The 144,179-nt window shown below is 37.8% G+C and overlaps 3 protein-coding genes across 20 annotated transcripts; 1 reads left to right on the top strand and 2 right to left on the bottom strand.

Annotated features, from left to right (window-relative positions):
* Positions 1–1,332: 1,332 nt before the first annotated feature.
* Positions 1,333–27,903, bottom strand: CD200 (CD200 molecule). 11 transcript variants are annotated; one of them, XM_049105137.1, is made up of 8 exons: positions 27,748–27,900; positions 26,674–26,947; positions 23,489–23,570; positions 22,306–22,432; positions 19,430–19,750; positions 16,701–16,973; positions 14,360–14,467; positions 1,333–1,595 (listed from the first exon to the last, which is right to left on the bottom strand). In XM_049105137.1, exons 5-8 carry the CDS (start codon positions 19,626–19,628, stop codon positions 1,438–1,440), a joined length of 738 nt encoding a protein of 245 aa, XP_048961094.1. In that variant the 5' UTR covers positions 19,629–19,750; positions 22,306–22,432; positions 23,489–23,570; positions 26,674–26,947; positions 27,748–27,900; the 3' UTR covers positions 1,333–1,437. The 11 variants fall into 11 exon arrangements, 10 of the variants coding, with proteins under 10 accessions (XP_048961094.1, XP_048961090.1, XP_048961088.1 ...); XR_007407870.1 differs by lacking the exon at positions 22,306–22,432 and adding an exon at positions 1,878–2,047 and having other exon boundaries at positions 1,456–1,595; XM_049105133.1 differs by lacking the exon at positions 22,306–22,432 and having other exon boundaries at positions 26,674–26,908; positions 27,748–27,903.
* Positions 27,904–54,677: 26,774 nt separating this feature from the next.
* SLC9C1 (solute carrier family 9 member C1) lies at positions 54,678–136,427 on the top strand. Of its 8 annotated transcripts, none has more exons than XM_049105451.1 (30): positions 54,678–54,806; positions 55,139–55,224; positions 58,807–59,066; positions 60,426–60,526; positions 63,258–63,386; positions 66,068–66,233; positions 69,031–69,156; positions 72,805–72,927; positions 78,044–78,143; positions 80,173–80,316; positions 81,637–81,811; positions 85,382–85,463; positions 87,829–87,995; positions 89,936–90,061; positions 96,309–96,406; positions 99,642–99,761; positions 109,443–109,638; positions 110,994–111,179; positions 113,108–113,257; positions 114,610–114,661; positions 115,895–116,043; positions 119,732–119,857; positions 120,974–121,072; positions 121,576–121,743; positions 128,794–128,925; positions 129,058–129,243; positions 130,499–130,616; positions 131,455–131,504; positions 133,734–133,821; positions 136,057–136,427. In XM_049105451.1, the coding sequence occupies exons 3-29, from the start codon at positions 58,916–58,918 to the stop codon at positions 133,797–133,799; spliced, it is 3,486 nt and encodes a 1,161-aa protein (XP_048961408.1). In that variant the 5' UTR covers positions 54,678–54,806; positions 55,139–55,224; positions 58,807–58,915; the 3' UTR covers positions 133,800–133,821; positions 136,057–136,427. The 8 variants fall into 8 exon arrangements, with proteins under 8 accessions (XP_048961408.1, XP_025333599.3, XP_048961412.1 ...); XM_025477814.3 differs by having other exon boundaries at positions 72,766–72,927; XM_049105455.1 differs by lacking the exon at positions 58,807–59,066 and having other exon boundaries at positions 72,766–72,927.
* On the bottom strand, positions 92,790–93,521 carry LOC112678505 (uncharacterized protein C14orf119 homolog). Its single transcript, XM_025477815.3, has one exon. It carries the CDS (start codon positions 93,433–93,435, stop codon positions 93,007–93,009), a length of 429 nt encoding a protein of 142 aa, XP_025333600.3. The 5' UTR covers positions 93,436–93,521; the 3' UTR covers positions 92,790–93,006.
* Positions 136,428–144,179: the final 7,752 nt, after the last annotated feature.

Raw genomic sequence — 144,179 nt, 5'->3', positions numbered from 1 at the left:
GGTGGTGCCTTTGCATAGGGTTGTTGTGCCTGGCAAAATAGCAATGTACTCAATAAGCACTAGCTGTTTTTATTATCATTATTTTATAGTACTTTGAAATTTTCATTGTATAACCAGATGCATCTGATATAATCCTCATAATCTTGCAGTCAGAAAGGTGTTATGCCAGGAAATGCAAACTTGGCAATCGTTACCCGGTATTACCACCATATTATTTTAAGGATTAATTTTTATTTGCCCTTCTTCTTCCCCAAAGTGATTTGAAACACTTTCAAAATACATATACTTAAAAAGTAGTAAATTGGGAAAATCAGAACCGAGTCAGAGGTGAGCTCTCACATCAACCATGATGGTAAGTTCAATTCCATTAACTGGCTGTCATATTTGGGCTCTTACAAAAAATGTTAATGAATTTTCCTGATGATGGGATAATGGGTTAATTCTTTGATGTCTCTCTTTCCCTTGTTTTCGGTCCTTTATAACTTTTCTATAATGAGCATATATTATTTATTATCTTCATAATTGGAAAGTAACTTCTTAATTGGACTTGGCCTTCTTGATAATCAAGGTAAGAAGAGTAAATCAGTCATTTAGATAATTAGAATTAGAGAAGAGGTAGTAGGTCAATTCCCTCAAGAAAGTAAGTTTTTACAGTACTGTCTTTTACTTGAAGCCCTAAACAATATAATGCAGTCTGATCTGAGAATCATTTCTCAGCAAATGCATGGACAGCACCCACAAATGCTTCTTCACTTTTCAAAAACAGCAGAAGTCATAAGTGATTCTATAACAGGCTAGGACCAGATGTCCATTAAATGGATTATGTATCCTTAGTCCACTACTCTGAAAGATTGCTGTGAAATGAGCGCATGCGTGAGTAGATACACATGCTCCCTGGATCTGGTTTGCAAATGTGCTCAGAGCTGGCTATAGTAGCTTGGAGTATCTGAGGATGAGAAATAAAATATGTGTTTAAAGTTTTATAATAATATTGGATTTTCATTGATAAAAGTCTAGAGTAAGGAATTCAAAGTTACTGACTAAAGACAGATTTTATTTGGAAACCACATGAAAAGGCAAGAGAGATGAATAGATAGTGAAAATAGAGGAGAGAATTTTCTTGCTGAGAGAAAGGCCACCCTCAAACACCCAGTTAGTAGCAAAGTCGGAGCTCAGTTCTTTAAACTTTGGATTATGAGATTTTCAAACATTTACAGAAAACTAGAAAGAAGAGGGTAAGGAACCTCAGTGTCAGCACTGATCAACATGTCAGTGTCACATTCCCTATCATCCATATTCAAGACATCACATGCCATCAAAGTATAAACTGAATTATAATCAGCATATTTCTAAATTTTATTTCCCATTCATGACATCACTTCATGATATTTCACAAGTTGTTTTTAAATACATGCAGATAGGGGCAGCCCCAGTCACTCAGTGGTTTAGCGCCGCCTTCAGCCCAGGGTGTGATCCTGGAGACCCAGGGTCGAGTCCCACGTGGGGCTCCCTGCATGGAGCCTGCTTCTCCCTCTGCCTGTGTCTCTGCCTCTCTCTCCCTCTCTCTGTGTTTCTCATGAATAAATAAATAAAATCTAAAAAAAAAACCAAAACAAAACATGCAGATAGGTTAATTTGCCTGTCATTAAGTGTCAGATTTCTCCAGGAAAATGTTTTTACTAGTGCCTCCCTCTGCAACTATCTCTCAGGACCCAGTACAGTGGGGCAGCTAGAACAGTGCTTGCTATAGATGCTACCCTCCATGAGACACATGCTGATCACCATAAATGCAACTCACAGAAAGATGTAAGATGGTAAAAAGAAATGTCATGTCTTTCTCTAATAATCGTATGGTAAGAAAATTATTATATACTTACTTGTTGTAAAAACCAATCATTACAAACTTCATTGAATGACATCATCACTCTCGTCCATCCCTTTGTTCAATAAGCGAAGCCAAACATGAGCTCCAACTTGTGAAATCATTTCTTTCTATTCATCTTTTGCCACTGTTGAAATGTTCTCTGATATGTTTAGGTTTTGGAACCTGATGAGGGTGAATGGAAACTCATTCAAGTCTGGCTTTATAAGTGTTCACTTCATAGGGTGATTCTTGGTTTTCTTTGTTTTTGTTTTTAAATCTACTTGGAGAAACTTTCCTCTCCCTACCCAAGAATGTGTTTCCGTCCCGCCATAGTCAAGATCCAAGGCAAAAAACATGTTTGCTGAAGATAGTCAAAATTACGACAGCCAAAGAAAAGAATTCTCCAGAATGTAACCTCACATATGTATCAAACCAGATGTTTACCTGTTCACTGTGAGAGGAGCTGGAAGTACATCAAAAACCAGTGATGGGAATAGCTTTGATCCTCATGCAGAGGGAGGAGTTCAGGAAAATTTGGGGTTCCAGTAAAGCTCTGACCTCCTGAGGCTATATTTAAACTTAGGAAATGGTTTTTCTTGGCTGAGTCAATGCCCCTAACCACTTCTATCAGGCCACAGAAGAGTCTTTGAGCTACGTTGGAAATTGCTACTCCCTACTTTTGTCTCTCCTGGTAAAGGAATGAGGCTTGAATGGTTTCAGAGAGTCACTTGACATCTCTAGGACTCAGTTTCCCCATCTGAGATTACTACTAATGCTGACTTTCTGTGATTCCTACTCGGTCCCTTGCATAGAGACTCAAAGGGTGCTGTTCCCTTGGCATACAACAGGAAGTTTCAGCTCACCCAGAAGCATCATACCAATCAGCTCTTGACACATTAGGTCTCAAACTGTTGTTGTCCATGGTTTATACAAGATGGTGGCTGCTGGTAACACTTTGGAGATAGAACCTGGTCAAATCAAATACATCTTGACAGACCTAGAGTTGCCTTGGACAATACATTCTGTCGTTCCACGGGATTTGTAGATTAAAGTTAGTTCTAAGACAGAGGAGAGAGAATTATCTTCTCTGCCCAGCTAGTTCCAGCTATGTCTAGACAGCTGTAGGATTGCCTTGGTTTCTCAGAAAGGACAAATGGAAAAGGAAGATAAAATTCTAGGATCTCTTTAAGCCAAAGGAATTCTCTGGAACATTTCAAGTTCTGGCAAGGTCCTTGGGTCATGACATAGTATCAGATCTGCCAAAACAACATTAAGTCTAGGGAGAGAATCCAGGAATTCAAGGATGTCAATTCTGGCATCGTTTTTAAGGGTTTCGGAGGGCTCTTTGCCATCTCTGATGGTGGGTCGTGGTTGTTAATACTACAGAGCAAGATGGCAAAACCACATTTGGGAAGCCAATGCTACTTTCCCTCCACCACCACTGCCACCTCCTGCTGCTTACATTCCAATGAGTTATTTTGCTCTCACTGTTTAACAACAACAACAACAAAAAAGAGAACAACATAAAGGTTTTTGTGTACCTTGTTCAATTGGAGAATTTTATTGTTTTTCATTTATCACTGTAAAACCAAGGACAATTTTATGGCTTTTTTTTTTTAATAGTTGTTACATGTAGGGCAATCTGTCTGTAAGTAGAGCTAAACTACTCTAAAAGAAATGAATCCTACATGGTTTCCCCCTCAAGTCAAGTGTCTTGTTTAAATAAACTTGGTAAAGAAAAAAAAGAAAGAGAAAGCCAATGCTAAACAGAAAAGACTTTAACTTTTGTATGGTTTATTCCCTTTGTCTCAGCCTCAGAGCAAGGAGAGGCCAAGTCATCCTGGATGGCACACTGGGGCCTCTGCTTCTGTTGGAGACAAGCCCAGCTGGATTTTTCTTTGCCCAGCAAGAGGACGGCTCCCACTGCCAGCAGTCCTCCATCGCCCTCAGCCCCCCACGTCCACTTCTGGACAAAGGTCGGGCTGGCTGTGCAGATGAGGAGGGATTGAAGAACAATTGAGGACAGACATGAGGCCGTGCTATTTCGATGGGAGTTCTGAGATCACCGGGGGCAGACATGCCCCAGCACTTGGGCCTGCTGAGAGACACACGGCTTCTTGAACCCTACAGCCCCTCTGTTAGAGACTCGGTACACACTCCGTTTATAACTGAGGAAATGTAAATTCAGAGAGATGAAGCGACTGGCCCAAGATCACACATTATTAAGTGCCAGGAGTGAAGTTTATTATTATTTTAAATATTTTATTTATTCATGAGAGACACAGAGAGAGACAGAGACATAGGCAGAGGGAGAAGCAGGTTCCCTGTGGGGAGTCCAATGCGGGACTCGATCCCAGGACCCCAGGATCATGACCTGAACTGAAGGCAGACACTCAACCACTGAGCCCCCCAGGTGCTCCCAGGAGTGGAGTTTATTTTTTTTATTTATTTTTTTATTTTTATTTTTATTTTTTTTTTTTTTTAGGAGTGGAGTTTAAAACCCCCCTTTTGGCTCTAAATCTATTATGTTTGTCCCTATGCCTCATGACCACCAATTTCTAAGAGTCTTCTTCCTACATTCTAGGTCAATCACACTTTCTCATAGAACAGGAAGATGTTCCAGTGCCAAGTTATTTGAACCAGTCCTCCTTCCCAGAATGTATTACCATAACATTAATTTGTCCAAAAAAAAATATTTATTGGCCACCTATACTGGTTGCTGGGAAAAAGCAAGGAAGCAAGCAGATAAGAATCTCTGCTTACTATCTAATGGGAGAAGACACCTAATAAATGAAATAAATAAAGCATAGAGTATGCTAGATGGCAGTGGGTGCAGTGGAGAAAAATAAAGCAGGAGAGAGTATTTGTTGGGGAAAGGGCTTATGTGGCTATGTGGAAGCATATTCCAGGCAGAGAAGAGTAGGTGCCAAGACCCTGGGGTGGAAGCATGTCCAAATGGTGGCAAAATGAAGGAGGCTGGTGTGGTTGGCAGAGCTTGATCAGGAGAAAGAGGGGCAGATGAATTCAGGGAGTTGTCAGGCATAGCCTGATCATGGGCAGCCTTATAGCCCGAGTAAAGACCTTGGCTTCTAAAACAAGATGGGAAGTGTTTGGATATTTTGTGCAGAATGACATGATTTGTATTGACTTAGATTTTTAAAGTTGTGAAAATAGACCAAACAAAGGAGAAACAGCAGGGAGGCTAAATAAAAAGAAAGCTATGGCAACAGCCAAGGAGAAAGATAGCGATGGTTTGGGCCGGGTGGAAGGATGGGGGGGAGGAGTTGGATTCTGAAAGTATAGATAAGAACAAACAAGATATGCAGATAAGTAGGGTGTGAGCTGAATCACAGGACAAGTGGAAGGGACAGAGGGCACTGGGCCAGAAGCCTGTGATTCTCAGTTGGGAGTTTCAACCCATCTCATGTTTACAGTTACCTGAGGAAAATCACTGAAAAATTGGGGCCTCATTTTTCACACATTCCTGATCACACAGCCTCAGATGAATGTGATGTCTGTGCCCGAGTTCATTTGCTCAGAAATGAATCAGTTTTGTGTGACCTCATGCAAATTCATCAGCCTGAGCAATCGTGGCATGGAGACCGAGGTCAAATCTGGAATGTTTTGGGAGCAAATATAAAAACCAAAACCCAGAAAGGAGCATTATAGCTGTGAGAAATTAATTTAGGGAGGTTTCTTTCTCAAAAAAAAGTTCAATCTCGTTCTTGGTAGGCTAAGAATGAATAGCCACCGAAGAAAATTTGTTTGTAAAAAAGAAAACTGTTTTTGCCAAAGCTTTATGATCTCTAGGTACAATATGTATTTTGTACTCTTTGAACCTGTATTTATAATATGTTACCTAGTTGGAGATTAATACATTTTGACACACTCTCAAAATTATCTTCAGTTTTAGTTTTGTGTGAAAAAGGCTTCTTTTGGTTTCCCTTGACTCTGAGGCAGGTTTATTACCACCTTGGAATTTTTCTAAATTTTTACCAGCAAGAGAGCTGTATGATTGAATTATTCTAAGTGACTTAAATGCTTACAACTTCCCCAATCTTATGTAAACACGCAAAGCCCAAGCTGCCTCTTTCCAATTCACAAATTCAGAGAAAGCACCCCTAATTGTAACATTCTGGATAAGCGTGGAGCAGTTGGTGAGCTCCTCCTAGGGGTGAAGGGGCAGGAGTTAGAGCAAGACAGGTTTCTGGGTTACCCCTTCCTCCTCCTACCTTCATTGGCTAATACCCTCCCCAATTTTTTCCATCACAACCTACTATTCTAATTCCAAGTATCTTGATATCCTCCAAGGTAACTGATAAGCCATTTCTTAAGCCAATTTAATTGAATTACAAGTGTATCTCACAGAAACTGTGTTTTTTTTTTTAATAAATTGCAGGTTTGTGGCAATCCTGCCCCTAGCAAGCCTATTGGTGCCATTTTTCCAAAAGCATTTGCTCACCGCATGTCTCTGTGTCATATGTTGGTAATTGTCACAATTTTTCAAACTTCTTCATTACTATTCTATTTGTTAGGTGACCTGTGATCAGTGATTATGAGTCACTGAAAGCTCAGATGATGGTTAGGATTTTTTAGCAATGAAGTTTTTTTTTTTTTTTTAAGATTTTATTTATCTGAGAGAGAGTGAGAAAGAGAGAGCATGAGATGGGGGGAGGGTGGAGGGAGAAGCAGACTCCCAGCTGAGTGGGGAACCTGATCCTGAGCCTGGGACCCCAGGGTCATGACCTGAGTGAGCTGAAGGCAGATGCTTAACTGACTGGGCCACCCACATACCCCACAATAGAGTATTTTAAAACTAAGGTATGTACATAGGTTTTTTTTTTTTAGACATAACATTAATGCACACTTAATAGACTATAGTATACTGTCAACTTAACACTTTATATGCACTAGGAGGCCAAGAAATTCATCTGAGTCATTTTGTTGTGATATTTGCCTTTTTGCAGAGGTCTAGAACCAAACCCACAATATCTCTGAGACACACCTGTATTAGTGATGAAGAAGGACTAGTCCTAGCTCCCTGCACTGTTCTGATGAAATAATGGAATGCTTAGGCACTGAAAAGATATCTGTTTAATAAGGAGTTTCTTTGGGAGACTCACAAAATCTCCTCATAAGGTGGTCTCCTTCCTTGCATATACTTTAAATCATCCGTCTTTAATATTGTCCCTGAGGCTGTTTCAGAGGGTCTACAAAGTCAAAACTATTGTTGTCATCATGCCAATACATCATTTGCCCTTTTCACTCTCATTTTCTCAGAAGTGTGCTGTGGAACTTGCCAGATGCTATGTGATGGGTAATGTTGACATCACGCTGATGGTGATGCTAACAGGACACATGCTTGTATAGTTTTGTTTTTAAAATTTATAAGCTTTAATTACAAATGTGGTAAATTTGTAGATTTACTTCTCTTTACAAGAAAGCTCCTTGGGGTCCTCAATAATGTGTTTGAGCATGTTCTAAGTTTTTGAGAACTGCTGCTTTAGTTATCCCGCCTGATCTGGCAGCTGAGATACCAGGCAGGGTGGAAGGAAGCTCCTATTAGATTTGAAACTGTGTAACCTAATCAGTTTTTCAAAGGTTGGTATCTAAAAGCAAAATCAAAAGACTATATACAAGGAAGTGCCCCCCAAATGACCAGGTTACGTCAAAAGGACACAGTTACCAACTTTATGGAGCTCCCACTGGCCTGACTGGGGATATCTGATTTGTGACTTTGTGACTTATCAGAAATGTTAGTGGCATCTTTTAGCAGGTGAGAGATAGAGGGGAGGGGAGGGTTTCACATACAGCGGGAAAATATAAAGATTATCATTAATGTCCACATTTCCCAAAAAAGTATCACGAACCAAGTATTTAGACTTGACATTTATAATCATTCAGTATCTTAATACAAATATAATAATACAGAATTAAATAACATATGAAAAGCTTACTAAATTAAATATACAAATATCCAATTCAACAGTGAACACAACTTGCGTTTTAGTTCCTAGGTCACTGAGTAGAGACAAAAGGTACTGAAAAAGTCACTAATTTGGTCTTGTGATTAAGAGTTCAAAATTGTAAAAAAAAAAAAAAAAAAAAGAGTTCAAAATTGTTTCACTAGTTAGAACAATATATTTAGGACAAAGGCATTTGTAAACCCATACATATTTTCTCTGCTATTATGAGAAGTTAACTCATGGGAAAAGAAGCTAGGAGGGAAAAGCGTTTGAATGGACTGTTATTCAGGAAACTTCCTAAATGCTTGTTTTTGTTTTATTATATATTTTCATTATACTAAATTGAGTTCACAATGACTAATATAGAACTCGATCATATTATAAGTCAAATGGGACAGGAAATGCTTTTTTTAAAATGTGAGCTGCTGGACCAAGAATACTTCTTCTTCTATATAAGTAGATAAGTCAAGTTAAGGTTGTCAGCGTTATTCTGACTAGTAAGTAATGAATTCAGTTCCATAGTCATTGTGGTCAACATCACAGAAGAACATGAAGAACAGCAGTGAAACCAAGGGTTCTAGAAAGACCTGTGACTAACCAGGCAATGAGTTACCTCATAGAGTGACTACCATCACCAGGTGATGAGGAAACAAGACTCCTGGACCTAAGAACAATATGGAAGAAGAGATGGAACAGCAACAGAAAGGTAAAAGGTGGTTTCAGAAAAGTTCTCTGGTCCTTAACACCTTCCTGTGTTCTCCGTTCTTTTTTTTTTTCCATTTCTTTATTTCTTTTTTTCCTGGTGTTACATCAGTTTTTAGAGCAGAATGGCAAACTATCAGGTCCAGATTTCTAATTTTCTGGATGCAGCTGTGAAGCTCATTGAGCTACAACGATGAACAAAGGGCTGCCATCAGGTAGAGCCCGAGTCAGCCTCTGAGTTGTGGCTACTGATTCAAAATCCAGTATCCTTTCGACAGCACAACGCTGCATTGCTTCACATAATCAAGTCCTACAACAGACTTGAGAGGTAAAATGACTTCCTTTTGGAACTCCCAGAAGCGCTGGGTAGCTTAGATGGCAGTAGAAAATCTTGAAATTCTTAGGTCTTTTACCCCTACCTCTTCTGTTCTTTAGGTCCCTTAGAGAAGACCCTTTTCCTCCTGCCTTCCTCCTGAGTCAGATTCAAGTAGACCAGGGCATAACTTTCTGGGTTCTGAAAACTTTCAGGGTGTGATTCCTCTAGGGCTCTGGATAAAAGAAAGATCAAGATATTAACTTCAAACATTTATAATGCCTATCCTAATACATTTGAGGATAAATAACAGAAAGGTCAGTAAGCATAGAATATACCTGGGCAAAGATAAGGACATTCCTGACCCAATGTGATATGGGAGACTGTGACTGTTTCTAAGGACATAGGTAATTCTAGGAAATAATGTTTTGGAGAATCAAGACTACAAGCAAAAAAAAAAAAAAAAAAAAAAAAGTCAAAAATATTCCAAATAATCTACACGTGTCTCATTTATAAGACCTTGAGCTTTGTTTCCTGTAGATACGAACTTGCTGGACATTGGGCTGGGAGTGGTCACATAGTGGACATATGGAGGGCCTTTCAGGGCTACCAGATTTCTAGCACATAAACTGAAAGGATGTAGACCTCCCCACAAGGCATGTAGTCAATGAAGGAAAAGACCCGGGATTTTTATCTTGGTGCCACCTCTCATTCTCGGTGTAACCTTAAGTAATTCTTTACCAGAAACTGTAATGTTTTAAACCTCCCAAAATTCCAGTATCCACTAATTGTGGTAAAAGACCCAGAACAGCTCAGGCAAGATTGCCCAGGCCTAAGGTTCTGCTAGTAAGTGACTTTGTAATCAGGTCATGACAGGATATGACGGATGGCATCTGCACCCATCCAAGGGTAAACTCTTGTAGAAAAATATGTTGGAACGCAAGATTTCTTCCAGCAATTTTGGCCTAAGCAGTTCAATAAAGATTGCCTCACACTTTTCTCATCTAAAGCACCACATTTCAGGACACCTAGGTGGCTCAGCAGTTGAACGACCTTCGGCTCAGGGTGTGATCCTGGAGCTCCGGGATCGAGTCCCACATTGGGCTCCCTGCAAGGAGCCTGCTTCTCCCTCTGCCTAAGTCTCTGCCTCTCTCCTTCTGTGTCTCTCATGAATAAATAAATAAAATCTTTTAAAAAATACATTAAATAAGTAAAGCAGGGATCCCTGGGTGGCGCAGCGGTTTGGCGCCTGCCTTTGGCCCAGGGCGCGATCCTGGAGACCCGGGATCGAATCCCACGTCGGGCTCCCGGTGCATGGAGCCTGCTTCTCCCTCTGCCTGTGTCTCAGCCTCTCTCCTCTCTGTGTGTGACTATCATAAATAAATAAAAATTAAAAAAAATAAATAAATAAGTAAAGCGCCACATTTCTTCTGCTTGGAGCTATGAGGAAACTGGGTTAGGGGTGCGGGCTGCCACCCATGCAGCTTGCGTCAGGGAGACATAAGTACACTTATTACGCAAAGATTCTTATTATTTTCGAAACAAATAGTCTTTGTATTGTCCTTCCAACTATTACCAATTTCACCATCACAAGCTATTTATTGGGCACTTCTGTTCTTTGTTATAGCACTAAGCTTAAAATAGAAGTGACACGATTCCAACCAGGACATAGAGTTTTAGTAACACCGCCACTGTTACCTCCAAAAGAGCCCATTTCCAGATTACATTATTACAAAGGGAAATTAATGAATTCAGGGTAATTACACAGATGATGAGGATGAGGAAAAAAAACCCCTCTAGACACTTGAAGAAAAAGTGAAGTTTGGCATATGCATTTCATATGAGAGTCTAAATTTTCTATTGTTTGCCAATGCTGCCTTGACTCAATCAAACAAAAGAAAACTGGTACTCAAAATAAAAATTTCAAAAATTGAGGTGGTTAACCATCTACTAAGATCTGCCCCCAAAGTGAGGTTAGTTTCTGAGAAGCAAGTGATCACTGGTGGGTTGATTAATGAGAAATCAAAGGCTATTCTCAATTCCAAACTTAACTTCATTGTAGTCTATGTGGAAGGGACAAATTTATGACATCAACTGGGTTTTAATAGAAAGAACTATTATTATAGAATGGTGGAAAATTTCCCTAGGAAATTTTATTTTATTTTTTCACTTTCTATTTTAGTAATAAAGAACTAGATTCATGAAAGAAAAAGAAAATAGGATGTTCTTTGAAGACGTATCAACCTATTATCTTACTGTTGTTGTCTCATGGGCGGTAACCATGATGATCCCATCAGGAATGGCACAGAGAGAAACTGCCTCTATCTCATCATAACCTTCCTCCAGCATGTACCTTTACTGGTGAAAAGAACACCACCATTCTCTCTGGCATTAAATAGAATCACAATAAAAAGAGAGTCTACTGTTTCTACAAAAATAACATCACCATTACAGATCACTCCTCTATCCCAAAACTACAAACTTGCTTGTGCTTTTGTGAGCAATGACTAAGGGATTTTGTTCTAAAATAGACTTTGTTGTTGCTGTTCTTATTTATTTAACAAAGAGTCGAACCTTATTTAACTAGATTTGTCTTCCCACTGGCTGGCTTTCTGGAGATGATTCTTTTCTACTTCAGTAAATTCAAGACTTAATTCAGCCTCCCTCTCCTCATGTCTCTCCATGAATTTTGAACACAGGCACATACACGTTCACACACATTCAGTTCCCCTTCTTCACTTCCTTATTTCTAAACACAGTGCCATTTTCCCAGTCACCAGGCTCAGAAACTTGGTGTCATTTTTTTTATCATGTTTTCCTGTCCATTCAAAAGTTTTATGTGTTTGGGTGATGATGGAAAGAAAAAGAGAGGGAAAAAAAGAAAACCCAAAGTAAGGTTAGGAAAGATAGGAAGCAAATGTCATAGGACCACCCACTTTCATCACAAATTGATAATCAGAATTTGGTACTTAAAGAACCTTAAGGTGTCAATATCTTCTAGGGAAGGGTTTCCTTCCCTTTCTCCTACTTTTTTGTATAATTTAAGTTTTGTTCTTGAGTGTTTAAGTCTCCAGTATTACTGGCACTTAGTTTTACTAACTATTTAAGTATATGGGACCAAATGATCTGGCTGTTTTTTGTTTTTTTTTTTTTAATTAGCAAATTTTTGAAACTAGCAAAAAACTTCAGTCACCCAAAATATGCCATTGAACATCCAATGTGATTAACTAGGTTAGTCGTATGTCATGAAGATATCACCAATAAATGGCAATCCCAGTGCTTGCAAAATTCTATAGAGGTTCAAGTGCTTATTTCATAAATGAGAAAAGCCTGAGAATAAAGAGAGCTGACTCCCTTTGCTTCAGGAACTGGAAAAGACCTTGAACAATTATATTTCCCAGGAACCCAAGACTTACTTAATGAACAAAGGACAATTATTTTGCAAATGCCCCACTCTAGTGGAATTTACCTTGGACTTGAATAGATTGTATTATTAGATTCTCCTCCAACAGGGACTTTTTAAGATGAATTTGAACACTTCGTGCTTTACTTTTCAAAAGAGTATAGCAGTAGCAGCAAGCAAGGACTAAAATCAATGCAGCCCAATAATGCCTTTCAAGTCAGGACTCCAGGGCATCATAGCTGGAAGAACATTCTGGCAGAGGTCAGCAGACCAAAACCGGGGTTCTAGTCCTAAGCTTCTTGTTAACTAGCTGTGTGACCTTAGGGAAGGAAGTCCATTTCCCTCTCTGGATTCGAATCCTACTTGGAAAAAATGAAATGTTTGGATAAAGTAGAATCAAAGAGCCTTCTGCCTTTGACATTCTGCAGAGCACTAATGAATTCTAGGGCTTATGTTTATATGCAGTAAAATGATCTGATCTGTAATCTTCTCTTCCCACAGAACAGATACTTTTATCTACTTTTACAAAAGGGTTGTTGAAACTGAAGATTTGTCGCCTTTTTTTTTTTTTATAAAATCACAAGAATTAATCTGGTGTTTATATAAGGCTTATATAAGGCAAAATTAAGTGTTCAAAAAACCTAGAACATGAAAGATAGTTGAAGAGACACAAAATAAAAAGGGAAAAAGGGTAGCGGTTGAGTGAAATTTTTCATAGAAACTTAAAATAACACTCTAAACCAACAGGTTTTTTTTTTTTTTTTCTTCTCTACAGGAAAAAACTCTCTTATCAGCCTTTCACCCTTGGAAATCCCCACCACAAACACCATAAACTGCAGGTTTCCATTAACTTTAATAAATTATGCACTGCCTTATGAAAACAAAAACATTAATTCTCTCTCTCTCGCTGACTCCTCTTGTTTTAGAGTGTCTCATTTTATACTATCTCCCAATGTTTCAGACTCTGCATTTATGAGATTCTGAAATTACAAAAAGAAAAGAATTGAGGGACACCTGGGTGGCTCAGCGGTTTAGCGCCGCCTTCAGCCCAGGGTGTGATCCTGGAGTCCTGGGATCGAGTCCCACATCGGGCTCCCTGCATGGAGCCTGCTTCTCCCTCTGCCTGTGTCTCTGCATGAATAAATAAAATCTTTAAAAAAAAAAAAAAAAGAATTGAAAGCATCAGTTTGAAAATCTATCCATTCATCCCATGATTCATTCACTATTTTAATTAAACCTTCTTGAACATCTAACATACATGAGACACTGTGATAGACATTGTAGAGACAGAGAAAATCTATAGTCTATAAGGACAGAAATGACATGACATATTTATTTATTTTATTTTATTTTTTATTTTTTTTTAAACATTTTATTTATTTATTCATGAAAGACACATACACACACACAGAGAGAGAGAGAGAGAAAGAGAGAGAGAGAGAGAGGCAGAGACACAGGCAGAGGCAGAAACACAGGCAGAGGCAGAAGCACGCTCCATGCAGGGAGCCCGATGTGGGACTCAATCCCGGGCCTCCAGGATCACACCCTGGGCTGAAGGCGGCGCTAAACCACTGAGCCACCGGGGCTGCCCGACATGACATATTTATAAGTACAGATCACCTGTATGCTATCTATAGTGTTTGAGACATAGCGAGAGTATAACAAAGAAAATACTATCTAATTAGTGAATATACTGGACTATCTCAGAGTCTCTTACTGGAGTAGCTGGCCTGAGGAGTGCTATCGATAGAAAAGAGATTGTCCTCGTTAACACGGATTGGAACAAGTGTGTGTACTTGAGACTTCTTTCTCTAGTTTTGCCATCAGCTGCAGTGAGTGGATAAACATTTTCCACATTTCCTCTCATCAACCCTTCCTCTTAATTTAGACATAATTAGCCATGAAATGATCTTAGCAAATGAAAAGCAGAAGCATCCAGCTTAATGTCCAACTACAAGAAAATGACACACATCCCGAAGTGTCCTAAAATACCAGCACACAACAAACAAAACACATTGTTGCCATCCTTACTTACCATCTTCCTGTGTCCCTCCCAAATTGCTATTAAAAAATCATTTGTTTCCTTGTCTGTATGTCCTATAATAACTCACCTCTGTCCTGGTTCCGACGACGTTTCCAGTATAATAAGATTGAGATTAAGACCAGAAGAATTACCAGGGAAACAATACTTAACAACAGCGGAACAGAAAACCAAAAACCTATAGATGGTGAAGGGGGGAGAAAGGAGAAACAAAGTCATAAGTGGAAACTGTGAGGCAAAAAGTGATAAAGCAACTCTTGTGATGAGTTTTTCCTTAAATTGAGCTTTCAATGAAAATTATCCTTGAATATATACCAACTGAGATCTCTGTTAGTGGTTCCACATTATTTCAATAACAACCAGTTAATAATAGTCTAACTACATGTTTTATGTGGTTACTATCTCATAAGAGCTTTGAACATGTAACTTCATTTAATACTCAAGACAGCCCAAGAGTTAGGTATTATCACCTCACATAAAAAAACAACAACAGAACAAAAAAACTGAGGCTCAGAGAAGCTAAGGAAGCCCCAAATCAGCATCTTAAGTGTTAGAACCAAGGCTTGCTCAGGGATCAGTTTGCCTCCAAAGCACACATTCTTTGCCATACAGTCCATTAAAGTAATATATTTATTGAGGAAGCTGTGGAAAATATAGAGAAATATGAAGGAAAAAAACCGTGAATTTCAGGATTCCAACCCCAGGAGTAACTCATCTCAATGTTTTTATTGTATTTCTTCTAATCTATGTCTTTGTTATTAAATCTCTTTCCAACAGTCAATAAATGCAGCTCCTCAGTGTCACTGTGCACTACTAAGGCAGGGGGAGAGTTTCCTGATTCAGGAGTTTCCAGCATCTTCCCCATACTTCTATAAAGGGATTTGCACATCACAATTCAATGGAGCACCTTCAGACAGAGAGATGTGTCTAACTTCCATTCTTCCAGTGCTTAATATGCTTGAAGCATCGAAGACTTTCAGTGATGTTCACAGAACAAACATGGGACACCTGGGTGGCTCAGCGGTTGAACATCTGCCTTCAGCTCTGGGTGTGATCCCAGGGTCCTGGGATCGAGTCCCGCATTGGGCTCTCCAGAGGGAGCCTGCTTCTCCCTCTGCCTGTGTCTCTGCCTCTTTCTTTGTGTCTCTCATGAATGAATGAATGAATGAATGAATGAATGAATGAATAAATAAATAAATAAATAAATAAATAAATAAATAAATAAAATCTTTAAAAAGAATTTACAAACTATGGAAGTTGAGTTTGTCATTCTTGGAAAAGAAGACATGTGCCTTTTCAGGTGTTTGTTTTCTGGGGAGATTTACCCTCTGCCTTGGCTGAAAATGAGGATCTCTTCACAGATGTCCAAATCTAACCCTGCAAATCTCTTGACTAAATTTACCTAAATGTCGACTTTTTGATTAGTCTGTTTTTTTTCAAGGACCCCCCCCCCCCAAATGATAACCGGAAATGTTCCCTAGAAGCTACACACCAATAAGGCATGCAGGGGAAACCAATAAGGCATACAGGGGAAACTTTTTCTAGGCTTCATTGCTTAAAATGCTCCCTGGGGAAAAAAAAAAAAAAGCACCAATATCTTTTTAGGAGGCTTATTACGGAGAGCCTCACCCAGACCTAGTGCTTCCAAATCACACAGATCAAAACTGTGGCTATTCCAAAAGCATCCTGCCTAAAACTGCCACTCCCTTTAGTTTCCTGCCCACAACACTCATTTCTTGTATCCATGAGGCCCAGAGACAGCAGCTTAAAGAGAAACACAAGAAAGCAAAAGGGGTCTTGCGCAGGAGGCAGTCTGTTTCAAAGGGATGCGGAAGACATCGTCAGGTCAATCCCTTTCTTAAAAGCTCAGTGGCCCCTCTTCCACAGTGTAGATTATGCAAAGCCTTCCTCATAGATGTCACCTCTTCCAGGAAATGCTCGTGGATCCCTCTAGACTGAGCTGATGCTCTCCTCCCAAACCCTCAGTCGTCCCGGGGGTGCACCGGTGTGCACCGTAGCTTTCTTATCGCACACAGTGGTATAACTGCCCATTCTGTGCTCCCATTCTGGGATAGGAGCTTTGTGAGCCTAGGGCCTGAGTCTCGCTTACTGTGCCAGTTCAAGAGTCCCAAAGCTTGCGACAGTAGACACTCTGGAAGTGTCAGCAGCATGGGAAACAACAACAACGACAAAAATGCATGGGTGGATCTCAGCAGAAGTATTTGGTATGTGGCCAACCTACCACACTTACTAAGTAAAACTTTCTCAACTCTGTTTTTCTTTCCTTACTTACTCCATTCTCTCCCTCGAGCTCCTCTGCTAAGTGGCCAAGAGGCTTTGCAGAACATTCAGCACCTTCCAGGTGCTGATGGCAGACGCACCCACAGCCATCTTTGCCCACCTTCTCTTACCTTTATCCACAGTCTGCCTGAGGCTGGTCACTGTCCCCAGGTGCAGAACCTGGCAAACCACTTCCTTCCCCACTTGTCTCTTGGGATCTTTGACGTGGAGGATGCTTATGACTGATGTGGTCCCATTGGGGTGCAAGAGAACCTCAGTACTGTTTTCAATCCCTGACCCAGCGACCTTCCAGGAGATCACAGGTGCTGGGCGGGCATTGGCAAAGCACGTGATATTTAGCTGGTCTTCGAAGAAGTTGTAGTGAAGAAACACTGTGGGCTGTACTGGGACAAAAAAAAATGATGGTCTACCATGAATTAAGCACCACATGCTCCTCAGAGGCTGAAGGAAGATCTTTACAGAAAGACACTGGTGAGGGGGAGGCCTCAAGGGATAAGGTGGCCCATCCAACTTGAACTGGGCCTTCTCGGTTCTTCCTGTGTCTAAGCAATCGCCTGGCCAGAGGGATGGAAACTGGCCTAGTACAACCCTGTAACAAGAAAAATCCTCTCTGTAGTTTGTCTGCAGGGGAATTAGCTCAATGGACAGAGGGGGTCTTCTTTCCCAAACAGTCTAGAGCCTACTTATTCTGTTCTCCTTTTCCATGGGCAAGGCAGCCATCTCTGACTTCTTCTGGGTATCCCTCTCATAGTCTGACAATGGTCAGCGCTTCCAGACAGGTAGCCTGTGCTTCTCGGAAGCCCCAGGGCAGCTTCAGAACAGAGCCCGTGGATGGGCTGCTGCTCAGAAGTGGGCCTTGGTCTGCTTGGAGCTGGACCAGGGAATGAGATGCAATGGAGGAGACTTGAAAAGTCCCCACTCAGAATTATCTATAGAAAATGTAAATTAGAAATTCACTGCTGATAACCAGAAAGTCACAGAATGACAGCTGGAAGGACCTTGGGGATCACCTTATGGAGTTAAGAGGAAAATAATGAGCTTATGAGAAAAGGATATTACGTTAGTTCAGCTGCAACCCTGTTCCCTTTCAAAAGTCCCTTGACTAGCGAAGTCATTATCAGTGTGTACTTTCAATGTGTAGTTTATCTCTGCTAAGCAAATGCAAGCCAGCTTTCCTGTGGTTGCTCTGGAGCCTACAAGATAACTAAAGGGCAGGAGCTAAATGAAAGCCTGGTCTGTGTTTAGAGGTTCAAGAGGCAGGTAGGTGGCAGTGGGCTGGAGGAAATACAGAGCCAAAGGACTGTGGCTTTTTTCCATGAGATTACTAAAGTCACTGGGCTTGAGGGGAAGACAGATAAAAGTGAAGAAAGGCGAGTATGGTTGGCATGGAGACTGGGTGTCAGGGCTCTCTGGTATATCAAGAGATGACTTCCATGAAAGCTCTAAGGTGTGGCTGGAAAGGCTCAGTGTGGAAAAGAACTGGGTTACTAGCCAGAAGACGCAGGGGAACCTGGTTTTCAGGCAAAAAATAATACAAAAGGTTATAAGTAAAGGAGGGGCAGTAGAAAAGAGAAAGATGAGGAGAAAAAAAAGAAGAAAGGAGAAAAGAAAAGGTAACAGATGGGAAGCTAGGGGGGCTAAGTGGTTGAGCACCTGCCTGTGGCTCAGGGGTCCTAGAATGGAGTCCTGCTTCTCCCTCTGCCTATGTCTCTGACTCTCTCTCTGTGTCTCTCATGAATAAGTAAATAAAATCTCAAAAATTTTTAAAAAGTAACAGAAATGAGTAAAACATGACATAAGAAGAAAAAAGAAAAGTGAAGAGGTAGGAGGAAGGATGAAAGGAAAGAAGGGAAGACTGGAAGGGAAGATGGGGAAAGACAAAGAGAGACAAAGTCTCTTTGTCTTCAAAGAGACAAAGAAAACAAAAGAATTAGAGTCAAGAAGAAAACCTGAGGTAATATCCTGCAGAGAGGACTCTTCATAGGCAAAATAAGCAAGGGAAACCTTTTTCCAGTGTTGCCATCCCCCCCTCTGCACTCTTGTCTACTGAGCCTCCTCTTACCCATGTCCAATATTCTTGGTGGGCTCGCACTCTCACTTTCACATTCCTGATAACTCTGTCTACATTTCTCTTTCCCTTCTAAAACACTCACCAGCTGTGCCATGGTCCAAAGTTGCCCCTTACTCCCACTTCTCAGTTCCCAATCTCAGCTATGTGTCAGTTAAAAGTAAAAGAATCTTCTCAAACTAAGCCTCTTGGATTGTAAAAGAATGCTTATTATCCAATTAAATCCCTAGTTGGCATCAGGTTATGAAGAGCCTCTGCCATATGTCCCCTTATCAATCCCGAGAGAATTTTGGTGAGACAAAATGAGAGGGACCACTGTAATTGGCTCCAGGTGAGCCCAATCTGGCCAACATGTTAGATCCAAAAATGGTAAAGCTGTTAGAGATCCCACACATGATCTATCAGATAAATAAACTCTGGTTCAGAGCGGACAGGACTCTTCCAAGGCCACGTGATGGCTAATGGCAACGCTAGGTCTGAATCACATCACATTTACGGAGAACCCATCATCCTCACCATGGTACTTAATTTACTCTTGCTGACAACATGATTTCTCAGAGCAAAGGTCCCTCCACGCAGAGATTCAATGTAGCCCCCGTGAACTTTCCAAAATAACCACAAGCACGGTCATAGCAGACATGAAAGGCTAAGCATCTTCTCATGAACCTTTCTGAGGTTAGGATCCTGAAAAACTAGGCCTACCACCACGTTCCGAACATTGTGGAGCATAACACGTCTAGCCAGAGACAATGTATTCTCGGAGATCCTCACCAGAGAGGGTGAGGCAGGCTGTTCCCGAGATCTTCCCAGAACCAAAAGTGTTGAAGAGGCACTTGTAACACCCTTCATCCTCCAGGGTGGTATTCCAGAAGGTAATGGTTGAGTTCTTGAGCTCCAGCTGGGTGACATTTATCTTGTCCTTGTAGGCAGGCTGGACCACGACCCCATGATTCTTGCTGAAGGTGACCATGTTTTCCAGGCTCACAGGCTTGACTTTTTGCCATGTCACTATCAAGACTTCCTCGGGATTTTGCAGAGAGCATCTTAAGGAAGCGGGTGTATTCAGCAGCCTTTTTTCGTCTTGGGTCACCACTTACATGGAATCATAAAAGAACATTTATATTTTAAAATTTAATACATGACATACGTACTTTTCTGATTAAAAAATGCATGTTCAAAGTTCAACATAGAAAAGATAGCGGATAGTGCAAAAAAAACATTTACCTACATGCCTGATGCTGCTAGAGAAATGTAGGTTCAAATATGTTTAGTCGGTCTTTAAGAGTAACAAAGTAAAAAAACAAAAACAAACAAAGAAAAAAAACAAGAAAGTAAACTCTCAGTGACTAGAAGTTGTGTGAAGAACCCCTGTAAACTGGAAGTAGGTAGAATGAGGTTGGAGATGAAGACTGCCAGAGAGAACAGAAGCATCACCAAGAGGGCTCATGCCCAGAGGGGTAGAAGCAAGAAAGGGCCCATGGACAATTGGCAGAGTGATTAGTTTAAGTGCAGATGTAGCAGCTCTTCACACTCTACACATACACTCTACAGAGGGGGCGTCTGCCTCCAGAGAGCAGTGGTGAACACAGGGACATAAGGAAGAAAAGTGTAACAATAAAATATAAAACTATGGGCAACCCAGGTGGCTCAGCGGTTGAGCATCTGCCTTCAGCTCAGGGCATGATCCTGGAGACCTGGGATCGAGTCTGGAGACCTGGGATCGAGTCCCATGTCGGGCTCCCTGAATGGAGCCTGCTTCTCCCTCTGCCTGTGTCTCTGCCTCTCTCTCTGTGTCTCTCATGAATAAGTAAATAAAATCTTTAAGTATATATATATATATATATATATATATATATATATATATATATGAAAATAATATGCTTTAGGAACCCTGCACAGGACCAGATGGCTTTGACAACCAGTAACAGTCTACCCATTCCCACATTTTTACTTAATGCAGTGAAGAATATAAGGCGTGATAGTAATTTCTTCCCCCTCCAATGCTTGCTGTTCATACTGATACAACAGATGATTCAGTGGGAAATCTTAATATAATTAGGCAGACATTTGAGAAAGCTGACACAACGAAAGAAGAAAAAGCCTCTACAAACCCAAGAATTCCTACCAAATGAATAAAGTTACCATAAATTGATAAACACTTTGATACGAGTAAATGCAATATCTCAAGTGTAAAAAGAAGCCAGCATTGTAAATAGTAGAAAGTAGAGTTGCAGAAAGTGACAAATATAAAATCTTAATGATTTGGCTGACTTAGTAGACTGGACGTCACTGAAGAGTAAACTAAGTAGGAAAAGCAGGTCATGGAATTCTTCCAGAATGTAGCACAAAGAGATAAAGATATGGAAAAAAAATTAAAGAAAAATTCAAAGACCTGGGATGTTCTGGCATCAGACCGTTGAGACTTACAAAAAGGCAAAAGGAAGAATGGGAGACAAAAGCACTGTAAGGGACAAAATGTATTTTTCAAAATAATAAAAGGAGCAATCTAAAATAAGATATATTCATTATAAGCCTTTATGATGGGAAGCCTGGGTGGCTCAGTCAGTTAAGCATCCACCTCTTAATTTTAGCTCAAGTCATGGCCTCAGGGTCATGGGATTGAGCCCCACGTTGGGCTCCAGGCTCAGCGAGGAGTCTGCTTGAGATTTCCTCTCCCTCTCCCTGCCATGTTCTCTCTCACTCTCTCTCTCAAATAAGTAAATAAATCCCTAACAAACAAAGGTTTATGTGTCTAACAACCTAAGTGAAAAATATAAAAGGCCATAGAATTGCAAAGAAAAAATTTTAAATGCACAATGATAATGGGAGAGTGTTTCGATAGTTTGCTCAGGGATTTTCAATTCCGTATATTAGATGCTACATATAAAGCAAAAAAGTCAAATATAAGAATGAGAAGATTTGAAAAGTGAGGATTTATACATAAATCATTACATATATGTTTAGGTTTTATATATGTGTGTGTATATAGGAATGTATTTATAAACTTTTACCCAAAGAGAACATATAATCTTTATAAATATTCCCCTAGATTGAACTTGAAATAGTGTAAGAAAAGCTCTTACCCTATGACCTTGAAACTGTCCGCAACGCAATCAACAAAAAATTTGCATACTTCTTTGAACTCTAACTATACCAGATACCATAGCAAGAATAACCAATTCCATCAATTACTATAAAAGACAAGGAGATATAATGTATTAAAATCCATAGAAATTAATAAAGCCATTTTCAGAGGAAAATATTCAATCCTAAGGAAGCAAGAATGATGGAAAAAATGAATGCACACATATATCCAAACATCTCACTCCCCCAAAAGATAAAAGGAGTGAATTAACATAGATAAAGGCACAAATTAATGAAATGGTACACAACATGTAGACCTAATCAAAAATACCAAAATCTGTTTTTTTTTTAAATGAATAACATAGAGAAAACGTTAGCTAGTGTGATTAGAAAAAAAAAGAAGCACAAACAAATAAACAATATCCTCTCAATGGCGCTTCCACAACGTCAGGGATGAGAAGGTAGGCAGAGCAAGAGATACAAATTGAAGCCACGAGTGCCACGGAAGTATAGTTTTCGGGAGGTGTACTCTTGGTAGATGTGAAAAGTTCTAGAGTCTATACCTGTTGTTGGGGTTTTCTGAAGGTTTGTTGAGATTTTGCAGAGCAGAGATTTGAAGAAATTGCTGCTCTTAGAATGGAGAGTAGAAAAGGAACCAGAGCTAGGGTTTTCACTTCTTAGGTGATTGTCCTACTTGACAATGGAAGAAATAATTTAGTGGAAAGTTTACAATTCTTGGATGCTTCTATGGAATTCCATTTAGATTCCATTCCCTTCTCCCCCACCCCTCGCTCCCCACCAGTCGGTTGGTAAAGGCTCTGCCGTGGATGGTGTGAAGCCTGCCCTGTCTCTACCCGTGAAGGCTGACGGAGAGCAACATCACATGCAAGGTGATAAAAGGTCAGTGGCAAAGTGAGGGGTGGCTTCCCCTGGAACAGAGAAAGGCCTGGCACAATTAGGAAACTCAACAGATAAGTGGACAGCACAGGCATATGCTATATATAATAGACCGTGAACCTATGTAACCTCTCTATTTTGTTATTTTCCATTGTTTTCTGCAAAAGAGGGGTACACCCAATTTAAAGGTTTACTGCCAGCTTATCTTCCAAGAAGGGTATGTTCATCCATCCTCCCCAAGCATTTCCAAATCTTTATAAACATAGAGAATTACATTTAGATAATATTTCTTTTTTTTAACTTTTTTTTTTTTTTTTTTTTTTTTTTTTTTTTTTAAAGATTTTATTTATTTATTCATGATAGTCACAGAGAGAGAGAGAGGCAGAGACACAGGCAGAGGGAGAAGCAGGCTCCATGCACCGGGAGCCCGACGTGGGATTCGATCCCGGGTCTCCAGGATCGCGCCCTGGGCCAAAGGCAGGCGCCAAACCGCTGCGCCACCCAGGGATCCCTCTTTTTTTTAACTTAAATAATATTTCAAACTTATTTGATTTGACAGGTGAAAGACATCTTAATCGAGAAAGATATCTTAATCGAAATGAATTTTTTCATGTCTGGTTTTAGCTATGGAAACAGTTTCTAAATATTCAAAGTGTTTTTCCACTTTGAAAACAAAAAATGTGGAAAGCAGAAAGAACCACTCCCATTCCTCCAAGCAAATTACATGTTTAAATAATTCATGCAGACAAATGAAGTAGCACAGCACAAAACAACAGTAGCCAGATGTCTGTCTCCTCTCCAGAAATTATGCTTTCTGGACTCCAGGCAGGGGAACTGGTATCTTTTTACCTTGCGCCCTGCATAGCATCACTCTTGCCAAGAGCCAAATCAGTCCACAGGTAGACAGTTGACAGAAGAGCCTCCTGAACACCTGAAGACAGAAAGCAAAGCACAGAAATGGGCATTTGCATGTGGATCAGAAGCTAAGGAAGCTTCGGTCTCAGGGCTACTTGAGGGAAATGCTGCAGCTGACGTTTTAACCACCAGATGACTTTGGTTTTGTGGATGCAGAACCAGAGACTATAATGGAAGAAATAAAGGAGTGTGCTCAGGATGTGGGAAGAGAAAAGCATGACTCCTCTGTAATGGCAATCCCTAGCAATTTGAGGTCTTGATTTAGGGCCATTATTGTCTAGGGCAAGGCCTCAAAGATGGGGGATGGCTGGGGGAACAAATTGCCCTAAAAACACAGAGAAAACACAGAGGCTATAAATGCTAAAGAGCACCCACTTCCCAAATAATCCACATCTGTTAACATTAAAGACATAATTCAGGGGCAACCACTTTCCAGAAGGATAATGACTGCCTTGACCTTCGCCAAAGTAGATTCTCCTGCAAGTTCTGCAAACTTTATGTGAATCACTCCTTTTAAAAAATAGTAATGTCCAGGGGCACAGCTGGTTAAGCATCCAACCTTTGCTTTCAGCTCAGGTCATGATCTCAAGGTCCAGGGATCAAGCCCTGTCTCAGGCTCCGCACTTAGCACAGAGTCTGCTTGAGATTCTCTCTCCCTCTCCCTCTGTCCCTCCCACTTGTGCTCATTCATTCTCTCTCTCTCTCTCTCAAGTAAATAAATAAATCTTTTTTAAAAGTAGTATTTATTTATTTATTTATTTATTTATTTATTTATTTATTTGCTTTATTTTCACGTGTCTGGGCAGAAATCCTTGGTATTCTTACATGGTAACATTTAATGCCATTCTGGGTATCATTTATTACAAAATGAGAGGATGGGAAGCAGATAAATTAACTTCTCTCTATAGTGGCCCCCATGGATCCATTTACTTGGTCTTCGTGCATGTGTTCATGAGGGTAGAGGCAAGAAATAGAACTTTTCCCTATAGTTCTCTATGATAGAGATGTGGAAGAAATGTGGGTTTCTCTGTATTTTTCTTTAACTGACTTTCATATTGTCATTTCAGCTATAGAGGTAGAGACTTCATTTCAGCCAATATCTCATAATCTCTGTCAGTTGAGCCCCTACCACTTCAGCACCTCATAATTGTCCCAATCTCTGGCACTGCATCTCCAGGCTTAGAGGCTCACACATTGCCAAGCCATCATGGCACAGGGCTACTAACCCTTGGTTGCAACCATCTATCCACAGTAGAAGTCCCTGAGACAGCTGCGTTCCCCTCAATATATCAGTGTTACTATCTTAGGCACTGTATTAAGTGGTTTAAATGCTTAATTCTCATAGTAACCCAATGAAATAACAGTATTTATTTATTTAGCGCTTACTTACGTCACTCACTAGTCTTGGGCACATTTGTGCAATTAAACCTTGGGTTTATACAAAGTGTCTTCTCTTATTCTCTTTTGTTTTGATTCCATGCTCCCAGGTCCTCTCTGTGTTAGGCCAAGGAAAAATCTACAAGCTTTCTCTGCCTAGACCCCCATGTATCTACCCATCTCCAATTTATGCTTTCCTTGTCATGATGAGAAGGCCAGTCTCTTCCCACAGTCGTCCCCCACCCCCCCCCCCAGGAAAGCAAGGTGCAGGTGTTTTCCATTCTTGGATTTCAACACCTCCTTGTACGTTCTATTTACCAGCCTCCTGAACTCCCTCCCCATTCACAGAGACCGGGCACAGGGCTGCCTTTTCAGAACACAAGATCGTGTCTGAATTCAGATTTTATTTAGTCCCTCTTTGCTCTCCCAGCCTAGAAAATACTTATTTCCCTTAGGATCAAGAAAGCTGGTTTCTCCATTCCCTGCATTCTTCCCCTCTGGAATAATGTATGTCCTTGGGTTTTCCAGCATTTAGGCTTTAAGGCTCAAGTGCTCAGGCTCTTGGCTTCCGAAACTAAAAAGCTTTCTTTGGCACTCGAACTCCATGCCATTTTTTTTTTTTTAACCATATGCCCCTCTCTCACATGGAAACCCAAATCCTAGCAAAGATGATGAGGAATGCAGAACGGATTGGCTCTCATAGTGAAAATCTGTGTTTTAGGATAACAGAGAAAGCAGATGCACACCTAAACACGCTGGGTAGGCGGGGAGCAAAGAATTTTTAAGAAAGAAAAGGAAAACACCGAGGCTCCTTCCACAGTTTGGCTATCGTGGCCATCGCTGCTATAAACATCGGGGTGCAGGTGTCCCGGCGTTTCATTGCATTTGTATCTTTGAGGGTATTATGCTGAGTGAAGTACGTCAGTCGGAGAAGGACAAACATTATATGTTCTCATTCATTTGGGGAATATAAATAATAGTGAAAGGGAATATAAGGGAAGGGAGAAGAAATATGTGGGAAATATCAGAAAGGGAGACAGAACGTAAAGACTGCTAACTCTGGGAAACGAACTAGGGGTGGTAGAAGGGGAGGAGGGCGGGGGGTGGGAGTGAATAGGTGACGGCACTGGGGGTTATTCTGTATGTTAGTAAATTGAACACCAATAAAAAATAAATTAAAAAAATAAATATGCACCTCAAAAAAAAAAATAAATACCCTCAGTTCCAAAAAAAAAAAAAAAAAAAAAAAAAAGAAAAGGAAAACACAACGATGGTGGAAGGGAATTAGAAGGAAAGCCTTGCTATTAAATATATACATAATTATTGTGGCTGATGAGCCGGAGTTAGCACAAATACCAGATGTGTGGGCTCCGACAAACGACTTCACCTCTCCAAGATGCAGGCAAAAATAAAATCACCAATCCTTCTGTTAAAAAAGACTAAACAAGACAGCACATGATATGCACCCAAGACTAGTGAGTGATGTAAGTAAGCGCTAAATAAATACTATTGTTATTTCATTGGGTTACTATGAGAATCAAGCATTTAACCCACTTAATACAGTGCCTAAGATATAGGAACATTGATATATGTGAGGCAACCTAAAAAAAAAAAAAAATTTTCAAAAAAAAAAAAAATACCATTAATCAAATCACGTATAGGGAGTCCAAAATGGAGAAAATGGAGAAATCCAATTCTACCCCTTGCCAAGAGGGCCAGAGTTCCCAGAGGCCTGGTCTTACCTGGCGGCTGGCCCCCTGGCAGGTAACTGCTCCTATCCATGCCTCTTCCCCTGAGTTTCTAGGAGCAAATCCTGATCCCATGGCGCGTAGTCGCATGGATTTGGAAAAATTAACCTCTCTGCTTGTTTTCCTTATTTGTAAAATCACAGAAGCATTCCTCCTCCGAAGGATGGTTGTCAAGATTTAGCAGCATCCAGGGCGCGGAGTAAACACAAGCTCCGAGGCCACCGTTCTCCTTTGTTAAGAAAGATACTGAAATAACTGGCCAAGCGGTCTTGCCAAGAAACCGTACATGAAAAAAGAAAACAAAAGCAAACCCGAGGTATTACTCGTATCTGGATCTTAAGGGTTCCCTGCTACCATCCCAGTGGACCCAGATCCTCGTCCAGTCCGCGGCGCGTAAACAGATCCCGAACACACAAAGTGCCTGTGTCGCCTGGATACCCTGGTCTTTAACCCTGACTCCTCTCGTCCCTTTCTGGGCCCCCCGAGCCCAAGGCCCGGAGGATGGGGGAGGCCGGCGCCCCCCGGGCGGAGCGAGCTCTCCCGGCGCCAGGGAGCGCTGGATTCCGCGGTCCCACCTCCGCGGCGGTGCCCGCGGGGACCCGGCGCTGGACCTGCCAGCCGCCCCCGCCCCCGCCCCCGCCCCCCCAGCCCCAGGACCCCCGCGAGCCCTGCGCCGCCGGCTCCCGCCACGCCCCGCCCCCCCGCCGGCCTCCCGGCGCCCCCCCTGCGCCCCCGCTGCCCTCCCTGCGCCGCCTTGCGCCCTCTCTGCACTCCCTGAGCCCTCCCTGCGGCCCCCCCTGCGCCCCCGCTGACCTCCCTGCGCCCCCTCTGCACTCCCTGAGCCCTCCCTGCGCCCCCGCTGTACCCCCTGAGCCCTCCCTGCGCCCCCGCTGTCCCCCCCTGCACCCCGTCTGCCCTCCCTGCGCCCCCAATGCCCTCCTGCGCCCCCCGCTGGCCTCCCTCTGCCCCCCGCTGCCCTCCCTGAGCCCCCGCTGCCCCCCGCTGCCCCCTGTACCCCCGTTGCCCCCCCCGCCCCCGCGCGCTCTGTCCACGCGGCGCCGCGCTCACCCGCATCCCCGCGGTGGCTCGGGCGGCGCCGCACTGCGGCCGGGGCTGGGAGCCCGAGGGAATTTCACGGGGCGGCCCGGGCGCGCGGAGGAGGCCCTGTCCCCGCCCCAGCCCCGCCGACCGCCTCCCCGCCGCGCCGCAGCCGGCCGCGGGCTCCGCACTTGACTTTCGCACCCCGAAACAGCTGCAGCTCGTAGAGAAACTGAGACCGCGTTGGCAGGAAAATATATACATGTTTTTCCATTTCCACTCGGCGGGACTGAGGGAGGAAATGGTGGGGTGCGGGGGCCGCGGGCGGGGGGAGCGCGGCCGAGCATCAGCGCCCCGTCGGGCCACCTGCGCCGGGAGGCAGGGGGCGCCGAGGGCGGGGGGCGTCTAGGCCGGAGGAGCTGAAACCCAACGGAGGCTTTTTTTTTTTTTTTTTTAATTTATTTATGATAGTCACAGAGAGAGAGAGAGAGAGAGAGGCAGAGACACAGGCAGAGGGAGAAGCAGGCTCCATGCACCGGGAGCCCGACGTGGGATTCGATCCCGGGTCTCCAGGATCGCGCCCTGGGCCAAAGGCAGGCGCCCAGGGATCCCCCAACGGAGGCTTTTAATAGGGGTCTTGGAAGTGCGATTGGGGAGCGCGGGTGGTGCGTGCGAACCCGGAGCGCTGTGCTCCTGCAGGGAGAGCGAGGGGCTGGGGGGCGGGGGTTGTGATTCCCTGGGGAGGTGCAGGGGGAGGTGCGGGGGGTCAAGAAAGAGGTGCTCCGGGGGCGCTGAGCGGAGCCGGCTGTGGGCCCCCAGTATGTACTGATTAACTACTGTCCTCCTGGGACCCGAATGCCGTCTGCTGCGTTGGGATTGAACCATTTGTGAACTCTGGTCGCTTCAGGCTGCTCCCTGAGTTCGTGAGCTGGGCCGGAGAGTAGCGCGTCCACACGCATTCTCTCTCCAAGTCTATCCAACTCCACACGGGCGTGTAAGAAATGGAGACTTTTGAGAAATGTTATTCAGTTTCTCCACATGTCACCTACGAAAATAAAAAAAGTTTTGAGCCGAATTTAACCAACAGACGCTTGCAAAAAAAAAAAAAAGAAAAAAGAAAAAGAAAAAAAGAAAAACCCAAATGTACGTTTATTCTTATCCAGAATCAACTCTTGTACTCAAGCAATCGGTTCTGTAACGATCTCTTATTTCACGGTGACTGGTTTGGTTTGAATTTTTTCCTTGCTGGGAAGGGTTTCCTTCCACTTGCATTGAGGAAGATGATTCTTCTTATTTTAACAAGTTCCAGAGTTTTTGGCTTTTAGAGAGAGAGGAAAAAAAGAAGCAGATATATGAATTGTTCATCTCCTGAAGTCTTTCTGTTTTCCTACCACCACCTTTGGACAAGGTGATGGGGAAGAGCTTTAAATTAGGCATCCTTGGAGCCATAAATCTGAGGGCTGTAAATTATGGTGTAATGATTGGATCTTTCCAGACAGAAAGGGCTAGCTGGGGGAACAGGGCTAGCTGTTGGGGGAACAGGGCTAGCTGATGGGGGAACAGGGCTAGCTGAGGACAAAGCACAGCTGATAGCCCACAAACAACCCGCACCCAGGATGGGATATGTGTGACATTCCTCAGGAAGCTTCTAGTTGTCTTAATGCCTTGCTAGGGAGAAAAACAATCTTTAACTTGACAATGGCAAGGCCTCCAGTATCTTGTAGGTTCTCTTTAGCATGTGAGAATCCTTTTGAAATCTCCCTTCTCTTTACCTCCCCCAACTCTGCAGGTATATAATCAGCCACCCCTCACAATCCCAACCCCACAATCCCAACCCCCGGGGGCAGCAGCTCTTCCTGCCCACGGGTCCTGTCACCATACTTTAATAAAACCACCATTTTGCACCAAAGACTGCCAAACAATTTTTCTTGGTCATCGGCTCTGGACCTCACCTATGTTCCAAAATGTCATCAACATGACTACACAAGTAATCAGGAAGATTTAATCAAAAGATTAAATGACTTACAGATTGCCCAACAGGATACATAAACATAAATCGATTTACAGACATAGTATAGTGACATTAAGAAGATCAAATTAAGAAAATCAAGGAGAAAATTCTAAAAACTTCAAAAATGAAGAGAGACACAAAGGAAGGAGGATCAAAGTGACATTAACTGTCATAAGACATCGCCAGGTGTAAGACGCAATACGTTAATTTTCATATTGAAGAAAAATAACTTCCACTTTTATAAACATTGCTACATGAGTATATTTAATTTTTTAATCAAATGTATCATTTGTAGAGGAGTATGCAAACATCACAAGTATACAGCTTGAAGTGTCATTGAGTAAACATACTTACGTAGCCAGAAGCACATTAAAAGCTGCACATTACCAGCTCTCCAGAACCTGTCACTGCCACCACCACCAACAGCCACTCACCCCTGGCTCTGCCCACTATCCTACTTTTTTTTTTTTTTTAAGTTTTATCTATTCCTGAGAGACACACACACAGATAAAGAGAGAGAGGCAGAGACACAGGAAGAGGGAGAAGCAGATTCCATGCGGGGAGCCCGATGTGGGACTCCATCCCCGAACCCCAGGATCATGACCTGAGCCAACGGCAGGTGCTCAACCGTTGGGCACCCAGGCGTTCCTACCTTTCCTTTCCCTAATTCATTCATTACTGCTCAAATCTTTGGTATCTCCTTCTGCCATCTTTGAGATCAGCTTTTTTCTTCTTTTCCTAGCTCCTTAAGGAATAGAGTTGGGTTTTCTTATGCAATGCCTATCAAAGTTCCCGTAGCATTTTTGACAGAAATAAAAAAAAAAAAAACTACAATTCTATATAATTCCCATGGAACACAAAAAAAAACATGAATAGTTAAATCAATCTTGAAAAAGAATAATGAAGCTGGAGGCATCATACTTTGTGATTTCAGAATATAGTACAAAGCTACAGTAATCAAAATAGTGCAGAACCGGCATAATGACAGACCTATGGATCTATGGAATAGACTAGAGGGCTCATAAATAAATCCACACATATGTGGTCAACTGATTTTTACAAGGGTGCCAAGAATACATAATGGAGGTAGCATCATCCCTTGAATAAATGATCTTGGAGAAACCAAGATATCCATATTCAAAAGCATGAAATTGGACCCGTCCTTTACAACACCAGAAAAATTAACTCAAAATAGATTAAAGACTTAAACATAAAACCAGAAGCTATAAAACTCCTAGAAGAACACATTGAGAAGAAGTTTCACGAGGTTAGTCCTGACAATGATTTCATGGCTGTAACAACAAACAGTACAGACAACAAAGGCACAAACAGACAAATGGAACTATATCAAGCTAAAAAGCTACTGCAAGGCAAAGGAAACAACAGACTGAAAGGGCAGCCTACAGAATGGGCGGATCTTTTCAGGAACCCTTCAAGGGCCTAAAAATGCATGACGAGCATGCAAATATTGGTTTCTCACTATTATTAATGAATCTAAGACTGTATCCTATTTGTATGAATTCGAGCAATGGAACAGGAAAGATTACTCAGATCCACGGGCAAGTACCTGCCAGGTAGCCAACGACTTGTGGTTGTTCTCAGGATTCATTTCCATAATCTTAAAGGTTTTGACTCAAACTGGAAGTGCTTGTGTCCCCCCCCCAACCCCCCCAGCCCTTGCAGATGGTTCATTGTCCTGAGCCTGTGTATGGTACTTCTTTCACTTACAGCCACATCACCTGGCCTAATGAGTAGTTTCTAAAAGTAGCTTTCATTTCTTTTAGGGCATGTTCCCAAGTATGTCTTTACCTTAATCAGTGCTAGTGATAAAAGATAACTTGACCTCTGGTGGAAGAGATTTTTCACAGCTAAAGACATAAACTGAAGTCCCATTGAAAAGGGTAGGAAGGGCAGAGATGCAGCCAGGAGCCAAACTTCCAGCACGGGAAGGGATATCACAGGTGGGGAGTAGTCCCCGAGGAGCAAGGGACCAAGCCTCAAATCAGGCATCCCGGGCTATGATACAGGGAAGGGAAGATGAAGCCTCATAATGATGTGGGAAACAAAGGCAAAAGAATTGTAGCATGGGGCGCCTGGGTGGCTCAGCGATTGAGCGTCTGCCTTTGGCTCAGGGTGTGATCCCAGAGTCCCAGGATGGAGTCCCACGTTGGGCTCCCTGCATGAAGCCCGCTTCTCCCTCTGCCTATGTCTCTGCCTCTTTCTCTGTATGTCTCTCATGAATAAATAAATAAAATCTAAAAAAAAAAAAAAAAAAAAAGAATTGTAGCTTAAATTAGAATCTCCCTATACTTTGCAGCCCACTGATAGATCCCTGAAATATGCAGTGTGACCTTCCTCCAGGAACTCATGGGTGCCTTAGTGGTTTAATATTTAAAAGTAACCTTATCTTGCCAGGAGATGGCCCCTCAAGGTCCTGAAAGCCTTGCTTCCAGATTCCTTGGAGACTTGAGCTATCCCTAACCCCCACTAATTAAAAACAATACAGTCACTTCACACAATCCCGATACAGCTCCTTCTGCCCACAGGTTCTGTCCTGTGAGCAGGCAAGGGGTTAATGTCTAGGCAGGAGAGGCTGGAGGCTGACCCGGCTCCAAAATACATAGCAGGTGGAGACGCTGAGATGGAGCAGAACAAGAGATAAGGGGAAAACCAAGACCGGTACAGGAATCTCAAGGCCACGAGCCTCCCAGTTTTCAACAAAAGATTGCCACTAACAGCCCTCCATGGCAAACCATTCAGATCCCCTCCCACTCTAGAGAGCTTTTTCCTTTCTTTTCTGCTCTCATCTTCACTTAATAAACTTTCACTTCACTTCACGCTTTGGTGTCCATGAGATTCATTCTTCAACTCCATGAGATAAGAACCCTGCAATCTGGCAACAATAACATCTGGCTTTAAAAATCAGCAGGGCAGGGACTCCTGGGTGGCTTAGAACTTGAGCTTCTGCTTTTGGCTCTGGGTGCAATCCAGGTTCTGAGGATCCAGTCCCTTCTTGGGCTCCCTGGAGGGAGCCTGCTTCTCCCTCTGTCTGTGTATCTCATGAATAAATAAATAAAATTTAAAAAAAAAATCAGCAGGGCATAACTCCAGGAGCTTTGAAAATCTGTAGGGCCAGAGAGATATAGGAAATTGAGATTCTTAAAGGGCCAGCACACTCTATCACCCTGTCTGAGACCCAGCATAGAAGCAGCAGTTTGAAAAGCACTTGGGTTATCCATGAAGGAGGTTCACTGGCTAACTTTAGCATGTCTGTGAATTAGTATTGTTAATTGATATGTATATTGATGCATATATGTCAATCACATCATCTTTATTCACTCATAAATGTAATGGAATATATCCATTATAATTTTTTTTAAGATTTTATTTATTTGACAGGGCAAGCAAGAGAACAGCAGAGGGAGAGAGAGAAGCAGGCTCCTTGCTGAGCAGGGAGCTGGATGCAGGTTCCATCTCAAAACTCTGGGATCCTGACCAGAGTTGAAGGCAGATGCTTAACAACTGAGCCACTCCGATGCCTCGATTATTATTTTGTATATATGGAATATTATATATTATTATCATATATGTTATATATATGGAATATTATTATCCATTCATATATGTAATGGAATATTACTCAGCCATAAAACATAGAAAATAATGAAATCGGGATCCCTGGGTGGCGCAGCGGTTTAGTGCCTGCCTTTGGCCCAGGGCGCGATCCTGGAGACCCAGGATTGAATCCCATGTCGGGCTCCCGATGCATGGAGCCTGCTTCTCCCTCTGCCTGTGTCTCTGTCTCTCTCTCTCTCTCTCTCTGTGACTATCATAAATAAATAAAAAATATATATATATAAAAAATAATAATGAAATCTTGCCATTCACAACATGGATGGACCTAGAGGTTATTATTCTAAGTGACATAAGTCAGACAGAGAAAGACAAATACCATATGATTTCAGTTACATGTGGAATCTAAAAAACAAATCAAACCAACAAACGAACCAACCAACAAAACCCAGAAAGATTCATAAATACAGAGATCAAAGTGATGGTACCCGAGGGGAAGGGTGTGGGAGAATGGGCAAAATAAGTGAAGGGGATTAAGAAGTACAAAATTCCAGGTACAAAATAATTAAGTCACAAAGATGAAAAGAAAAGCATAGAGAATAGTCAAGGATATGGTAACTTTATGATGATAGATGGTAGCTACATTTATTGTGGTAAATATATGTAATATATAGAACCGTCAAATCACCACGTTGTACACCTGAAACTAATATATAATATTGTGTGTCAGCTATACTCCGATTCAAAAAAACTTGTTAATAATAGAATAGAAACAAACAAAATAAAACAAACAAGAAACAAAAGACAACATATATTGATGAGGATGTGGAGAAATTGGAACTCTTGTCTGCCATTGGTGGGGGATGCAAAATGGTAAGACCACTGTGGAAAACAGTATGGAGATTTCTTTAAAAAATAAAAATAGAATTATATATGACACAATCCCACTTCTGGATATTTATGGAAAAGAATTGAAATCAAAGAGATATTAGTACTTCCATGTTCATTGCAGCACTATGCACAATAGCCAAGATGTGGAAACAACCTAAATGTCAAATGGATAAAGAAAATGTGGTCTATACGTACAATAGAATACTATTTAGCCTTAAGAAGAAGGCAATTCTGTAATAGGTGGCAATATACATGAAGCTCAAGGGCATTATGCTAAGTGAAATAAGCTAGTCACAGAAAGACAAATGTTTCAAGATTTCACCTATATGGCATATCTAAAATAGTCAACTTCGTAGAATCCAAGAGTGAAGCAATGGTCTCCAGGGACTGAGGAGAGGGAGAAATGGGGAGCTACTAACCAATAGGCAGAAGTTAAACAATGTGAATAAGTTCTAGAGATCTGCTGTACCACACTGTACCTATAATCAACAATACTATATTGCATTCTTAAAATTTTTGTTAGGAGGGTAGATCTTATACTAAATGTTCTTAGTACAGTAAAATAAAATTGTTTAAAATTAGGAAAAAAAATAACAATTGGCATAAAAATTCATAATTTAATAAGCCAGTAATGTTGAAAGGAACTAAGCTGAAATCAAAGAATTCCCCTGACAAAAACCCCCCAGACCCAGATAATTGTGAAGGAATAGAAATACCCATCTTATATACATGTTTCTAAATGGAGAACTACTAAAAGATTAAGTAATTTCTCTAAGGCTAGTGTCAATTTCAAAACCTTAATTTGAAAATTTTATTTCAGAGCTGGGGAAAGATAATTCAAAGAAATGAAAATTATTATCCTGTTTTATTTAAAATATAAGCAAGAAAATAGTCCCAAAATAGTCTGTCAATGTAGTTTATCATATTAATGGACTACTATGGAAACTTCATATGACTATCTTAACAGATAGAAAAATATTACTTCTTAAGTTCAACAGTCTGTATATGATAAATGATAGAAAATAGAAATATTAAAACATTTTCTAAACTCGACAATATGCTTAATAGCCAAATACCACAGAAAATATTATACTTAGTTAAATTTTAAACACCGTCTTTCATTTCAGAAAAGCAAGACAGAGGTAATTGGTGCTATTGAATATAAACAAGACATATAAGGATTAGAAAGAAAGAAGCAAAAATGTCACTGAGTGTACAAGAGATGATTGTCTACATGGAAAACTTTTAGATAAACAGAAAAACTTTGAATTAATAAAGAGTTTGGCAAGGTTTCCAAATATAGGTTAACCTAAAAAAATCCAGAACTGTTCCTAAATCACTAATAACAACCTAGAAAATTTCATTAAAAAATAAAATCCCATTCATTATAGTGAACAAAGTAAAAGTACCAAGGAATTAATTTAACAGAAAGTACACAAAACCTACCGAGACAAAATTTTAAAATTTTTGAATAAATGGAGTAAACTACACTGTAAAGATATCAATGCTCTCTAAATTAAATTAATATATTAATTTCAATGTAAGATGAATTAAAATTCCAGCTGTATTTTTTTTAAAAGCATAAACCTATTTCATGGTGTGTATGTGCATGTGTGTGAATCCCTGAATAGATACACCTTTAAAAAACACAAAAGGAGATCTCTCCCTACCACATTTTAACATAACAAAAGACATAACAATAACTATACACAATCATGAATAAATAAAAAATTAAATAGTGGGACAAAACTCTCCTTGACAGAGCTGAAAAACAGAGCTCATCAATAAGGAAAGGACAGATTGTATAGTAGCCTATGTTAGGAAATCTGGCTCTTTGTATGATGAAATGACAATACATGTCATTCCTACAATATGTTCAAAGGTTAAAAGACCTAAATATGAAATATAAAAATATGAAACTAATAGATATTATTATATTTTTGTGAACTTACATGGATGATGACTTCTTAAAAAGGTCCCCAAACTCAAACTGTTAGGTGAAAAATGGATGGGTTTAACAACATTAAAGCATTAAAGATTTCTTTCTTTTTTTTTCTTTTTTGCATTAAAGATTTCTGTTCTTTTGATGATATAACTGAGAAATTTAATAGAGTGGTGCCAAATGGGGAGGAGCAATCACTATCTAGTACTGCATAAAGAATCTAGAATATAGGGGCACCTGGGTGGCTAAGTGGTTGAGTGCCTGCCTTTGGCTCAGGGCATGATCCCAGGGTTCTAGAATCAAGTCCACATCAGGCTCCCTACAGGGAGCCTGCTTCTCCCTCTATTGCTGAACCTCTCTCTCTCTGTGTGTCTCTCATGAATAAATAAAATCTTTTTAAAAATCTAGACTATAAAGAATTTCTGTAAATACAGACAACCAATCAGAAATTACATGAAGATATAGACAGGAACCCCACAAAGGGGAAGCCCGAATGGCTAAGAAATATATGAAGACATGCTCATACTTATTAATACTCAGAAAACAAACAAACAAAAATAACCCAATTCAGGAGGCGTCCTGGATTAGGGAATGAATAGAAACATTCAAAGTCATTAATATTAATACAACTTCACTTGAACCTACTAGTTCATGAAACTGAATTACATAAACAAATCCTTGTTTCCATTTATTTTTAAAATGGTAATTGCTGCTACCAAATTGATAATTTAACATGGAAGGTTTAGTCTTAAATTTGAAGTATGTGCAATGTAAGCAAAAGTCACATACCTGCCAATTACAAGTGTACAGAAACAGAGTGTCTCATTAAGGATTGCTCTGCAGGCTGCCTCAGCTGAGGTGTACTTTCAAGAGCATTCTCTGACCTACAGCTATGAAGACATTGACAGATCCATACAATTAAGACAGACCAAACACTCCCCCTAATGGCAGTAGATTTTAAAAGTATGCTATGAATAAAAAATTGGGAGATTCAGATCTCTTTAGAGATTGATCAAAATATCTTTTCAATGCTTAGTTCAGCATAAAAATACTCCACTAACAGAACTTGCAGGTTATTTCTACCCTATAATAGTGAAAGTCATAATTTATGATTTGTCTTGTTGAAGAACATATCCACTGCACTCTCAAATTTGTACCTCTGCTCTCCTCTGCTCTATACATTCCAGATTCAAATATAATTGACATATTCTCTTGGATGTCAAATAGGCATTTAAAAATTAACATGTTCAAAATAGAACGCTTGATCTTCCCTCAAAATTTGTTCTAATTTTCCCCATTTATAAAAGGTTTCTTTAATCTATGCCAAAGTGTTTAGAATCACCAAGATAATTTCCCTCTTATCCCCTTTATCCACATGTATCCAGTACAAATCTTGTCACCTATCCCTAATCCCTCAATTCCCACTGCTACCACCCTAGTCCAGGCCACTAATGATTCCCATCTTGACTATGGCAATCACCTCTTTAAAACGCTCCTTTCATTCATTCTTGAATTCTAAGAAACTTTGTTCACATTCCAGTGAGAGAGATCTTTTTAAAGTATAAATAAAAAAAAAAGTGTAAATTAGGTATTTACACCTCCTTGGTCTAAATACTTCGATGGATTAGTACTGCACATGCCTTTCAAGGTCCAAGGGCCTTAGCCATTCTAAACCCCATCTCTATTTTTTAATCATTGCTCTATGTACACTGACTTCATTTTGTCTTGGGACACATCAAGCTCTTTCCCACCCCAGGACCTATAATAACTCTTCCTTTTTTGTCTGGAATACTCTTCGTTGAGAACTTCAGATTCCAATTTAAAATGTCAACTCTTCAGAGAGATCATTCAATATAAACTAGTCCCATAGCCTCTTTCAATTAGATCACTCTGCCTTATTTTCTAAATCTATTTTATAAATTTTCTATTATTTTCTAAATAAATAGTGCATATCACCACCCAGTGTTCTCTTGTTTCCTTTTAACTTTTCATTGATTACCTCTCCCTACTGAAGCATAAGCTTCTAAAACTTGTCTGTTTTAGTTGCGTCTCTGTTGCCCTCACTGAGAATTATGAAGAGCAATATATAGGCACTCAAGAAGTATTTATCAAATAAAGAGGTATTTTACTATATTAGTCCTATAAAGTATGACCACTTTCATCTTACTGTGGTTTTGTGAGGTTGATTTATCTCAAGCTTCCAATCTCAGGCTTTTTTACCACCCAGCGGATCACCTCCCACCAGTCATCTGAAGTCCATATGCTCTGTTCTTCAAAATCTGTTCTAAAAAAAGAATCTTGAGCTCAATTTACCATAAGAATAAATTACTAATAGCCCAAGTAGGGTATCATTTGAACAAAGAGAAACCCTTGACTGCAAAAATTACTAAGTACACAGAAAAGAGTTTTCCATCATCATCCTTTCCATGATGAATTTTGCCAAAGCCCTTGAAATTTCTTTTCTTATATTTAAAACTAACCCTATTTGACCCACCTTCCCTATCATAGATAGTAATACAACTTATTTTTTTATTTCTCTGAACAAGATGGAAAATGATAAACAAAATACATAGCAAAATGATGAATGTACCAACTATCCACAACCAAATATACGAACCAGAAGTACCTGAAAGACACAAACCAGAAACATGGTCTTTGTGACTATACTTCATTTCCATACATTGGACTGTCATTTTGGTACTTTAAATCTGCAATGCTCTTTTTTTTCCCTAAGATTTTATTTATTTATTCATGAGAGACATAGACTGAGAGAGAGAGGCAGAGACACAGGCAGAGGGAGAAACAGACTCCACTCAGGAGCCCGATGTGGGACTCAATCCTGGATCCTGGGATCATGCCCTGGGCCAAAGGTAGACATTCAACCGCTGAGCCATCCAGGTGTCCCTGCAATGCTCTTTTGATTTGCCATTGCTTTGTTGACTTTCAAATTGATACTATGAGATTATTTGCCATAGTCAATTTTATAAAAGACTGTACTAATGTATATTTAAATTGAAGACAGATAATATTTAATACCATTTTACCACGCTCAAAAATAAGAAAAAAAAGATATAAAAAAATAAAAAATAAAAAAGATATAACCACTCAAATATTCAATGCAAGATAATGTTTAAGAAAAATGTAATGTAGTCAGGATGAAATATTACTCAATTACTAAAATGGAATTTTCAAAGTATCTGCAAAAAACTCAAAATAAATTGGTAATGATAAGTTAGTAGTTAAGATTAATGTGTTAAGCAATGTGATAAGCATCTTATAAGGGTTATTTATATCAGCTAAGTGAGTATGATTATTAGGTACAGATGAAAAAACAAAGACTGATTTTAAGAAAATTGCCCAAAGATACATAGTGATTAAGTGGCAAAATTGGGAAGCAAATTCAGTTCTGTCTGGTTCTAGAGCCTGCAGTCTTTTTTTCTTTCTTTTTTTTTTTTTCTATTATTTATTCATGAGAGACAGACAGAGAGAGAGAGAGAGAGAGGCAGAGACACAGGCAGAGGGAGAAGCAGGCCCTATGCAGGGAGCCGACATGGGACTGGATCCCGGGTCTCCAGGAACACACCCCGGTCCGAAGGCAGTGCTAACCGCTGAGCCACCCAGGCTGCCCCTAGAGCCTGCAGTCTTATGGAAAGAAACATATTATGTCAACACTGTATAGTAGGTATTTTGACCACAGTGTTCCTAAATTGTATTACAAATCCACTTCTTTCTGCATAATCTTCCGAATATAATTTCCATTTTTCATTGTAACATAAGTTTAACCAAAGGTCATCGTGATCATCGATGCTGGTTCTTCGGTATAACATAAAAGTGAAACACTACACTTTGTGAATGGACCTTAAGGAAATTTGCACTTATATTAAATAGCATGAATTATTGTGCATTTTATATTCTTAGGTCTGTTTGTGGTAGATTTTGGGGTTATCTATCTGATTGAGGTTATTTTTCTGCTCATTGTACCAGCTTACCTCTTTTTAATTCGCAGCTTTGAATTTTTCATTACCACTGAAGAGAAATTCTTGCTAGCAATTATTTCTTTCCTGATGCTATTAGGGAAATCCATGTGAGAAACTTTGTGCTATTTATTTTTGACTGCTCAGATAACACCTTGCTGCAGTTTTTAATTTTAACTATGTTCTTTTTCAGTGGGATATTACATAGCTTATTCAAAATGGGCAAAGGAGGCTGAATGGGCCTAAAATGTGAACAGAGCCCTAAGTCAGCAATAATAAAGCATGGGAATTAAGGCTGTGTAGAAGATTTCAGTAGTGGGGCGCCTGGGTGGTTCAGTGGTTGACCTTCTGCCTCTGGCCCAGGTAGTGATCCCAGGGTCCTGGGATCAAGTCTCACATCAGGTTCCCTGCAGGGCATCTCCTTCTGCCTATGTCTCTGCCTCCCTTTCTGTGTCTCTCATGAATAAGTAAATAAAATCTTAAAAAATAAAAAAGATTTCAGAATCAGGAATCTATATCCCTAATATTTGTTGCAAAGCTAAGCAAGGAAGAATTATCTTCTAAATTCATAAGTTACTTCTTTATAGACATTTGTAGCTCAATAAGAAGTGAAATTAACCATAATAATTCAGCCAATAGACTGATGGGAGATACAATGGGCATGTTCCAATCACATGATTTGGGGAATTTTTCCAGGAAAAAGAAGCTGATTAAAAAAAAAAAAAAAAAAAAAAAGAAGCTGATTAATTTCACTTTCAAGAAACACAAGAATATTTACCTCTACTCCTTTCTAAGACTTCATTAAAATGATAGTAACAAAGGTAAAATGATTAAGTGAAAAACAGCAAACAAAAAAGTGATCTTTACTGGCAAGAGATTTTAAACAAATTTACAAAAGATGTATAGTGGATAGAGGAATGGCTTATGAAGGTGTAGGATGAGAGAAGCTGCAGGTTTCATGTATGCACAAAGAGGCCTACACCTGCAGGGACAGCTCTGCAGAACCTGGAGAGCATTGGAACTCAGATGACAAAAGAAGGAGGGGTGAGAATGAAACTTACAGTCAAAAGCACCCATTTCCATATCTGAAGTCACAATGCTGGAGAGCCAGGTGTGCTTACCCCTCAGCCAAGAAAAAGAGAGAGAGAGAGAGAAGAAAGGGGCAGTTAAGGAATTTAACAAATATACTGGAAATAACTAGAGTAGGAGGTCAGAAGCCCAAAGTACAGTCCTCTACATTCTGGCTTTTGGAGTCTCCTGAGTAACAGCTGCCTGCTTTCTACAACCAAAAATCTTTCTTTACAAAATGCAATAAACCAAATAATATTCTGTAATTCTCCAGTCAGGGCTCACTAGGCTTTGAATAAAGCATGAAATCAAAGTGAGAAAGACTAAGTAAAAGAAACATAAAATTAAAATGGTGGGGAGCACCTGGCTGGCTCAGTCAGTAAAGCATGTGACTCTCAATCTCAGGGTTGTGAGTTCAAGCCCTTGTTGGGCATGGAACCTACTTAAATCAATCAATCAATCAATCAATCAATCAATAAGGTGGTAGTGAGTTGGCAAGGGGGGGTGGGAGGATAGGAGATAATTAAAGAAACAGAAGATAATTACAACGCTTCTATTTTTTTAATTTTTTTAATTTATTAATGAGAGACAGAGAGAGAGAGAGGCAGAGACACAGGAAGAGGGAGAAGCAGGCTCCCTGCAAGGAGCCTGTTGCAGGACTTGATCCCAGACCCCAGGCTCACACCCTGAGCTAAAGGCAGATGCTCAACTGCTGAGCCACCAAGGCATCTCAATTACAACTACTTCTAAATTATTATTCTCAGATAGATTTGACAAGATAATTGCTTTTTTTTTTAAGTAGGAAAAACAGGGCATGAAAAAAATTAAATGAACTTTAATTTGTAAAATTAATCTTAAATTGTAAAAGCAGTTCAAAATTATAAACCTGATTGTCAAAAGAAGGAAAAATCGAATGAAAGCAGTTAAAGATAACTTTTTAAAATCTCTCTGATACTTTGAAAAAAGAGGTATATTTCTTAAAAGAAGAAAATAAAATTCAATTGAAATGTATTAATGCCCACTTAATTGAGGTTTATATATTTTTATGTATATTTTTTAGTGGAGTTCAATTTGCCAACATATAGTATAACACCCAGTGCTCATCCTGTCAAGTGCCCCCTCAGTGCCCGTCACCCATTCACACCCCCCCCCCCCCCCGCCCTCCTCCCCTTCCACCACCCCTAGTTCGTTTCCCAGAGTTAGGAGTCTTTACGTTCTGTCTCCCTTTCTGATATTTCCCACACATTTCTTCTCCCTTCCCTTATATTCCCTTTCACTATTATTTATATTCCCCAAATGAATGAGAACATATAATGTTTGTCCTTCTCCGATTGACTCATTTCACTCAGCATAATACCCTCCAGTTCCATCCACCTCGAAGCAAATGGTGGGTATTTGTCGTTTCTAATGGCTGAGTAATATTCCACTGTATACATAGACCACATCTTCTTTATCCATCATCTTTCGATGGACACCGAGGCTCCTTCCACAGTTTGGCTATTGTGGACATTGCTGCTGGAAACATCGGGGTGCAGGTGTCTCGGTGTTTCATTGAGTCTGTATCTTTGGGGTAAATCCCCAGCAGTGCAATTGCTGGGTCGTAGGGCAGATCTATTTTTAACTCTTTGAGGAACCTCCACAGTTTTCCAGAGTGGCTGCACCAGTTCACATTCCCACCAACAGTGCAAGAGGGGGGGATCCCTGGGTGGCGCAGCGGTTTGGCGCCTGCCTTTGGCCCAGGGCGCGATCCTGGAGACCGGGGATCGAATCCCACGTCGGGCTCCTGGTGCATGGAGCCTGCTTCTCCCTCTGCCTATGTCTCTGCCTCTCTCTCTCTCTCTCTCTCTCTCTGACTATCATAAATAAAAAACAAAACAAAACAAAAAAAACAGTGCAAGAGGGTTCCCCTTTCTCCGCATTCTCTCCAACATTTGTTGTTTCCTCATTGGTGTCAGGTGGTATCTCCTTGTGGTTTTGATTTGTATTTCCCTGATGGCAAGTGATCGGAGCATTTTTTCATGTGCTTGTTGGCCACATGTATCTTTTCTTTCTTTTCTTTTCTTTCTTTTCTTTTCTTTTCTTTTCTTTCTTTTCTTTTCTTTTTAAAGATTTATTTATTTATTTATTCATGAGAGAGAGAGAGAGAGAAAGAGGCAGAGACACAGGAGGAGGGAGAAGCAGGCTCCATGCCAGGAGCCCGACGTGGGACTCGATCCCGGGACTCCAGGATCGTGCCCTGGGGCAAAGGCAAGCGCTAAACCGCTGAGCCACCCAGGGATCCCCACGTGCATGTTTTCTTTGGTGAAATTTCTGTTCATGTCTATTGCCAATTTCATGATTGGATTGTTATGTTTCTTTGCTGTTGAGTTTAATAAGTTCTTTATAGATCTTGGATACTAGCCCTTTATCTGATAGGTCATTTGCAAATCTCTTCTCCCATTCTGTAGGTTGTCTTTTAGTTTTGTTGACTGTTTCTTTTGCTGCCCAGAAGCTTTTTATCTTGATTAAGTTCCAATAGTTCTTTTTTGCTTTTGTTTCCCTTGCCTTTATAGATGTTATCTTGCAAGAAGTTGCTGTGGCTGAGTTCAAAAAGGGTGTTGCCTGTGTTCTCCTCTAGGATTTTTTTAAAGATTTTATTTATTTATTCATGAACACACAGAGAGAGAGGAACAGACATAGGCAGAGGGAGAAGCAGGCTTCCATGCAGGGAGCCCAACGCGGGACTCGATCCCAGGACTCCAGGATCACATCCTGGGCTGAGGGCAGTGCTAAACCACTGAGCCACCCGGGATGCTCACTCCTCTAGGATTTTGATGGGTTCATGTCTCACATTTAGATCTTTCATCCATTTTGAGTTTATCTTTGTGTCTGGTGTAAGAGAATGGTGTAGTTTCATTCTTCTGCAAGTGGATGTCCAATTTTCCCAGCACCATTTATTGAATAGACTGTCCTTTTTCCAGTGGATAGTTTTTCCTGCTTTGTCGAATATTAGTTGACCATAGAGTTGAGGGCCCATTTCTGGATTCTCTATTCTGTTGCATGGAACTATGTGTCTGTTTTTGTGCCAGGACCACACTGTCTTGATGACCACAGCTTTGTACTACAACTTGAAATCCACCATTGTGATGCTCCCAGCTCTGGTTTTCTTTTTCAATATTCCCCTGGCTATTCAGGGTCTTTTTTGATTTGACACAAATCTTAAGATGATTTGTTCCAACTCTCTGAAGAAAGTCCATGGTATGTTGATAGGGATTGCATTGAATGTGTAAATTGCCCTGGGTAGCATAGACATGTTCACAATATTAATTCTTCCATTCCATAAACATGGAATATTTTTCCATCTCTTTGTGTCTTCCTCAATTTCTTTCAGAAATGGTCTGTAGTTTTTAGGGTATAGATCCTTTACCCCTTTGGTTAGGTTTATTCCTAGGTAACTTATGCTTCTGGGTGCAATTGTACATGGGATTGACTCCTTAATTTCTCTTTCTTCAGTCTCATTGTTAGTGTATAGAAATGCCACTGACTTCTGGGCACTGATTTTGTATCCTGCCACATTGCCGAATTGCTGTATGAGTTCTAGCAATCTGTTCAGTTTTTCTATTTCTTCCTGTTCCAGTTTTGGCAATTTGTGATTTTCCAGAAATGCATCCATTTCTTCTAGATTGCCTAATTTATTGGTGAATAGCTGCTCATAATATATTTTTAAATCGTTTGTATTTCCCTGGTATTGTTTATCTCTCCTCTTTCATTTATGATTTTATTAATTTGAATTTTTTTCTTTTTAATAAGGCTTGCTAATGGTTTATCTATCTTATTAATTCTTTCAAAGAACCAATTCCTGTTTCAGTTGATGTGTTCTACAGTTCTGGTCTCTGTTTCATTGAGTTCTGCTCGGATCTTTATTATCTTTCTTCTTCAGCTTGGTATAGGTTTTATTTGGTATTCTTTCTCCAGTTCCTTTAGGTGTGAGGTTAGCTTGTGTATTTGAGTTTTTTCCAATTTTTTGAGGGATGCTTGTATTGCGATGTATTTTCCTCTTAGGACTGCCTTTCCTGTATCCCAAAGATTTTGAACGGTTGTATCTTCCTTTTCATTAGTTTCCATGAATCTTTTTAATTCTTCTCTAATTTCCTGGTTGACCCGTTCATCTTTTAGTAGGATGCTCTTTAACCTCCACATGTTTGAGTTTCTTCCAAATTTCTTCTTGGGATTGAGTTCTAGTTTCAAAGCATTGTGGCCTGAGAATATGCAGGGGACAATCCCAATCGTTTGGTATTGGTTGAGACCTGATTTGTGACCCAGTATGTTGTCTATTCTGGAGAAAGTTCCATGTGCACTTGAGAAGAGTGTGTATTCAGTTGTGTTTGGATGGAAAGTTCTGTAAATATCTGTGAGATCCATCTGGTCCAGTGTATCATTTAAAGTCCTTGTTTCTTTGTTGATGTTGTGCTTAGAAAATCTGTCATTTGCAGAAAGTGCCGTGTTGAAGTCTCCTACTACTAGTGGAGACTAATATGGAGATATGCCTCCTACATATCTCTTTACTTTGGTTATTAATTGATTGATATACTTGGCAGCTCCCACATTAGGGACATATATATTCATGATTGTTAGGTCTTCTTGTTGGATAGACCCTTTAAGTATGATATAGTGTCCCTCTTCATCTCTTACTACAGTCTTTGGGATAAACTTTATCTGATATGAGGATTGCTACCCCAGCTGTCTTTTGAGGACCATTTGAATGGTAAATGGTTCTCCACTCCCTCAATTTCAATCTGAAGGTGTCCTTAGGTCTGAAATGAGTCTCTTGTAGACAGAAAATAGATGGGTCTTGTTTTTTAATCCAGGCTGAAACCCGGGGTCTTTCAATGGCATCATTTAGCCCATTCACATTCAGAGTAACTATTGAAAGATATGAATTTAGTGTCATTGTAGCACCTATTCAGTCCCTGTTTTTGTGGATTGTTTCTTTGGACTTCCTCTTTCTTTTACAGGGTCTCCCTTAATATTTCTTGCAGAGCTGGTTTGGTGGTCATATATTCTTTCAGTTTCTGCCTATCTTTGAAGCTCTTTCTCTCTCCTTCTATTCTGAATGAGAACCTTGCTGGATAAAGTATTCTTGACATCATGTTCTTCTCACTTAGGACCCTGAATATATCCTGCCAGCCCTTTCTGGCCTGCCAGATCTCTGTGGAGAGGTCTGCTGTTAATCTAATATTTCTCCCCATATAAGTTAGGGATCTCTTGTCTCTTGCCGCTTTAAGGATTTTTTTCTTTATCTTTGGAATTTACAAGTTTCACTATTAAATATTGAGGTGTCGAATGGTTTTTCTTGATTTGGGGGGGACCTCTCTATCTGGATCTGAATGTCTGTTTCCCTCCCCAAATTAGGGAATTTCTCAGCTATGATTTGTTCAAATATGCTTTCTGGCCCTCTCTCCCTCTCGGTGTTTTCTGAAACCCCAATTATACATAGATTCTTCCTTCTGAGGCTATCATTTATTTCCCTTAACCTTTCCTCATCGTCCCTTAATTGCTTTTCTCGTTTTTCCTCAGCTTCCTTCCTTGCCATCAACTTGTCTTTTATGTCTCTCACTCTTTCTCCCACCTCATTAACCCTCATCATTAGGACCTCCAGTTTGGATTGCATCTCTTTTAATTGATTTTTAATTTCGGCCTGATTAGGTCTAAATTCTGCAGTCATGAAGTCTCTAGAATCCTTTATAATTTTTTCCAGAACCACCAATAACTTTATAATTGTGCTTCTGAATTGGTTTTCTGATACTGAATTGTAGTCCAAATTCTGTAACTCTGTGGCAGAGAGTACTGCTTCTGCTTGTTTCTTTTGTGGTGAATTCTTCATTCTAGTCATTTATCTCAGTGCAGAGTGGCTGTATGAGCAGGTTGAGTCAAGAATATCAACCACGACCCAAGTAAACTTCACCCTAGAGAATTCTTGCTAGAAGCGAAAACCCTTCTTTCTATAGCATTCCGGCTGTTCTTTCTTTAAATCTCAGGTCAAATTTGTGTATTTTGAAAGTTATCTCAGTAAGTTGGTGGACCAGGTGAGTTGAGGACCCCTACTCTTCCGCCATCTTGCCCCGCCCCCCTTAACTGAGGTTTATAAAAAAGAGTAAGTTAAGTGAGCAGGTGGAAAATTCTTAAAGAAATGAGAAAATATTCAAATTGAGGGATTTGAGTTTCCAAACCAAGGGAACTCACCAAATGCCAACTGCATTGAAGTATTAAAAATAAAATACCCTAAAAATAGCACTAGGAAGTTTCAGAACTCTAAGGATAAAGAGAAGATACTACATTATCGAAGAGAAGATACAGTAATATTTACTATTATAATTATTGGATCGACATTTGACTTCTCAGCAATAACAATGATCAAAGACAATAGAGGAGTATTTTACAAGTTCTAAGGGTGGGTAGGTAATTAAATCAAAGTTGTGTAACAAGCAAATTATCAATCACATGAAACAACATTGTAAGACCATAGGATAGATTCCGTGGCCTGTTTGCCTGACTACCAAAATCACTAGGGAAACTGCTCACTCTTCTAATTCTGCAGCAGAGTTGACTCTACTTGAACCAGGTTGTGCTAACCTGGGTTGGCTGAAAATGATGCAAGGATAATTTATGTTGGCCTAAGTGTATTATGCTTTATAGTAGTTTCATTTTGTGCTGGTCATTTTTTTTGTGCTTTATTTAGGTTAGTTCACAGGTTGTTTAGTTAAGAGATTAATGATATGTCCCAGGTTTAAATGAGGTTATGTTTATCGCATCCGGACTGTGTACTAGGCTATTTATTTCAATAGACCCATAAAATGTTATGCAGAAAAACTGTTAAACTTCCAAAAGATGTGATATCTCCTTCATTCATTCAAACTTTATGATTCAATATCATCGATGGCTAGTGATGCTTTTTGGCTCTTGGATGATTGTAACAAATTATGGAGAAATGTTATCCTCATCATTTTCCTGAGTTCACACATTTTCCAAAAGTGATGAAAGACATTAACCCACAGACTCAAAAAGCTTAGGGAAATGCAAACAAGATAAGTACACAAAGAATGTGACACCAAAACACTAATAATAAAACTAATATAAAACAAATACTAGGATAAAATTTTAAAAACATCCAGTGTGAAGGGGAGATACATTCCTTTCAAAGGACCAGCCATAAAACTGACACATACCTTTTCAAAAGAAATAATGAAATAAAATGAAGTGAATTAAATTAAATCATACCTTGTTTAACTATGGCTTTGGAACAGAGTGTACAATTGACAGAGCTTGGGTGGAAGATAGGCAAGGAAAAATGAGCAACTAAGAGAGCCTTTTTATGGTGAATGTCACAAAATTAGTTTTACTGTACTGCTGAAGGTTGTAGAAGTAATCAGCAAAAGAACTATATTGGGAAGAAAGGAACTATATTGGGAAGAGGAAAAGTTGAAGGAGATGTAAATGAACCTGGTCTTCACTGACCATGGCAGAAATTCAGTGGAAACCAGGTAAGGGAGATCAATTAAAAATTTGCCATTTAAGAACAGTTACCTTTGGAGGCAGAACTGAATCAGACAAAGTTTTCATTACTTGATTCTTTTAACCAACCATGTGCATCAGGATGACTTAACATTTCCAAAAATAGATGAGTACAAAAATACTTCTGAAATGAATTTTTAAAGCATTTCCCCTTGTTGACTATTACTTCTACTTACATTTTTGTTTAACTGACAAAGGAACAATCTTCTCTTCATTCCTTAGAGGATGATCCATGTACACAGTCAGATGTTGGAGACCTAGGGACCTCACAGTCTTCAAGGAGATATTGTACATTTTAGTGATAGTCACCGTGCCATTTGGGTTCTGGGCAAAGTATTCTTCTGGTGGATTGATTAAGACTTGTGATGGGAAAAGAGATATTTGAGGAACAGGTTTTCCCACAGCTGAGTAAATAAATGTAAGAAAATCTTCAGAGTCAAGACTGGACTGGAGTTCAGATTTTAATTCAGATACAGCTGGGACAAAAAAGGAGACACAAAATTAAATATAAAAATATACCATACTAGATTTCTGAGAGATAGACTCCCTCAAATATTTATATGATGACAAAATGTTGAAACATGTCCATTTCAGATACCTCTTCTCACATTTTTCAAAACTTCACAATTCCATCTCTCATACCTACTATCCTCCAACTTAAGAGAAATGATTCATATCTCCACTTTCATCCAACCTTAAAATTAGCTTATATAAACATCCAATACTTTAAATTTACTGCAATATAATGAGGGGACACTATGACACTATCACTATTCCTTCAACATTTTGTTAATTTGTTAGGAAATTCTTATTCTCTAAGTCTTTCCTCTTTCATTTTCTCTACTCTCTTTTTCTTTTAAAAAAATGTTTTATTTATTTATTCATGAGAACCACAGAGAGAGAGAGGCAGAGGGAGAAGCAGGCTCCCTACTGGGAGCCATGCTGGACTCCATGCTGGGACTCTGGGATCACACCCTGAACTGAAGGCAGATGCTCAACCACTGAGCCCCCCCAGGAATCTCTCTATTCTCCTTTTCTTTTCCTCTCTTTCCCAGTGAAAATTCTGATGCCATTCACAAAATTTATTCACCAGAATAAAATCAGTGTGGTATAAAAAGTTAGATGAGAGGTCAGAAGACCCAAATGTTATACCTGCCCTTCATTGTGTGAAGACAGAAAAGTTATGTAACTATCACTGACTTCCATTTTTTTTCCTCTGTCTAACAAAAGACCTGCCATGGGTGACCTCTATTATGATCTTTCCTTCTCTAACATTCTTTCTCTGGACCTTAACTTTTAAAGACCATATCACCACAATTTTGACTGTACATAAAACATTTATATACCTATAATGTTAAGGCAGATTTGTCCAACATGGCTGCCATGTGGGAACACATTAAATAGACATTTGTAGCAGGCTTCATCTTCAAATGTTACTTCACGGATAGTTATGAATGAGGAATTGGATTCGATGACCTCACAGTGCAGCTGATCTCTGTATGGTGGGAAAATCTTTTCTCCATATATACTGCTATATGTGCCAATATTTTGTGTCAAAGAACCTTGAATCTTCTGCCAAGTAACTTGCACAACATCTGCTGAAGTTGTTAAATTGCAGAAGATGGTCACATTTTCTCCAGATACAGCTGTCTCATTATTTTTGTATTTTATTCTGTGCCTAGAATCTGAAAATAAAACCCAGTACTAATTAAGAGAAATGTACTTTCATACTACCCTGGACTTACCCCTATCCTAACTCTTATCTCTTTGTTTTATAATTATCAATTTATTTGTGTCTCTTCCCTACTAGAAAATGAACTTTCCAATATTCTACATCATTGATAAGTAGTTTCTAAAAGTGTCTCTGGCATATACTACCTAATCAATAAATATTTATTGAGTACAAAAATTGAAACATAAATTAACAAACACAAGTAATGGTAATTTTGATGCACTTCTGGAGGATGAGTATGAATTCACTTGAGGGTGACAAACTCCTCAGGGCTCTAGTCTTAGAGAGGACCTAAAATTCTATAGGTTTCACCAGCATGAACACCTCCAGATTCTCATAGTGAAGAACTGAGAACAATCACCTCATATCTTTGGCAAAAAAAGGGAAACATCATAGTGAAATAAACCCAGGCCATTTTCCATAAAAAGACCTACTCTCCAGGGAAAAGACCTTACCAGATCCTTATTACATAGGTAGAGGACAAAGACCTTACTCTGGTTCCCTTTAGCTTCCCTGTCTTATCTAAGGTGGAGAAGGAGGAGAAAAAAGTAAGAAACATGTGAGGGTCACAGCCAAGGGTCATAGGCCCACCAAAAGAGTGAAATATAAACATAAGATTTTAAAATACTTCCCTCTCCAACTTTTCATCACCACATCAATAGAGCTCAAACATAATGACAGTGGCAGTACTACTACAGTTGTATTTTGACCCACTGATTATCTCCTAGATATATACATCCAAGAGAAATGAATTAATATGTGCATCAAAAGACATACAAAAATGTAACAGAAGCCTTATGTGTGGTAGCCAAAACTAAAAACAATTTAAATGGCATCAACTCTAGAAAGGATAAGTAAATTATAGTAATCTTCATAAAATTAGATGCTACATAGCAATTAAAAAAGAAAAACTATGTCGTGGATGATCTCATGAAATAATAATGAGTGGAAGAAGTCAGAATACATATTATTTGGTACCATTTATAGGAAATGTAAGAAATAGGTAAAATATCCAAGGGTAACAGAAATCCAAATAAAGATAATTCTGGGAAAGGGATACTGACTGGAAAGAGGTACAAGAAATATTCTGGGTTGTTGAAAATATTCTGTATTTTTCTATAGGCTGCTTTCACAGGTTGATATATATGTGAAAATTAATTGAGTTGAAAACCTACTACATGTGTGTATGTGTGTCTGTAAAACTTAATTAAAAAAAGCTTTTAAGGATTTTCTTCCATTTCACTTTGTAATACATTCTAGTGGCCGTACACTGGACATCCTTGGAATCCAAATCATTGAGCTTTTGAGATATTTTTTCTTTTTTAACTACACCTTCCTCAACTCCCTGGTCTTTCTTCTTTCTTTCTTTCTTTCTTTCTTTCTTTCTTTCTTTCTTTCTTTCAGATTTTATTTATTTATTCATGAGAGACACAGAGACAGAGAGAGAGAGGCAGAGACACAGGCAGAGGGAGAAGCAGGCTCCAAGCAGGGAGCCCGACGACGTGGGACTCCATCCGGGCCCTCCAGGATCACATCCTGGGCTGAAGGCGGCACTAAACCTCTGAGCCACCTGGGCTGCCCCACCCTGGTCTTTCTAACTTAATTTCCATTGTATTTACTATTTACTATTTAACTTCCTTAAGAAGAGTCTTCTATCTCTCTATTAAGACCAATGATATTACTCCAATACTCACTACAGTAAACGATGGAGAATATCCCAAGCACATAACGTATTTCAAAAAAATCTGTGTATATGTAAGCTTAGTTTATCTATCAAAATATGCTAAGATATTACCTCATTTATACCAATCTCTAATTGGTATAAATATAAAATATAAATATAAACTTCTAGGAATCTGCACCCACCTGCCAGAGTCCTAGAAGTTTATATATAGAGAGAGGGCTTACCTGTGTTCCATCACACATACTGTTCAGATAGTTTCAAGATGCATTGCTCTCTTAGGGCTGCATTCTTGAAAATGAGTCCCACTGTGGGAACAGTGGGTAGAATGTACACCTCAAGGACAGGGGAGGAAGTGAGGAGCCTGGATCCAGCTTAAGGGTCAACCAGTGGCCACTTCCTCTTAGTGACTGACTCCAGCAATGACTAACACAACTGCCTTTAGTATACCCATTGACTGGAGAAAAAGAACAAAGGCCAGACTTTGCTTACTCTCCAGGTCTCCAGGCAGGATTCCTGAGGCATATGGATTACAATAGTCCTACTGTTCCCTCAAAGAACTTCCTTTAATATATTACCACTATAATTTTGCTCTTGATAATGCTGCTTTCCTCTCATAACTGTAAGAATGCCCATTACCCAAGATACATGTTAGCAATCACCTTTCACATGTATAGCCCACTGATAATACATTTGAAGTGTCTCATAACTAATGTTTTACTAGACAACAATAAAACCAATCTTATCTTAACAATAGCTAGCCCACCAAGATCTTGCAGACCTTGCTTTTAATATGCACGAAGTCCTGGAGACTTGTGCTATCCCTAACCCCAACTAAGAGGTATACAATGAGTCACTCTTCATAATTCAGGGCAGCTCTTTCTGCCCACTGGTTCTGTCCTCCAGCTATCATAAAAGCATTTTTTTGTACCAAAAAGTTTCAAGAATTCTCCCAGTGGAGAGGCTGCTTCTCCCTCTCCCTCTGCCCCACTCCACTGCTCATGCTCTCCCTTGCTACTCTCTCTGTCTCTCAAATAAATGAATAAATAAATAAATACGCAAATAAGAATGGAGAGGAAATCACTTACAGTAGATATTATAGAAACAAATAATGACTAATCATTTATTTTCCATTGAATTCACCCAAATGAATCAGAGAAAATAAAGGGGAAAATATAGTTCCTCTTCCTTGTAGTTACTGGGGTGGAATTAAGTATGCCTGGAGAAAGAGATGAAACACAAAGAATGGAAAATAAATCTTTAAAGTAAATGTTTATATGTCTCTCATGAGAGTATAGATATCGTGATTGCTTCATCTGCTAATCTAATTTTAACTCCAATAGAAGATAACTTGCATGTCTCTCATAAGCAATCTTGACTTTCATGTCCTTCAAATGTTACATACACTTTATCACTTTTGAAAGCCTTTCTTAGTTTCCTTGTATGACCACCCCCAAAATGGATTTCCATTGCTAACTTTGTGAAAATAATTTTCTTCAGCAACGTCTATTGTTTTATAGCCACTACAAGACCACCTATGAAGTCTGTGAAAGATTCTCTGCAGGCCGGGAGGATAATTTAATCAGCCATTATTCAGCATTTACTTCTGTCTTTGGTGGCTTCACCTTTAGCTTCCTCACTCTATGACCTCTCTTCCCTGCACAAACCTTTTTGTAGGCATTGAAATAACTTCACAAAGGTTTTGTGTGAGTAAAATTATGAAGATATCACATGTGCCAAGTAAATATCTAAATTTCAAAATCATTACAAAATGTCTCCTAAAATATTTCATGATGATAGTAGAAATATGAAAATTGGCTTTATGGTACTATAAGTAAGTAATTTCAATTAAAATATCCTTTATTTAGTATGTTTAGGAACAAGAAATGAGTGTATCAGGAATGCTTGGGTGGCTCAGAGGTTGAGCGTCTGCCTTCTGCCCAGGGCATGATCCTGGGGTCCCGGAATCAGGTCCCACATGGGGCTCCCTGCATGGAGCCTGCTTCCTCTTCTCCCTGTATCTCTGCCTCTGTGTGTGTGTGTCTCTCTCATGAATAAATAAATAAAATCTTAAAAAAAAAGAAATGAGTATATCATTATTCCTAAAAATTCCACACATAAATGTTCCAGAAGTGAAAGTCCACCAAGCCTGTCCATTCTCCTACCTGTCCCAAATAGCCTTTCTCTCTCTCTTTTTTCTTACCCAGCAACCTGCCTCCTCATTTTTCAAAATCTATGCCACCCTGTCTTTCCCAGGAAACCCACTTCTTCTAGAATTTTAGGAAACCAGTGTCCATCGGCTCTTTGCCAGAAATCCATTGTTTAAAACTTTAAGTTAACATAGCAGTAAAATCCGTGGGGTTCCTTTTCACCTTTATTTGTCTATTTATGATTACTATTTTAAATAACCACGGCCTTAAGACTTCCAAGGTTGCCTTGGCAGGAAAGGGGCAATGATGCTGAAGAGCATCTTCAGGTGTATTTCATCAGCCAATCAAGTCAGGAGTTATGAAGCTGAAGCCAATGGGTGCAGAGCAGGGGCGGGGCTTGGAGCAAGTAACTGCCGGCGAGGATGCAGTTGACTGTGGCTCTTCTGGGGTGAACAGAATCGCTCGCCTCCACTTCTCATTTACTCCCTCAGGATATTCCTCCTGAGGCTCTGGACGGTGAGCCAGCCCAGTTTCCCCTTCGAGAAGTTGCCCTTCCTCTCTGGTGCTTTCCCCCTCGGCCTTCCCTCCTGGAGGATCAAATGCTCCCAAGAGGTCCAGCTACCCATTCGGCCAGCCATTCCCTCCTGGAGTTTGCATCCTTCCTCATGGCAGCCAAAGCCAGGCAGAGGAGCCTCTCAGTTGGCCTTTCTGACCCTCAGCCCCTGCCCTTCCTCCCTGACTCTTCCTCTATCACCCCTCCCAACTATTTATCTGGCTTGTGTTGGCTCCCTTTGCCTTGCTGAGGCCCTGAGAGGGAAGCACCCTGACGCCCTGGTCCATCTCCTCAGGTGATGGAGCTGAGCTGAGAAGGAGGAAGGGCCCCGTGGGAGTGAAGAGGCATTAGGAGGGCACCTGACGGCCCACCTCAGAGTCCGTGAGTATGGGCTGCTGTGTAGTGTGGCAGGACCCCAGGCGTGGGTCTGTCACAAACCATTAGGCCAGAGTTTGCACATGTGAAGATTACTGGGATGCCACCGTGCCCTCATCAGGGTGCTTTGTCAGCTACTTCCTGGAAACTGTGGTGATCATAGGAAAGAACTCCCCTTTTCAGGGGCAGGGAACTAGTCTGACTTCTACTTTTCCATGGCAGAGAATTTCTTAAGGGTGACTGACTGTTGAGGACAAAGATACATGCCCTTTTTGAGTGAGCAATCATTAACTCCACACACAGTGCGCGAACGGAGGCATTTTCTTTCTTTCTTTTTTTTAAAGATTTTATTTATTGATTCATGAGATACATACAGAGAGAGGCAGAGACATAGGCAGAGGGAGAAGCAGGCTCCCTGTGGAGAGAGCCTGGTGTGGGACTCGATCCCAGTACCCCAGGATCATGACCTGAGCCGAAGGCAGACGCTCAACCACTGAGCCACCCAGGCACCTTAAGATTTTATTTTTAAGTAATCTCTATACCCAACATGGGGCTCATGTGTACAACCCCAAATCCAGAGTCCCATTCTCTACCAACTGAGCCAGTCAGGCTCCCCTATCTTTATTTTTAAAACTGTCTAAGTGATTCCAGTGCAGAGCCAAGGTTGAGAATCTCTGTCTTAGAGGGATGGCAGGCTTGCTTTGCTTTTCAACTTGTATGGCTATCAAGATCCCCTGGTTTACCTTCAGCTCTTGACGTGATAAAGTCAGGTTAAGGAATTTAGAAATCCTTTGGGGCAAAACAAAAAACAAAAAACAAACAAACAAACAAAAAGGAGTCCCTGACATCAGAGAGCTGGTCAAGATGTCACTCAGTGTCACTACCAGCAGGTCTGTTGCTCATACATAGTCTATGTTATTCTCTTGTTGGACACAGTCTCACAGAACATCAGCATCAGATGAGGTCACTCAATACCATAATAAAGTGAAACAAAAAGTCACCAGGTAACCCATAGATCCCAAATATCCCCTCTCTTGGCTAAAATGAGTGACGGCTGCTTCTTTCCCCATGACAGCTTTATCCTTATTCCAGCCTGCCTTCCCTACAGGTATCTTAAGATACCCAGCCACAGAATTATCCTTGCTTTCTGACAACATCAATTTATAGTAAACCCTCGCTTTTCTAGAATTCTAAGAAAATTTTCTAGGATTTCTTTTTTTTTTTAATTTTTATTTATTTATGATAGTCACACACACAGAGAGAGAGAGGCAGAGACACAGGCAGAGGGAGAAGCAGGCTCCATGCACCGGGAGCCCGATGTGGGATTCGATCCCGGGTCTCCAGGATCGCGCCCTGGGCCAAAGGCAGGCGCCAAACCGCTGCGCCACCCAGGGATCCCCTTCTAGGATTTCTAAATCTGCTCCAGAATTACCCAGCCAGAGCCCAGATCCACAATAATTTCAACATCCTGCTGCTAAAACACCCCCACAGTTCCCCAGGGTAAATGTTCTCCCTTATCGTGACAAACAATGAACCCAACTTACCAACCTCAGATGTGGTTTTGGTGGTCTTTGCCCAAAGGGCATTGATACTCTTTCTCACAAAACCTGACTCAAGAATATTAAAAAGAAACTGGATTTGAGACTAAAAATTGAACAATTTTGCCTTTGAATTGGGTGAACCCTGGTGGTTCCATGCAACCATGGTGGTTGCTGACCTTAACTACACATTAAATTTGTTCGTGGAGCCCCACTGCAAGCCAGACTAATTTAAATAGAAATCCCTGGGGATAGGAGCCAGGGACCAGTATCATCATAACACCACAGGTGATGCCAAATAAATATAATAAACACAGATAAGTTACATGGACTATGGACCTGTACAGATGGGAAAGCTGAGGCCAACAGCCGTGAAGGAAGCTACCCAGAGTCTTTCACCCAGCAAACCGCAGCCCCTCAGGCCTTCACTTACAGGCAGCCTGACCGCAGTCAGCACGTTTGCATTGGTGCTAATAGGATACAAGCTTTATAAATGGTGTTTGCAAGGCTCTTTGATGCTAGTGATACATACCAAGTGGAAAGCAGCATAAAGTATAATTTTTTAAGGATGAGCCCAACTGTGTAAATAAAACACACAAGAGCCATAAGACGGCATGACTGTGGTTGATTTTTTTCCTGTTTTTTGAAATGTTTGTTTACATATTTATTTCAAAAGTGTTCAATAAACATCTATTCATTTAATTTTCTCTTTCAAAACACTTTTTATAATCAGAAAAGGGCCTATAATAAAACATACATGTTTGAAATTTAAAAAGACATTGAAATTTGCATTTTAAAAGGACATTTTTTGGGGGGTGCCTGGGTGACTCAGTTAAGTGTCTGCCTTCAGCTCAAGTTATGATCCCAGGGTCCTGGGATCGAGCCCCATGTTGGGCCCCCTACTAGCGGAGAAGCTGCTTTTCCCTCTGCCCTCCCCCTGCTTGTGCTTTCTCTCTCTCTCTCTCAAGGAAAGAAAGAAGAAAGAAAGAAAGAAAGAAAGAAAGAAAGAAAGAAAGAAAGAAAGAAAGAAAGAAAGAGAAAGAAAGAAAGAGAAAATTATGGGATTATGAGGGGAAGTTTAGTAAAATAATTGATTAAGCACAACAGCCAGATAAGATGGTAATAGTAGGCACTAGAAAATGTTAAGTCACTACTATGACTTGGAATTGGAGAATTCCCGGGCATGACTTTCAAGACCCTGATATAAAACTTTCCTTAGCATGGGAAGCAGATGAGATTAGCAGACTGTAGCTATTACCTACTTCTTCAAACAAGACACATCCCAGGACACATTGGGGCCCTCGTGATTCCTCTTTCAGGAAGTAACAATAAGATACAACATGTAACAATTCCCCTTGTCTTAAATTCTTTTGATTTTAACATTTTTCTCCTATTCTTGGTCACTATATATGAATATATAAGAATCAGAGAAAACCTAGCTTATCACTCCCAGATGAGATAAAAGGCTGTGATGAGAGATCACCATGGTTTATTAATTATTCTGTTTGGAGAGAACAACAAAAGAGATCAGAATATTCTGACCCCATCCCATTTCCCACTTTGGAATAGCTACCAGAACATGCTTCCAGAGGCTCAGATATGCTGAAGACAGACCCCTCAGTTGTCTATGCCAGCTTGTGGTCCCAGTAACTGATTAGATGAAAACTCCTTTCAAACGGTTGGGTAGATGTGGAACAACTAACAGCTGAGTAGTCCTTGGCTTATAAGTGAACACAGGGTGACACTGGCTAGTGTCTATCACTTGGGGTTGTACCTTTTCTATCTCATTTAAATTGTAAGCATCATAGAAGGTAGAGGGTTCTCTAAATTTGGTGGACCCTAAGATATCACCAAAAAGAATTATGGAGAAATATGACCTTCTTTCTTCTCCTCCTCCTCCTCCTCCTCCTCCTCCTTCTTCTTTCTTCTTCTTCTTCTTCTTCTTCTTCTTCTTCTTCTTCTTCTTCTTCTTCTTCTTCTTCTTCTTCTTCTTCTTCTTTTCTTTCTTCTTCTTCTTTCTTCTTCTTTCTTCTTCTTCTTCTTTTTAAAGAAAAGCACTAGAAGGCCAGGACGAAAGCAAATTTTACAATCCTTTGATCCTGTGAGAGTTTTGCTGTGTCTGAAGAGTTGAATTCAGATGGTCTGTGAGAAACAACAGAATGGATTTGAATTACACTATGTCTAATTTCACTCTACTTACCAAAGGATTTCCTAGCATATGGTTGGAATTTTTAAGAAATACGTTTATTAATGCTTCTGATGATCTCCCTAAAATCATTCTAGTATTGTCCTTGATCTGCACAGTTGGAGGTAAGTGTAACTCTCTTTATTTGAGTTTATTCTATGGATATATCTAGTAAATGTCACCATATAGAATTGAGGAAAGTAGCAGTAGTAGAAAATCAGAATTTTATTCCTAAATTCATACTTTTAACCCAAGATTATCAGCTAAATGAATTCAATGATAATCTGCCCCTGAAAAGAAACATGTAGAGTCTGATTCATATCCTTCAACTTTTTTTTGAATTCAAAGTAGTCACACCATTTTACTTGATAGATAGATCCTAGTTAGACTTAAATGATAAGAAGAATTGAAGCAGATGAGCCAAGAATCAAGGGTTGGGGGATTTTGATTGTTATCTGTATTATCACAAACTATAGTTTCATTTATATATTAAAGCTAATTATGTATGTCTTTTTTTGTTTGGGCAAACAATTTTCAAAATGATATGTCTTCTGAGTGGGTGAGTTATTTTTAACCACATGGTGGAATGTCCCATAGGTTTTGTTCAAAAGATAAATTATGCCTAGCTTTCATGAGAAGAAAAGAATACTGTAGAAATCAAAAGAAAGCACCTTTTTTTTGCATTATTTGATTGATTAGAAATTATGTTACAAAGAAGCAGAAAACATTACACTGAAGGAAATGCTTATTGGATTTTGATAATTCATTATAGGCTTTCTAATGTGTAGTAGGTAACCAGTTGTAGGATGCTAGTTTTTCTCATTGGGCAAATTCTTATACCTATTTCCTCATTGTTATTTTGGGAATCAGCCAGGAGATTTCATTAAAGTTTAGTTATTTATTGACCTCTTATTGGAAAATTGCTAAATAAATTAATATCTGATTTATAGCATGTACAAAAAGTTGCTATACATATTTTAGTAATAACCCAAGAGCCAGTGATTTCTAGCAATATTTACTAAAGATTCTACAGCAATGAAATACTTCATAGAAGAGGTAACTACAGGGATCCCTGGGTGGCGCAGCGGTTTGGCGCCTGCCTTTGGCCCAGGGCGCGATCCTGAAGACCCGGGATCGAATCCCACGTCGGGCTCCCGGTGCATGGAGCCTGCTTCTCCTTCTGCCTATGTCTCTGCCTCTCTCTCTCTCTGTGTGTGACTATCATAAATAAATAAAAATTTAAAAAAAAAAAAAGAAGAGGTAACTACAGAGTCTAGCAGATTAATAGTTACACTGATTCGGTGTGCTTAAGTATGAGGAAGGGTTTCAATTACAGGAATTAAGTGAAAAGTGGAACGGTATTTCATTATCCTCAGTATTAAGAAATCATATCAAAGTTCTATGAGTCATATTAATCATATGAAAGTTCTATAAATGTGGTATTTATTTCTCCTGCCTTTCAGTAAAGATGTATTTTTTTGCAGCATTTTTGAACCTACACTTAAAAGACTTTCCAATTCCTCTACCTGTGATATTATTTTTAATTGGATGCAGTTTTGAAATATTAAGTTTTACATCTGAACAGGTGTGTATAGTAAATATGAGTATTTTGTACTATATCTCAAATTCATACAAATACAAAGATGGCTTAAGGAAATTTGTAAAAATACTTGCCAATTCACTGCTCTGCCAGTTGATGGATGCTTGTGATCTGGATAAATCAGGCCAAATGTGTGAAAAAAGGAACCAGGCAAGACAGAGCTGAGGTCCAGCTAAACGTCATCAAGACAGAGCCTCCATCTGAAAGGAGACGGACGACTCAGAGAATGAGTTCACGTACACCCACCAAGAGTGTGAGCAACTAATGACAGTTTAAGCAGAATTCAAAAGCTTAGATAAGAATTGGTTGATAAGATAGAAGCCCAGAGACACTGGGCTGCTGGTACTGGACTCTAGTAGCAAGAGAATTCTGACATTAAACCAATCTATTCCCTCAGTTAGGAATGTTTTAGAGGGTTCCTATTAGAATAGAGGCTAGTCTTTAAGTGTGCTTGGCTTATAAGATCTCAAGGAACAGAAGTTGAACCTCTTGCCTGGAGTTGTACGTGAGGACGAAGGCAAACTACAGATGTAGTCAAGGCAGCTACAGTGTTGTAAATAGTTGAGAACGGCTGGAGTCAGGTAAGAGGAGACTATCTTTACTATAAGGGAGATAGAATGCATCATTGACACATTAAATAGTTCTCTAACCCCGGGGTTGGGGTTTTTTCTATGAAAGGTCATATAGTCAATATTTTCAATTATACAGGCCACATGCACTCTGTCACAATTACTCAACTCTGCCATTATAGTTCAAAAGCAACCAGAGGCAATATATAATTGAAGTGGCAGCGCTGTGTTCCAAAGACTTTATTTACAAAAACAGACATTGAGTTAGATGTGGCCCAGGGCCATAATTCACCAACACCTGCTCTAATCAATCAGACTGTAAATGAGAACATGTAGGAAAAGGATTGACTTTCCCAAACAAATGTAACCAGTGATATTAACAAACATTATGAAAAACATGTATCCATATAAGAACCAGAAGCCGATTACTACTTCATTTGTCATCAACAGGCTTTGTAATAGTAGAGTCTTAACTTTTATGCAACTTTAAGTACTTGTATAAACTTAATGTTTCTATTTGTCAAGGATCTTTTAAAAGAAGAGAACATAGGTCTAGAATTGTGAAGGGTCTAAGATTTTACTCTATTTGCAAGAAATAAGTTAGCCTGCCCTAGTCTCATGGTCTTAGCAAAAGACACGGGGCCCCTGGGCCCAAGACAAAGGACTTTAGTACTCACAGCAATAGCAGAAGCCAGAGTATCAGCATCTTCTTGTGCCTGTTCTATGAGCCCTTACACCCACATGAAGAAGCAAAGAAGGCCTGATGAAGCCTGCATCACAATGGATTGCATTATAAGAGAATAAACCCGAGTTTAGAGAACTTGAATATTTTCCTTTCTTTCTTTCTTTCTTTCTTTCTTTCTTTCTTTCTTTCTTTCTTTCTTTCTTTCTTTTTCTTTCTTTCTTTCTTTCTTTCTTTCTTTCTTCTTTCTTTCTTTTTTATTGGTGTTCAATTTGAACTTGGATATTTTCTGATGGGCAGTAAGCTCATCTGACCTCTTGCCCTAGAGGGAGACATTATCCTAATTACACTATACAGGATAGTAAACCACCTCTTTTTTTTTTTTTTTTTTTTTTTTTTTGATGGAGGGCACTTGGCTCTATCTTCCAAAGCTGTTAGCAGAACAAATATTTTTGAAAAATAGTCTGGAAGAAAAGCAATCATCTCTCTACTCATAAGATGTGGAGAAACACAAGAGACCCACAGAAAATCATCTCCCCAAAGCAAAGATACCACCTAACATTAGCAAGCAATCAGTGTTTCCTTCATGAACAAATGTTGAGTGGATGCCTATAACAGGATTTACAAGTCTCAAGTAGAGACTTTTTGATAAACACCATTGATTAGTCATTTCATTTATAGCATTAACTTCCCGGTTTTTGTTCCTGATATTCTTCTCCATGCATCTTCTATGTAAGCCATGGTTAATTATTTGTAATTTCTGAGATTTGATATGACTCCTTTGTGGATGTTGTGCATGAAAATCCATCTACCTTAAACCTGTATGCCTGAAAATCTCCTCATAATCTCTTTTACACACATCAATGTACTTTTTAAAAAAAAATTATTTATTTATTCATGAGAGACCCAGAAGAGAGGCACAGAAAGAAGCAGAGAGAAAAGTAGGCTCCCTGTGGGGAGGTTGATGCGGGACTTGATCCCAGGATCCCGGGATCACACCTTGAGCCAAAGGCAGACACTCAACCACTGAGCCACCCAGGCACCCTCAATGTACTTTCTATGTTTGTTGTTTAAAAAATAAAATGGGCATGGAGCTGTGTATTAACTTTCCACTGTAACTGGTAATTTGATGGAGAATTATGAAAATCTGGGGCATGCAGTTGGTTAAGTGTCCGACTCTTGGTTTTGGCTCAGGTCATGATCTCAGGGTGGTGTGATGGAGACCACATGGGGGCTTAAGACTCTCTCTCTCCCCTATACACATCTCATTCCCTCCCTCTAAAATAAATAAATAAATCTTCAAAAAAAGAAGGAAAATTATGAAAATCAATGAGTTAAGATTTGAACACCTATTACATAGGTGATATATCTTTTTCTCTTTTGCTAGAGATAAGAGCGACTGGCATGTCTTCTATGCTAATAGAAGGATGGAAAATGAGAAAATGACATATTTTTATATTATTAGGTCCAAGCATATGCAGATGCCATACAATGGATGAGTCCAAAATTAGTTTTTGATATGTTTACACCAATAATTATCTTTAATGTTGCATTTGACATGGATGTTTACATGCTGCAGAAGTTATTTTGGCAGGTAAGAAACACTCCTTTTCAATAATACAATTCATTTATGAACTACTAGTTTATGTTATCTATGTTCAGATTTTTTTTAATTTCTCGAAATTAGAAAACAAGACAAGGAAAAAATATAATGTGTGGGAAGTAAATTCAGCTTTATATTTTAGTGAATAAACTGTATCTTAGCAATTGTCCAGCATATTGAAGGCTCAGAAAAAAAAATTATGGGAAAAAAGGTAATTCTGAAAATTTGACTGGGAGAGCTTAATTCCAGTTAGAATTTTAACTCTGAGATGTGATTAGAGAGCTACTATGAAATATATTTGGTCTATATATAGACCAAAAACTATATATAGTTTTTTTTAATTTTTCATAAAATTCGTGTTTTAAATACTGACCTTCTAAATCCTTAAATCAAGGAAATACCTCAAGGGAAAAATACTCCAGATCTTAAGCAAGGTATACATTTCTTTCAAAGTAATTAAAACAGCTTTGTAAATGTAAGGCCATTACCTAAACTACTTTGGAAACAAAACTATTAAAATAACTTACATTCTCACTTGAGTCTAGGCAAATGGGAGTTCAGACAAATGACCAAAAAAAAAAAAAAAAAGAAAGAAGAAAGAAAGAAAGAAAGAAGAAAGAAAGAAAGAAAGAAAGAAAGAAAGAAAGAAAGAAAGAAATTGAAAAGAATAAAGATATAAAAGTACTTCGGGCTGGTTTGGGTGATCTCTGCAGAGCCATGTCTTGCATCTCTGTACAACTGTAGACTCAGCTGAAGTGGGATGGCCTGGATGGCCCCATGTGTGTGTGTGTCTGTTGGTTGTTACAGTCAGCATTGGCTGTAGGCAATGGGTGTCACTACCATGAAGGTTATTCCAGACTTCTTCCCATGATGGTTGCAGAGTCTCAGGCACCAGCAGAAGAGGGCAAGCTTGAATTTGCTAGTACTTTTTAGGCCTGTACTTCTATCCTGTTTGCTCTTGTACCTTTTAGTCAAAGCAAACGACATGACTGACCAAGTCAGTGCTGGAGATAACTTTCGAGTGGTGTGAATTCAGGGAGCAGAATTACTGCAGCCACTTTTACCAACAACATGCTATGTGACCTGTTAGGAGTGTTGACAGCTATTTGGTGGGAGAACAAGAATTTGGGCCTCCTGACCCTCAGTCTTCTTGTCTCAGAGCCCCATTTTAATTTTTTCTTTGAACAAGAGTTAGTAATACAACTCTCCAGATCAAAACCTTAAAATGAGAACCCAGCCACCCTAGAGGTAGGTTATGTAGGAGGCCTTGATTTTCTCCCACCATCACAATGCTATCATCAAGATTTATCCACCAAAGACTCCCGCTCAGGAGCTCGAGGGCTCAACTGTGCCGTGTGAACACTCCATCCCTGTTCTGCCATTTCTAAGATTCATTAAGAGATTTATGATTAAGTGATGTAATCAAATCACTTAGCACTAGCTCACCCTAGGGTCCTGAATTAGAGTGCAGTGCTGGACTCATCATGCATGCAACTCATCATGCATGACTGTGCCTGTACAAATGAAGAAGAAATAATCAGAAGGAGGATAGCTTTTAATATTTTAGTTCTTTTGAATGTGCCTCTTTAGGTCTTATCGCAATGCGTCATCGCCTAGCAGATGGCGAATAAACATGCAATGAATGTTTCACCCCTTTCACCAACCTCCTCACCCCACCCCCTACTTCTGGCAATCATCTATCTTTTTTCTGTGTCTCAGGTTTTTTTTTTTTTTAAGATCCCACATGTGAGATTATACAGTATTTCTCTTTTTCTATCTGACTTATTTCACTTAGCATAATGCCTTTAAGTTTCATCCATGTTGTCACAAATGGCAAGATTTCCTTCTCTTTTATGGTTTAATAATATTCCATTGTATATATAATACCTATTCTTTATCAACTCCATCTATCAATGAACACTTGCTTCCATGTCTTATTATTGTACATCATTATTGTAAATAATTGTAAATAGTGTAAATTTACATTATTGCTCTATAAGTAATGCTTCAATGAACATGGAGATGCATTTCTGAATTCTTATAAGTAGCTTCAGACACAATTACATCTTCTAAGTCCATCTGGGAATGCAATCTTGCTACATAGCGGCCACTGATACAGTAAGGTATAGGAAGCAGAAGGCAATGGTGGGGAAGCAGAAGGCCAGCTTCTAGTTCTAGAACAACAGAAATTTTCTTCCCATCTTTTCTATAGTCCTCTGTTATTTCTCTACATCCTTTCTATTATCTTATTTTCTCCTTCTTTTCTTCTTTTGCAACTTCTTTCAAATTTGTGTTCTTTTTTCCTATGTTAATAGGCTGTGTTTCAGTTCTATGAATAGTTAAATGTGTATATATATATGTGTGTGTGTATATGGTGTGTGCATATACCTTTACACATACATACCTATATTCAACAACCGTATCAAAAAATTAAAAGTTCCTTTTTTAATTACAATGTGGTATTTCCTACAACTGATATGTCCTAAGAATCTCTCGCAATATTTGCCTCTAATTTACAGAGTTGCAAGCACATATTTGTTAAATAAGATTACTTCAAACTTCCCTTTGAGGAATTCAGTGTAGTTCTGTATCCCCAATAATCCTGAATGTCTGCTTTTTAAAATAGGATACAAAGGCAATTTGATTTTTCTATCTATAAAATTTCTTTGCAGATACTCTTAATTACAATTCCTGGCTTTTTGATGAATTATACATTTATTCTTTGGTATCTGGCATCTGCGAATAAATTATTTTTGAAAAACACTCCATGGTTATTATTTTCAGCTATCCTTGTGAGTTCAGACCCCATGCTGACGGCAGCTGCTATAAGAGACCTTGGTGGGTATATTTTTTCACTTTTTCTACATTTAAAATATCATATTATATACTTAATGTAGCTAGTTTTTTTTTTAAGAATTTATTTATTCATGAGAGACACGGACAGAGGCAGAGACACAGACAGAGGCAGAGACACAGATAGAGAGAGAAGCAGATTCCTCGCAGGGAGCTTGATATGGGGCTCGATCCCTAGACCCGGGATCACACCCAGAGCCGAAGGCAGACACTCAACCACTGAGCTACCCAGGAGTCCCATGATATATCTAGTTTTAAGATCTTTTGTTCACTGCAGCTTTTGACTATGTGAATAAGGTTCTGTGACATTGCGGATTGAGTATGGAGATTTGGGTTAGTGATGTTTAGAACAAAACAAAATGCCAGTAATAGGCTTACTTAGCACATATATTTTTAAAGTCTTTTATCCAACTGTGGAATAAAACAGGGTTATTTGGGATGCTTTTGCCTTAAGCAAACAGTTCTGGGAGCAAATAATTTGCATATACATTTTGGTGACATTTCTATTGTCCAATACTGTTTTCCCTTTGACAATACTGTCATCAGGATAATGCCATTTGTTTTTTAAAAAAAATTGCCTTTATAGTCATAGGACCAAGAAACTTGAAAAGTCAAAAACAATAAAATCACATATTCAAACAGTGTTTTCAGTGTATACTATTCTAGGAGAAATAAATATTTAAAAATAAAATACCAAGTCAATGTAACCCATACAAACATACACACACACAAACCTAAGAGCCTTATTTAAGAAAAATGATAACCTAATTTGTTTTCCTCCAGTCAGCTTTTAGTAACAAGAATTACAACATCTGTTTTGAAGTGGACTTTTAATACGGCATGTGTACATGTGTACACACAAACACACACATAAAAATAAAAAATAAAGTATTTTTCTCTTGGTAACATTTTTGTCTGAGTTTTCAAAGCAAGATATTTATATTTGTTTTATTTTACTTACACACACACACACACACACACACACACAAAGTCTTCCCAGGCTATGCGTACATGAATACATTCACATGGTCTTGAGCTTTTGATGGTCCGTTGTCTCCTTTTATGCCTACATGTCAGTTGTCTATTTTCAAATTTTTACATTTTGTTATAGTTCCATTTTCCAAATTGGAATAGTTATACAACAGTACCAGTTAGGTTTTTCTCAGTAAGGAACAACTCTGAGTTTCAACAACAGCATTAAAAAACACAGTGGCTTGGGCAACCCACGTGGCTCAGGGGTTTAGCACTGCCTTCAACCCAGGGTGCGATCCTGGAGACCCGAGATTGAGTCCCACATCGGGTTCCCTGCATGGAGCCTACTCCCTTTGCCTGTGTCTCTGCCTCTCTCTCTCTGTGTGTGTCTCTCATTAATAAATAAATAAAATCTTTTTAAAAAAACACAGAGTGGCTTAAAACAATAGTTATTTATTATTTTTCAAGAGTCTAGCAGTTATGATGGTATGGCTGGACTCTGCTGATCTTGGCCGGGCTCATTAATGAGTCTATAGTCAGCTGGAGGGTCACCTGAGGGCCAAGTGATCTGGGATGGCCCCACTTGGGAAGATCCACCTTTCTTCCATGTATTTCTCACAATCTTTTAGTAGTGCAGCCAGGGAACACTATCATGATGGTGGCAGAGACTCAAGAGATAGGAAGCAAAAATCTTTCTTAAGTCTCTGTTTGCATCATGTCGCATAACAAAACAGACTGGATCTCTTAGGAGAAGAAAGTGCACTTTTAGAGAAACGGGCATGGATGCATAAGGAGGCGAACAATTGGACCATTAAGGTACTTGAGCTTCCACAAGAGCAAAATGCCTTGGCTTTTCTTCTCTGGCAACAGCATACTTACTGTATTAGTTGTAATCATAGAGTGGTTCGGGGATGTAATAACATTTCCTTCCTGTGGACATATAGAAAATCATTAAGATGGTCAAAGTTATAGTTTTGCCACTACAATTATATTTAATAGAAAAAAATGATAATTGATAGATATCTAAACTTAGAATATCATCATATATGGAGGGAAATTAGGATGGGAGTACATAATATCTGGGTGCTCTCCACTTCATAGAGCTTGATTTCAAACTCCTTGAATGTATGGGAAAGTCAAGCCAATTTCTAATCATACAGAGATTATCTTGACAATTGCCCTAATACTTTACTTTACATGCTCTAAGCTTGGCTTATGAATTTCCTTTATTCCTCCATCATTGTTTTTTGTCTTCCTAAAATACATAATATTGGCTAAATCACCAAATTTATCAAAAATTAGTGAATTTCATGTTTTCATCTGGACTTTAAAACAAAGAATGACAGCTCACTGATCTTACATATTACTTGTATAAACCATAGTCAACCACAATTAATTTCATTCCTAATTATGGGAGTCTAAACTTAACTTACAGCTGATACATAATTAAATTTCCTTAAAGGGAGTTTTCAAACATGACTACAGTTTATTTAAGTACATGGGGAAGTATGTGACATTAATCTATAGCTAAGAACATATTCCTACTTGCTAATAAAATTTTTATTATTTTTTTAAAGATTTTATTTATTTATTCATAGAAACACAGAGAGAGAATGAGGCAGAGACACAGGCAGAGGGAGAAGCAGGCTCCAATGCAGAGAGCCTGACATGGGACTTGATCCAGGATCTCCAGGATCATGCCCTGGGCTGCAGGCGGCGCTAAACTGCTGCGCCACCGGGGCTGCCCAAAATTTTATTCTTTAATGTTGATGATTTTCCCACCTCAAATAAAATATTTTCTCTTCCATAGGTCTTTCTAGAAGCCTCGTCAATTTAATTAATGGAGAAAGTCTGATGACCTCTATAATGTCTTTGATTATATTCAGTGGTATTGAGGAGATTAATGTCAACCTGCAAAAGAAGAACCATTCTATAAGTAAGTACTTGTTTTTTCTGAATTTCTTAAAATCAGAATGCTGTATTTTCTAAAAGCTGATACGGATTTTATATTTTCTCATTAAGTTATGCTTATACAACTATAATTGTATTAGTATAATGATCTACCCTTTACAAAGAACTACTACACATCCTTTATTTAATAGTTGTGGTTTTATTGTGAAGCTGGGTAGGGACTTTCATGAGGATGCTTATAGGGCCAACATTCCACAGACCTAGGCTGAGTTGAATGCTTGACAAGAATGAGAAATGTTTTGTAAGGGTTGAAGATGAACTCAGAAGATAGGCCAGGTAGTGCGCCTGCCAGTGGTGAGAGGATGCAGCAATTGCCCTTCCCTTCACTGGAGCTATCTCCCCATGGGAACATCAAGTGGAATTATATGGCCATCTTCAGGGTCTGGGAGCAGTGCTTGTAAACAGAAAGATTGCAAGGTGTTCATGAGCTTGTTTACCTATTCAGAGAGCCCTGAACATAAGTATCTTTCATTACTTTATCGTAGGTCTACACATATATACATATATAATAAATGATATATGTACACTATAATGAATGATTATAAAATATACAGGTGTGTAATTAGCATTCGAGACAAGAAATATGTCATCAGCAGTCCCAGAAGCATCTTATGTGTCTCTCCCTGATCAAAATTCCATACTCTCCTCCTGCAGCAGTGGTTCTCAGAGTATAGTCACTACATTGGATGTGGTGGGAGGCTTTACACACGACCTTTTAAGGATGTCCATGAAATCAAATATTTTCAAAGTAATATTTAGAAATTATTTGCTTTTTTTTTTTACTGTGTTACTACTGCACTGGTCTTGGAAAAGTAATGATTATAGGTTTCTTGAGAAAATTGTTGGCATATGGTATTCCATATAATATCCAGGTGCTCTCTATTTCATAGAGCTTGATTTCTAAATCTTATTTACATAAACCATAGTCAACCACAATTAATTTGGTTCTTAATTATGAGAATCTAGATTTGACTTACAGTTGATATATAGTTCATTGTGGGGCAGCAGGGATCCTACTTGCCTCTATTCTGACCCATGTATGCCTTACATATTTATAATCAATGTCTAAAGCTAAGAACTAAAGACTCTTCTTTCCCAAGAATACCCATTCTGGGTATCATCACTCTTCTCATGTCTTCCTCAAGGGAGCTGGTCCAGAGGGTGGACAGTTACCCGACTCACCCTCAGTCTTATTCCATATCCAATTAGTTTATCCAGACCATGGCAGCTTGGAATATCTGTGGTGAGCCTAGAACCCCAATTTAGCACAGGAAGGTACATCTTCTTTAAGTACTTCATATATTCCATCTGTGGTATGTGAGGAAATCAAATCACCACATATATTCAACCTTTTCCAAAATCCATATTTTGCCACCCAGAGAGCTTTCACCATTAAACTGCAGATAGGGCCTTCTAAAAATGATGAAAGTAAGCAACAAAGAGATATATTCAGGAGCTTCTTAAAACTCAAGGACCACTCTTTCAGAAAACCAAAAAATACAAGGATATAGTCACAAGTGCTGATTGGACAGATAAATGTCCAGCCTCCAAACCTGGTCCAGTATTCTACTAGGCTCCATTTAAGGCAGTAAATATTGACCACAGAATTTCAGGGAACCTTATCAGAGCTTACATCTACATTTAAACAAGAGAACTTGATTTACTGGTAAACAAAAGAGAGAGAGAGAGGTAGGAGATGGGTACTGATATGGAGATTAATTAATTAATTTGTTAATACAACAATTATTTATTGATATGTACTATGTGATAGCTCCTATTCTAGGCCTTGTGCTTAACCATGAACATAATAGTCCTTGTTTTCACAGAGCTGGCTTCATAATTTTGATAAAATTAATTGAATAGAATTTTGTGTTAAAATTTCAGAAAAGTAAAAACTGTAAGTAATCACTCTATTTAAATAATAATAGTAAGAACTAATATTCTTACTATTCTCATTATTTGTACCAAGAATATACTACTACTATACTTCTATATATTCTCACTATTTATACAAATTCTTACTATTTATAAAAAATAAAAACTCTCCTGAAGGATGAAGAGAACAGTAAACTTAATTCCTCAGCTACAAGGGATTTCTCTGGATTTTTAAAGCTTTGAAAGAAAAATTTCTTTTAAGAAAAAAAGAGGCTTGATAAGCTTTACTGATAGTTCATTTATAACAAATGACATAATAGTGATCAATTATCTTCATAGTAATTATTATTTTTAAAACTCATGTAATTATTTAAATAATGTTGTTCAATCTTTGAAATCAGCACGTATTTCATAAAGAGGAAAACTAAGAGGAGTTACCACACTCACAGGTCTGTCTTTTCCAACTTGCATGCTAGGAGTTTAAAAACATTGTAAGAAATAATGGATTTCCGGGATGCCTGGGTGGCTTAGCGATTGAGCTTCTGCCTTCAGCTCAGAGCATGATCCCGGGGTCCTGGGATCCAGTCCCGCATCAGGCTCCCTGCAGGGAGCTTGCTTCTGCCTCTGCCTATGTCTCTGCCTCTCTTTCTGTGTCTCTCATGAATAGATGAGTGGAATCAGAAAGAAAAAGAAAGAAAGAAAGAGAAAGAAAAGAAAGAAAGAAAGAAAGAAAGAAAGAAAGAAAGAAAGAAAGAAAGAAAGAAAGAAAGAAAGAAAAAGAAAGAAAGAAAAGGAAGGAAAATAATGGGTTTTCTTTGAGGCTTCTCCTGGCCTAATAATTCCATGCAGTAAATATTTTACTGATTAAAAACTATTTTCCTTTCTTAAAAAAAGAAAGCAACTTTCAAATGGGGTCTTTGTAACTCCAGTTCCCTACCTCTTTCTGAAATCAGAGTCAATCTCTGTTCTGTTTCAGTTGCAGGAGGTGCTAGACTCCCCAAATTACCAGGATGGCTTAACTCATGGCTTAACATGCCTAGAGCAGGGCGTGACCTAAAGAAATCAATCAGTTCATTTGGCAAGCCAAAAGAACCCAAGAGGTTCACTCCAATGGGACTCAAGAGGCATTCCTTTCTCTGTATTTCCTGTGAGGATCTTTCTAGATAATAGAATATAAATTCCAAGAGTTTGAGGACTTTCTACTTCTTTTTCATTACTGCATCTCCAAGAATTATTGCACGGTTTGGCCCTGAATGCATGTGTATTTCTTTTTTGTTGTTGTTTTTTTAGATTTTATTTATTTATTCATGAGACACACAGAGAGAGGCAGAGACATAGGCAGAGAGAGAAGCAGGCTTCTCATGTGAGTCCAATACGGGACTAGATCCCAGGACTCCAGATCATGACCTGAGCCAAAGGCAGACCACTGACCCACCCACGTGCCCCTACATGTGTATTTCTTAATGGGCACTGAGAGAAGCTCTTAAATTAAACTGACTGAATTTTGCAAACTTGTATATGGCTTTCAGCATTTGAATAGAAACTTTCAATTTAGGAATAAGAAATTACCATACATACCAATGGCAATGAGCTATTTTTAAAGGTAAGGACAAAAAGAAAAGCTGACCCAGAGTATTGCTTAAAATTAAGTTCAAGTAATTTCTATTAACCATTTTCTGTTTACTCTCCTGTCTTGCAGCCCTTGACATCCTGCTTGAACTTTGGTTTTATTTTCTAGCAAGTTTCTTATTTGGAATTCTAAGTTCAAAACTGATTCAATTGTGGATGTCTACTGTTTTTGGAGAGGATGTCAATCACATAAGTCTCAGCTCTTCAATTCTGTACTTCATCTTTTTTATTTGTAAGTCTGGGGCCTATGCCTAAAACTAAATAACAGAAAAATTTAAAACAAACATATGGGAAAATACACACCAGGCAAAATTTGTAAAAAAAAAAAAAAAAAAAAAAAAAAAAAATTCAACTTCTCTAGGAGGAATGCTTTTGTTAAAATAACCTATCAAAGGATAAAAATATTAGTATCTATACAACAGAAATCAATGTCTCAAGATATATAAAGCAAATATCACTATAAAATATCACTATATAATTGTGATTTTGACAAAATCACAATTAAAATAAGATACTTCAGTTTGCCTTTCCCAGATAATTTCATAACCAGTTGGACAAAAAATAATGATGTCTATAAAAAGATATAAATAAAAACTTAAATGTTTGGTTTATAGAATATATAGTTTCATCTCCCCAAATAGAATATATATTCTTTACATATACTAGTAGAAAAGTATATGACTAGTAATTCATTTAAAGAAATGAACTAGACTTGAAGAACATTTTAATAAATCCCAAACACTGTTCAATCACAATACAATCACAATTTACCAATTACAGAAGTAGAGTCTTTAAAAATAGTCATTCTGGGATGCCCAGGTGGCTCAGTGGTTGAGTGTTTGCCTTCAGCTCAGGGCATGATCCTGGGGTCCCAGGATCGAGTCCCATATTGGACTCCATGTGGGGAGCCTGCTTCTCCCTCTGCCTGTGTCTCTGTCTCTCTTTCTGTGTCTCTCATGAATAAATAAATAAATAAAATCTTTAAAAAAATAGTCATTCTAATAGCTTGAAATTAAATATATTTTTCTTGGTAAATTTTAGATCAAAAAGGAAATCAAAATAGAAGTTACAGATCAAGTAAGACTAAATATTAGGAAATCTATCAATGTTATTAATCCATTTCCTACCACTTCCTCCTCACAGAAGCATGGCAGATATTAGTAATTCACCATATTATTGTTTTCTGATGCAGCCTCAGAAAGTTGTTCAACTCAGCTCTTCAAGACAGCCCTATAAATGACTTGGAGTTAGCATGTGCAGTAAATAATACCTAGTTACCAACTTACACTATGCCCTTCCATCTACATATAGGAGCAAAGCAATGTTTTCTATTCTGATATCCATGATTTCTCTGGAAGCTTTAGCTAGTGCAATAAGAGAGACAGAGAGAGAAACAAAAAAAGAAAGACATATATCCTTAATTTTGAAAGAGAAAATGATTGCATTAGTGACCATGTTTTAGACTTCAGAGAAAAACCAAAAGAGTTAATTAATAAACTAAGCCTAAAAGGCTTTTTAATAGCTCAATTTAAGATAAGTATACAAAAAGATAGTGTCTTATAAGCCAGCAGTAGCTAGGTAGAAAATATAATGAGAATTTGATTCTCTTTACATTGGCAAAACATTATAAAATATAAAGGGGTAAATTGAACAAGAAGATTGAGGCTAAACATGGAAAAGTATAAAAGTTTACTAAGAAATATAAAATTTGAATAAATCAAGACAGAAAACATCTTCTTAGAAATGCAAGAGTAACAACATTCATTATTTTCATGTCTGGGACAGAAAGGCGAAATATAGGATCTTGAGGCTTCCTAACTCTAATCGGTAGATTAAAGCCTGTTATAATCAAGTGAATTTACAGAATCAAGTTTATGAATTAATGGATAGCAAGAGAGCAGTCAGTACAGATACATTCTTACATACTACTTTAATTGTGGATACCTAAATTTCTACAAAAAAACATATTCTAGTGAATAGAATTTCTTCTACCACATTTAGTAAGTGAACATAGCCTCAAGATTAAGGGTTATACCCCCTTAAATAATTATAAACCTTTAAAGTTAAAATGTCTCTATAAACGTTTTTTTAAATGATTTTATTTATTTATTCATGAGAGACATAGAGAGAGAGGGAGGCAGAGACACAGGCAGAGGGAGAAGCAGGCTCCATGCGGGGAACCTGATGTGGGACTTGATCCCAGGTCTCCAGGATCACGCTCTGGACTGAAGGCACCAATAAACCGCTGAGCCACCGGGGCTGCCCTATAAACATTTTAGAAAGGAAACTTCTAGAACAGAATATCATGAAAATGAGGTACAGAGTAAATATAAATCTAATGTAAAAGAACTTCCATTCATTTTAAGATAAATTAGTTGTGCTAAGCCAGGAGGCTGGCTTAATGTTTATATTATTGGTATTTTCAAGATATTCACCATAAATATTTTCCAAGTTTCACTATTACCTAATAAATGACTATGACTACCAAGGAGTTAATCTCCTCAAAGTGCCTATATCCACACTTCCCTCTTACTTTATAATTCAAAACTAACTAACCAAAGCATTAGTTTATGGCTTAGGTAGCATTTCTAGCCAGGATTAAAATAAAGAATATAAAACTTGTAATTTTCCATCTCTGGAAGGGAAGATTCAGTAGTATGCTAAGGTCACTAATTTTGTAAAATTGAAATGTATCACAATCTGAATCAAACAATAACTGTTTGAGGGTGTTGAAATTTTACCAATTTAAAATATCATCTGGAAATACTGATTGTAAAAACAGACAATATAACCTTTAAAAAAGTGAAGAGCTTTCTCTACTAGGTAGGTAAGAAACATTTAACAAGCCACCAGTAAAAAAACAAACAAACAAACAAAAAAGCAAGCCACCAGTAATTAAAATACTGATTATTGTAACAAAGTAATGTAAAGTAAGCCAAAGAAATGGAGGGGCAAAGAAGCGATCCAAATATGCCTGGCAAACAAAACAAACAAAACAAAACAAAACAAAACAAAAAAACAAATATGCCTGGCAATCGATAAATATGGCAACGTTATAAAAGTAGTATACGCACAATATTCTTTACTATTAAAAGTTTTCATTTTTATTTATTAACCAGAACAATGTCTGCTAAACAATAAGTGGAAAAAAGCTTATTATAAAACCCTATTGCTGTATAATCTCATTATAGCTTTTTTTAATGTGTGGCTTTGTGTGCATGTCGTATATATGCCATCATGAGGAGTTCATTGGGTACTCCACTCTTCTTAAAGATCTTGATCCAATTATCTTGAATTCCCAATTCTATAGCTTATGAGCACCCAAAGATCTCATGCTCTCTGAAAATTGCTGGTTTAGTTCCTCATGATCCCTGCTACCTCCTTTTAAATATACAGAAGTTTTTGGTTCTTAGCAAATTTTACTGACGATGAGCACAAGGGAGCTCACAAGGGAAGTTAAATTATTTAATTCGTGGTTCTATGAGATCTGAAAGCTCCCTTTAATTCCTCACTTTTCCATGCTTCCTGTTTAATTCTTACTGCTTGTATCTAGTATATAAATTCAACAAGTACCTTTTTTTTCTTTAAACTGTTTCTTTTTCTTTTCTTTTCTTTCTTTCTTTCTTTCTTTCTTTCTTTCTTTCTTTCTTTCTTTTTTTTTTTTTATTCATGAGAGACACAGAGAGAGAGGCAGAAACATAGGCAGAGGGAGAAGCCTGCTCCTTCCTGGCAGGGAACCCGATGTGGGACTCGATCCCTGGAACCCAGGATCATGACCCGAGTGGAAGGCAGACACTCAATCACTGAGCCACCCAGGCGTCCCAACGTATCTTTTAATGTTTAAAGCTGCCCTTTGGGTCTCATTCTCTATTCTTAACTAATTTATCAAATTATTTCTTCCAAACAAATACAGTCCTTTACATGATAAAAATTCTAATATATTTTTTTTAGAATTATACCGATCTTCCTTGACTCACAATGGGGTCATATCTCAATACACCCCACTGTATGTTGAAAATATCGTAAGTCAAAAATGCATTTAGCACACTTCACTTACCAAAAATCGTCGCTTAGCCTAGCCTACCTTAAACATGCCTAGAATACTTACATTAGCCTACAGTTGGGCAAATCATCTCACACAAAGTCTATTTTATGATAAGGTGTTGGATATCTCATGTAATTTATTGAGTCCTGGCTGTACTGAAAGTGAAAAACAGAATGGCTGTAGGGGTGCAGAATGACTGCAAATGTATCAGCTGTCCACCTCAGGACGGCCTGGCAGACTGGGAGCTGTGGCTTGCTGCTACTGCCCAGCATCATGAGAGAGCATCTTACTGCAAATTGCTAGCCTGAGAAAAGATCAATATTCAAAATTCGAAGTTCTGTTTCTATTGGCTTCACACTGCTTGTGCACCATTGTAAAGCTGAAAAATTGCCATGTCAAATCTTCGTAAGTTGGGGATGGTCTGTACTTAAAGTCTTGGTAGTTCGATTATAGCTCCTCTTTTAAAAAATGATACCATACCATATTATTTGAATTTCTTTAAAGATTTTATTTATTTATTCATGAGAGACACAGAGAAAGGCAGAGACATAGGCAGAGGGAGAAGCAGGCTCCATGCAGGGAGCCCGATGTGGGACTCGATCCCGGGACCCCAGGATCACGCCCTGAGCCGAAGGCAGACTCTCAATGGCTGAGCCACCCAGGCGTCCCAATTATTTGAATTTTTTACAGTGATAATATACTACTTTCATAAGCAAGGGGGAATATAACTCTAATACAACTACTTTTAAGAATAGTCCAGTTTTATATGCTTTTCAGTCCTGCAGAGTAAATGTACCCAAACAAAATTAAGCTGGAGAAGTATATCCATATGGGGTTTCTACTGGCTTGATTTCCTGAGTCCTGCCACAAAGTCAAGCCATTTCTATCTCCTACTGTCTCCTAAGAAGAAAGCACAGGAACTGGACTAGTCCATAAAGAACTCATTGGCTCACTTCCATGTCATTCCTCCAAGAGCCCCTCTGAAAAAATTAGACCTGTAGAGGGGGCTCAATCCACACTGGGGCACAAGGAGTTTGCGAGCTTCATATCATTGGCAAGGATCTGAAACCAGAGCAGTGCAAGGATGCTCAGTACAGACTTGACAACACAGTTGGGTGCAAATCTGAAAAAGAAGACAGATGATGGGTGGTGGTAAGAATCCGCCGCATAATCAAGTTGAAACCAAGTAAGGTAGCTTCTCTATAAAGTTACTGTACTATCAATATCAAGATGATAGTTTCATCTCAGGCAAAATTTGTGCCATTGTTGATGTTAGAGTAATACTTTATTTCTTTTAAAATAGGTGAGATAGTTGGAATGTCTGGAATATTTACCTTGGCCATTATGGGACTTTTTTTAAATTCCACAAGTTTTAAACCAGGAGTTGAAGTGCTTCTTCTTGAGTGAGTAGCTAGCATATTTTAGAAGCTATAATATTGTACTGGTGACTATATCTACATCTACATTGGTCAAAGTAAGATGCTGACTCCAAACTACCCAACTAAAATCCTTTATTAAAAACTCTATTCTTAAAAAATAAAAAAAAATTTAAAAATTAAAAAAATAAAAACTCTATTCTTGTGTCTTCTAGTCCTCTAATTTTAGGCAAAATTTGGAACCTTATCTTGAGTTCATGTGGGCTCCCTTTTCCTTCTAATTTTCTCCATTCTCTGCCCATCTACTTAATAATTTCCAGTAGAATTCACTAGACAGGGCCAGGATTAAGGTAAGGCATGTGAAGCCACTCATCTCAGGCACAAAATTTAAGAAGGTATAAAAAAAAAAAAACAGTAATCAAGATAAATAATATTTTAGCACAATATTTTTAAAAAAATAGAATTAATGCAGAAACTCCATGGTGAAAACACAAAAATTTTAAATAAAGATGAGACCAATATTACTGATTAGTTCCTTTTGCCTCAGGCTCCAATATGGCTCAGATGGCACTGCTACTAGAATAGAAAACCAATGTTTTAAGGACAATGAAGAGGTGGCATGAAAAACAAAAAATTAAGCTAGGGCATTTGAAGAGCATTGGCAATGCTATAAGAGAAAATATGGCCACACCATTATTCTATCACCACACAGTTGATCCTTCTACTCCACCTTTCAGTTCCTGGACCTCCTCTCTTCCTATGAGCATGTTTGCCATCCCGCTTAAAACACCCACTAAATGATCACTTCATAATCTCAATTTCAAGAATCTTACTGTCTAACATATGACATGTACCAGCTCCTACTCACCAAGATAGTAGAAATCTGGGGTAACAATGGTAAACCCTCCTATATCCTACAACATCTGCAGCAGGTCCTTGCCACTGTCTCATGTGCATCACCTCTCATGTTTTCAGCTTAAAGTCTCTAGGACCCCATTTCAAACAATTCTGCAATCACACTGAGACTACACTGTGTCAATCTTATGATTTTCCTCACCGGCCTCACTTCCTCCTTACTGAGATCATGCCTTTTGTTTAAAAACCATCTAATAACTTCTCATCCCTTCTGGCTACAGGTCAAAGTTGTTTTAATGGCAAATAAAGTCCTATGTCCCCCTGATTTCCACCACTCTCACCCTCACTGACCCTGCCCTAGCCACACTGATCACTCTGCTGCTCCTCAGACATGCCAGTCATGCTCCCTGTTTGTGCTTCTGTCCTTGTGTTTCTGCTCCTAAAATGTGCTTCCCCTGCATGCTGGTATAGTGGCTGCCTTACTTCTTTCATGCTTCTCTTCTATATTTATTTTGTTATAACACTATGACATTAAGCAGGAAATATATAGAAAGATAATAAGAAGTAAATTTTAAATAGCCTCCTATGGCACCAGCACCAAAATATGATCAATATTGGTAATTGAGTTTCCTTTTCCAAATTGCTTTGCCTGTAGCAGATGAGAACACGCACCTTGGAGTGATGTAGAGTTTTCCTGGGCTCTAGGGCACTTGAATATACATATGCTCACAAATCCCAAATGGAGAATCTACAAAGGACATTCATTTGAATAAAGGATTAATTCACATCTAAATGCTAGCTAGATTTTAGGATAAGCCTTAATTCTATCACTATGTAAGGCAGACTAGCAGTTCAGCATTTCTTTTAAAGACAAATAATTTTAGCTCTTCCTAATGATATAAGGAGTTCACAATTAGGATTCTCAAGTATATGAATCATGATGCCTGAATGAACCAAAACATATTTTCAGAATCCGTGCCAAAAAAACACACTCATTTACATGTAGTTGCTCTAGAATTATTTACTTGTCTTAGTGCTCCTTCCCCTCCAGTTAAATTATAAGCCCTTTGTGTGTAGGCAAATGCCTTATTCATATTTTCTTGATTAAACCTAGTACAATGCCTCACATGGATAACTTTGTGATAAATATATTAGATTAGTTAACTGTAATTAACTACATTTATTTCTTCTGTAAATGCAGATTCTGGAATTGTCTCTCATTTGTTGCATTTCTTATGGTGTTTACCTTCATTGGACTTCTAATTCCTGCGCATACGTATTTATATGTATCATTTTATGACATATATTATTCATTAAATATCTATTTCACACTTATTGTTTTAAGGTAAGAATGTCATTTGTATTTTTTTATTTATAGGGCATTGACTAAGTCCAAAGATATTGTTTAAATAGAAATGATTCATCCCTTAGAATGAAAATAAAGAATTGCCTCTTAAACTTGCCAAGGAATCATTAGCAAATTGCTGTTTTAGTGGGGTGGTTTTTCTTTTTTTCCAGTTTTTAACTGCATTTCAGAGCAATCCAAGCTCTTTATACAATTTTTGATAATTGAAAGAAAAAAATTTTTCATAATTTTCCTACCTAGAGGCAACTGCTGTTAACATTTGCTATTGTTTCATCCAGTGTTACTTTTTTTCTATGAGGTTTCATAAAGTTCAGCACCAATCATAAATAAAAGTTTTATGTTGCTTTTGTTTGCCCAACATTGTATAACAAATAATTTCCTTCTGATTAAATTATAGTTACAAAGAGCTTTTTAAAAATCATTAGGAAGTCCTCTTTGTAAATGTCCTTTTTCCTTAAATAATTTTGTAGCCCCCTTTTCAACGGTAAGAGGCAGAAGAGGGCAGCCCGGGTGGCTCAGTGGTTTAGCGCCTGTCTTCCAACCAGGGTGTGATCCTGGAGACCCGGGATCAAGTCCAACGTCGGGCTCCCTGCATGGAACCTGCTTCTGTCTCTGCCTCTCTTTCTCTCATGAATAAATAAATAAAATGTTAAAAGAAAAAAAAAAGGGGGGCGGGCAGAAGAGAGTCTGCCCGTGTAAGTAAAAAGGACATGACACAGAGGAGGAAAACTCTCTGGATTCTATTCCTCACCTTGCTAGCATTCTACTTCCATCTAGGAAAACTAATTAGGCGTCGACATCAGTTGGCTAGTGCCAACTAATGGAAATTAGTCCCATTCGTGTAAAATGTAGGAAATGTGTGATTAAAAGAAAAAATAGAAATGAATCAGCCAATATTGGATAGATTCAGCAAGGTTAAAATCTACAAAGAGAAAGGGAAGACATTCCACCTCCCCTTCAGTTCTTATTCATTAGATTTGCTTTTATTTATTTTTGGGATCCAGAAGAGAATATATCTACAAACATCTCTTTTTCTTTTCTGCCTAAGAAATGTGGAATTACCTGACTATAAACCTAATAGGAGGAAATAAAGAGAATAATGTCATCGTCTTGTCATCTCTCTCTAGGAAATGCCCTTTTGCCTTTTTTTGGTGCCATCCATGCTAACGATGTGTGAAAGATGACTCCTTCATCTGAGAGTTGGCAATTCCACAGGGAATAGATTGGAATAGAGTAGAATGAAATGGAAAAAAAATGTCTATGGCAAGAATACATTTTAAAATCTCTTTTGTCTTTTAGACTCCTGGTCTTTCTATTATTGAGCCCTCTTCTGTCTCGATTTGGACATGGGTTCAGCTGGCGCTGGGCATTCATAATGGTCTGGAGTGAAATGAAAGGAACACCTAATATAAACATGGCTCTTCTGCTTGCCTACTCTGACCTTTCTTTTGGCTCTGAGAGGGAAAAATCTCAAGTAAAGATAAATTAATTCTTTTATTTGAACATTTAATGAATACTATTACCGTGTACTTTATATGTTTTTGTCCTGAGGTAGCTCAACCCTACTTGGACTGTGGGAGTGATTTAGCTATGATGGCATGACTGGAGAGAAGAAAAACAACTGACAACTTTTTCTCTTCCTGGAGGCTCAAGGGATTTCTAAATCCTTTCCTTATATTGCAATCATATTTTTCATTACAAGAGCCACGTCAAATAAGAAAGAAATAAGAAAATAAGAAAAGAGAGATGAACACACCCATTCCTTCTCTTACCTATCACCTGATTGAATCATTTGGGTTTATCTTTTCTGGCTTCTTTTTTCTTAAAAAAGATTTTTTTTTGTTTCTTTGAGAAAGAGAGAGAACATGCTGGAGAGAGCACTAGCAAGAGAGCACAAGCAGGGTGAGTGGCAGAAGGAGAGGGCAAATCAGACTCCCTGATGAACAGAGAGTCCAACATGAGACTCAATCCCAGGACCTGGGATCATGATCTGAGTAGAAGGCAGACACTTAACCAACTGAGACACCCAGGCATCCCTTTTCATTACACTCTTTTTTTTTTTTTTTTTTTTCATTACACTCTTAAAATAAGTTTATTATGAAGGTTAAAGGAGTTAAAATTTATAAATAATTTAAAATAGTACCTGATTACAGCACCTGGATAGCTCGATCAGTTAAGCATCAAAATCTTGTTTTTGGCTCAGATCATGATTTCAGGGTCATGAGATGGAGCCTTGCATTGGGCTCCATGCTGGGCAAGGAGTCTGCTTGAGATTCTCTCTCTCTCTCTCCCTCTGCCTTCCTTTTGTGTTCTCTCGCTGTGCCAAATAAACAAATAAATAAAATAGCACCTAATACAGGGTACAAACTCAATAAGTGTTTTTTTTTTTTACTTACTCCTAATACTCACTCAAGAAAAGCAGAAACTGCTTATGATTGGCTATCGCTTTCTGTAATTTTGTGCAGTGACATTTAGTAATGCTAGGAACCAGAACATTTTAATTGTCAAGTGAAGTTGCCTGTTCACTGATACTAGCCCCCAATTCTGCCTAACAGAACACTATGGGCATAACTCTCCCTCCTTGTCATCTCCAGGTAAGAACATTACAACATTACAAGGAGCTTTGCAAGAAATTTCCTGTGCAGATATCACAATGCATGTAACACTTCCATTGTGGGTTTTTTTTTTTTTTAACAAAAACTCCAAATGTAAAGGGAAGGACAGCAAGGGAATCATTGCATGTTCAACTGGATAATAGCGTAATCATTAAACAATTAAACACTGCTTTAAAACCAAAGTATCTAATATTACATGATCTCCCCCTTCTTTTTAACTATCTCCACATGCCTGAATAATCAAGGTCCATTCAGCACCACACATCCTGACCAGTGTAATGGTAGACACTGCACATGGATCTGGATTCTGAATTTCTAGTTGGCTGCTATTTGCTGTGTGGCCATCAGCAAGTTATTTAACTCTCATCCCATCACACATGTCAGTTTCCTCATTTCAAAAGGGCTTGCTAGAAAATGTTTAATAAGTCACTTTATTAGGAGTCAAAGGGAGCCCTAATTCATAGCATTTGCCAATAGGTGTTGCCTAATCGCTCTAACAGAATAACAGTCGACTCAGTAACTTCCTGAAAATTTAATGGTCAGCTCTCTTGAATTGGCAAATTTCACACAATTTCAAAGGGTTATGATGAGAAATAGAAAATGTACATGAAATGCTTAACACATTGTTTAGCAAGTAGTGTGAATGTATAAGAAATATGAGCTATAGTGATGAGGATAATGATGCCATGTAGACCTGATATGAGATAAAACTCTAGCAAATAAAATCTTGTAATGAAATGCCCTCACTAGTAGTAATTAGTTGAGAAGGAAGTCACACTTCTACCTTAATTTAACTTGGCTGAATCCTACAGCTAACTTTCTAATACTTATGAAGCAGCACTACAGGAAAAGGTTGAAAGTGAGTTAATCTTGTCTCCACAACTCCCAAGTTAAATGACCTTGGGTGTGTGACAGTACCTGAGTTTCCCACCCATGTAATTGGACAATATTGGTATTTACTTCATAGAATTGTGAGGATTAAATACGCCTCATATATTGTGCTCTGTGCTTCCTATAGAGATGTTAGCTTGTATTACTATTACTAACTTGGTGGTTCTCAACTTTGAATGCACATTAGAATGCTTCAGGAACTTATAGCAAATTACCAATGCCTGTGGAATTCTGATGCTGGCCATAATAAATAATGGGTATCAGAACTATTTCCTATAGTAAACAACTATTAAACTAGTTAAAATATATGAAGCACCTGAATATATTCTTCAAATTTTCTACAATTTTATAATAAAGGAAAAACAATCTAATTTTTAAAATAGGCATAAGAATTGAACAGACACTTCACAAAGAAGGATATATAACACTAAGTACATTAAAAATGTTCGACATAGTTACTTTAGGAAAATGCAAACTAAAACCACAATGGGAAACAATGTTCAATTTACCCGAAGGTTTTAGAATTGGCAGTTCTTATCTATAGACATAGAACTGTAGTTGCCTCTCGTGGGGTACAGGATTGATTGTGAAGGGGTACTTGAGATATTGTGGGGGAATATAAAAATATTGTACTTCTAGATGGGGTTGAGGGTTATGTGAATGTATGCAATGTCAAAAATTTATCAAAGGGAACACAAGTGCATTTCAAGTATGTACATTATACCTCGGTTTTTCTAATTACTAATGCTTGGGCTCCATCCTTGAGTAAATCAGAATATTCAGTGGGAGCATCCTGGGCACTATTATGTTAAAGTTTCCCAATGATTCTAATGTGCAGCCTGGAAGGCTTCTGTTGTGGTTTCATGCTCTGTCTCTAACCTCCATCTGTAGCCAAAAAACAGGACTGGCTAAGGGTATAGCATAAATTCTAGAAGTTGGAGCTATGTAAATCAATAGAAGTGTGCAGTCTTAGATTGAAAACTATTGTTTCAACTTGGAATACAAGTAGAAAAAAAAAGAATCAAGTGGCACCAAAGACATAATTGCTCCTCCTTCCTGACAATGAAGGGATGCAGAGAGGCAAAATATGAGGTGAAGCCAACCTATCAAGAACGCTGATGGGTTCTCTTTTCTCAGATGATAATTATTTGCTATGGATGGTAATGTTGAACACAGAATGGCTATGCACATGGTGGTGTGTATAGTGAATAAGAATTGATAAAGTACAGGCATATTCCCAAGATCTAAGAAGTACAGCAATGGAATTTAAGGAAAAGCCTTTTTTTTTTCAGTGTCTCTATAAATGTATGTTTACTTGTCAAATCATGTTTCCTGAGTTTTGATTTGGTTCCAAAAAGATGGATAAAACATATTCAGGAAAATTGAGAATCCCCAGAGCACTTTAACATGCCTGATGTTCAAATTCTTTCCTACTACGAGGACTTTTTGACTTAGTACAATTTAGCTGAATTTAAATATAGAATATGTTATAAGAAATTGTCATGAATACTTACTTTGTATTTTTCTTTCTATTCTAGATACTATTTCATGGAGTTTCAGTATGCTTGGTTACGTTGATTGTCAATAGATTTATTTTGCCAATTGCAGTTAGTAAATTAGGTAAGCCCTACTAATTACTAACACTGAGTGAAGAAACAGACATTCTAAATATGCCAAAGAATTACTAATGATGAAGAAAGCATCTGCATAAGTAAAAATCAACAGTATATCTAATTGAAGAGAAAATTGGATCTCTGTATAAAAGTATATGAACAGTTTAGGCCAATAAGCTTGTATAAAAAGATACTTGTTTACATTGGTCTAATTTAAATAAGTAATACAATAAGTTTATTTAATTATTCAACAAACTTTTATTGAAAGCCTCCTATCTGCCAGGCACTATTCTAACTGACAATGATGCATTATGGTCTTGTGTGCATCAAAGTAAACAAATCACACATAAATAAGATAGAAAATAAAATGAGTGCTAGGTTCCTGAGGAAGCTAGAAGCTGAATGTGTTTAAGGAAAGAGAGTTTGACCTTTTGAGAACAAGGCAGGTAGTAGAGAAAGTACAGATGGAGAGGTAGGAAGGAATTACGTAGTGAAGGGCCTTGGATGTTAAGATTTTTATTCTAAGGGCAAAAAGAGTTCCTTGACCAGTTTTAAACAAGTAAATATAATTATATGGTTAACTCGAGTTCTGTGGATAACTGATTGCTGGGTATGAGGAGCATAGAAGCAGAAATAGCAGTCGTAGGAGGCAGTTGGATTGTGCAATATGCCTGTTTTCATCCTCTACTTGTTAACAAGGGAAAAATGGAGATCTAGAGAGTAAAAAGTTCCTCCCCAAGATCATGCAACAAGGTAATGGCAGTTGAGGAACTAGAAGCAAATGGCCCTCATGTTTTGTTTGTTTGTTTTGTTTTTTTAAGATTTTATTTATTTATGAGAGACAGAGAGAGAGAGGCAGAGACACAGGCAGAGGGAGAAGCAGGCTCCATGCAGATCCTGGGACCCCAGGATCACACCCTGGGCTGAAGGCAGCGCTAAACCGCTGAGCCACCTGGGCTGCCTGGCCCTGATGCTTTTAATTCATTATACTCCCAACTGCTCTATCACCCTTTCTTTTACACAGATCTTTCATCCCAATGCCACTTTTAATCAGTGTGAGACTTCATCTTTATGGATGACATTGCATGCCCCAATCTATCTTCATTCCTTGTATTTGCAAAAAATCTTTTTTCTTTTCTTTTTTTTTCAAATTCTCTGAGCTTTAACATAGTAAATTGGGAAGAAAAGATTAAAGAGGGGAGGTTTCACAAAGAGTACATTTGTTCTACTTAGTAGCTAAATAAGCTTAAAATTCTTATTGTAGAGCATTTGTTTACTTGCACTGAGAGCAGAGAAAATTTGCTCACTGAACATTATTGCTTTCCAAGGAAGCTTCTATGGCTCATAAAAAGAAATTTGTGTCTGATACAAAGAGTCTTTCAAACCTTAATGAGATCTGGAGATAAATATATATCGCATATATTTATCATATATATACACAGTATTACATTTAGATAGGATATGTATATGCATATATCTATATCAATACCTCCTATATATGTATCCTACATACATTCTGTATATTTATACATATATAGGGGATACATATACCAGGGATGTATATGTAAGAAGTATAAATATACACAGATATATATCTCCTCCATGGATATCTCCTATATATTTATGTATCATCTACTCTGTGTATGTATGTATGTATATATATATATATGTGACCTTATTATAAGAAATCGGCTTACGTGATTATGAAAGCTGAGAAGTCCCAAGATCTATAGTCCAGAAGTCTGAGAACCAGGAAAGCCAAAAGTGTAAGTTCCTGTCCAAATGCAAAGGCAGGAGAGGACTGATGTCCCAACTCAAAGACCATGAGGCAGAGAGAGTGGTTTGGATGAGGGCTGCCCACGACGAGGAGAGCAATCTGCTTTACCCAGTCTACCCATGTAAATGTTATTCTTATCCAGAAACCCCTTCACAAACACACCTAGAATAATGTTACCAAATATCTGGGTATCGTGTAGCCCAGTCAAGTTGACACATAAAATTAATCATCACACCTCTATTCTTCTGTCCCCTCATCTATCAAACTGGGAAAAGGGTCTTTTAAAAGGTGGGTAAAGTAATGAAAGACTTAATATGTTCAAGATGCAAGGTGCTGAGATGTGATTTCTTGGCATATTGTAAGCACTCAATAAATATTAACTATTACTGTTATTTTCATGTACCTCGGTCTTTTTGAGGAGTATGAAAATAGAAAAGCTTGAAATTGTTAATGTTTCTATTATTAGACAATTTATGCTGAGTCTCTAACTTAAATAAAACACACTTGGTGGCAGTAAGAACAAAAGGAAACTTTATAATCCATATCAAAATGGTGGTGTCTTTATTATTGATAAAACACACTCTTTGTACCAAAGGTCTTCATGATGTCACGTCAACAAAATATAAATCACTTCACTGTACATTTCAACACTTTCAAGAGCTAACCAAATCTGCAGCCTCTGCACTCAAATTTGACAAAGATCTTGCTAATGCAGATTGGAATATGGTTGAGAAGGCAATTAGACTTCAAAACCCATATGCGGTAAGCAAGTCCTATCTTTTATTTACTCCTTCAAAGTGGATATCACTTACCTCGAGTAAGTCTAAATGTTATAAATATTAATTCAAAATTTCTAATACTAGTAATTGACAGAGAAGTTGTATCGGTAACCCACTGTCATAACGGCAAGGAGGGAATCTTAGTGTTGTAAATTCAAAAGAAGGAGCAATGCATTGGAGCTCCCTACAAAAGATGTCATAAGACAGGAGAGTGAGCCTTAGATAATGGCTGTTTTTTTACCAGATTGACAGTGGACAGGTGCTTTTGTTCAGTGTTTATTTAGCATTTGTTTATACTAGTATATATGCCAAGCACTTGCTAGCCCCTCACTTATGATGAATATTATATTTTGATATGATATAGAATTCAAAGCCAATATCGTGAGATGTTACCTCCTGCTTCTGTGACATACTCTAGAAACTCTGTGGTCAGACTTCTCATTCATTGAAGGGCATGTAACTCCCCAGTCATCTCATAGCTGCCATAAAGAGAAATAATAAAAGCTGTTCTGGAATTTTCTCAAATGCTACTGCTTCTTTGCTATCTCCTACGTTAGGTCCAGTTTTCAATGTAATGTTGTTGTTGTTTTTAAGGTTTTATTTATTTATTTGACAGAGAGAGAGACAGAGCACAAGCAGCGGGAGCAGCAGGCAGAGGGAGAGGGAGAAGCAGGCTCCCCACTGAGCTAAGAGCCCAGCCTTGACCCCCGGACTCCATCTCAGGACTGAGCCACCCAGGCGCCCTCAATGTAATAATATTTCAATGCATACTGTATGTTGCAGTTTTTGCAATGTTTTGCTGCATCATACAATATGAGGAATCAACTTCTAGGAGTGGAGACATAAGATAATTGGTTTCTATAAAATAGGATTCCCCCAAATCCACTTTATGCCCACTAACCAGTGATTGAAGCTCCAGATGGGGACTCGGAACCAAGCCCTATGCCTACAGGAATACTGCCAGGATTTCTGGATATGACAAGTACCAAGTCAAATCCAATTATTTTCTGTAGTAGCTCCCAATTGCTGACTGTGGCCTTTTGCCAACCTAGAAAGCTTATTAAAATATGACTTTATTCCCCAGTCCCCAATCAGGAGATTCTAATGCAGATAGTCTGAGGTAGTCCCAGGCATATATTTTTTTATTCCATTTACCCAGCTGATTCTAGTGCAAAATCAAGATTGAGGCCCTCCCTCTGATGCTTGATCTGTTTTGGAAAACAGATGATCAAACATGGGGGATATTATGGTGTTACAAATAGATTGCTTAATAGATTGGATTTGGATTCAGAAAATCTGGGTTTGTGTCCTAGCTTTGTAAACTTAATAAATAGCTTTGGGATCTTGAGCAAATCTTTTATTTTCTCTAAACTTCAGCTTTTTTTTATCTGTTAAATGAATTTATCCATAATCCCCAACTCCCAATGCTAAGTTCACTTTCTACTTTACCTTAAGTTATTAGGTTAAGGCAGTGATTGTCAAATTTTAGTGGCAACAAGAATCACGGAATGGATTTGTACAAAACACAGATTGCTGCCCTCTGTCCCAGACTCTCTGATTCAGCAAGTCTGAGTTGGGGTCTGAGATGTACATCTCTAACAATTTCCAGGTGATGCTGAGGCTGCTGGGGACCACACTTTCTGAACCATTGGTTTAAAGTGGGATCCCATATATGGTAGCTTTTATAAATTGTTAGAGACACCATGTAAAGGTAAAAATACAAGTCTCTTCCCTCAACACTAGCAATTAGTTTACCTCCTAGATAACTGTGAAATGAGGAAACTCACCTGAACACTTTTTCTGTATCTAGAAGATTTTCTATCATTTTTCAAACCAAATTTTTACATGAATTACTTGAGGGTTATGCTAAAAATATGTTAATATTTGTGTGTTTTGTTTTGCTTTTATTTCTGTTTCACTTAGTTGAGTCAAGGAGACACAACAGAACATCAAAAGGTGAAATGTCTAGACTGTAACAGGGAAATAGATGAGACCCTTAACATTGAAGCAATGGAACTGGCCAACAGGCGTCTCTTGTCGGCACAAATCGTTAGTACTGATCATGCACTTTTAAAATAATATTTTGTTTCAAATTATACTGAAAAATTTCTCCTTTGCTAACAACATCTTGATTATGCTTACCTGCATAACTTAATAGATTGCTACAAAGGTACAGGGAAGTTTGGCATTGTCTTAGGAATCTGTTTGACTGCCAAAAAAAAGGAAAAGAAAAATAGATCCATCCAAAATAGCCTGAGTAAAAGGTATTTTATTAAGAGGATTTGGGAATTTCACAGATTCCAATGTCAGGAATTACAGCTGAACTCACCCTTCAGGTGTGTTACGCAGCCATTTCTACGACACTGCCCATCTCTGGGTCCACGTCATTTCTTCATGAAAGATACCACCAACTCTGCTAATAACTGTAAGCAGAGAGTAGTATTTATCATATCAAATCTTGGACAAAAGTTAGAGAAATTCTGTGGCACCACAGCATAGTAGATTCTGTGCGAAATTGCTATTAGCTTAGTTGCCATTTACTATCCAGGTCAAGATCACGACTCATTGCCATGACTCCTGCTTTCAAAATGTTCATGTTGAGCTTTCCTCATTGCATATGGAGCTCTCATCCATGTCTTGGCTATTCCAGTCATACAGGATTTCAAGCATTCTACGTGTTCAATCTAACTTGGGAAATGGAAAGTCTATAGGGTACAATTGTTCTCTCTTCAGCATTAAGACGTGGCAAAGAGGTTGGCTCTCAAAGGCACCTTTTCCAAGGACCTAAATAATTTCTCTAAGCAAATGAGGCAGTGCCATGAAGGATGAACCTATATGATGCTTTGTTCCACCAGCAAATTTTATGATATTATATCTTTGAGTTACTTCCAGAGTTTTAATTTAACTCAGGAAGATACGGTATTCAAGAACTCTCAAAACCAATACAGAAGCCTCCATTTTGAGTCTTGCTTTCATTAATTATATGATTCATGAATTATTCTTTTTAGTCTTTATTCTCCCCATTTGCAAAAGAGGAAAATGCTAATCGCAAGACCTCTTATATTTTTCTCTGCTTGTGATATTCTGTTTTCTGCAATATGCATTCCACATACCTTTTTTTTATTTTTTGCCCTAAATATTTGTTTTCTACCATTATATCTTTTTTGATTTTGTGCTCTGTATTGGGTCTTAACAAGGAAATCCTTTTTTTTTTTTTTTAAGTAGGTTGGATCTTTCTGCTCTGCTCTCCAGCTCTTTATCTCATCTTGCATCTTTTAAGCCCTTCTTTGTTCTAGAAGTATTTTCATGTTTACCTTGGTTTGTTGATTTTGGTTTTTTGTTTGTTTGTTTTTTAAATTTTATTTTGGAGTTCAATTTGCCAACATATAGCATAACACCCAGTGCTCATCCCGCCAAATGCCCCCCTCAGTGCCCATCACCCAGTCACCCCAACCCCCGCCCACCTCCCTTTCCACTACTCCTTGTTCGTTTCCCAGTTAGGTGTCTCTCATGTTTTGTCTCCCTCACTGATATTTTCACTCATTTTCTCTCCTTTCCCTTTATTCCCTTTCACTAATTCTTATATTCCCCAAATGAATGAGACCATATAATGTTTGTCCTTCTCCGATTGACTTACTTCACTCAGCATAATACCCTCCAGTTCCATCCACGTAAAAGCAAATGGTGGGTATTTGTCATTTCTAATGGCTGAGGAATATTCCATTGTATACATAGACCACAACTTCTTTATCTATTCATCTTTCGATGGACACTGAGGCTCATTCCACAGTGGACATTGCTGCTATAAACATTGGGGTGCAGTTGTTTCAGTGTTTCACTGCATCTGTATCTTTGGGGTAAATCCCCAGCAGTGCAATTGTTAGGTTGTAAGGCAGATCTATTTAACTCTTTGAGGAACCTCCACACAGTTTTCCAGAGTGGCTGCACCAGTTCACCTTCCCACCAACAGTGCAAGAGGGTTCCCCTTTCTCCACATCCTCTCCAAAATTTGTTGTTTCCCATCTTGTTAATTTTTACCATTCTCACTGGTGTGAGGTGGTATCTCATTGTGGGTTTTTTTTTTCCTGAGGATTCTTTATTTTGATACAAAAAATAAACCCTTTAACCTATAGAGTGTCACTTGTTTTCATATTACAGAGCAAATTTACAGAATAGGAATCTATTACCAGTTCCAAGAATATCACATATACTTTAGAAGTCATTGCTATTTGGATTCAAACAAACATCAGTGTGGAAGGAGTAACTAATTGTTTCCCTCTCCTGATTTTTTCATAATTTTACAAAATCATCACTAGGAAAGCTAATAGTTGGCATGTCACACAATTATGCCAGAATCTGGAAAGGGCAGTGAAACCAACCATGTTAATCCAGTTGAACTATAAAAACATGACCTTGTATTGTCCTTCTCTCCTGCTTCTGGAGTAGAAAAGCTCTACTTAAAAGCCCCATGGGCCAGCAATATGCTTGGGTTATTATTTTTTTTTTAATGCTTGAGTTATAATGTGTAGGTTCCCTCTCATTAAACTTGCAAAAGAAGCCACGGAATTCTTCAGAGTCTGATATGTAGAAAGGAGCAAGCCAGGAGGCAGACTGGATTTACTTGGATGGAAAACATTTATGTGAGCAGTCCAGCTGATAGGCTTTTAACATTGAAATAACCAAGGCTTGGGGCACGTGGGTGGCTCTGTCGGTTAAGCATCCAACTCTTGATTTCGGCTCAGGTCATGATCTCAGGATTGTGAAATGAAGCCCGCTTAAATCAGGCTTAGTGTGGGGCATGGATCCCGCTTAAGATTCTCTCTCTCCCTCTGCCCTTCCCCGCCTCCAAAGATATAATCAAGCCTGTACAGGTCAACAAGTTCAATCAGCTGATTGGAATACCATCCCTAGACCTTTAAGTGACACATTTGAAGTTCTCACAGTAAAGTTGTGGCTCCATCAGCTGTGATTATCTTCTTTGATTTTAATGTCCATCAGTCTTTACCAGCTGTAGCAGCCACTGCTTGGTAAAACTTTGTCACGAAGTCTGGCTCACTGACCTCCAGCTGCCTGACAAATTCATTGCACTCCTGCTCAGCCCAACCTCGAAACCACTGATCCCAAAGACGTAGCTGGCACTCAAAGATACAAGGTGGTCGGTTTGCTCTGGACACACTAAGCTGCTCCAGCCCTTCCAGCAATGGCTGTAATTTTCCTGGCACTGCCATAGCTACCAGGTCCTGTAGGAAACGTTCATCCTGGGGACCTGACCAACTGGCAAACCAGTGAAGAATACACTTCATCTCCTGGGAAGTGATGTAAGACATTGGGGGTGGGGAAGAGTCAGTAATACTATCTGGTCCTGAGGGTAAGGGAGGAGGGAAGGATAGTGGCATTGAAGAGGAAGATGATTCCAGCAGCATCCTCCCCTTTCCTCTCACAGGGAACCCAGAGACCGTCACAAAAATGCTTAAATTCCAACTGTCACCGCTGCTTCCATGTTTCCTGAAAACCCCTCCTCATTGTGGTTTTGATTTGTATTTCCCTGATGGCCAGTGATGCGGAGCATTTTCTCATGTGCTGGTTGGCCATGTCTATGTCTTCCTCTGTGAGATTTCTGTTCATGTCTTTTGCCCATTTCATGATTGGATTGTTTGTTTCTTTGGTGTTGAGTTTAATAAGTTCTTTATAGATCTTGGATACTAGACTTTTATCTGATAGGTCATTTGCAAATATCTTCTCCCATTCTGGAGGTTGTCTTTTAGTTTTGTTGACTGTTTCTTTTGCTATGCAGAAGATTTTTATCTTGACTAAGTCCCAATAATTCATTTTTGCTTTTGTTTCTCTTACCTTTATGGATGTATCTTGCAAGAAATTGCTGTGGCCAAGTTCAAAAAGGGTGTTGCCTGTGTTCTCTTCTAGGATTTTGATGGAATCTTGTCTCACATTTAGATCTTTCATCCATTTTGAGTTTATCTTTGTGTGTGGTATAAGAGAATGACCTAGTTTTATTCTTCTGCATGTGGATGTCCAATTTTCCCAGCACCATTTATTGAAGGGACTTTTTTTTTCCAGTGGATAGTCTTTCCTGCTTTGTCGAATATTAGTTGACCATAAAGTTGAGGGTCCACTTCTGGATTCTCTATTCTGTTCCATGGATCCATGTGTCTGTTTTTGTGCCAGTACCACACTGTCTTGATGACCACAGCTTTGTAGTACAACCTGAAATCTGGCATTGTGATGCCCCCAGCTCTGGTTTTCTTTTTTAATATTTCCCTGGCTATTTGGGGTCTTTTCTGATTCCACACAAATCTTAAGATGATTTGTTCCAACTCTCTAAAGAAAGTCCATGATATTTTGATAGGGATTGCATTAAGTGTAACATTGACAGTTTCACAATATTAATTCTTCCAATCCATAAGCATGGAATATTTTTCCATCTCTTTGTGTCTTCCTCAATTTCTTTCAGAAGTGTTCTGTAGTTTACACTAACAATGAGACTGAAGAAAGAGAAATTAAGGAGTCAATCCCATTTACAATTGCACCCAAAAGCATACGATACCTAGGAATAAACCTAACCAAAGAGGTAAAGGATCTATACCCTAAAAACTACAGAACACTTCTGAAAGAAATTGAGGTTTGTTGATTTTTTTTCTGTAACCTCAATTCTAATGCTCACTGCTCCAACTGTTACTAGTTACAGCTTTCAAAGCTTTGAGAGCTTTTACTTAAATCTCAGCCATTTATTGTTATCTGGGGCGATATCCTCTGTATTATTGTACATTAGGAGAGGAAGCACAACATGATGAGATGGTGGTATAGGAGACACAATATCCCCCAACCATCTTGGGGGCCTGGCCGAGGGAAGGGGAGACAGTCTTTAAATTCAGAGAGAACTGAGTAATGTGATCTTGGGAAAAATACTTAATTCTTTGAGCCTCAGCTTTCTCATTATGAAATAGAGATTAGAATATCTTCCCCATAGATTCTCTGCAAGAATTAAATAATTCTGTGTAATATACACATAAATCAGCTAATTTTATAGTATGGCAAAGAGCTCAATAAATGGCAGTTATTTGAAGGAATCAACCATTCTCTAAATTCTTCTTATATTTGGGTGTGAATGATCATTTTGGAATTAACATTTTTCTAGGACCTGTTTTGTCATTTCTGTTGCTAAGCTTTCATGAGTTCCATATTTACTTGCAGCTTCCTTATTTTTCTACAAACTATGGTGTTTACCTTAGAGGATATTGAAAAAAATAGACTCCTAACTCTGGGAAACGGACTAGGGGTAGTGGAAGGGGAGGAGGGCGGGGGATGGGGGTGACTGGGTGGTGGGCACTGAGGGGGGCACTTGATGGGATGAGCACTGGGTGTTATTCTGTATGTTGGCAAATTGAACACCAATAAAAAATAAATTTATTATTAAAAAAGGAAAATATGTTAATCTCATGTTATTTCATAAATATTGCAATGAAGTTTAAGAAGAAGAATGTTACTCTGTTGAATCACTGTATTATGGCAAATAATCTTTTGTTCCCTCATTCTTAAAATTAAATTTATCCTTTTCTGGTATCCCTCAAGAGCAAAACTGCGTTTTAATATCCATAAATGATCCTGCAGACAGGATGTGTTCTATGGAAGCAAAAGTCTTTTGTTACATCATACATTTCAATTTAGGAAGTTGGTCTGTACAGTGATTTTTAACAGTGTGCAGCACACTGAGGCAGGGCAGTGTCAGATAGTGGTTTCTCCAGTACCAGACATAGTGCCTGAAGCAAAGTGAGCTCTCAGGATATGGACCAAATGAACAAATGACTGTTTTCTGTACAACAGTGACAACTCATTTAATGCTTATACCAGACTGGAGAAAATAGAGTAGCATTGTCGAAATATTTAGAAAAATGAAGTGAAAGATATAAACCAGGATTCTCTACTACAGGATTTTTCAGAGCCTTGAATTTTCTAGTATGCACTATAAAGTGTTAAAATAGGGATATACTTGGATCAGGAACTTCCCACATTTTTTTGGCCATAGAACTCCACTTATTTTTGAAGGCCTTATTAAGGAACCTAGTTGCCTACAGAGCCAGTTTGATTTTACCCAAAGCTGAGACAGACCTTCTGCACTGATCTCAAGGTCTGGATTCCATAAAAACTTTTTTTTTTATAAAGGTACTAGATTATTTAAGGACTTCGACTTCTCTCTCACAGACTGCTTTTCCATAAAGGGAATACTAAGTTGTTTTTGTTATCCATCCTATATAATAATTTGACTGCACATTTCTTTTAGGCAAGCTACCAGAGACAATACAGGAACGAGACTCTATCCCAGAGTGCAGCCCAGGTGCTGGTGGGTGCAGCAGGAAGTTTTGGAGAGAAGAAGGAAAAGTAAGTATATGGCAAGAGAATGCTTTCATCCTAAGCCCCTGCCTTTAGGGAATTATGCAAGTGAGTTATCTTGCTCTTTCTGGTAACTTGGTATCATCCAGTATTATGTGTGTGAGTCACTGCCTGCCCTGCACCCCCAAATCAGGCCAAATCACTTACTTTCAGTTTCTTAGCTTGTTCTGCTTATTCAGACTTCTGTGCATTTGAACATGCTGCTTCTTCCAATTGAGATGCTCTTTCCTTTTTCCTTTTGCCCCCAAAGCTGACCTGTGGTAAAATACTTTTCCTTTTAGACTACTTGAATGCCTCACTAAGGTCAAAGACTCCCTTAATTCCTCCAGGTGCATCTTCCCAATGCATAGTCTCTCTTAGTACCCAGCATATTTTTGTAATAGCTTTTTTTGCTGTAAGCCTCTGCAGTACACAAGTGAGTTCCTTGAAGTCCACATATTAAACAGTAGCCCCAGATCCCCTTGGAAGGACGAAGGATATAAGAGTAAGCTAGAGAAAGAGTTAAACTGCCATGCAGGTACAATGATGTCTACCCAAAGCCCCAACGTAACATACATTCTTGTTCTAGACTACGCTTCTGAACTAAAGACACCAAAATTCCCTGCTGAAATGGTCCCAAAGCTCCTTTGCAAGGCGTTCTTGGACATTTTCCCTGGGCCACTATTTCACAAGCAAACTGGGCCTTTGGTGTGCATACCCTGAAAGCTAGGAGAAATGCCAGCATGGTGTCTACTCACAAGTACTGGCTTGTGGCAGAGAGGAGGGATAAAGTCTGAAGGGGGAAGAAAAGCAGTCAGACGCTGGAGCACAGTCTCACTGCAGTTCAAGTATAAATTTCAAAGAGTATAAGAAATTCCATTTCAAGCCTAGCCATACAAATCATTATGACATACCTGTCAAGGTAGGAAGATAGACTACACCTTACTTAAATTTTGTTTTCTTGATTAATGAGGGTAAAGACAAGAGCCTCTATTTGCCTCTTTGCTCTAGGCCATTCAAATGCTTATGGGAAAAAGACTGGGAAAAGGGCTGAGCAAATGCGATCACTTAAAAACAACATGATGCACACTTTAAAGAAGACAGATGCACAGTGTACAGCGGAAGTTTTTAAATGGATAAGTAAATAACATGCTGAAAAACATTATCACTGTGTTGTTCAGGAGAAGCTAATATTTTAAAAAAGCAGTGTAGAGCAATTCAGCCCATTTCTTTTATTTTTCTTCTTTAAATCTTCCAAGAAGGCAGAAGCAATTATGTCTATGAAGACCTAGAGCAAGGAGGTCAACAGTGGGGAGAAGGGAGTTCAAGTGTTGAAAGGATTCCTGATAAGGCAAATTTTAGAATACATTATTTTTTAGTCCTACATAAATGAGATAAATATGACACACTAATATGTGCAAAAGTATATGGCGGGCACTGTGGGATAAGTATCACTTATCCTAATAGGATAAGTGGAATGGTGTTCCAATCCCCAGAGAACTTCCTGTTAATGACAGTTATATTCAGTACTTGCTCTTTGCTGGGCTGCTTTGGAGTTGACTTTGCCATTTGCTGGCCATTCCTATCAGTAGCCACATGCGTTGGCGTGTCCTGTGGCAAGAAAACAAGTCTAAAGAAAGAAAGAGTTGGGGGATTGGACCTCTGCTAACTGCCTGTGTAATTGCCTGAGAAAGGATTCTTTGCATAGAAAGCTTATATTTATTAAGTGCAGTGCCAAGCACAGTTCTAAACATGTTGTATTACCAATCTAACGCTATAAAAGTCTTGTGAGTTAAGTGTATTATCTTCATCTTGCTGTTGAGAAATGTGAAGCCCAAAGAGATGAAAACAGTTGACCCAAAGTCACTTGACGAATACATTACAGAGCTCGCATTCAAAGTTTAAGCAGCCTCACTATCCAGTTAAAGAGATCACAAATGTCTTCCCAAGTCAGGTCTAAAAGTGAATGTGATGATAAAAAATAGAAATTCAGGAGCCTAGATTACTGATATCACAGAACCTTAGGATTCATATCAACTACTGAAATGACCAGATCTTAGTTAGGACATTAATTCCTTCAGGAAGGTTTCCTGATTCCCCAACACTACATTAAATGCCCCCCACTTAATGGATCCAGAGTGCTCTGTTGCTTATTATCTCCGTATCTCCTTCACTACAGTTTATTGCAATTGTTATTTGCATGTTTTACTACTCTAGGCTGCTGGACTCTTGGGAGCAGATCTGTATTTGTTTATGGTTTCTCCCCAGCTTTTAGCAAGCATAATATGTTCATTAGATATTTTTAACATTCGAAACAAATCAAGTCCTATGTAATTACTATATTATTCTATTGAATCAGAATTGAATGACTTCCTTCTTTTCAATTACATCTGTTCATAGCAGAGAAATTGCTCAAATTTCAGAGTAAAAACAGTATAGTCAATAGGAAGGACAAGGTCTACTTTTGCCCCCCCATTAAGCCATACTGTAAAAGTAGGGCCTCAGACCCAAGGATAACACCCTATCCCCCTGCTGATGAAGATAATGAAAATCAAGGTATTTAGCTAAGCAAGACCAAATTATAGCACATAAATATGAGCTACCTTGATAGAAATGCCAGCAGAAACCTAGAGACAATAGGATGTGTGCTATCAAACTCTTTTGGGGTTTTAGAACCACTGACTTCTCCAAGTAACCACTAATTCTTTACTTACCACTTGTATTTTCCCCCATAAATTCCTCAACTACCTGCCCAAAAGGTAAAATCAAAGAGATAAGAGGATATGTGAGATGGCCTGGATGCTTCCTATTTACTTTCTTATTTAATTATCCCCAAAGGGCATGGATACTGTCAGGTCTATTTTGTAGAGCAAACACTTTAATGAGGTAATTTGTTCATTGCCTCATCAGATAATGGGGAGTCCAACATGAAAAGCTGGATGTTTTTGAATTCCAAATAGTTGAATCATGTTATTCTTTTCCTCCCTGAACCTTGACCTCTCTATTTTAAATCATGTATCTCCAATTTTTTATACTATCTCTTTAATGAGTGAGCCCCAGAATCTAAATTGATAATTACATATCTACTTGTATCTACAACTTTGTGACTTGCACCTATGCTCATGAAAGTATCCTATTCCCAGTTAAGAATGAACAAAACCATCTTCCTGCTTTTTGACAATACTGTATTAAATCTATCCCTCAAATTTTAAAGCACGTTTAATGATTGCTTCTTTTTTTTCAGATATATGAGTCCTGAGACAATAAAGCATTATTCTGAAAGCAAAAAACTGCTTGCCTTTATTAGAAAAGTATTGCTCAATTGGGTGTATAACACTAAAAAAGAAAAAGGGATTCCATCAAGGTAAGTGATTTTGAACCTTACTAGAGATGCTATTATGCTGATTTTACTTTTTAAAAATTTTTTATTATACTGATTTTAAATTCCCTTTTTATTTTTAAAATTTATATCCTGGGAGTTCTTGGCTGGCTCAGTTGGTAGAGCATGACACTCTTGATCTCAGGGTTGTAAGTTGAAGGCCCATGAAAAAATTTAAAAATAAATTCATATCCTGAATGTTTTAGAAAATATTTTGGGGTAGTTTACAATTAAATTACTCATGTACGTACAAAAAGTTACTTGAAGAAAAAAAGAGTACAATAACTTTTTTTATTATTGAAGTAAACTTCACATAACAAGATTAACCATTTTGAAGTGTGTTATTCTGTTTTATCTAGTACATTCACAATGTTGGGCAACCATCATCTCTATCAAAATCCACAACATTTTTATTATCCCCAATATAAATCCAGCACCCAAGTCACTCCCTATTACCGCCAACCCCTGCAGTGCACTAGTCTACTTTGTCTCTATGAATTTACCCAATCTGAACATTTCATATAACTAGAATCATACTATACTCAGCGTTTTGTTTCTGGCTTCTTTCACTCAGCATTATATATTATCCACATGGTAGATGTATAAGTAACATAATTTTCACCCACTTTGTAGCATGTATGTAGACTTTGTTCCTTCTTATGGCTGAATAATAGTTCATAGTACAGATATATCATATTTTGTTTACCAACTCATCAGTTGATGGTCATTCGCATTGTTTTCACCTTTTGGCTATTTCACAGTGCTTCTATGAGCATCCATGTACAAGTATTTGAATACCTTTTGAGTATGCACCTAAGAGTGAAATTGTTGGATCATACACTATAATTTTATGTTTAACTTATTAAGGAACCACCAAATGGTTTTCCACAGCTGCTGGACAATTTTGAAATCAGGAAATATAAGTTTATCAACTTTGCTTTGTTTATCAAGATCTGATTAATTATTGAAAACTACATCTGAAACTAATGAGGTATTCTATGTTGGCAAATTGAATTTGAATTTAAAAAATGTAATCCCGTATACATTTTAGGATTTGCTTAGTTTTAAAAAAAATGTCATTGAGACTTTCATAGGGATTGCACTGAATCTGCAGTATTGCCATCTTAACAATATTAAGCTTTCCAATTCATGAACACGAGATGACTTTCGCTTATTTAGATCTGGCTTTAATTTCTTTCAGGAATGTCTTGTAGTTTTCAGCATACAAGTCTTCGATTAAAGTGAATCTTACATACTTTTGCTTTTTGATGCTATTATAAATGAAACTGTTTTCTTAATTTCATTTTTGGACTGTTCATTCCTAGTGTATAATTTTTGCATATTGACTTTGTATTCTGCAGCTTTGCTGAATTCATTGACTAGCTCTCCTGTTTTTGTGAATTTGCTAGGATTTTCTGTATATAAGATCATGTCATCTATGAATAGAGATAATTTTACATTCTCCTCTCCAACTTATTTCTTAGATTCAAGAGGAGGAAATATAAACCCTTCTTCTTAATAAAAGCATGAAAGATTATGTGGCTATCTTTAATCTACCAAACTCAATAAATACCAGAAAGATATTTTCATAGTACTTTTTTTAAAGCCTTCAATACTGACCAAAGCTACAACATTCTAATTATTTTTGTTGATACAACTTAATGAAAGGGAGATTTTAAAAACTATAATTGATAGTGTACCCTGTAGGCTATCTCTAAATATTATTCATCTCAAAGTGAGTAGTGGAGATTCTTGCTTGGTTTAGAATCTCAGTCTCTACCATTTACTATCTGAATGAGATTTTCAGTTCTCAACATCTGATGTATATAAGGCCTGTGACAAAGTGACACATAGTGGGCACCCAAATATGATAGTTGGGTTCTCCTCCGTTTCTTCATGGGACTATGGGAAAGAATACATAAAGAGTTTGTGTAAGGGATCCCTGGGTGGCTCAGCGGTTTGGCGCCTGCCTTTGGCCCAGGGCGCGATCCTGGCGACCCCGGATCGAATCCCATGGCTCTCGGTGCATGGAGCCTGCTTCTCCCTCTGCCTGTGTCTCTGCCTCTCTCTCTCTCTCCCTCTGTTACTATCATAAATAAATAAAAATTAAAAAAAAAAAAAAGAGTTTGTGTAGAAGCACCTAGTCCAGGGATGAGCACTGGGTAAGCACTTAACAAATGTAAGCATTTATTACTAAGTGCTGAATTCCAAAAATAAAAGTATTGTTAAAATATTGAAATTAAGAAGTGATAGAATCACCTAAAGAAACTTAATAGAAAAACACACATAATTCTTAAAATTAAAAATTCAACTTAAATTATTCAGAATTGAATAAAAAAGTCAACATATTCCATCTATTTTGAGGGAATGCATCTAGAGCTGCACACAAAAAGAATAAATGCCTAGCACTGACAGGGTTTCCATATCAGTGTCAGGGCTCTGAGAGAAAACGATCACGATCCTGAGATCTAAAGTGGTAACACTTGGGTGGATAAATGGAGGATCCTGAACCCTCACATTTCTCATGAACACTGTAGCCTGGCAGAGGGCAGCCACCTCTTTCTTGCTAGAGAATAATAGCCTATCACCATCAGATGCTACAAAGACATCACAAGATATAGCTTGTCTTTGTTTCATGGTTATTCTCTACCACCTTTTATTGCTTCCGAGGTAACTACCCATGTCAGATCTCAATACAATGAGAGGGGGGAAGTACAGTGCCTTATTTAGAAGACTACAACTTATCTACTGAAGGAATTACAGGACCTGACTAATACTAGCAAATACTGGTAGACATATAAAGGAATAGTTCTTGAGGGTATTGGACCACAGGGTTACAGCATAAGGCCAGATTGGGGAGGATATATTGGTATGGTGGTCTTACCCATGATTCAAGGTTCAATATTCTGTCAAAGACACTTGAGGCTGGTACTATTATACCCTTGGTATGGTTCTTTGATGCTTGACCAGGTCAATAACCGACAGTGAATTAAGTGCAGATGATAAAAACTGGAATATTTAACTATTATATGAGAATGAAGGACCCACCACATAACTTTTTCTTCCTGGGAATGACCAGAAGACATTTACTTTCATAAAGCAACAGTGAGAAACTTTTTGATAGTTGTCCTCTGCAGGATATGGTTGACAGTAGTTGAGGCTGCCATGGAATTAGTGTTACTAGTATCAAAAGGACTTGGGAATGGCAGAAGACCGATGGCAGCACCTTAAATGTCAAAAGCAAGGTGGGCATACACTATTTTGTGGACAGTAAACCTAGAGTAGCAGTCAGAGTACCTTGACCGAGGAATGGCTAACAAATAATTTGTGTCAAAGGTCAATGTAGACAAACAGTTAACTACATTTTACTTGTGACTTTTCTAAAAATAGAGAACTGGTGAGCAAAGGGATGAGATCAATGGAAGGAAGGAAGGAAGGAAGGAAGGAAGGAAGGAAGGAAGGAAGTTCATGACTCCACACTCTTTCTTTTTATTTAAGTCAGTTCTCAGAACCAGAACCCTTGAGAAAAGTCTACAATAAAAACACAAGTACATAAGACAAATATTCCCTCAATCTTTTCTCAGATGGAGCTTTAGGTACTTTACTAGAGTTACTTTTCATTGGGAAAAAAGAATACTCAGACTTTTAAAAAGACTTTGGGGGAAATATTAATAAACAAACCAAAGGCTTTAAGATATAGCATTTAAAATGATACTGATACCAAAGGCTTGAAATTCTAGCATAACTCTCAAGTTAGAGAGGAAGCTTCTAGGCTAGATGATATATGGAGTCTCTGACCCAGTATGCTTCATAATAATCTAGCAAGTCCACTGTGTGGTTATTTCCATGAATCTTCAAGCGTATAGTTGGGATGAATATAGTTAGTGTGTGACTGAGGATTCACATTTTCTTGCTGACTCATAGAATAAGAATTATTATGGCAAGAAGGTCCAAGTGACCAAGTGGAACCCTGGCCAAAATAGTGTTTCAGAAGGAGTAAAGAAATTACACTAACATTAAAGCCTTAAAGGAATTGTGAGTAATCTCCATTATATCCCTTTCAATTCATCTATCTGGCATAAACAAGTCAAAGTATAGTCAATTATAAATTTAAGCAAAAGGTAACATCAAGTGCAACACTCTGCCAGATATGATTTTATTGCTGGAAGAAGTCAAGAAAATCAGGCTGTATTCTAGTCCAAGATAGTGACATAGGAGGCTCCTGAACTCAACTCCTTTCATGAACACACCAAATCTACAGCCACATATAGATTACTTCCCTCTGAAAGAAATCCAGAAACTAGCTGAGTGACTCCTACAACATAGGGCTAATGAGAAAATACCTACATTGAAACAGGAAAGACTCATAAAACTCACCCTCTGACATCAAAGCTTGTGATCAGAGGGCAATTCATGGCTTCTGGCTTCTCCATGAGAAGTAAAGGGCTTGGATCCAACATCTAGTGCCCCAACTTCTAAGACTTAAGGCATCCACTTGAGAGATGGGTCCCCCAAACAGCTAGCTCTAAGAGCCAATTGGGCTTATGTCCACAAGATCCAGAAGACTAGAGAAGACAATAAAACAGTTCTTATTGAGCTTGGAAAGACAGTGCCTCCCTGAAGTGAACTTCTGCAAGAGTTTGGCACCCTGATTTTTGTGATTGCCATTCAGAAATACACCTCTTATTAGTAACAGAAAAACATATGAAAGAATAAATCTCACTGTTAAAGATAAATATATAATAAAATTCAGATTATTCTAATATTTTAACAACAGTGGGTAAATCACATAAAAATCTAGCATAAAGATTAGAAGTCAGGGGCAAGCCCAGGTAGCTCAGCGGTTTAGCGCCACCTTCAGCCCAGCGCGTGATCCCGGAGACCCAGGATCGAGTCCCACGTCAGGCTCCCTGCATGGAGCCTGCTTCTCCCTCTGCCTGTGTCTCTGCCTCTCTCTCTCTCTCTCTCTCTCTCTCTGTCTCTCATGAATAAATAAAATCTTAAAAAAATAAAAGAGCATTTGAAAAAAAGAGTAGAAGTCAAAAGTATTAAAAAACAACTATAGATACAATAATGGATACACAAGATAAAAGGAAGGAAATATAAATTATGACTCTCAAGAAACTGGGTAAAGAAAGAGTGTATCTCAACAAAGACCATAGATGACAGCCACACAGCTAACATCATATCCAACAGTGAAAAGCTGAAAGCTTTACCTCTAAGATCAGAAACAAGATAAGGAGACCCACTCTCATAATTTTTATTAAACATAGTAGTGGAAGTCATAGCTAGAGTAATTAGGCAAGAAAAGAAAAGTCATCCAAATCAGACAGAAATGAGTAAAACTGACTTCTTTTACAGATGTCATGATATATACAGAAACACCTAAGAACGCCACCAAAAAAATATTAGAACTAATAAACAAATTCAGTAAAGTTACTGGAAACAAAATCAATATGCAAATATCAGTAGTATTTCTATACACTAATAACAAGAGAGAAATTAAGAAAATAATCCCATTCATAATTGCACCAATGAATAAAATACCTAGGAATAAGTTTAACAAACAAGCGAAAAGACCCATGTACTGATTACTATAAGACATTGATGAAAGAAATTGAAGAAGATACAAATAAATGGAAAGATATTTTGTGCTCATGAATTGGAAGAAGTAATATTGTTAAGATGGCCATACTACCCAAAGCAATGTATGGTTTCAATGCAATCCTTACCAAAATTCCAATAGCATTGTTTACAAAAATTTTTTAAAATATTTGTGTGGAATCACAAAAGACCCTAAATAGCCAAAACAATCTTGAGAACAAAGAATAAAACTGGAGGTATCACACTTCCTGACTTCAAACTATATTAAAAAAAAACTATATTAAAAAGTTGTAGTAAACAAATAGTATGGTATTGGCATAAAAACAGACGTATTAAAAAAAAAAGAAAACAACAGACATATAGATCAATGGGACATAAGAGACAGTCCAGGAATAAAACCATGAGCATATAGTCAATTAATTTATGACAAAGGAGTTAATGATATACAATGGAGAAAGGATACTCTCTTCAGTAAATGATGTTGGGAAAACTTGACAGCCATGTGCAAAATAATGAAACTAGACCACTATCTTACTCCAAACACAAAAATCAGTAAATAAGACCTGAAATCATAAGACTCCCAGAAGAAAACATGGAGGATAAACTTCACGATTGCATTCTTGGCAATGACTTTTTGGATTTGATATCAAAAGCAAAGGCAACAAAAGTAAAAATTTAAAAAGTTGGAACTGCATCAAACTGAAAAGCTTCTTCACAGGAAAAAAAAATCAAAAAAAAGAAAAGGCAAGCTATGGAGCAGGAGAAAATATTTGCAAATCATATATCTGGTAAGGTAAGGATTAATATCCTATATGTGTAAAGAACTCATAGAACTCAATAGTAAAAAAACAAAACAAAAACAAATAATGGTCAGAGAAAGCAAATAGACACTTCCTCAAAGAAAACATACAAATGGCCAAAAAAAAAAAAAAATGCCTGAAAAGGTGCTTAAAGTCACTAATATCAAGGAAATGCAAATCAAAACACAATGAAATATCACCTGACACCTATTAGAATGCCTATCGACAAAAAGACAAGAGATAATACCTGTTGGTAAGGATATGGAAAAAAAGGGAACCCTTGTGCACTATTGGTAGGTATTTAAATTGGTACAGCTCCTATGGAAAGCAATTTGGAAACTGTTCAAAAAAATAAAAATAAATCTACTATGTGATTTAGCAATCCCACTTCTAGGTATACACCCAAAGGAAATGAAAACAGGATATCAAGGAGCTATCTACACTCCCATGTTCAATGCAACATTATTCACAGTAACTAATATATGAAAAAAAACCCTAATTGTCCATCAACAGATAAAATGAATAAAGAAATATGATGAATACATATACAAAAGAGTATTATTCTCTGCTAGGAAGAAGGAAATCCTGCCATTTGCAACAATGTGGATGGATGTCGAGGGCATTATGCTAAGTGAAATAAGCCAGAGAAAGACAAATACTGAAAGATATTACTAACATGTTGAATCTCTAAAAAAGAAAAAAAAAAGTCAACTCGTAGAAACAGAAAATAGCAAAGTGGTTACCTGGTTACCAGCTGAGGGGGTTGCGGGGGAAAAAAGAAAGGATGGTAAAGGTTACAAACAAACATGTAGTTATAGAATGCACCAGGTCTGAGGACCTGATGTAAGACATGGTGACTATAATCGATAATTTGTTAAGAGAGTAGAACTTAAAAGGTCTCACCCCCCCCACACACACAAAAGGTAATCATGTGAGGTGATGGATGTATTAATTAATTAGTGTAGAGACTCCTTTTACAATGTGTGCATATATTAAATCACCATGATGTACACTTTAATATCTATGATTTTACATGTTAATTATACCTCGATACAGCTGAAACTTTTTTTAAAAGGGAAAGAAAGCGTTCTGGAGATAAATTAACTGAAATGGACAGAATTTTACAAGGCTTTCTCTGGGGCTCTTTCCTAACACGGTCACTGCCAGAGGCCATAGAGGACCCTGAAATATCATACAGGATCATAAATTTATTCCTAATTTCTTCTTTTTCTTAAATAAGGTCCCAAATTGTCAAAGTTTCAGGTCCTGAAACTGAAGTTCATCTACCTCTGAGAATAGGGAAATGACCCAGTCCTTATCTAATCTTCAGTCAGCAACTGCTTAATCATTTCAGTTGGGTTTTAACAATAATAATGCATTATTATATTATTTAAAAATTAAAAAATGAAAATACATAAGTAAATCCTTTCATGCCCAGTTCTACTCACTGGCATACTTGGTATGGAAACTATTTGGCAAAGCATATACATTAATTTAAATTTTTTTCTCCTTCAAGTTTTTATTTAAATTCTAGTTAATTAACATGTATGGCAAGTTGGTTTCAGGTATAGAATTTAGTTATTCATCATTCACATATAACACCCAGTACTCATCACAAGTGCCCCCCCAATACCCATCACCCATTTAGCCCTTCCCCTACCCCTCTCCCTCCATCAACCCTGTTTTTCTTAAATATAAAGAGTCTTTTATGGCTTGCCTCCCTGTTTTTTTCCTTTCCCCTGTGTTCATCTGTTTAGTTTCTTAAATATCACATATGAGTGAAATCGTATGGTATTTGTCTTTCTATGACTGACTTACTTCGCTTAGCATAATACCCTCTAGCTCCATCCATGTCATTGCAAATGGTGAGATCTCCTTCTTTTGATGGCTGAGTAATATTTCACTGTGTCTATATATACCACATCTTCTTTATCCTTACTGGACAAACGGGGTCTTTCCATAGTTTGGTTATTGTTGATGCTGTTGTTATAAACATCAGGGTGCATGTGCCCCTTCAAGTCTTGTATTTTTGTATCTTTTGGGCAAATACCTAGTAATGCAATTGCTGGATTGTAGGGTAGTTCTATTTTCAGCTTTCTGAGGAAACTCCATACTGTTTTCCAGAGTGGCTACACCAGTTTGCATTTCCACCAACACTGTCTACTCATCCTTGCCAACAATTGTTGTTTCCTGAGTTGTACATTTTAGTCATTCTGACAGGTGTGAGGTGGTATCTCATCGTGGTTTTGATTTGTATTTCCCTGATGATGACTGATGTTGAGTATCTTCTCATGTGTCTGTTAGCTATAGGGATGTCTTCTTTGGAAAAAAGTTCATGTCTTCTGCCCATTTCTTAACTGGATTATTTATTTTAGGGGCAATGAGTTTGATACGTTTTCTATAGATTTTGGGTACTAACTCTTTATCAGATGCATCATTTGCAAATATCTTCTCCTATTCCCTTGGTGCCTTTTAGTTTTATTGACTGTTTTCTTTGCTATGCAGCAGCAACTTTTTCTTTGGATGAAGTCCCAGTAGTTCATTTTTGCTTTTGTTTCCCCTGCCTTCAGAGAAGCATCTATTAAGAAGCTGCTATGGCCAAGGTCAAAGAGGTTGCTGCCTGTGTTCTCTAGGATTTTGATGGTTTCCTGTTTCATATTTGGGTCTTCTATTCTATTTGATTTTTTTTTGTTTTTTGATAAAATGTAGATGCGTACTGTTCCATTACCATACATCCTAGGATTATTAATTTTATTTTACAGATTTTATGCCTTGACAAGGAAAGATGCTCAAGATACATTTGTTAAGAGAAAGAAAAAAGTTTACAGAAAAATATGTATGGCATAATTTCTTTTGTGTTTATAGATAATGATTACATAAACAAAGATTGGAATAATATTCATCTTGTTAGTAGTAATCATATCTGGAAGGTGGAAGAGATTCCCTTTGTTTTATTATTTTCTAAAATATTTTCAATTTGAATTATCCCCATCTATGACCAATAGTATTTCTATTAAAACTAAAAATGGATAAGAGTTGAGGAAGGTAAGGGGGAAAGGGGGAAATAAGCCTCAATACATTCAGCACAGGAGGAAATTAAAAACAATATCTGAAGTGGGATGCCAGAAAATGTGAGATAGTGATTATTCCTGCTCAGAACTAAGCTGGGCTCTGTACTGTGGATGATTAGAACAGAAGTGAGCATATAATGAAAATAATTCAGTGTAACTATTTTATCAGATAAAACTCTTTTTTTTTTTAGATATTACTTTCTTCGTGTATGCCATAAAATTGTATTTACTGATGAATTTGAGTATGTTGGATATCTTGTGACACTAATGAATATGTTTCCTATTATAATTTCTTGGATACCTAAGTTAAGTGATATCTATGAGCATGAATTAAGACATTCGAACTACTCTTTTCTTGTACTTTATATCATGGAGGCCCTACTTAAGGTAATCCAAAATTGTGTGTGTGTGTGTGTGTGTGTGTGTGTGTATGTGTATCTGTGTATGTGTGAACATGTTACATGTCTCACAGAGAGAATCCCTAGCTTCATCTTTTAATACTATACACAGTTTTCTAAAGGACTGTATGAAATTCTCTCTCACTTTGTAAACAAACTTAAAATTTTAAAGGTAAATTTTTAAGGCAACTCAGTAGAAAATATCCATATTTTAAGAACCAATTTTGTATTTGCAAAAATTTTAAATGGTGTGTGTCAAAGGGAATTTCAAAGGTGTTGACAGTGTTCATAAACTTAGAGTAGTGTTCAGTTTATTTTTTTAATAATAGAGTGATAGAGTGGTAGAGATCCCTTTATTTTTTTAATAACAAATTTATTTTTTATTGGTGTTTAATTTGCCAACATACAGAATAACACCCAGTGCTCATCCCGTCAAGTGCCCTCCTTATACTTGAAAAACATTTCATGATTTGATTTTTAAATCTATTATAAAGAGGTAGTTGTAGAATGAGGAAATGTACCCCCACAAACTGATATTATTGTGTTATATGGATCAAAAAGTGAAGAGTGAGTATGTGGGTATATAACATGATGGACAAAAACAAGAGAAAACTTAGAAGCAACACTATGACACCCTCAAGGAACATCATTCCCAATGACTGGAGGAGCTTAGGGATGGATGGGTCAGCATGGATATTGGAGAAATGTTAGATTTGCGTGGGTAATATGGAAAATGAGACAAGACATGGATGTAAAGAATAAAGAGCTTCCTAAGCCATGCTAGCTCATGAACTTCCCTGGCATTAACTACCATTTATTGTCTAATAACTTACAAATTCATGTTCCCAGCTCAGATCTTATCAAGAACCTCAGATCATACAGACAACTGATGAACGGATCTCTCCAATAAAATACTATACAGACATCTCAAACAGCACACTATGCACAAATTCATCTTCTCTAAACCTACTAATTCCATCAAAATTCCACTGGAAACCCAATTTCCCAGACAAGCATCTTTAATACTTTAATCATCTTTAATACTTCCCACTCTCTTAGCTATAGTAGGCTTTCAATAAAATTTTCTGAACTAAAGAAGGAATGAATGAATGAATGAACTGTCATAAAACAGTACAAAATTTTGAATATTTTCTCCCATGGAATGGATGCTTCAATATTTCAACCATTTTAATTTTAAATTGATATGATTACTTACTAGTATTTCAGACAAGTAGTCTTAAGGTATATCAGAGAAAAATTTAACTAGTGATGTTTCAGTTGTTGCAGAAAATGGTGCAGTAAAAGCAAAAACAAACAAGATAATGTAATTTTTTTAATCAACAGATGGCTGCAATGAGGAAGGAATATTTTTTACATGCCTGGAATGTATTTGAGTTAGTGATTACATTAGTTGGCATCATAGATATAATTCTTATTGAGACAAATTCCATTACTTATACTTTTGATTTTATTCTAACAGTAGTCTTTATAAAAATTGTTCGATTTCTTCGCATACTACGTATTTTGAAGGTAAAGAACTATTAAATCTTTCAATTTCAAGTTTTCACTGACTGCTTCTTGAAATATGGACTAAAATCAGCTTAGTCGTTTTATGACTTCTACTTTCTATTGGGATAATGTTTATATTTTAAACTTCATAACCCTTTCACAAATTTAATGTTACTTTATGAATATCCAAATTACATTTGTAATTCATTTAGCACATGAAAGTATAGAAATATTCAACATAGATTTTTATTTGAATAGAGAGAACATAAAAATTCCACTTTAATATATGTATAAATTAACCCCAAAGTAATGTTTATTTTTATAGATACCTCGTATAAAAGTTAGAAATCAACAAAACAACCATGTAAACCATTCATGTGACAAATCAAATAGTATAAATTCATTTACATCAAAAAACAAAAAATACACATTTCATGTTATATAAATTCGTAGTAATATAAAATTATACATCAAAAATCACCTTTGATTGTCTAACACATCTTTCTATAACAAGTATTTATTTTCTCTATGAGTAGTTCAATGACATGAAACTCCATCACAGGGCATATGATGTGTATATATACTCTCCCTCTCTCTCACTGGCTCTCTGTCTTTTCATACACAAACAAGATACATAAACACTTAAGCCCTGACAGGGATACAAACCTAAGTAAGACACAGTTCATCTAGAGATAAAACTAACAGATTAGAATCTGTACATTTAGAGCTTTCTTACATATGCTTAAAAAATAGTTTTGTTACCAAGATGGAATAAATGAACTAGATCTAAAAGTATGCAACTAGTAGCTTTTCTTATCTTAGTACTAAATGAGACTGTAAGTAATACTAGTGTGCAATTTGACCTGAGAAAAAGGCAAGCAAAGTGTTTTCCAGTGACTGGTTAAGACCGGTTAATGGTTTCTGATAGGAGTATATACAAGGTCTATCAAATATTTTAAGTGAAGAAACTGGTAAAACACCTAAGAAAAGTTTGTATATATATACATATATATGTGAATATATTGATAATTGATATTATATATTATCAATATATTGATGTATTGAATATATATATATATTCTTGAATATATATATATATTCAAGAAACTCTGAACCCTTAATCTTATGTCAAATGGTAGGCCCTTGAATATGAAGATGAATTAGATACACTCTCTACCCCTAGAGAGTTTCCATTGTAGAAGGAAAATGACAAGTCATCTAGATGTTCCAATGTTTTATTGTTGGATAAGTGAGAAACAGAGTATGTACAGAATGCTAACGAGATTTTTTTTTAAAAAAAGACAACTTTTATTAGGTGATACTTAAACTGAATCTTGAAGGATGAGCCTAAGCTAGCACTTTGAGGATTGATGGCAGGCAGCTGGTTGGAGGACAGGATATGGAGATTGTGGAACAGAGATAGGAAAACATGGGAAACCGTCAACTCTTCTGAAGTTAGGGGACTGCACAGTGGTAACAGATAATCTGGAAAATTAAATCCTCAGCAAAGAAACAATAAAAAGTTAATGCTGGGGTCAAACAAAAGTATAATTGTGGTGGGTTCTAACCCCTGAATAAACCTTTTAGTGAGGTTAGTAGGAGATTTCATAGGTAAAAGTGACAGTACTTTATAGATATTTTAAGACTTAAGCCCAGAAAATTAATTGCATAGTTTCCCAAGAATTTAAACCATTTAAAAGCAGCATCCAATTCTCTCTAAGGGACATAAGTAAAGAGTAAAGTTAAACTTCACACAGGTGCCCAACATTCTTAATTATAAGGAAATAACTTTAGTCATGAAGTTATAAAATCTGAAGAATAAAATAAGAACTTTGACAGGTTACTATAGTTACTGTTGAAAGCATGTCATTTCTTATTATTATCTACTTCAGTTAAACATGTAATTAACTAAATATATATGATTTATATTAAATAGTAATGTTTTTCAGCTCATAACTCCAAAGTTGCTGCAAATAATAGATCAAAAGATGAGTCACCAACAATCCTTTCAGTATGCTATACTAAAGGGTTATGTCCAAGGTGAAGCAGACATAATGACCATAATTGATCAGATTTCAACTTCTAAGCACGTTAAACAAGTAAGAAAAACTTTAAATACTTGGGAAAGGGTTGTTTTCCTCCAATCACTCAGTTGCCCCCACCCATTATGTCTCTGTCTATATGTGTAGATATGGTCTTTGACTCAATTTGCTAAGTAACTACTGTAAAAACTTAAACTAGGCTACATGTGTATGACTCGAAAACCTCCTTATCAAAATGTCTGTGCCATAGTAGGAGAAAATAAAAAAAAGAAGAAGCTTTCACAACCCACTTTTTGCTTCTTGTGGAGGCTCTCCAAAACATGTGCAGTGGCCATCAGTTCCTTCCTGATATAAGTTCCAGGATCTGAACAAGAAATATCAGAGGATGAGACCGTGATGGCAGAGTTAAGAAAATGGAGTTTCCTCATAATTCTCAAAGGCTCCCTTCCTCTCTCCCTGCCTGATTTCCCCACAGTAAATAGTAAAATAAGCAAAGGATGGGGATCTGGTGAATGAAAAAAGTAAGAATAACTCATATAGAAGGAAACTTTGTCGAATTCCTTCATTACACAGATAAAGAAGGAAAAAAAGAAAAGAAAAACAGAAAGGTTGAATGATTATGCTCAGTCATATGGCTAGTAAACAGTAAAGTGATTCTAAGGCCTAAGTTCTAGATTTTATTTTTCACTTTTTTGACTCAGGCGAAATAACACCATGTTCTCACACAAGTTTGTCAATTATGTGAAATATTTACCTTCCAAGGCAACCGTAGAACATCTGAATGCCATGTAATATGCCCAAAGCTCAGTAGTTGAGAAAATTGAACATATGATACATAGTAGAACACAAAAAGCACTATTTTCCTTTCTTTACCACCTGTAATTTTAAAACTGTTTTCCTGAATTTTGCTACCTTGTCCAACCTGGAAAAGGATATTTAGCTTTGGAGTTTGAGAATACACAGTAAAAAATACAAAAGGACCCGAATCTCTAAGATGTTGTCCAGTGTTAGACCCCGTTTCTGAACACATACAGTTTATTCAAACTTTGTACTTCATTAAAATTTAAAACTTTCTCTCTGTCCCCAATTTGGAGGCTTTAAAAAGTTTAAGAGTAAAATATCTACCATGCTTGTATTTTTCAGAATCAATACTATCCTAAAGCAAGTTACGTTAAGGAAAAAAATAAGCCTTCAGGCTTCTCAAAGTCAACCTGGTAATGCCACTTTTTATTCTCTCCACCAATCTTGCTGGAGCAAAATAAAATTTATTGCGCAAAATTCAATTCTAATCCCTGAAAAGCTCCGTATCATATTTTTTCTTTAAAGTTAGGTAAAAAATCCATCAGTTGCAAATGTAAAGGTATAGCAGCTTACTTTCCAGTAGGGATAACTCTTCTTTTCTTTTGTAGGTGCTATTAAGGAGGATAACGAAGAATACAGGAAATGCTATGAAAGAGCTAGGTAGGTTACCCCTTGTTCTAAAGATTTAGCACAACCATCTCTTTTTAACGTTACTTTAGAGAGGAAGTTATTTTGATAACTAAACTGATGTTTGAGGAAACCTATTTATTACTAATAATAAAGTGTATAATTTCAACAATTGAAATGATCATATCTTTGGCTGGATGGGCTTAATGTAATATTACCTCTCCACACTTGTTCTTCCTGCCTTATACCTCAGGGAAACCTTTTAATTTCCCTTTAAAGGAAACAAATTAGCATTGCATGTTTATACATGCTATTATCACCTTTCAAAATCTATTTTCTTCCAAACCAAAGGTACACATACCTTCCTGAGCAATACAAAGAAAACGTTATTTTTTCTCTTCACTTACCACAGAACTAGCATCTGAGGATTTAGGCTTTATAAGATGAACTCAGGAGAATTTCATAGATCTCTGATATGACTGCTGGAAGCTTCTATGCCTAAACATGACAACAGCTTATTCTGAGTCATGTCATGTCATGTCATGCTCCTAGTACGGGATAAATCCTGGGAGTGTGACAGACACATTTCTACAGTATGCGTTCATGTGTGAGGTGAAGAAGGGAGTTTGGTACCATGTGGTGGGCAGCAAAATGGCACAGCAAGCCTGAAAACCAAACAAGACTTGAGAGATTTTGCATGGCGATAGTTGTCAAACCAGAAAAGAAGCTATCACCAAGAAGCCTAAACATAGAGATTAAGTGAATGCAACTCTCATGAGCATTCAGGAATTCAGATAAGAAGGCAGAAAAGCATAGATGGATGAGTCATCTCAATGCACAGTGATGTTGGGCGGGCAACGACCCAGAATGAATGAGAGGACTTAATCAGAAGCTATATTTAAGCGCACAGTTTGTAGTCCAAAATCCTAATTCAAGCAGAATAGAAAGTAGGACATAAACTTCAGACCTAGAGCCTAGAAGAGCTTCTCAGTGTCCCATGCAGGTGTATCAGCATAATTGTTAATCCTAGGGCTAGGGCTGTCTGTCCTTCCTCATGGGCTTAGGTATAAGGTGACAAGAAAATGCCAAGCAGAACTCTGTAACTACCAGTGAATTATGATTGGTTGCAGAGGCCTCATCAGTGAAAAATACATTTCTCTATGTTGAGAGTTGTATTCTATGGATTGAGAGTGGAAATATTAGCTTATTGCCCACATGAAATATTTAAATAATGTTCTTATTTTATCTGAACATATTATTTTTCAGGTTACTTAGAGTATGATCACCCAGAAATCGCTGTTACTATGAAAACAAAGGAGGAGATTAATGTCATGCTCAATTTGGCTAGAGAAATTGTCAGGGTTTTTAAGTCAAAAGGAATTATTCATAAAATTGAAAGTACTGAAATTAATAAGGTAAGGTAGCATGTTTTTAAAGCAAATATATTTAGTTGATATATAGTCATCCATGATCTTCAAATTCACTTTTGATTTTCCAATATAGGTCATCTCAGAGATAGATGAATATCTAACCTAAAATAACGGTCTAAAAAATAAAACACCTACGGTAGAGCATTTCCTTCCTGAGCTCCAATACTCAATTTCTCTTCCTCTTTCTTGCCATAGTGAGGGACCATCTCTTTCTATGCTTTGCTCCCAAACCAACCGTATGATGAAACTATTTCTCATCCTAGGCTACAACAGGTATCAGAATTTTTCTAGGAATTATCTGGGTCCTGAAACAACTTTTCCCATAGAATCTCATGATTTATAAGAACATTCAATTATAGGATAAAAATTAACTTAAATTTCCTTTCCCCAAGTTATTTAAAAGGTACCATGACATATTAAAAAAATAGTCTCAACTAATTCGGTAGGTACAAAATTAATTCCCCAATTTGGGAATAGTATAAGAAAAAAAAGAAAAGCTATAATGCATGTGAATAAATATGCAAAACTTTTAAACACAATGACAGCTAACTGAATTTGGTAGTTTATTAGAAGTTTAATATATTATGACTAAGAATGTCTTAGCCCCCAAAATAGCTATATAATTTATTAAAATATTAAAAAGGAAGAAAAAATTTGACAAAATTTATTATTCAAAATATTTTAAAAATTCTTACATGGCTAATAGAAGTAGCATCCTTAACTGAAGAAAGAATTTCTATTAAAAATTTAAAACAAACATTGTATTAGATGTCAAAACATTTATAAGTATTCCCGTTAAAGTCAGGAACAAAAGAAGAATGAACGGTGCCACTCCAAGTATTGAGAAAGTAGATTAAGTAGAGCAAATGAAATGAAAGTGGGCACAGCCATTATGGAGGGCGATTTAGCAAATAAGAACTTTAAAAATCCACACCCTTTAAACCAAAAATTCTACATGTTGAAATATACAGATATTCAAAAGTAAACAAAGATATGTATTCAAACACATGTTAGAAACAACCTATGTGTTCATCAACTGGAGAATGCTTATGTAAATTGTGATGAATCCTTGCAAATAAACCTCATATATAAATTAATAAGAATATGAAAAATCCATATATATTAATGTGAAAAAATTCACCTCAATACATTTTTAGTAGGAAAAAAGTAATTTGTAAAACTATATATAATATGATCAACTTGGTTGTTTTTAAGTTTATTTATTTAAGTAATCTCTACACCCATCATGGGGTGTAATCTCCTATACCCATGACATCAAGATCAGTAGTTAGATGTTTTTCTGACTGACTCAGCCAGGTGCCCCCAGTGTAATATATTTTTTTAAATTCTGGATGTATATGTATCTATATACTATTTTGAAAAAAAAAGCTAGACAAAATATATGAAATTCTTAACACGGGACTCACCTGGAGGAGAGAGTGGCAAGGAGAATGGAAGGTAAAGGGAGCCTTAGCTATTTATTATTTTTATGTTTTTCATAATTCTTGACATTTGGATACTACTGTTCCTACTTTGTAAGAGAGAAAACTGAGAAGCAGAAGGGCTAAGCCCCAACGCCAGACAAGTAGTCAATATGGAGAGAATATTTGAATGCAGAAATTCTGATTCCAGAGCCCGTGCTTTTAAACACAGCACTATCAAAAAAACAAAAATAGAAAGAGATGGGCGCATTTCCAGCTAAACAGACTAGGAATTTTCAGTTTCAAAAACCGAGAGTGATTTACCTGATTACGGTAAAAGTTGACTCTTTTAAAAGTAGAAAATAGAAATAATTAACAAAAGCAATGCTGTTTAGAATGCCTTACATAACAATAGTAGGTTAAAGTTAACATTTTTTTCCCTATATAGGTGACCAACTGACCCAAAATAATTTCTAGAAAAGATTATCCTACCCTATTGTACTGCAGTGGAGTACTTCATGAATTAAATGACTGTGTATGTGTGAATGAGTTTCTGGGCTCTTTTGTTTCATTGTTTTATTTATCTGTCATTGAGCCTTTCTCAGTGTGTATTGCACCATCTTATACCGAAACTTAATAAATCTTCATTCTGATGGCATGTATCTTCCAGCTTTTGCTCTTTTCTTTACGAGTATTTTGACAAGTTTTGGCATTTTGTATTTTCAAATAAATTCTAGAATCAGCTTGTCAATTTCCATTGAATAGCCTAATGGAATTTCCACTGGGATTCCAACAAGCCTGTATGTCAATTTAAAGAGTACTGACATCTTTGTAATATTGAGTCAATCTTTTAGCGTATCTCTCCACTTAAGTCTTACCTTTGTTTCAATAGTTCTTGTGTTTTTCTGTTCTTATTCTTATTTCACTCCTGAATCTGAACTCTTATTTCATACCACACAAAAAAAATCAACTTCAGATGGATGTACATAACTGTAAACGGTAAAACAATAGGCTTCTAGAAGATAACAGAAGATAATTTTTATGATATTGGCATAGGTAAAGATTTCTTAAACAGGACAGAAAATTGGATTTAAATAACATAAAAAGTGAGAACTTCTCTGTATTAAAAGAATAAGAGAATTAAAAGACAACCCACAAAAAGGTAAGGGATATTTTCAAAGTAAATATATCCAACAAAGGGCTTATGTCTAGAACACATAAAAATCTCTTACCCTCCAAAAACTTTCTTATAAATCAAAAAGAACAATACAGAAAACCCATTTTTAATGGACAAAAGATTTGAGTAGACACCTCATAACAGATGATATTCAAATGACTAATACATAACAGAAGTTACCAAATTTTCATTGTCATAAGCTTAACACAAATTAAAGCCAAATGAAATACCAATACACAACCATCAGAATACTTGTTTTTTTACCTGACAATACCAATCGTAGGCAATGATGTGGAACAATGGGTACATCAGAGTGAGAGTGTAAATTAATGCAATCACTTTGGAAAATTGTTAGGCAAAATCTACTAAATTTGAACGTACACATATGGCAAGGCAATTAGATTTCAGAACCATACACTCACAGCGAACAAATACAGCAGTATTACAAAAGGCCAAAACTGGAGTGCCCCAAATGTTGATTAATGGTAGACAGAACTGTGGTATATTCTACAACATAATCCTCTTTGACAATGAAAATGATGGGAATGAACTTTTGCTCCCTGCAGTATTAGAGACGGATCTCAGAAACATAATGTTGATCAAATGAAACCAGACAAAAACAAGTTCATACTCGTTGATTTCATGCAGATAAACCTCAGAACCAAACAAAGCTAAACTCTGACGATAGAAGAGAGGTTATCTTTAGATAGAAGAAATGACTAGAAGAGAATATGAGAGGATTTTAGGTGCAGTAAATGTTTTATTTCTTAATCGGAGTGATCGTTACCCAGAGGTTTTCACACTGTCAATGTTCTTTGAGAGGACATTTATAATTTGTGTGCTTTTTGTTTATCTGCTATAATTCAGTAAAAAAGTTTACTTTTAAAAGTTTAATCTATGACTTCAGAATGATGATAAGAGAAAAATGTTGTAAGTGGGGAGAGGTTGAATGTTTCCATAGAAGAAGAAAAATCTCAGAAGAGCAAGTAAAGGAAATAGTACAAAGCCATATTTTTATAAACATTCTGTGAACACCAGTTTTGTTCATCTTCTTTCTTAAATTGTGTGATTTTAGTTAATAATGGCCAAAAAGAAAGAGATACTTGATTTTCAACCTGTTATCAAGCCTCTTACTGTTGTAGAAGCACTCCACCATATTCCATGGCTAGATAAAGACAAAGAATATATAACCTTCATTCAGGTAATATTTTTATTCTCTGGTAATACCGTTTGTAATGTACCAACAAATTATGTTTTTTAAATGAAGACTGTGATACTCTCCAGCTCAAAACTCGAAATGTCTTTTACTGTCTACAGGATAAAATCAAAATCCCTTTAAATGACATGTAAAGTTCTTCCCCAATCTGCCTCCTGTCTACTTTTCCATCTTCATTTTCTGTTGCCCTTTCATCATATCATCATATACCTCATACTCTATACTCAACCTTGCATGGTGCCCCAAATCCTTTACACTGTATTCTAATTCCCTTCCTCTTGGGGTGCTGTTTATATCTCTTAAAACACCCTTTGTTTTTACTTTTTTTTCAACTTGCTTCTCTGGAAACATCCCCACCAAAGTAATTCAGAAAAGTCAGCTTTAGGGGCAAACATTCACCAGTAGAAGACCATCCTGTGGTCCATACAGAGTTTGGAGGACCAAAGGTGTTGCCATTGTATCCATTATACAGTTTCATTATAGCATTAGGTATATAACATTACAATTACCTTTCCATCCCTCTTCTGTACTATATCCTTTAGCTCATCCATCTTTTGAATGCCCAGCCCCCAACACTTTGCATATTACATAGAGGGTGCTCAAAGAGTGTTTGTGGAATAAACAATAGGTCTAACTTGTTCTGCTAACCTTATTTTTCTATGTCTACATGGTGCCAAAGGACCAATTACATTTTTCCACCTGCTTAAAATACTTTGAATGATTGAATTTCCAATTTACTTCATCAGCTGTTTAGAGCATAACTATGTATGAGACGTATATATGCCATTAGCCTGCATCTGTTCTGATTATTTTTAATACAGGTGAAATATTTTATCCTTCCATTACATTCTTATTCCTATATTAGATTATTTATTTTCTAATCCTTGTATAAATACTCATCTGAAGTTACAAAAATCAATGAATATCCACCTTTCTCTCTTCCTCTTATTTTCTCTTACAAATTTATCACTCACACAATAAGTCAGATCTTACTGAATGATATTTTAAAATGTAAAAACTTTTAATAAGATGTAAACTTCAACATCCCCAACCACTGCTAATATAGTGTTTATATCTTCTATATTTGGTGATATTTTTAAGAAAAGAGCCAGAATTGTAACATTTGATTGTGGAAATGACATATTTGAAGAAGGTGATGAGCCCAAAGGAATTTATATAATAATATCAGGTATGGTAAAGGTAAGTCCGTATTATTCATAAATGCCTTGTGAACATTAGTTAAAAACTCTATAAAATTGAGAATTCATAGTTTTTCATGTTAATAACTGCATTGTTCATCTTTTAGGACAACAGCTACCATCTAATTTTCTTGTTCAAACACAATGGTTAACATTACCTACCACCTTTTAAGTGTTACTTTCCCATAGAGAACAAGAAACCATCCAAGGGATCATCTTTAAGATGGGGTATTATAAGTTGTTTTCATGTTATGTTTATCTGAATTGGGCATTTAGCCATTCTAAAGCAGGTATAAGTTGGTTGAGTAGAAGGAATCAGAAAGATTGCAGTATCTAAGAACACTTTGGCTAATTTAATAAATTCACTTCAAAAGGTACAGGTAATAACTGTCCTCAAAACAACATCTGCATATTAACATTGTTAAAATCAAAGGAAAAATAAATAATTACAGAGTTTTGGTAATTAACTGACACATGCTTTTGCCTTTCATTGTTCCTGAACAGCTTCAAAGATCAAAACCTAGTTTTGGAATTGACCAAATGGAGTCAGAGGAGAAAGATTATCAGATGAATTACACAGACTTTTTAATCAGTGGGGAAATAATAGGAGAGCTAAACTGCTTAACTAATAAACCCATGACATATTCTGCTACCTGCAAGACTGTAGTGGAGGTCAGAAAACATCACCTTATATCCTACTGCTGTATCTTATTAAATGTCTGGTATAAAATTTAAGGTTATTTCTGTACTTAGCATATGTTTAGAGTCTAGTGATAATTTTTTTTAAATAGGAATAATAAAGGAACATAACTTGTTACCAAATTATACTTACCCAGTATACTGTCTTGGCAAAATGGCTTGCAGAAGTTAACCTATCAAATTGAAAGAAAGATTTAACCAGAAAAACTGATTAAGTGAGGTCTCTCATGGAGAAATTAGAGGACATATTTGAACTATTAATACCATAATTTGAGAGGTGAGGAAGGAAAATGTCAGAGAACTAATATCTTTAACCAAAAAGTTGAACAGAGTGGATGGAAATTTCCCTAGACACAATAAGGACAAAATTCCCAAAGCAACATGGGCTTCCACTGGCTTAATTTGAACTCAAAAGAACAATAACTGCAAACAATTGAACCCCATGATGTATAAAAATCCGTAAGTTGTTAATGATACCAAAAGTTGTTTAATTTGTAATAATGTCAGGATATCAACTTACTACGCTAAAAATGGATTTAAAAATAGAAAGAATTCAACATTTATCCTGCCTTCCCTCTACAAACTCTTTCAAGAAAAGAAGATGAAAAAATATTCTTCTATACAGAATTTCAGCTAACAAATCTAGAAGGAGAGAATTAGAATATCTTTATTTTGCTATCTCAAATGAAGTAATGGATCTAGGCAATAGCCATCAATTGATGCTAAAACTACTTTGTGCAATGTTAATGGGAAACTTTATAATGAAAGGACCAGGCTGGCACCACCTAAAAACAACTGTAGAATCACTAAAAGTTGGACAACTGGGCATCATGAACCTCATGCTATGATGCAGCAGAAGTACTGGTACCACCCATGATGAAGTGCTCTTGAATAAGAAAAAAGTAAAAGCCTATTTATCGAACCAGTTAATAGAAAATGCAGAGGGGAGAGAAACAGGTTAATTGACATCAGAAGGGAAAAACTCGGTAAATCCGAAATATGAGAGATCCACAGAATGAATAATCTGTTTTTTCTTTTTCTTTTTCTAGCAAATTAATGACATATAAAGTGGGAAGGGAGAAGGAAGAAGGCAAGGGAAAACTTTATGTCTTTATTATTCAGTGATGCATATTATAATATTTCCAAGTTAAAATTATGCCTGAGATTTGCATAAAAATGCTTTAGTCTTCTGTTTCTGGTTACAGAACACCAATCATGAATTACTAAACAAGCAAAGAAATATGATGTCACCTATAGTGTGAAAAAAGGGGGCAATGAATAGAGACCAACATTGAGATGGCCCAAAATATGGATGAGGCAAAGACACTAAAGAGTCATTAAGAATACATTCAGGGCAGGCCGGGTGGCTCAGCGGTTTAGCGCCGCCTTCAGCCCAGGGCGTGATCCTGGAGCCCTGGAATCGAGTCCCACGTTAGGCTCCCTGTGTAGAGCCTGCTTGTCCCTCTGCCTGTGTCTCTGCCTCTCTCTCCCTCTCTCTGTGTCTCTCATGAATAAATAAGTAAAATCTTTTAAAAAAATGTATATATATATATATATTCAAAGAACTCAGGGGAAATATGTTCAAAAAATGAAAGGAAAATATAACCATAATGAGAAAAGTGATAATAAATACCAGTATATTGTAAAAATATAAAAAAGAGTTAAATGGAAATTTTAGAACTAAAAAGAGCTGATTAGAGATGGTAGTAAAAAGTCAATAACTGGAAGACAAATTATAAAAATAATAGTTTGAAAAACAAAGAGAACAATGATTTTTTTTAATGTACAGACACTCTAGAGATCTATGGTGTAACATTAAACAATGTAATAGTGTATAATACAATTTGCAGTAGGAGAAGAGAACAAGAATGGGCAGGAAAAATATTTTCTAAATGATTACTAAAATGTTCCCAAGTTGATGAAAAGCCTTGACTCACAGTTTTAAGAAAGAAACTCAAACAGAACAAACAAATGCATGCACCACACACACGTGTGTGCTGAAAAACAGAAAGAGAAAGTCTAGAAAGTAGTCAGAATAAAAAGAAAATGTATTTGGGGGAACATAAAAGAATAATCACTGACTTCTTATTGGAAACAATGAAGATGAGAGAACAATAATAGAACAAGATCTTAAATTGTGGAAAAGAATAAAAATGGGATAAATGAAAGCTGAGGCAATTCTTCCTTCTCAGACCTGCACTACAACAAATACTAAACAATATTCTTCAAGATGTAGTAAGTGCCATTAGAGGGGACAAATTCAGATCTACAGGTAAGGAAAAACACCAGAAACGGTAAATCGGTAAGTAAATATAAATAACTAGGTTTTTTCTTCTTGCAATTTTCTTAAAATAGAACCATTTAAAGAAAAAATAAAAATAACATTGTAAGGGGGTTATAATACATGCATAGTGAAAATATGAAAATAACAGAGAGAAGGGTGATGGGTAAGCGGAATTATTCTCTAGTAAAGTATTGAAGTGTGATGCAGGAGTGGGGATGGTGAAAGGTCGCGTATGAGGGTAAGAATTGGAAGTGTAAAAGTGGGAAATATCAGAAAGGGAGACAGAACATGAGAGACTCCTAACTCTGGGAAACGAACAAGGGGTAGTGGAAAGGGTGGTGGGCAGGGGGTTGGGGTGACTGGGTAATGGGCACTTGGCGGGATGAGCACTGGGTGTTATGCTATATGTTGGCAAATTGAACTCCAATAAAAAAAATAAAAATAAATACCTGTTCTTCTCAAACTATTCCAAAAACTCAGAGAGGAAGGAGAGCTTCCAAATTCATTCTATGAGGCCTGCATTACCCTGATACCAAAACCAGGTAAAGACACTACAAAAAAGAGAGCTATAGGCCAGTATCTCTGATGAACAGATACCTATCCATAGATGCAAAAATCCTCAACAAAATATTAGCAAACTGAATCCAACAATACATTAAACAAAATTCACTCACTATGATCAATTGGGATTTATTCCTGGGATGCAAGGGTGGTTCAATATTTGCAAATCAATTAGTGTGACACATCACAAAGGATTAGAACCATATGATCATTTCAACAGATGCAGAAAAAGCATTTGATAAAATACTACATCCACTCATGTAAAAACCTCAACAAATTAGATTTAGAGGGTATATGCCCCAACAAAATAAAGGCCATATGTGAAAAACCTACAGCTTACATCATACTCAATGGTGAAAGGCTGAAAGCTTTTCCACTAAGGTCAAGAACAAGAAAAGGATGCTCACTTTCACTTTTATTCAACTTTTATTCACTTTTATTCAACATAGTATTGCAAATCCCACTCAGAGTGATCAGACAAGAAAAATAAATAAAACTCATCCAAATTGGTAAGAAGTAAAACTTTCACTCTCTGACATGATACTGTATATAGGAAACCCTAAAGACCACCAAAAAACTACTAGAACTGATAAATTAATTCAGTAAGGTTGCAGCATACAAAAATCAATGTACAGAAAACAATTGCATTTCTATATATTAATAATGAAGTAGCAGAAAGAAATTAAGAAAGCAATTTCATTTCCAATTGCACCAAAAATAATAAAATACCTAGGAATAAACTGAAGCAAGGAAGTGAAAGATCTGTACTCTGAAAACTATAAAACATTGATGAAAGAAATGAAGATATTTCATGCTCATGGGATGGAAGAACAAAAATTGTTAAGTATCCATACTACCCAGAATAATCTACAGATGTCATGTCATCCCTATGTAAATTCCAACAGCATTTTTCACAGAACTAGAACAAACAATCCTAAAATATGTATAGAACCACAAAAGACCCAGTATAGCCAAAGCAATGTTGAAAAAGAAAAAACAAAGCTGTAAGTATCACAATTCCCAATTTCACATTATATTACAAAACTGTAATAATTAAAACAGTACAACACAAAAATAGAAACATAGATCAATGGAACATAATGGAAAATCCAGAAATAAACCCACAATTATATGGCCAATTAATCTTTGACAAAGGAGGCAAGAATATGCAATGGGATAAAAGCAGTCTTTTCAACAAATGGTGTTGAGAAATAGGGCAACTATGTGCAAAAAGTGAAAAATGGACTACTTTTTTACACTATACACACACAAAAAAAACCCTCAAAATGGATTAAGGATTTAAATGAGAGACCTGAAACTATAAAAAAAAAAAAAACCTAGAATAAGGATGCCTGGATGGCTTTGTCAGTAGAGCATGTGACTCTTGATCTTGGGATCATGAGTGCAAGCCCCATGTTGAATGTAGAGCTTACTTAAAAAATAAAGGAATAAAAAATGAAAATCCTGGAACAAAAAACAAGTGGTAATTTCTCTGACATTCAGCCATAACAACATCTTTCTAATTATGTTTCCTGAGGCAAGGGAAACAAAAAACAACAATAACCTTTGGGACCACATCAAAATAAAAAGCTTCTGCACAGCAAAGGAAACAACCAACAAAACTAAAAGATAACCTACTGAATGGGAGAAGATAGTTGCAAATGATGGATTTGATAAAGGATTAGTATCCAAAATATATAAAGAATTTACACAACTCAACACCAAAAATAATAATAACAAAATAATCCAATTTTTAAAATGGTCAGAAGACATAAACAGACATTCCTCCAAAGAAGACATACATACAGGCGACCAGCAGACACATGAAATAATGCTCATCATCACTTATCATCAGGGAAATGCAAATCAAAACTACAATTAGACATCACCTCACACCCGTCAGAATGGTTAAAATAAAAAAACTCAAGAAACAAGTGTTGGCAAGGATGTGGAAAAACAGGAACTCCCGTGCACTATTGATGAGACTATAAACCAGTGCAGCCACTGTGGAAGACAGTATAGAGATTCCTCAAAAAATTAAGAATAGAACTACCCTAAGACCCAGTAATCATGCTAGTGGGTATTTACCTAAAGAATTTGAAAACGGTAATTTAAAGGGATATATGCACCATATGTTTATGGCAGTATTACTTACAATAGTCAAATTATGGGAAGCAACCCAAGTGTTCATCAATAAATGAATGGAGAAAGAAGATGTGGTATATATACCTATATACAATGGAATATTATTCGGCCATAAAAAAGAATGAAATCTTGTCACTTGCAACAACGTAGATGGCTCTAGAGAATATATTGCTAGGTGAAAATAAGTCCGAGAAAGACAAATACCATATCATTCCACTCATATCTGGAATTTAAGAAACAAACAAATGAACAAAGGAAAAAAAGAGACAAACTGAACACAGACTCTAAACTATAGAGAATAAACAGATGGTTACCAGAGGGGAAGAGGGTGGGGTGATGGGTGAAATAGGTGAAGAGAATTAAGAGTTTGTACACTTATCTTTTTTTTTTTAAGAGTACACTTATCTTGATGAGTACTAATATATAGAATTGCTGAATCACTATACTGTACACTTAAAATCAATGTAACACTGTGTGTTAACTACACTGGAATTAAAATATATATATTATATATAATTTATATACATAAAATATATAATATATAATTTTTAAAAATAAATCATCATTTATTATAATCAGCACCATATGTTATTAGCCGAACATAATATAGATCAGTGGAACAGGGAAGAGAATCCAGAAATAGATTCATATATACACAATCTTTAACAATAATGGTATTTTCAACAATTGATCCCGAAAATCCCAAATATCTATATGGAAGCTATGAGCCTCAGATTCCTACATTACGCACAAAAATTGAGTTGGAATGATGATAGACCTAAACATAAAAATCAGAGCTATAAAAATTTGAAAAGGAAACACAGATCTCGAGATAGGCAAAGATTTCTAAGCCAGGACATACAAAGCACTAACCATGAAACAAAATATTGATAAATTGAATGCCACTGAAATTAAAATCTGCTGCTTTTTAAAAAAAGACATCATGAAGAATATGGAAAAAAGCAACCCACAGACTGTGGGGAGCTTTTCACAATAGCTTGATCTGAAGAATTACTTGACAATGGAACCTATAAAGAATAGAAGACAAATCACTGAATTAAAAACTGGGCAAAGGATTTGAACAAACCTTTCACAAAAGAATATACAAGTGGGCGATAAGCACATAAAGAAGATTCTTGATATCATTAGCTCTCAGAGAAATGCAAATTAAAATCATGATGAGGTATCACTACACACCTACTGCATTGGCTAAACATAAAAATAATGAGCAGCAGGTAATGGCAAGGATGTGAAGCAACTGAAATGTCCATCATGGCTGATGAGAGTCTAAAATGTTACAACCCCTTCCAAAATCAGATTGACAGTTTTCTTATAAAATTAAACACACACTTACCTATTACCCAGCAATCACACTCATACATCCTTACCCATAAGAAATAAAAACCGACATACACAACATCTTGTATATTCGCAGCAGCTTATTCCTGATAGCCAATAGTCTGCTCATTAGCACTGGCATTTTATTGTTATCTAAAAAGTTTGCTCCCCTAAAATTATGTGTTTTTATTTTTATTAAAGATTCTATTTATTTGAGTAACACGTGGAGAGTGCATACAAGCAGGGGGTGGGAGAGGGAGAAGCTTGGCAGGGAGCTCAAAGCTGGGCTCAATCCCAGGACCCTGGAATCATGACCTGAGCTGAAGGCAGACACTTAAACACCTGAGCCATCCAGGCACCCCAAAATAATGTATTTTTAGAAATATTCATATCTTTAAAAAAAGAAATATTTATATCTTTAGTTTAAAAGTTTAAATGATTTTCGATACCTTGTTTTCTACTTTTTTAGAATCTGTAAGAATAATAACATCTCATTGGAGCATGTGGCCTTTTAATAATTTATGATAAGATCACACAAATATTTATTACTATACACATTTTAGTAAGTCTCCAGGCAACAACATGAATCTTAAATAATTTAAATTCTTAGCTTTAATGTAAATGAGAAAAACCTGATCTCCTTAGACTATGGGTATGCAGAATGAGATATTAAATTTAGATTTTCCTTTTTTCAGACATGTTTTATTCCTAAAAATTACTTGTATGAAGCTTTTGAACAATGTAGTCCTCACATTGAATATAAAATGTGGCTAAAACTTGGACTTTCTATTACTGCCAAAAAAATCAGGGAACATCTATCTTATGAGGTAAGAGGTGTTTATATAAGCTCATTCTTCACTCTGAATGGAATTGTATTAAAATATGGTTATAATGAACTACTTAGGAATTTATATTAAATTTTATCAACAGTAGACTACGAAATTGTGCTTTCCTTGTAGGATTGGAACTACAAGATGCAATTAAAACTCTGTAATGTGTCTGTAAAAGATATACCAAAGAACATCAAAACTGGTATCTATGATGAAACTGTGATTTATGTCATCCTCATCCATGGAGCTGTAGAAGATTGTCAGTTACGGAAAGCTTATAAGGCACCTTCTTTAATTCCTATAACATGCTATCAGGTAAAGGAATGTTGATTCATACCTTCCAGTCAATCCGCCATATGTCTGACAATGTATGAACATTAGAAAAATTGTCACTTTCCACCTTCCCATCTCCCGCCTTTCCCCTACCACTCCATAAGCACAAACACCACACACACCCAGTTCACGGATTGCCTTGACACTGGGTAGCCCAAACACCAACATATTCCTATTCAATGTCGATGAGGCAGGCCGAGCTGTACATTTTGGCCATAGTTAGATTTTGGTGCAGCTGTAAATAGAAAAAGGGGGCCTAGTAAGTTCATATACAACATTGCAGAAGGACCACTTTCTCTGGACTGTCTTAACAGTACTCTGGAGAATTTCTGCCAAACCCATGCTGAACTGAGCAACAGAGGTATTTGCTCAGATACTTTGAAAGATACTTCCCACATTTAGGCTACTGAGTTTTCCTGGCCCTCAAAATGAGATGCTCTGCGTATGAAGAAGGAAAGAATGCAAACCCTGTGTGTGTACGTGTGTGTGTTGGGGTAGAAAAAGGGAGGCACATGGCAGGAGAAATCAGGTGACATACAAAATACAGCTACAGAAAGTACATTGAAAGAGGGACCTAGAGTTGATCGAATTAGACATATATTTTTTAAGTAATTAATATATGGCAGCAACAGTGCTAGATGCTAGAGTGACCAAGACAAGTGAGATTTGCAACTTGCCCTCATAAGATCTCTCAACCAAGTGAAAAGAAAAATATGTAAACATATTAATGAAACGTGTACAGCTATGATAGAAGTATTTACGAGGTAGATTTGGGACACAAGAAGAACGTGAGGTGGGGGTAAGAGGAATACTAAGGTGGGAAAGGATCACAAGAAAAAATTTCTGAGTGGATGCCTCCAGCACCAATGTGATACACCCACTGGGAGGAAGTGAGACATTACTCTTAACTATGGTGCTGCAGACTTCTATTCTTGAATACATAATAACAGAGCTCTGCTGTGGGTGCTGATTGGGAATTTAGATGGCCAAGCAAGAGGTTCTCAAGGCAGCCTAAAACCTACGCAACTCTGTCTACTTTCTCAGGCAGACAGCCCTGTCTATTGTAGATCTGGGTACTCATGTGATTCAAAGCATATCGAAAACAACATATCTGATATAGACATGTTTACCTTTCATCCCAGATATTTAGAGAGGTCCTGAGATAGTAGCTTACCCGAGAAACACGTAATTGTATGGTAAGTACTCAGGAATTAACTTAAATTCTATTGAACATCAGGTACAAGGCACTGAAGATTTTACAAAGGTAATGATTGTTCAAACTTCGGTTGATCTGAAAAACTTCAGATGGAACACTAGAAAATATGTACCTTCACGTAAACCATCTCTTCCAACATGTAAGTTAGATTTCTTTGAGTAATTGAGAACTTTCCATTTATAAAATAGCCATATATGTATTTGGAAACTACTGAATGCATTCTACCTAGAGTATTCAGAAATCATTTTAATTGCCGTATTTGATATCTGATGTGTGAATTCAGACTGAGAAGATCCGTGTTCACTCTATTTTTCATCTATAAGGATAAATATGCATAATTACCAAAATACTATGGGAAAAGGTTAATGAGTAAATTTTTATTTTTAAAAAATTTTATTTATTTATTTTAGAAAGAGAGCCAGAGTGGTATGGAGAGAGGGTTTGGGGGAGAAGAAGAGAGAATCTCAAGCAGACTCCCAGCTGAGCGTGGAGCCCAACTCAGGGTACGATCTCATGACCTTGAGATCATGACCTGAGCCAAAACCACAATTTGAAAACTTAGTTAACTGAGCCACCCAGATACCCCAATGAGGGTATTTTTAGTTCTTCCCCAATTAAAATATTTTATACAACAGTAATAATGAAAATACTGTTACACTGTCTGTTCCAATTACCCATGGGCCTGGCATTCATTCTCAACATGGCTTAACATAAATGTATTTGGGATTATGGGAGAATAGATTATTTTTTCTCTCTTTCCAAAATTCCTGCACATTTTTTACATAATCCTTATAATAAAAGGCTTTTTAAGCCTTTTTTTTTAATGTGACCCTTCTTCCCACCAATTGAGATTACCACCAATTTCAGATCACAGGCCCAGGTGTGAATGATTTGAATCTGGTCTAATGTGATAGGTGAACTGATAGGAATGGTCGTTTGTTCCATTGTTTATACTAACACAGTCTTTCTTGAACCAGCTACAACCAGACTGTATAAAGAAGGCCTTCAATTTGAGACCAATATTGAGGTAAATTTAAAGCAGTTTTTTAAAAGTTTTATTTTGGAGAAAAGAGAGTCTGGTATTTATGGAAATTGTCAATGTATTTTTCTTAATCTGAAAGAGTTTACCTGCTAATCAGTTTGTCAATTTCTTAGTCCAGGGTACAGTGGAAATTGAATTTATATTTTTAAGTAAATATTAGATAAATGATAAAGAAAAGCAAAGTTCAGAAGATCCCAGAATATTTGTTTTAAATCACATTAGCCACCACACACTATTGGAGTAGCTAGGGTTGTCATGTATGTGAGCCGCTACCACTTCTCTGCCTTGGGCTGAAATTTTGACTGGTCTGAAGACTTCATGGCCACGTCAACTATCCATCTGGGATCTTCCAACTTGAAGGCAGTTTGCTCAACTAACCACAATACCTGTCACAAAACAGGAGCTCCATAGTGAAGGTGCTAATCTAATCTGCCCCAAGCTCACCAAAGTTATCCAGAAAATCCCATAAACATTGGTTAATTTCACACCACTATGAACTTGGATAGGTCACTTAGGGATCTTGGGCTCTTCAAAACCCTAGGCCAACTTTGCAGCAAGATCCCAAGTTATGAAACACTGTAGGGCGCTGGAAATGAAAGTGGGCCACAGAGAAATACAGTGGCAGCACCTCACAACATCTACGCCAGCTTGCCTGTAGACTGAATCCTGGGGAATTCCAGATGACGTAGGGAATATGTTTTTAATTCTACTTGGTGCCAAACTGGTTGCATCATTCTAGGAGATGCTGATTATAATCCCCAGACTCTGAGAGAGATCTGCTACAAATACACAAACCAGAAAATTGTGTATTTGGTTGTTAAAAATATATTTTACATCAAGTCCATTTGCTCCATTAGCCCTAGGCATAAAACTTGGAGACACATGTGCCTTCTCCCCCTGAACCTCTCCTCACAAGCATACGTTGAGTGAAAGAATGTATGTTCTGTGGTGGAAGTTGAAGGTGTTTTTCTCATGTCTGTCCGGTCTTCAAGAGGCCAACACTTTTTTAAAATACACAGTTCCTGTCCAGCATGAAAGCAAGAAGTTCACACCCTCCCTAAATATTTTGGAGTCTTTCTGGGGAAGCTATTCTTCAAACCTTCCCTAGTGGCTGCTGGTTGCCTGGAACTACTGACCCAATAACATAGGGGCTGGGAGTATGGGCTCTGGCATGAGACTCCAGGTTTGCTCCCTGGTTCCATCGCTTCTTAGCCACGTCACCTTGGACAGATTTCTTAACCTGTTTAAGCATCACTTTCAGCATCTATAAAACAGAGACAGTGACCATATGTACTTCGTACAGTGCTGCTGTGCAGATTAAAGAAATGGAAAGTATGCTGCATAGTGTTTGGCACATAACAAGCAATCCAAACAAATAATTTCTATTTTTCTCTGCTAACCCCTTAATCACACTGAAAACTACTTCTCCAAACTTCTTGTGCTCTCCAGATACTAATTTTCTAAAAAATATGGATACAGGTCCCTCCTCTAAATCTCCCAAACACGGTTGCTGCTGAAGACTAGGAAGTAGCAAAGGGAACTTACAATTTTAAAAAAGGAAGAAGATGAGGAAAACACTTAAGATAAAATATTAGATGGCTCCTAGAGTCTTCTAGAGTAGTTTATCTTTCTCCTTAGCCTGGGCTGGCTGCCAAGCTTGTAGGATTCAGCATAATAGCTTATTTTGGAGAATGAGGATGCAGGGAAGCTAATGCTCTCCCTCTACCTATTTCCCCGAAGTGCTGCTTTTTCATAATTAAAAAAACACCTGATTGCATGAGGTTGTTAATATAGAGAAAGTAGTGTGGAAGTGAGAGATAATTCTTTAAATGGTAGAAACAACAGCTAGTGTGTCTTATAAAGGCAATTGTCAAATTGTGTTATTTAGTAAATGTTTTTTGTCCTTGATGTTAGATCCTGCCTCTGTTTCTGGGCCAGCTCCCTTCATGCTCTCCCAACCCCTCCTCATACTGCCTCCCCCACCAGAACTGTGGCTTTACCATCACATAGTAAAAAGGCCCATGACAACATCCAGCAGCTCCTTACAAACTGTTCTGATCCCCAGAATGGAGCATATAGCACTGCCATTGCCAGAAGCCCTGGTCCTCAGTCCCCTGCTCCATAGACCAGATTCATATATCTGCCCTACTTTATAAATCTAACCTTTATTAATAGTCTGCAAATTTGACTCCTATCTCCTGTCTCAATTTCTAGATTCAACAGCCTAGTGGGTTACTTGATAGTATCAAGGAGGAAATGGACTTCTATACCGTTACCTAGAATAAAACTAAATGAAAATCTGGTAAGCTGCCTTAGTTTGCTCAACATGATCTGGATCACAACTGTCCCTGGAGATACAGGCTGAAGCCAGAATTGCATGTGCCCTTTTGTGTGACAGTGTGAAGGATACCACGTACCACTATTTATTACTTGCAAAATGATCACTCACCACTAACAGCTGATTCTTCTAAAGACGCTATTTCTAAATTCCACTTTGGAAAATTAACTCTAAAATAATATTCCTTTATCTAGATTTCTGAAAGCCTTATAGACTCACGGTTTCCTCTATATATTTTGCTACTTAATCTCACATGCAGCATGGTCATTTTTCAGGCCGCCATGTACTGTGCAAGATATAAACAAGTAATAAAGATATAAATAGGTAATAAGCAATTACTTCAATTGTCAAGAGTTTCTGTTCTAGTTAAGGAGGTAAAACAGATCAGAGGGCAGTTAAATAGCAATACGAGATACACAGTGGATAGTGCCAACTGAAGCTACAGGAATTCAAAACTGAAACAACTGCTGTTGAACATAAACAAAGCCTTTATGGAGGAGGGAAGAGGATGTTTGGAATAGGGAACACAAAAGAGCAAGATTTTGGGAAACAATGAGTAGACCAGTCTGGCTGTTGGTTGCTCAAAATGTAGAGTCAACGGGGAAGTGCGTGTGGGTGTGGATGTGGATGTGGGGGTGTGTGTGTTTTATGACTCTAGGTTACATAAAGCTACCACTGAACTAAAAGATAATCGTCCAGTAAGTCTTTATACTGTTTTAAAATGTTTTTAAAATGTTTTAAAAATGTTAAAATGATTTAAAATGTTAACTCTTGCGTGCTACTTCCTATGACAATGATCATATTTAAAAATAGATTTAAAGGGTAACAATACACTATGAATAAGTGTTTATAAGAATTACTTGTAATACGACCAATATCTTCACATGGGAAAAAATGTATACAAAATGATAAGGAAAACTCCATGACTCCAGTAGGCAAATTTAAGAACAGCCAATTCAGGAAAAAGACAATACCCAGAATATGGGGAAAAGAAAAGTGCCAAATTAAACAACAATGAAGTATTAACATAAGCTCCTTAAAATTAACAATTTTTATTCCACGGTAACATCTACTCCCTTTGAAATAGATGAAACTAGAGTGATACTTGTTTTCGTATATTTTGCTGCTGGATGAGCAAAAGGAATTTGAAACAAAAGTCATAAAAATGCTCATCTACTTTGATTCCATGAATTTGCTTCTGGAAACCAATCCAAAAAGAGTAATCCAAAGTGATAAAGTAGACATCTGTACAAACTATCCAGTGCACCACTATTTTTAATGGCAAAAAATTAAAATGAGTCCAAGTGTCCAATAGTAAGAAAGTTTATAATTTCACTACAGACCATCTGTTAGAGGAAATACCATACAACCATTAAAACAATTGGTTGTATAGTCCAATGTAAAATATAAAAAGAAAGGCAAAACTGCACATACAATTTTCTTAACATGAAAAGAGGTCATGAGCACCTGGATGACTCAGTGAGTTAAACTTCTGCCTTTGACTAAGGTCATGATCCCAGGGTACTGGGATCAAGCCCCATGTCCAACTACCTGCTTAGTAGGGAGCCTGCCTCCTTCTCTCTCTACCCCTCCCCTCTCCCATGCTCTCTAGCTCATGTTCTCTCTCTCTCTCTCTCTCAAATAAATAAAATCTTAAAAAAAAAAAAAAAGAGAGAGAGAGACCGAAAAAGATAAACTCAAATGATTCATTCAGGTGTTAGAAAGGTAAAAGAAGGGACAAGTGTGGTGTGTTCACCTCTCATGTTGTTTTATTGCTCTTGTAATGAAGAATATAATTGTAAAATTCCTACGCCTTATTCAAATATAAATTGTCTCGAAGTTGTCTGTTCCTTTCTGCCCCTCTTTATACTCAGCCATCCCAGTGCGGTGAAAAGGAGTGGGAACAGTCAGTGCTGAGACCCAGTCCATGAACTACCCCTGTCTCTTTCAGCAGAACCCAGGGGGTTTCTCAGACTCTGACTGGCAGTTTAAATCCGGCCACCACCACTTTGTGAATGCTAAGTGACTCACATTCCCCCACCCAGCGTCCTTCCTCAGCCTCAGCAATAATGACCAGGAGGTTATTTCCTGTGGGAGTGAAACTGATCCTCTAGTACATCCTGTTTGGGGTTGTAAGTCAATTTTGAAAGATTCCAAAGCTCTGTTTGCATTTTTTTTTCCCCTCCCTACTTCTGTTAGGAATGGTTGACAACACTGTTTTGAAGACTGACACACGTATGGGCACTGCTGTCACAAGACGCCTCCTGTTTTTCGAACATATTTCCCTGCATCAAAAGGGAGCAACTTCAAGCTAGATCCTGTATGGATGATCCTGGTGCCACAAGAAAAGGTGTTTGAACCTTCCAACCATTCCATCTAAAATATGTTTCTTGGAACATTTTCTTGATTTAAAATAGCTTTTATTTTAAATATCTAAAACATCTCAAAAATCGTAGAGTAAGGTTTAGTTTTAGAACCACCTGGAGTCATTTGCATAATGCTCTCAAAGCAAAAATGGTTCGATTCATTTTGTGAAAACCAAACTGCTATTAAAATGTAGTTTAAATGTTGATCTTAGTCCACGTAATTATTTTTGTCATTCATTGTACTTCACTCATCTTGGAAGTGCTCAGTGAATTAAAATAGTAAAGAGTGGAACCTGATTTACACCTAAACAGTGTAACTCAGTCCAAATTGAAACTTTCAGTGTCCATTTCATTCATCATCTCATTAAAAAAAGAGCCTGATGCCTGGCCCATCTTTTTTTTTTTTTTTTTTTTTTTGAGAGAGAGAGAGAGAATCCCAAGAAGCTCCACACCCAGCACAGAGCCCAACATGGGTCTTTTTTTATTTTTATTTTTATTTTTTTATTTTTTATTTTTTTTTCCAACATGGGTCTTAATCTCACAACCCTGAGATCATGAACTAAGCTGAAATCAAAAGTCAGATGCTCAACTGGCTGAGCCACTCAAGTGCCCCTGGCACATCATTTTTAAAAATAGTCTTAACGAGGGGCATCTAGGTGGCTCCTTCGGTTCAGCATCCAACTCTTGATTTCAGCTCAGGTCATGATTTTATGGTTATGGGATCAAGCCCTACATTGGGCTCTGCACTAAACAGGGAGTCTGCTTGAGACTTTTCTCTCCTCTCTCTCATAAATAAATAAATAAATAAATAAATAAATAAATAAATAAATAAATCTTTAAAAAAAAAGCCTTAACCAGTTGTTACTGCACGCTTTCTACATGCTAGGTGTCTAACAAACACTACACACTTATGAACTTATTTAATCTCCACAATAAGCATATAAGACAGATACTTTTATTTCCAATTTACAAATGTGTAAACTGAAAGAATTAGTGTAATTTGCTAAAAATCTCACAGCTAGTAATAAGCAGAGTAGATATTTAAACACAAGTCTGTATTTAACTATTATACCATATGACTCTCTAGTATGGTAAGTCCTGAAGAAATACCCGAAGAATTAATAAAATTTTAAATATATGTCTTCAGGACCATGCTTCCACCAGGGGTTGGAAATCTGAATCCTTAAGTTTGTCTTCTACAACTGGTAGTAGGCACATTTTCAGAAGCCAGGTGTAAAGACTCCATTCCCAAAAGGTTCTTGCAGAGAAGACAATTTGGTTTGTTTCTGTTGGGAAAGTCAGGTCAAACTACTATCACTTCTGTCCAAAACTGAACTCAATCAGTTTTTGATTCCAATGATAAGTGACTAGCAACTGTATTAGTGTTTGAGGGAACCCTGTTAAGGAGTACCCTTTTTCTCCTGGCTGGTGAACCAAATGAAAATTAAAACAAAGGATTAAAGAAGGTAGAGACTAAACCACACACACACATACACACACACACACACACACACACACACTCATGCACAAGCCTTTATTAGTGACTGAACTGACATAAGGAACAGGATTGCCTTCTGACCCCCAGAATTGGATGTACTGACCATCCTAGGCATTTATCATTACTTACTGCCTTAGCTGAGAACAACAATGCCAGATTTATAAAGTCAAATTTACTCTCAGAAGAAACCAGGAAGGAAGGACTGGACAAAGAATGTCCAGATTCTGCTTCCAAATTCATCAATCTGATAAGCCACTCCACCTCAGCAGAATGAATGAGCTGGTGACAAGCCATGAGTATAGGAGCAATGGAGAGTAGAGCTCTCAATCCAGGACAAGACGCGAGGTGGGAAAGAGCTCTCCACCACTAGCTTGTCACAGTGAGCTCAGTATGCACTAGACTCTCTTCTGAGGGCTTTGCCTTCATTAGCTCAGGCCATCATCACAGGAACTTTAGGAAGTGGGTACTCTCATTGCCTCATTTTTACAGAGGAAATAGTGGGACTTAGGGAATTCAGATAAATTACTCAAAGTCACAGCTAGACATAATGACACCAGGACTCAAATCCTCTAAGCACATTCAGTTATATTTTGTGAAATAAATTCCCTAGACTCTATTTTGGAAATCTAAACCGTTAGAGAAGAGGATGAACTCCACAAATATTAGTCATGGTCATTGTCTGGCCAAGTTTGTGTTCTGGAGTGTAATCATTTTCACATGGGGAGAGAACCCTGAACAAGACATTGAGATATGAAGTGATCCCAGCACTACGCATGGTATATACACACCTGCCCCCATCAGCAGGATCCGGGTGATTGTGTGCCCAGAACTCTTCCCTCATCTGAAAGAATGTAATGCACAGACTTTGACCTGAGGAGGATGCTTAGAGCTCACTTCCACTTGACTCTTCAGAGGAAACCCACTTATTTGCTTACAAAGCCCAGAAATGTCTGCTTTTAAAATTTTTAGATAAAAGGCTTTCTTTCCTTGGTCCTTTGATTCTTGGATTTATTTTTATGTTTTTTAAAGATTTTATTTATTTTGAGAGAATGTGTGCAAAAGCAGGGGGGAGGAGCAGAGGGAGAGGGAGAGGCTGAGCAGGGAGCCTGGAGCCCGATATGGGACTGGATCCTAGGACATTGGGACCATGACCTAAGCTGAAGGCAGACGCTTAACCAACTGCGCCACCCAGGTGCCCCCCTTGGATTTCTTTTTAATTTAAATTTTAACTTTTATAGCTTACCTTTTACAGCTTAAACCCAGCCTGTAATTTTTCCCCCAGATACTTAATCATCTATGTTCTATGTTAGTCTTACCAATGAGAAACCTGAAACATTGCAAATGAAGGAATGTTCTTCCCAAGGGCTATTCATGGTTCAAAGAGTGACAGGAAAGTGCTATACCCTCCGCCTGCCATTTTATTTGTAAGAGTCTTCTCAATGAGCTGAACAAATCCCCGTTTTGTTGCCAAATAGTCCTCTTACCATTAAAAAATAACCCTCTGTGTTATCATGGTTCCTAGCAAGTCAGTGGAACCAAATGTGAATGTCCCTCCACCAGAAAGCAAAATCTCAGCCCCAAAGTCCATTTAGGGAGGTGCTGAAACTCTGCAGCTACCTCCTGTTTCAAGCCAAATATGCATTAATGGGAAATATCAGCAATGAATAGCCATAGTTTCAAACACATAACTGACTGCCTGATATTAGCCAGGACTCCTAATCAGCTCATGCTCTGCAGTTGAAAAATCGCCCTCAGGAAGACATCTCCATATTATCACGCCATGAAGTCTTCACTGCCTCCCCCTCCACACACCCCAGGACCTTAGGAAAGGAAGCAGAATAGGCAAATCTTAGCTAAGCTATTGGATTCCTGACTCTACAGGAACTCTTAAATAAACCAGTTCTTCTCCTACCATAAGATGATCCATAAAGATTTTCCTTTTGCGTAAATATCTCTCCCAGGTCCCTTCCTTAGCCACAGTCTACAAAGGAGTAAACTAGAGCCAGATTTATCCCATCCAGTTCTTTTTTAAAAAGTATTTTATTTATTTATTCATGAGAGACACAGAAAGAGAGGCAGAGATGCAGGCAGAGGGAGGAGAAGCAGGCTCCAGGCAAGGAGACCCATGTGGGACTCGATCCCGGGACTCTGGGATCAGGCCCTGAGCTGAAGGCAGACGCTCAATCACTGAGCCACCCAGGCGTCCCAATCCCATCCCTTCATTCTTGAGACTCTTTAATCTCAAAGTATCCCTCTTATCTGAAAGGTCTCTAACCTGTCTTGGCAGTGGAAGCCAGCCAGGTGCTCGAAAGCCACTCAAGAATTAGGAAGCACAACATTTATGCCAAACATGCATGTTTCAGTCTTTCTAGACATTGGAGTGACACAGACCACTCAAAGCTAAGTTCATCTTTCCATAAATACCTATTGAATAGGGCAATGAATAGACAGAAAAAGTCCACACTCATTTTGAACTCAGGGTCTTCTTGAGCAAGTCGCTTAGCTTGTATGAGCCTGAGTGTCCTCCTCTCTCAAATAGAGGAAATAGTATGTATCCCACACAATTCTTGCATGAACAATTGAGAAATTATACCTAAAACATTTAACACATTGCAAATCAAATAGTTATTTTGATTATATTAGCCTATGATCTTGAGATACAGAAAAACAGTCCTTGCATTGGTCATCAATTCTCTGCAGGAATGCCAAAGGATAGGAAAGTAAATTTGAAGATTTCAACTCAACCTTCCACTGATTTCACCATCATCTGTTTACAGAGATCAGGGTTTTATTTCCACTTCAATGCCTGTAGTTTCTCATGTATTCTGAGGTCAGTTCTGAGGATTTGGAGGAGGATGAAAAGGATGGTCTGATTCAAAGATTTGTTATTGTGGCTTCTTTTTGTGGGGATGTGCACTGCTATGCTTCCATTTGTGAAGTGGAGATAAATTATTTAGTCCAGAGTCATTTTCACAACAATAAATATATGTATTATGTATCAATGTTCTGCTCATCTCTGCTACCTCACACAACCATGGGAAATTTTCATGATGGGTCCCTAACACTTCCACTCAGCTCAGCTTCTCCACCTAGTGGCCTGAGTGAAAGTGAAGCTCAAAAGTTTAGGGGTATCTCCAGCAATGGCAAATTGATTTCCAACCCTCGTCCCTGTGGCATTGACTCTCTGGACTCAGAAAGCCTTTGCTCAATGTTGGAACTAATTAAGCCACCCATGGGGCACTGTCCAGGCGGTATGCTCAAACTGCTCCACCCAGAGTCTGGGATATCTTCATTCAGACTGATGAGGAGTCAGCAATAGCCCTACTAGTTGGTTAAATGTCCTTGGCTGTTTTGTTTTCCCTCCATGGTGCTGAAAAATTGCGGTTCCCTTCTGCTGACCTCTAGGCAGTGTGAAAGGTACAGAAGCCATTGAGGAGAGGGACTTCTAGACTGAATTGAATTTTTTTTCATTTTTTTTCCCTGAAGGTCATGGGGAAGAGAAAGGTTAATTATAAGTTATAGCAAAGTGTCAAGACTTCTTCACTCTCTCTCTTTCCTTCTCTCTGTCTCTCTCTCTCTCTCTCTCTCTCTCTCACACACACACACACACACACACACACACACACACCACTTTCTTCATACACAAAATGGCAGACTTACACACAGAAAAGAAGGCTTTAGATAATTTGGAAGACATTCCCTAAAATCTATCGTAGCTGTCCAGCTATTCCTCCGAGGTGGGGGACTGGGAGATTGGGCACCATCTTCGATGATGATTCCATTTCAAGGAGACAGGTCCCAGATCCTGGAGGAAACATTCCTGGGTTGCTTATTCAGCCTTTACAAAGATTTACTTGCCTTTCAAAGACAAAAAGAACTTAAAAGTTTTCTTATGTAAAAGCTCTAAGAAAAGAGAGGGGAGAAAGTCTCCGCCCTCATTTTCAAAAGAGAGAATTAAACTTCTTATCTTTTCATTTGTATTTGCCCTTAGAGTACTAAAATGTTAGAAATAATAATGTATTTTGCTTTGAACATCAAGTGCCCTAGACTGGCATCGCCCTCTTTCCCTTACAGTTCCTCCTGGGGGCAGGATATTTTCTCCTCCTCCACAAGGACTGTTGGCTCTCTTCCTGCTGGTAGTAAAGCCCTCCTGGAAATCCTCCTCAGAGACAGACTTTAGTTAGAGAAGCAGCTACAAGGGCACAGTGATGTGTGGTGGCTCTGGGGTTGCACAACGAGTGCCTTCCCCATGCTGCTCCTGACCGTTGCAACTGTGATCCCTGCATTGCTCAAGGACAAGCAATAAAGCATTCTGTATTTTGTTTTATCTCATTTCAAGGAGCTCCACGAGGGCAAGGCTGTATCTGTTTTGCTCCACATTGAACCCGCAGTGTCTAGCATATGGCAGGTGCTCGACATCTGCCAGTTAAAGAAATGGAAAGACAAATGAGCGACCAAACTGGAACCAGCCATCAAATAGAAGGATAACACCCAAAATCCATGGTTCTTGTCCCCAGGTTCATTTCTTTTTTTTTTAATCTCTTTTTTTTATCTCTCTTTCTCTCTTTTTTCTATTGATGGTGTAGTTTTGGGATGTAGGTGAAGTTTGGTGGGATGACGTCCAGAGCCAACAACCAAGAAAGAATTCTTGAAATGTCTTTGATGCAAAATGGTGGTTTTATGAAAGCCCTGGGACAGGACCCGTGGGCAGGAAGAGCTGCTGCCTCATGGTCATCTGGGGTCATGCGAGGTGGCTGATTACATACTTGAGAGTTGGGGGAAGTAAGGAAAAGGGAGGATCCAAAAGGATATTGAGTTGTTAAAGACTCACAAGACACTGGAGGCCTTGCCGTTGTCAAGTTCAGGTTGGTTTTTTCCCTCTAGCGAGGCATTAACCTTAAGACAGGGGATGTCACACACGCCCCACCTGGAGGAATGTCACACATGTCCCACCTGGGAGGGTAGAGATTGCAGGATGTCAGCTTGTGCTTTGTCCTCAGCTTGCCTTCTGCTCCCTTGAACCTGAGACATAATTTACATACAGTTAAATGCACCCTTTTTTGGTATATAGCTCTTAGATTATGAGAAATGCCTACAGTCATGTTGCCACCACCACAAGACACAAAAGAACAGAAAAATTCCCTCCTGTCCTTGCTTGAAGGTCAGTCCCTCTGTCACCCCTTGCTTCTGGCCACTGATGTATTTTGTCCCTAATGTTTTGCCTTGTGCTGACTGTCATAGGAGGTAGACTTGAAGTCTGGCTTCTTTCCCTTAGTGTAAAGCATCTGAGATTTGCCTCTGCTCTTGCAGAGATTTGGAATCCATTCCTTTTCATTACCAGTCAGTATCATAGGGATGCAGCACAGTTTGTCTAGCTGTTCACCCCTTGAAAATCATTTGGATTATTTCCAGGGTTGGAGGAGCAATTCTGAGTAAAGCAGCTATTGCATGCAGGTTCTTAGAGATCTTATGTTTAATTTTTTTTAATATTTTATTTATTTATTCATGAGAGACACAGAGAGAGAGAGAGAGGCAGAGACATAGGCAGAGGGAGAAGCAGGTTCCATGCAGGCAGCCTGATGCGGGACTCAATCCCAGGACTCCAGGATCATGCCCTGAGCCAAAGGCAGATGCTCAACTGCTGAGCCACCCAGGTGTCCTGAGATCTTATGTTTTATTTCACTTGGGTTAATGCCTAGGGGTGAGACTGCGAGGTTGTATGAAGAGACTATGCTTATCTTCATAAGAAACTATCATGATGTTTTTCAAAGCACACTGGGCCAGTGCTCAGCAGTGCATGAGACCTCCTGAAGCCCTGCATCCCTTGCAGGCCTTGATATAATCAGTTTTGCGGTTGTTTTCAATGTTAGCCATTCAAATAGGTGTAAATAAGAAAACCACAGACCTCAAATGGCACCATTTAGGCAAAGTCACCAAATGAGGACATAACACCCAACTGCATTTCCCTCAGAAATGTAAGTCTTAACTGGTAAGTCAGAAATTTTCTGATCACCATCAATGAAGTGATCCATCATATGGGTCCTCTCTATTCCTGAAAGGAAGAGGAGGTAATCTACTAATAAGACCCCCTGTCTGTCCCTCTAAGGGAAAGTGACCATGCCTGGAATAATTCTCTCTTTTCTTTTGCTGATAACTTTCCTGTTCCACTCTGATGAAAACATTCCATTTTGTACAGCTCCTCAGAGCATCTCTACTTGCTGGATGGGACGCTGCCCAATTCACAAATTGCTTATAAGACCAACTAAATCTTTAAATTTACTTGATTGAGCTGTTTTTTTAACAAATACCTTTTTAACAAAGTATTACATTGTGGTTCGATTTACATTTCCCCTAATGACTATAATATTCAGCATTTTCTCAAGTATATACTTGCCATCTGTATATTTTCTTCAGTGAAATGTCTGTTCAAATGTTTTGACCATTTTGTTATTGGGTGT

The sequence above is a fragment of the Canis lupus genome, chromosome 33 (assembly GCF_003254725.2).
Source record: "Canis lupus dingo isolate Sandy chromosome 33, ASM325472v2, whole genome shotgun sequence".
Classification (NCBI taxonomy): domain Eukaryota; kingdom Metazoa; phylum Chordata; class Mammalia; order Carnivora; family Canidae; genus Canis; species Canis lupus.
This window is presented reverse-complemented; position numbering and strand designations above follow the sequence as displayed.

Excerpts from the sequence above, each read along its gene's own strand:
- CD200 (XM_049105133.1), bottom strand. The coding sequence starts at position 26,769 with ATGCGACTACGCGCCATGGGATCAGGATTTGCTCCTAGAAACTCAGGG. Across the intron at positions 23,571-26,673 it reads GCCAGGGGGCCAGCCGCCAG|GTGTTCAGGAGGCTCTTCTG; the intron begins GTAAGACCAGGC and ends TTCTGTCTTCAG. Across the intron at positions 16,974-19,429 it reads AGCCTGCCTCACCCTCTCTG|TACAGCCCACAGTGTTTCTT; the intron begins GTGAGGATCTCC and ends TTTTTGTCCCAG.
- SLC9C1 (XM_025477814.3), top strand. The coding sequence starts at position 58,916 with ATGGATTTGAATTACACTATGTCTAATTTCACTCTACTTACCAAAGGA. Across the intron at positions 81,812-85,381 it reads CTGAGAGGGAAAAATCTCAA|ATACTATTTCATGGAGTTTC; the intron begins GTAAAGATAAAT and ends TTTCTATTCTAG. Across the intron at positions 85,464-87,828 it reads AATTGCAGTTAGTAAATTAG|GTCTTCATGATGTCACGTCA; the intron begins GTAAGCCCTACT and ends TTTGTACCAAAG.
- LOC112678505 (XM_025477815.3), bottom strand. The coding sequence starts at position 93,435 with ATGCTGCTGGAATCATCTTCCTCTTCAATGCCACTATCCTTCCCTCCT.